The sequence below is a fragment of the Dipteris shenzhenensis genome, chromosome 11 (genome assembly GCF_047967505.1).
Source record: "Dipteris shenzhenensis isolate YYH24624 ecotype China chromosome 11, Dip_SZ_1.0, whole genome shotgun sequence".
Lineage (NCBI taxonomy): Eukaryota > Viridiplantae > Streptophyta > Polypodiopsida > Gleicheniales > Dipteridaceae > Dipteris > Dipteris shenzhenensis.
In genome coordinates, this window is record NC_141606.1 from 20,559,449 (window position 1) to 20,703,627 (window position 144,179).

Sequence of the window (144,179 nt, forward strand, 5' to 3'; positions counted from 1 at the left end):
GTAGTCATCATCATTAAACCATGCGTTTTGTGGCATCATCCTAGGTGGCTAACATATTGTAGATTGGGTCATGGGGAATGATCTGGTGGTAGCATCATGAATCACTAATACAAGTGTGTCCTAGGTATGGGCGAGGTCTGCATCATCTCCAAAGGCACTTGCTAGCCCATGGGATTGGTGGCTCATGTATACTGCATCAATCCCCACTGAATGAAAGCATGTTATCTCCAAGAATATTTTTGTATACCCCAAATCAGATTATTAAGGTGCATACATTGAGGCAAACTCAAATATCCCTCCTTGAACAAGACACTGCATAATGAATCATCTACCTTCCTTATCATTTAAAGCCATAACATGCTGAAGGGCATGTTTTACTAAAAAGCCACACTAGAAAATGAATGGTCTCTTGCATAAAAAATGTCATGACCTATTGACTTGCATACACATGCCAATTTGATCTTGCAAAGCCACTATATCAGGCTATAATTTATTGACCCATTTTTGCATGTCACATAAACCTTCCACATTGAAAGTCAAGCACCCTGATGTGACACCGCATCATGTGGGCTAGGCTGCAAAAGAACAACATCATCTTATAAAACCTCAGTAGCAAGCAAGTATCCATAATTGTTCAAGACAACGTCCGTGTTGCTCTTTGTCATATGTCTAATAGAGAGAAAATTCTATGCCATTGGGGGATGTATTCAGCATGTCCTATGCTCATAAGCTAATTGTGCATCACTATGCAAGGATATGTTTTTTATCTCTTCACTTTTATGAGGTGTATCATCAACCATTCCTATGGTCTCTCTTAGACTTGTGCTAAAGGGGAGGCTAGAGAACCATTCCACCTCAGAGATCATGTGGTTGCTTGTAGTAAAGTCAAACCACCATGTGTTTTCATCCTTTAGTGTTTGATTTGTGAGCTTCTCAAAGAGAGCATCTTGTGAGATGACAACCTCATACTGATAGTCATGTGGATTGCCCTCATCATAGACATAGTGTGTGGATTTCTTTTGCTGGTTTCCTTGATGAGAGTTTCAAGATTTGTCGGATTGGAAATCATTGGCTAGGTCTCTTTGTTTTTCTCTACATTCTACTTCCGAATGGCTAATATACTACAACAGTTGTAGTTTTTCTCTCTTTTAGGAGTATTTTTTCGATTTCCTTCTCTTCTAGATGACTTTTCCTTAGGGATTCCATGCCCTATTCTAAAGTGATAGGACTATGGTCCTCATTTGATGATGAAGACAAATCCTGGTTGTGTCCTTCTCCTTGAGTGTTAGGACGGGACCCTCTCCCTTCTCTAGCTATAAAAGCATAGTCATTATTCTTGGAATTAGTGTTTAGACAGTGTCTCAAGTGCTCCTACATGAGCATATCTGACATGAATGTGCACTTGCACGAGCATATCTATCTCAACTGCTCCTTTATTAGCATATCTGTCTCAAGTGCTCCTACATAAGCAAATCTGACATGATTTGGAAGGAGAGAGATGCGCCTCATTTGAGGATCTAGTCACAAACTATTAATAGTTGTTTTCGAGTTCATTGATGGCAGTTGAGACTAATCAATCTACTTTGGTCTTGTCTGATTGAAGTTAGTTAAGCTCCAAGGTCCTTTAATTTGACCCAATATTATAAAGCCGACTCACTTGGGAATTGTTGTTCAACTGATTCTCCAATAAGTGGATTCTAAACATGTTGTGCATAGTGAAGCATCTCTCAAGAGCATTCCATACAATGATGACCAATGTTTGGCCCTGAAGGATAGGTATCATGACATCTTTCACATTAGAACTTATGATTTTCAATGTTGTCTAATTGAAGTTAGTTAAGCTCCAAGGTCCTTTAATTTGACCCAATAGTTGGAGAATGAGTTGAACAACAATCCCAAGCTTCAAAGTGAGTCGGGTTTAAGAGGATTCTAGATATGTTGTGCATGTTGAACCATCTCTCAAGACCATTCCATACAATGATGAGCGATGTTTGGCCCTAAAGGACAAGTATCATGACATCTTTCACATTAGAACTTATGATTTGTAATGCAATATGGGACCCATCATCCCAATTAGATTGTTGCTTTGTGAGCTCTTGAAGCTAATCTAAGGTGAGGGGAGTTATCAAACTTGTAGGCAAAAGCTCAGGTCCCTTTTGTTCGTTGGTGATGATATCTAAGAACCTCCTTGGCTGGAAGAAGTTAACCAGTTTGAGCTTCCATTTTTTTTACAAAAATAGCTGATACCTGGTGATGAACCAAGTGAAACAAGGACTCTCCAACTGCAATGATATTAGGAGATATGACCTTCGATGGACCCAACAAATCTTGATATTTCATTCACACATCTAGAACAATAACAAGATCAATAATCAGTACTCCTTGCCTATCCTATGTCCTAAAAATATTCTTATGTGCATGCTTTTGTTGTAAATAAGCAAAGAAGGCATTGACTTACAATTAGAATCCATTAGGTTCAAGCCATAATCTTATATGTCACATATTAATTCGCTTGCATGCCGCAACCTAATGGCACAACCAATCGATAGCTAGTTCAATGTCTAGCCAAGAATGATCCTATTGAACCACCAAGTTCAGGTCTTACGAACAACAATATAAGTTCTTCAACTTCTCCCAAAAATATGATGTATTATGAATCCCATAGTGGCAATCAAGATTTTGAATATTAAACAAACAACACACCACAATTGACACTCCAAAAGAGTGTACATGGCCTTAAAAGTTTTGTAGCACCTACAACCTAAACTAATGGAAAATGGTATGCTCCAAAAAAGTCTAATTAACCTTAAAAGGAGCCTTCCCCAATAATTGACTATAAGCATTCACAAAATGATTATGTATCTCCAATACCAAAGGGAATGATCTTGCAAAATATGGTTATAATCCACCTGCATGGACAATATCTTTGGTAGACATTGGCAAAAATACATTCAAACCCTACAAGCTCTTGTATCCATATACTATTGAGATGCATATGCAAAACCTCTTTCATGTGGGTGTTTCAAAACTTGATTGGCAAACACATTCCAACAAAGCCATTCCATCCCATTTATAATAGAGTGGTGTGTAGAAGCATGCTCCAGCAATTCGCATACACTAGAATTGCCCACCACAAATCCAAGCATAGCACGACATACACATAATAAATTATCCCATAATGGACAATGCACCAACAAGCCATAATGTTCTGTCCATAAACTCAACTTCCACAACAATAAACTACCCCCAGACATCCTACACAACCAATGATGGTTGAAACTAGGATCTCATAGCAATCATGACACGTAATTGTATAGTCGCTGTGGGGTAATCATTCACTTGTCTAGCCATGGAATGTTGTTTATGCTCCATAGCACAAAATATATCCCAATGACCTTGAAACATAGTATGCCACATGCAATAGTTGTTAGATGCTAAATGCACACCATTTACATTCCAAAGAGCAATTTTCATAATCCTTCATGGTTGGTACCACTCTTTCTGTAAATATTGCATAGGATCCTCAATGCTATCTCTTCCCATACCCTTCGCAACAAAAAATTCACCTATTTCTTTACACCTAAATGACAGGCATCACTAGATGAAGTATCCGGTCTTCACATGACATCTAGCTAAGATCATAGCCCCTTTTTTTAAATAAAAAACGAGAGGAAATTTTACATGTTTTTTTTCTGTAACTTGACCTCACAAATTATACCACAATTTTGCTTGGTTATCTTTCTCTCAATTCCATCTTGTGACATCAGGAGAAATGAAAAAGAGGCACATGGTCAACTCCCACAATTTGATTATCAATAGAAGTAGCTATCTTGAGAGCACCTCTCTTCACCACCATAAAGCCAAGGTCTATCTTCTATTATCTACCAAAGCTCGTTTATCTTTATCTACCAAAATTTATGGACTTTTATGTACCCCTCTTGCACTTTATTTTGCTATTTGTTTCCCTTCTCCAGACTCAAATCAGATGACAAAATTGGAGCTATATTTATGAATTGGATCTTGGAACACTTTCGGTTGTGATTGAGAATTCACCTCCATTGGACACTCTAAAATGACATGACCCATCTCCCCCCAACAAAAGCAATGGCCTACAAATTAACCCTAGTTTAATTCAAAATACAATGGTTCAAATATGTAATGGGTCAAATCCCCCAACAAAAGATATGGCATGCAAATTGTCCCCACTTTAATTCAAAATACAAAGGGTCAAATCCAGTAATGCATACCCTCAACTGTCAAGGTTTAGGTTTCGCAATATCCCACAACATGCAAACCTAAAAAATATTCTAGGCTTGACCAAAACTTCCCCATAATAGCCATAGCCAATAGCAACAATTCCTACATGGGGGACAAAAATTCTACAACCTCAACATAAATAGGACAAGCCTAGTGCAGCATATCTTTAAACTCTTCCATAGGTGCCAGGATACAACATTTATCAACAACATGACTTTTTGCATAACCAAATCTCAAATTTTTTGGATGGATGAGAATAACACCTCATAGAATCCCATGGGACCATCAAAGATCGTGTCCACAAAATTACCATTTTACAAGTCCTACAACCAACCTGTAATACTGTTTGAATAAAGGAATGCATCTATAAAGATGAAAATTGTAGCCTTGTTATGAAAGGATTGCACCCCTCCCACATGCCTCCATTGATCAAACGCTCCTGTTTACATGATCTCCACACATAAGCTCTCCATGCTCAAACATCTCCAGAGCATCTAGTGAAATATGGGCCTCTATAAAATTCATATTGAGTGTTCCCTAACTCATCTCTCTCTCCATCATCTCTCTCTCTCTCTCTCTCTCTCTCTCTCTCTCTCTCTCTCTCCCCCCCCCTACTGGAAACCACAAAGGACAAATTGGCAGTTTGAGCAAAAGGAATCAAGCAGGAAAGGAGAAGCTAGAAAATTTTGAGCAGAGAGGTTCAAGCTGTCTCAAGAGGTGGGGAAAAAAAAAAGAACAAATAGGCTGAGCGATAGCAGCCTGACCGAGAGGAATCAAGCGGGAAAGGAGAAGCTAGGAAAACTTGAGTGGAGAAGAAATGGATAGGCTGAGCCAAAGCAGTCGGGAGCAAAGGAATTCAAACAAGAGCGAAAAGCTATCTCAAGAAAAAGCCTTGAGTAGAGATCAACAAGGCAACTGAATGTGTATTGACCGGAGAATATGTTTTATTGAAATTCCATAATTTTAGCATATAACTACATGTTTTGATTTTATAAAATTGAATTTGGTTCAAGTAGAAATCAAAGAGATCAAGCTTTAGCTTGCATCCCTTGGGAGAAAAGTGAAGGATATGGAGATTAGTGGAAAGTAGCAAATTATTACAAAGGTCATACACAAATGTAAGCATATTATTCACCAATAAAGTGAGCTCAATCAAGCACGAAATGGGTGTTGATGCAAGCAACTAAATCAATACAATGGACCTTTATGTTATAGCAAAAGAGTAGGAAACTAGAGTACACAATAAGATGATCTTATGCATTCGGTCGCTAAAAGATGGCATGATGATGAGGAGAAAGAAAAAGATGACATAATCATATGCCTTAAGAAAGAAGTACCACAAGTTGAATCGAAGGACAATGATATATGCAACATCAACCAATAGGGATACTTCAGAGGGATAGTTCCAAGAGTTAAGATTATTTGGATATGTGAAGAGCTCACTCAGATCAACCTCAAACAAAGAGACAGTGAACGCACCAAAGTAAAGGAATCATGCAAATTACACAATGGGTGGTTTACAGAGCTAGGTAAGCATTAATTAGGGATTTCAAATCCAAACCCAAAGACTCTCACTCTTAAATTGATGTTATAAAGGCCACCTTATGATAGCATTAGTATGTAGCTATGCCTTATAATAACTCAGGAGGAGTTGAGCTTTGTGCGATTCTCTGGATATCCAAATGTGGTCAGTCGCTTTTTGGCAGATGTTGCATTTTGTCTCATCGACCCATGAGATCTTTCTCAAATGTTAATCTCTCTCTCTCTCTCTCTCTCTCTCTCTCTCTCTCTCTCTCTCTCTCTCTCTCTCTCTCTCTCCCCCCTCCCCCCCCCCTTAGTTAAGCTACACTAGTAGAGCACTAGTACTAAATACTATTTTTTTTGATGTTTTATTCGTGGGCACTTTTGCTAATTACCTCCATTCCTAATTATTCCTTATATGGATTGATTAGTTATTTGAAGGAGAGATTTTATAATGTCCTTATTTTACTTTGCATGAAAGTTTTATACTAGGGCTTTGGAGTCCCCATGGTTTTGAGTTAGCTTATTTGAATCTATTACATTTTCAATTTTTGTGATGAGTTGAAGGGATCTCTTGACATTGTCTGTTTTGACATTGCTTCACATTACAACATAAGTTTGATGGTGATTCTATTGGCCAAATTGGAAGATTATAAAAGAAACTATAATATAAGTAACTCTTTGCTAGATTGTCTGCTCTTGTAGGTAAGCTCCCTTGATTTTTCTATTATAACTTCTCTTCTGATTGCCTTTATTTGATATTGTCTTCTTTGATGCATTTTCAAGAATTCCCTTTCAATGATCTGGAAATGGTTGGTAAGCACCTTTTTCTTGATAGATCAAAACTTTAGGGTAGCAGTATATCTATCAAGTTGTTACTCATGCTTATTTACTAAGAACTTAAATGATGCTTCTTCTGTGTCGATCTTCAAAATCAAAAGTCTATGTGAAAAACTCTCCACTTGCATGGAAGACTCAAGTAGCATGACTTTTTTTTGTGAATACTTTGGGTTGGCCTAAGTATTAGGTGCTATGGTGGACCTTTGAGTTCATGCTGAGAGCAAATCCATGTATAAAAAATAGAATAAAGCATTGAATGATCAAAGAGTGGATGTTTTTTTCTTCTTCTTTTTGTTTCCCTTGAGATCAAACCACCACTATCATAACCCAAGCCAAAAGGCTCCAAGGTCAACCACACAATCACATGGAAGGCCTTGTTGTATAGAGATTGCATAAAGGAGGGAAGAATTGCTCGTGTAATGACATGTGTCAAGCTTTGCAATGTTCAAAACAACAAGTTTTGACAAATTTCCTCTCATTATTATGCTCGTAAGGCAATCATTATGTCGAGAAAAATTCTAGTGAGAGTAGTGAGTCCACCCTAAATTCAAAATGTTGACCACCAGTGCATCACATCACAGCCCCAAAACTGTCGGCGAAAATAGTTCCACGATTGGCTACACCCAATCATGCATCAAACCCCATACAAGAAAGTTGTGAGTGAATTTTAGAAAATTCCAAAGTATTTATGTTTGATGTGAAATGGTTCAAAGTTTTCAGCAAAGGTACTCAAGATACAGTGAGGAAGGATTTCAATGCGTTTTTTGCCATTCACTCAACAAAAATTTGGGATGACCTTAGTGACACATTCATTCTATCCACACACCCTGAGAAAGCATTTTTCTTATATTTCCAATTTTCTATCTTACCCTTGGATTTCATCAAGCTTACATGAACATATCATGAACTTTTATCTTAGGTGGTCTTTTAATGTGATTGAGTGGACAAGTAGTGGTGGTTTTTTATTCAAGTTGCACCTAAAAATCAATATATACTCAAGGATTTGGAAGTAGAGCATGACATGCAAGATCAAGTAATGAATGTATTGGAAGCTAGCAATTCCAATACCCCTTTGACACCAAGAGTTTTTGAAAAATGAAGATAGTTTGGGTCCCTCATAGGGTTTCTTAGACACTGATCTAGGAGACCTTGATTTATATGCTAAAGATGTGTGAGGCCTAGCAATGGATTTGAGAGGATGAGCATTTATCTCATGAGAAAGAGTCTAGAAAGGCTTTGATTGATAGAAGCATGGATGACAACATTCATAGAAAAATATTTTTTGTTGTGAAAACATTTGTATCTGATTTCATTATTACAAGATGCAAGGTGAAATCCCATACTCTCCAAAATTATCAATGGTTCAAGTCATATCAATGCCATGTTATTGATATTTTCTTTGGATGCTGTGTTTTTTCCAAAAAGCTTTAGTGATACAAATGTCAACGCTTTTAAAACAAATTGTAGGGATTTCGATGCCGTTATTGATGTAAATATTGATGCAAATTTCAATGTAACTTTATTTTAACTCTAATATCGATGGATGTCATTTTGATTAAAGAATTAAGTAATAAGCATCGATGAATTACATCGAAATAGGGGCTAATGGTAGTATGTGAGCCACATGTACATTGCATAATTTATCAAAATTGTTGCTACGTGGTGTTAGAATAGCAACCGTGTCTCAAAATCCAAAGTAAATACAAATTCTACAAAATTATTTAAAAGAGGAGGTGCATGTAAAAGAAAATTGAATAGATAAAAATGTACAACTTGAAGATTTTACAAAATTAGTCAAAATTAAGTAGACACGTGATGTCAAAAGATACTTCTTCATAAGCACACCTTCATCTCATCTATGGGTGGCATTGCCATGTCCTCATCAATATTGTGAGCATGCCATTTTGTCAAAATATATCTCATTGTAAATACTTCTTCACCAAACTATTTTGGCAATCCATCAAAAGCTAAATTGCAATCCCTCCCGAAGGTGAGTTGTCATTTAACACATCTGCATAGTCTATGAGTAAGTTGGCCATTTCTTTAATCAACCTACCCATAGCATAATAGACATTCATGACCATGTGGCCATGGGTTTTGGATGTGTGCCTGGTTTTTCATATAGATTTTTGCACAAACCCAAGGAAATATGGTTGGAGGAGCACATTTTGGATCTTGCTCATGCTCACTCTCAATTCAATGTAGACACTTTCCCTAATCGATGATTCTTACCGGCACGAATCTACCATTCCACATGAAATCCAACATATAGTATACAGTGTTCAAATGTGTGTGTGAAATTTTGCTCATGAACTGCTTTCAATGCACTTTCAATAGTGACAACAATAGGCAAGCGTGTTGGCAAAACAATCATGGTCACAACTTAGTGAGAAGAGAATGGCAACAACAATCAAAGCAAGGTTCTTCCTCTTCTAATCCATTTGGCATGTGATTCAAAGGAGGGAGACACAAGAGCATGTAATGAGTACTACCTTCATTAAAGAACAGACTGACATAGCAAAGCTCTTTGTCATGTGAATAGTCTATTGCTCGACACATGGCTCTATGCATCACAGTCGTTGCTACCTCTATCTTTAGTAAAGAATGTCCTTGTGCATCATCATGTTTACTTCTCATGCTAGCATTTGGCACAATTGATCTGAGACCTGGCACACCCACAACCTGCACTTGATATACCCTTTCTTCCAATCCCTTACTCAATGTGAGATACAAACGGCTTTGGAATCTAATCTTGTCTCAAGAAAAGTTGAAACAAGTATTGCAGAATACTTTTATATGAAATTGTTGATTGAAATATTTCAACTTTCATGCTTTGATGCTCTCTCTCTCTCTCTCTCTCTCTCTCTCTCTCTCTCTCTCTCTCCCTCTCTCCCTCTCTCCCTCTCTCCCTCTCTCTCTCTCTCTCTCTCTCAACCTAGTCCAGTAAAGATAAATAGAAGCCACCAGTTGCAAGTGCAAAAGAAGCAGCAATAGGTTGCGATCTTGGGCATCATCTTCAACAAAAGTCCAAGGCTACACAAGTCGAACAACAACCCGCTTTAATTCAATTAGTAGCTTATTAGTCCCAGTTCCAATGGAGTCTTCAATCCAAAGGTCCTTTTTTAGGATTCTCAAGTCATTTCTTAGTTCGAGGTTCACAACCAATTTCAATCTCAATTCTAGTTCAAGTTGCAGGCAACTCTTTCTACCTTCCTTTCTCCACTTTGAGTTGGACTGAACCCTAGGCCCAACTAGGTGGTTAGCTTCAGTAGTAGGGGGGAACGTAGGAAAGTGCAATAGCTATGGATTCTCCAAGGTGAAGGTTTTCACAACCTCAACCCCCACTAGCAAGGCTCCTTACTCATCCATTGCAAGTACACATTCCCCTTATGCAAAAGCACACCAAAGGTGGGTGATTAACTTTGACACACAAGAGAAAATCTATTACTTATGCAATAAATCCAAGAGCTCAAGCTTCAACTTGCAACCCTTGGGAAAAAAGTGAAGGATGGAGAGTAGTGGAAAGTAGAAAAAACTCTACATTTGAGGATATCATTCACCAATCATGTGAGCTCAATCAAGCAAGGAATGGTTGCTGATGAAAGCAACAAAATCAATACAATGGACCTTTATGTGGAAGTAAAAGAGCAAGAAACTAGAGTGAACAATAAGACAATCTTAGCATTCGAGGCTGAAAGATGGCTACCTTCATGATGATGAGGAGAAAGGCAAAGAGGACATAATCATATGCCTTAAGAAAGAAGTACCACAAGTTGAATGGGAGGAAAATGATATATACACCACTATCCAAAATGGCAAACAAGCACAGGCTTTCTCTCTCTTGCACACGCGCACACACATGCACGCGCACACACACAAATATTGTTTTTGACTTTTTAACATTTTAATCATGGGCCCTTTTGCTAGTTACCTCCATTCCTAATTGTTCCTTATATGGATTGGTTAGTTATTAGAAGGAGAGATTTTATCATGTCCTTATTTTACTTTCCATGAGAGTTTTATACTAGGACTTTGGAGTCCCCATGGTTTTAAATTAGTTTATTTGAATCTAGGACATTTTTCAATTTTTGTGATGAGTTGAAGGGGTCTCTTGACATTGTCTTCTTTTGATGTTGCTTCACATTACAACATAAGTTTGATGGCATTTCTAGTTGCCAAACTAGAAGATTATAAAAGAAACTACAATACAAGAGACTTTTTGCAAGATTGTTTGTGCTTGTAGGTGAGCTCCCTTGATTTTTCTATTGTAACTTCTCTTCTGATTTGCTATTTTCTTCTTTGATGCATTTTCAAGAATGCCCTTTCAATGATCTAGAAATGTTGGTCAGTAGCACCTTTTTCTTGATAGATTAAAACTTTAGGGCAACTCTATCTATCAAGTTGTTACTTATGCTTATTCACTAAGAACTTAAATGGTGCTTCTTTATGTTGATCTTCAAAATCAATAGTCTATGTGCACTCAAACTTTCCAGTCGCATGGAAGACTCAAGCATGAAATTTTTTTGTGAGTTCGTCAAGTTGCCACTAAGTATTAGGTGCTATGGTGGACCTTCCAATTCATGTTGAGAGCACATCCATGTTTAAAAAGTAGACTAAAGAATTGAATGATCAAAGAGTGGATGTTATTTTTTTCTTCTTTTTGTTTCCCTTAAGATCAAACCACCATTAGCAAGCCAAAAGGCTCCAACGTCAATCACAATCAAAATGGAACAAGGCCTTGCTAGGAGATCACACGTCTGTATCCTCAACCATAGCTCTCATTTGGCAAGAGATCCAAGGCCTTATGACTTTTTCAATCAAGCTGGTAGAGGAACCATGTACGAGCGAAGGACATGGTCTTAGTTCTACATCAACCTTTTCCCAAACTCATGGATGTCAACATTCAACAGGGAGACTTGAAAAGAGGATCAATGAACCTTGGATTGATCTCGTACATCTTCACCTTTTAGTGCAAAATCATATTAATAAATGTCAATCAAACTTTCTGGTACATTTGAAGTAATAAAGCATCTTTTTGCAAGCCTATATCTATGGTGACAACGCAGTGAACATGTAAAGCAAGTCATCTACTTTACAACTCTTTTATGTGAAACATAATGATGGTGGTGTTCAATAGTGCCTAGAACACAAAACTAAACTTTAGACATATACACAAATGTAAAGCATAAAAAGTTAAGGATAATCATGCACACCAAAGAACAAGAGGAGGCAATCCAATGGCAACTAACAAGTAACTATGGATCTGTTGGGTGCGAGAAGCAATGAAATGGGAGTAGAGTGCAAGGGAGTAAACAACAAGCTGAGGAACACAAAGTACCTACAAATGGATAATGAGAAAGTACAAAGGGGTGGCTATATGGCCACAAAGTCAACCATATGGTTGATCAATGTAGTCAACATAAGGGTTGACTAAGTCCTAAGACTAGCCTACAAGGCCATACCAAGGCTAAGTGATAACAAACCCCTCTCCATGGTATGGGTGAAGTATCCTGGATACATTTTAGGTATAGCTAGAAACTATATTATGGTTTCTCATATTCGTCCAAGATGGATATAGGAACCTAGGACAGTACAGGGAGATCAACATCACATAACAAATGGTGCCAAGTGTAAGGCCTGTAGAAAAGCCTCAAACTTGGGCCATGGTAGTCGGGACTTGGGGAGCATAATTTGGAAGCAGTCCCACCTCTTAATCTGAGCATCAAAGGAGATCCTCCACTCCACCTATTGGTTGGGAGAAGGGTGGAGAGGGAGCACAAGTGTTAGGAGAGGGGTTGAGTAGTGGTGAGGAGTGGAGAATAGAGACGAGGAAAGCGAGGTCGTCGGATATGAGGTGGGAGGAGAGATTACATTGGACCGATGAAAGTGATACTTTTGTTCTTCCCGAGCACTGTGAGCAAGTGCACACTAATGATTTAATTAATCGAAGCTTTCATTTTTAAAGATCCATTGATACATGTACTTAAGCATAATTTCATATATATAATTGACGACATTTGGCACCCATCTTCAATATAGGTGGTTTTTCATCCGGATCGTTTTGATCCAAGATGGTGGTACGTGATCCAAGCTGCACCATGAAGTAAGCAAATTTTTGAAGATAGAGATGTGGATATGGAGATGCCACTACCAATGCCGGATCCAATTGATCCAGATGAATGTAGCGAAGAAGATGAAGATCACAATATGAGCCAAGAGGAAGATGCGCATAATGACATCGCACGGGAGGAAGATGGAGATCACGATATTGAGGAAGAAGACAACGATCATCAAGAATCACCACACTTTATTGAAGAAGATGATCAAGTACTTTTAGGTGAACGTACGACGCTAGAGTATGATGATGATATAGGAGATCAACTCGGTATAGAGTTAGAGACAGGCTTGTTTGGCGCATTAGACTTGGCTCAAGATGAAACCATTGATGTAAATGCTCTTCATTGATTTTCCCTCACATCCTCACACTACTCATGGCCACCCCATGCCTTGCCTTTCATGACTTTGTAGTTGCTACTCCCTACCCAAGTAGGGAGGATGAGCTCTATGAGATCTTTGATCACCAACTCAATATAGATCATATCATCCTAAAGCATGCCACATTTTTACTAATGTGATACACTTCATGAATGAAACCATCCAGCCATATGTTGGCATTGAGGGAGGTGATTGGGTGCCTTATGACCTGCTGTTTGAGTGTTGCCACAAAGTATTATTCAAACACAAGATGAAGAAGTTCTACAAGGATTTATCTAACAGACAACTTTTTCAATTCTCAAACTTAGATTTACAAGAGCTCGATTTATGAGGCCATGGCAAATGGTACTTGTCCTAGCAGATGGCTTTCTCGTTCTACTAGAGATGGAGGACCCTGATGTTCCACAGTTTGTGCAAGACACACCAATGCTCTTGTCGATTAAAGAAGCCGATGATATCAAGGAGGTTATGGATGCCAACGTGGAGGAAATTTTGGCCATCCAACTATATGAAGAATCCACTCTGCAGCACCCACAATCGAAGCTAGGGGTCACAAAAGGGAGGAGGAGAGGGAAGGACCATCAACAGGAGTAGAGAGTTATCATCTAGAACCAAGTGTCCAAGGCCCCAAAAAAAAGGAACAGAGGGTGACTGGCCTAGAGATGATTGTATATCAACATCAACTAGAACCAAACATTGCTTTAGAAATGGAAGAGGCATTAGCAACAAATGTTAAAGATCAAGAACGAGGGGAGCTTGTATTGGATGAAGTAATGTTACAATCTCCGCCCCCTATCGTTCTTGATGGTAAAGTATACATTTTTTTGCAAGAGATACAATTCCTGACAAGATTCCTTGAAGACGATGATGTATCCACATTGTATCATTGGGAATCAAGCAATGCCCTAGACATTTTAGATAAAGGACTGCCTAGTAGCACAAATCTAGCAAAGGTGGAATCTTTGTGCACTCCATAAAACTTGGGAAGAGATGATGCATGCTGAACAAAGCTACGTCACAGCGTAGAAGAATATCAACAAGCCCAACATGTGACAGTGGAGAGAAGTTGAGCTACAAAACGATGTCGAGGAGAATCATTGGGAGAGGCTTCTTCATCTGCTAGACCTTCGACAATTGATCAGACAAGGAGCTCTATTGACCTTCATAGGAAAGGTCTTGAGAAGGCGAATACACAAGTGCTAGTACATATAATTTAATGTATGATTTAATTTTCAATTTCAATTCATAGTTAAAAATAATCAATATGTTTTATTGGATTTCTTAGGTTGCAATTGAGGTTGACAATTTTGGAATGTGGAAGGGAGGCACAAGGCAATGTTTTAGAAAAGACACCTCCCTTGCCCACTACATGGGGCTTTTTCAAAAGCACACAATTGTGTGCATCCATGCCAAGTTTGCACCCCATGGAAAAGAGGAAGTAATAAAGCGCAGGGCACTATCGAAATTGACATCCTTTGCACCGTTAATGCATGTAAATAAATCAATTTTGGTGCGTCAAAAAGTAGCGCTTTGATGTTTTGGGCAAATGGTCTCTGGAAGGATCTTGGCACTTGTAGGAATTGGTGCATCAATTGATGTTATGGATGCTTCACTACTCGCTCAAGGCTTTGCAAGTCCAACAATCTTACGAGTTCAAAGACAAGCTTCAATTTAACATAGGCTAGAAAAAGAAAAAAAAGAGGATAAGGATTAAATATACCGGTAGAGATACAGTTGTATACTGCAATGTACATTTGAGTACATGTGCATAACAAATGATAACAACGTTATCCTTGTATACTTCCATCAATATGAATACAAAAATTTTTTATGTTACATTGTTTGCATTCTTCAAAGCATTGTCATTCCATAAATTCACAACAAAAATTTCTAGTTTATTGCAAGGTCCCTTTAATTGAAAAATCTAGGATGCTTGGATTTTACATGATTGATTGTAAATTTGGAAGAAATTAATTGATCAAAACTCAAATTCCCTCAAGGACATTGGATTTTGTACTAATACAACAAAAAGTTATTAGGTTGAGCTATTTTATTTACTATGTTAATGCTAATTTGGATACAACCAAAAATCTACCAGTGCGCCCCTTTTTTTTTCCTATCCAAATTTTTTTCTTTTGGGCACAGCATTTCATTCATGGCCCTTTGTTGAAGCATTATTTGCATCACAAGCACATTCAAATGCTAATTTTAAAAAGGAACTATGACCATTTACATTTTAATGTTTTTTAAACTCGTGAGAAACATAAAGTAACATGTAGAAATATCAACAACTACTTTTATTTTCATTGATTCCAAAATTTTGGTGATATTGGTTAAAATATATACAACTCAACATTTTCTCAACGATGGATCACTTCTAATTCGAATAGCACCATAATGTCACTCCCTTTTCATGTATGCAACACAAGTTAGCATCTTCCACAATAATGATTATCTGTACTTCTGCAACCTCTTGCAATGCAAACAATGCAACACTCTGAATTCGTGCATTGTCCATGTATTCTAGCAAAATACCCTTTACCAAGCGGACAAAAGAAACTCTAGGAATAAGCAATTCCATCTCTTTTGATACTTCTTTATTTTTAAGAGTGCCCTCCTCCCTGGTTTCATTCAGTAGTGTCCTTTGCCATAGCCACTACTACCGCCACCGCCACAGCCATCTCCACACCGTCGCCGCTGCCACTACCAACACTACCAGCCTGGCAACCACCTCTGGGTCTTTTCTCTCGTGTTTTCTTTAGCTTAGAGTTGCTTTTGTGGCCTACTGGGTTGGACCTGCTTGTGCAGGTCTCCTTGCGAGTGACTTTCTTCCCACATCAAGCCTCCCATGCGAAAAATCATTGACAACTCTAGACCATGGTCGTTCCCGTTCTGGTTGGGGTTTGAGCTTCCTCATCTACTCCATTCTTTGCAATCTTTTGTGTTCTTGTTCTTGTTTCCATCACTGTATTTCTTGATCATCGGCACCCACCCAATCCTCATGTTTTCTATTGACCCAACCTCATAACATTGGTAGTTCCATCCATTAGCCGAAGTCGTCCAACTCTTAGTCAGAACCTCTTTTGACAAGTTCATTGTGACCCCGCTGTCAACTCACTTTGGTAGTTAGATACAATTATTCGCAAGGGAAAATGTGTATCATACATTTTGAACATATGCCCAGTAGCATCCCATGTCGTGGATGACCGTTGGTAGAAAAAAGGATTTAAAGGGCTTCTTGCCCCATTGTAAAGGTTACCAATTAATTTGTATGAGAATTTTCTTGCTCATTTGGTCCCAGCATTGAGTTACATAGTTTCATAAGATTAAAGAATCACGTGTATGGAAAGACATGCACACATTCTTGTTTTCAAGCACATGATGCAGAAGTGCCAAAAACTTTTGCAACAAGAGATTATTCCTTGGGTGTATGTGTATGACGGTCACAAAAATTTGTACATATTTTAAATGAGTAGAAAATTTATGTAATTGAAACATTTCATAACATTCAAAAATCATTTGTATGGTGGGGCATGCACATTTTTCCTTTTTTTCCTATGGAGGGTACTTGTTAGTGCATGCAAAAGAGACATGGGTATGTTGCATTTACACCTCTCTGGACTCCGAACATGCACTTCTATGTTTTCAAGTCTCTAGATACACACCACTTAGTGTTGAAAGATCCAAACCGTTCAACATGAAGCAACTCTCCATTGGTTTGAGCATCTATAATGCTTGGAATTGGAGATAAAAAAGATTCTGATTTCTATCTCAACCATCTCCACACATGGCTTCAAAGTCCTTTTTTATGGCTATCACTATGGCTTTTATGATAATCGATACGATACGATATTGTACTTTTATTGGCTAGAACACTTGATAGAGGGCTATATCATCTTGACATATATGCGCAACATGCTGCTGTAGAAGCTAATGTTGTGGCTGAATTTATAATTTCTGATACACATCTATGGCATGAGAGATTGGGACATCTCAACTTCAACAATTTGGTGAAGATGCATTCACATGACATGGTCATTGAACTTCCACCCATGCATGCACTTAATTAATGTATGCAAGGGCTGCTTGTTGGGCAAACATTTCCTAAGGACAGGACCCTTAGTGCATCCAAAAAGTTGCATCTCGTACGTATTGATATGTGCGGACCGATGCGGACAACATCACTTAGGGGGTACTATTACTTTGGCTTTTATAGATGACTTCACTAGGTTCACTTGGATACATCCGATGAAGCTAAAGTCAGATGTCTTAGATTAGGGGAGATTTGGAGTAAGAAAAGGCCTCCTAAGGAATGGATTAGGAAAATGGATTAAGGACTAAGCAGGCCTAGGATGGGTCCCAAGGCTTTTACAAAGTGCACTTCCCTAGGCATGGGGATGGGCCATTGTCTCCCAAAAAGTTCAAGTTGACATTTCCTAAGACATGCCTCTCTTAAGTCTCTCTTGGAGGACATCACCCAAAATTCGAATTTTCTTGAGAAAAGTTAAAACAACTTGGAAATCCTCCCAAACTTTTCCCAAACCCATACCTATTGACCAAAACCATTTTTCAACCCCAAGTCCATTTTTGTCTCACCTTATGGCTTGATATCATCCCAAAACTCCATATCTATTAACCTAAACCAATTTTCATCCCCTGAATTGAGTAGAAAGCCTCCTAAACCTTTCCCTAACTCATTCCATTCAACTAAAACAATCTTCATCCCTAAACCAATCTTCATCCTCGTATCCATTCACCCAAATCATCTTCATTCCCAAATTTAGTTTCCCGTACCTTGTTGGTATTTTGTTAATTTCATATCACATCATGGATCCATTGCAAGATATCACCAATATGAAGCGCAAATGCAACTGCACATTGAGGTTGCACCGGAGTATGCCACAACTCGTCAGTGCAATGGCAACAAGAGCATGGATAGAGAGACATTGAGCCAACTACGAGAGGCACGATGCAAGTACATCAACCTTTGGAGTAATGATGTACCACATTTCATAATTTGCCAAGTTTGATTCAATATGCAGGAGATGGCCATCAAGGTTTGCTTGGTTATTGCAAATACATTAGTGGAAAGGATGTCCAAGACCAGCTCTCAAGATTGGAACTACCTCTGTTGCAAGAACAATATGAAAAGCTTCAAGGTACTCTTCACAATTTACAACCAAAGGTAGTAGAGCCGGAATTGTTTTGTACATCTCTTTGCACGTAGCTTCCAAACACTCAAAAGGACATCCAAAAGCATATAACTAGAGAGCAAAAGGTAGAACAAATGGTTCAAAATTTGGAAAATGACAACCATGACTTGTTGAAGGAAGTAGAGTTCCGAAGGCAACAAATTGAGGCATTGAATTCAAAGATACGCAACTCTAAGAGCACGCCTCTTGGTTACAAGCAAAGGCGTACAACCATTCAACCAATGGCATGCTTAGCAACTACTAGTGGTGCAAGGAAGCATACAGTGTAAGCCACATAGTTTGTATTATGTCCCTTTTTTTAATTGTAATTATTGAATGTACTTTCAAGTTTTTGCATTGTCTCTCTCCATTATGTTGAATTTGTGTCCTTTTAGTATTTAGTGGAAAATTTATTAGTGATGTTGTTGGAAAGAACACTTGTGACAAGCTTTATGCTGTGAAGAGTGCCATAAAAAAGGAATTCATTTCAATTCTTAGAAATCCAAGACGACGTGGGTTGCACCTTGTAATATTGCAAGAGGTAGTCCACGATCTGGACAACATAGTCGACTCCTCTGAAGTGGTGCATGCCCGTGATGTTGCTAGAATTAGCAGGCAAGGATACCTAGCCATTTAAAATATTTTTTGTTCTCTCAAGTTTTCATCTGTGTCATCATGTTCAACCAGTCGGCTCACAATTTGCATGGTTAGGATATATATCTTTAAGAGCATTTCTAAAAAAATAAATGTAATAAGGGCTTACATTGAGAAGCGATACAAATTCTCCTCTCTCCGTGAGTAGGTTCATTAGAGCTTCCGTGTTGTTGTTGTTGTATGCATATCTATACTCGTCATCTGTACATTCCCATCCCATTTTCATAAACAAAAATCATAAGAATACACATTAGTTTTAGTAATTGACATTCTACCCAAAATTATACAATAAAAGAATGAAAGAAGAGGTACTTACAAAAAAGTTCTTGAATGTGTCCCTCCCACTAGAGCCCAAGTGGGATTGGCCCACTGTACTCTTCATCGCCGCAGTTGCCTTGACCTGGTTTCTTGCAATAATTGCAATGTTTTGTCTTCCTCCCATCAACAAGGAAAGAAGAGGATGAGGTACCAGATGTAGGTTTGAGCTTCTTGTAATTTTTCCCCCCTTTTCCTTTGCGTCTATGATCACTAGCAAAGGCTTGACCTGCATGCGTAGAAGAAACCATATTTTGACGACTCTGCTCCTCTTGCAGAAGTAGGAAAACAAGATGATCAAAAGAATAGTAGTTGGGGTTGCCCATGGCCACTAGTTCAAGTGTTGTAGCAAATCCTTAATATGAGTCAGGGAGTCCATCGAGTGTCGTGGACACAACTTGAGTCTAGTGCAATCTCATCAATATTGATGAGCCGCTCTTTGAAGTCCTTGACCTATGTTAAACAGGCATCCATGGTGCCCCCTTCATTCATTTTAACATTGTCAAGCTACCTGCGCAGATAAGCAAACTCTGGCCTCATTGCGTATCTAATAAAGATTGCCCAAAGTATCCCATGTAACATTGGCTATTTTGCAAGACCGACTGTGAGGTATAACAACTCTTGCAATTTATGACAATCACTACATGTGCCTGTGCATCTCACTGATCCCAACGAATCCATTCTTGTGTTAGAGGGTTGACAGCAGGCACTAAGGCAGTAGTGGTAGATGTGGCTGTGGTGACAGTAGGTGCTTGTGATGAAGAGAACTCTAGTCTCCGGTCCAAATATAATTCCCCAAAAGTTCTTGGACACCAGTAGATGGCGCACCAAGTACGACCACATGGGATGATTGGTGCCATCAAGCTTGTCCTCAACTGATACTGCAAGCATCCCAAAAGTTTCATGGTTTGCCATTGCAAATGAAAATCCACAAAAAATAAAAGTTCTCTACAATGGCATAGCCTCAAGGCTACAGTGCAAAGAGCTCACAACCCAAGTATCTAGCTGCTGCTAATGACAGCAAGTGTCTATAAGTGTCAATGCCAAGATGGATGCTCAAACATTGAGCAAAAATGCACAAGCTCTCCCAAAAAATAACTTGCAAAAAAGGTGTCTTGTCAAAAGACCCCCCCCGCAAACAGTTATCCTGTAAATGACTAGCCCAAATCAAAGAGCCAATGCCTGTAAATCAGTCCAATACAATCTAAGCTGAATTTGTCCCAAATGGTGATTGAATGCCACAAATTTCAGAGAACAAATGGTCCAAATTAAAGGGCAAATGCAAATAGAACCCAAATTTAACTATGTCAAGTAAAGGTCACTGCAAATAACAACAAATCTGACAAAAGCCCCAAATTTTGAGAGGAAAAATATGCCATAAAGAGGACAAATTTAAAACCACCCCAAAATGTGCTTCAAAATTACAAATGTGACCAAATGTCTTACAATGTCTTATCAATGTCACTGAAAAACCCCCAATTTCATATCAAAGCAGACAAATGACACTGCTATTTGAGCAAATCTGAAATTATCCTACAATCTGCCTACAATTATAGACCCAAAAGCCCTAATTTCTACGACAAATTTGAGCTTTTAAAAAAAAGACAAATACTTGAATATGCACCAAGCGAGTTCAATATGCAACGAAAACGTCCTAAGACGCCAACTCCTTTTAGTAAGAAAATCTATCAAAATCTTGAGTATAAGATGAATTTAACAATATGCCATGAGTAAAAATTAGTCAAACTAAAATGATTGTGTTCTACACTAAAAGAGCTTCAAATATGTCTTTACACCTTGAAAATTAGATAACACATGAAAAAGTTACATTAATTTTAAAGGAGATGGATTTTCATATATTAGTGCATTTTTTGTTTTACCCCCCATCCAAAAGACCCCCCCTTCGGCCTCTCATATTATGAAAAATATGTACAAATCTTAAAATCTTGCAAGGTATATACCTTATAGTTTGTAAGAGAGGAGACATGAAATTTTCATATTTTTCCTTTAGATATTTAAAAATTTAAAAGGAAATCCATACATATTCTATACGAACCTTATCCCCCCCATATCCTGGATTTTAAATGAGGGTAGTAGCATATTACATATTGAGTTGGTGCCCTAGAAGAAACATGTCAACTGCAGGAAACCCCAAATGTATGGTAGTTTCTAATTCTCTATGGAAGACTTGTGTGACAAATGTGCGAAAGATCTGGCGACTATACAAAAGTCATGTACGAAATATGTATAGCTGATTATAGGAATTGTATGGATGATTTGAATGTAATGTACAATTGATTTGTAACTTCTATAATGAAGATGTACAGGGCAATATATAAGCAACTTACAAGACAGATTTTGAGAGGTGTACGGCCAATTTCTAACTGACGTACGGATAACTTAAGAGACTCATACGAATGAATTTCGTACATTTATACGAACGGGGGCATACGATTTGAGAACAGGGTGTACGGCACTAGTGTAGGCTGTGTACGACGCTAAGCACAACGTGAAGTTTCAAAATTGATGGCACAATTGTACGGTGGTGCTTTGATGCTGACATACGACAGTGTTGAGCTGAAGTTGATGACTGCTACCGTGATGGTCCTCCAGCAACGCAACATAAGAGCAATAGTGAAGAATAGTGAACTAGGACCTGAAGCAACAACAATGGTCAAGTCGGAGGAGCACTCCGGAGCAAGAGCCTACTCTAATACCGCTTTTGGGTACGAGAAACAATGAAATGGGAGTGGAGTGCAAGGGAGCAAAACAAGCTAACAAGCTGAAGGAACACGAAGTACTTGCAAATGGATAATGAGAAAGTACAAAGGGATGGCCTATATGGCCCCAAAGTCAACCATATGGTTGACCAATGAAGTCAACCTAAGGGTTGACTGAGTCCTAAGACTAGCCTACAAGGCGATACCAGGGCTAAGTGCTAATAGGATCAAGCAATGGATGCTTAATACAAAAATAATACATGGGATTTAAAATGGCGAGTACAAGGATGTGTCACCAAATTTACTTGGGCCATGCTGGAGTGCAGGGATGTAATACCAGGGCTTGTATCTCTTCTCATTCACGAGGTGCGGCAACTCAGTGCTCCACCCCCAGCATGCATCTCTAAGATTTTCAGTCTGAATCTTGAAATTTGGCCATGCCAGATTGCCCAACAAAAAGACATGCCACAAATGCACTTGACAAATTTGCAGCAAAAGCAAGAGAGTTTTTTAAATTTAAGCAAGAATGGCACCATCGAGGGACAATTGCATAGATGAATGGTTTATTGCAGACAAAGGAGAGGGGAGGGGAGGTTTCTTCTTGACGCTTTTTGTAAAATTTTCTATAAAAGGGTCCGGCATGAAGAAACCAACAGTGCTAGAGAGCCATGAGGAGCCTATTTATGAAGCACATTACACCCACAGTCTTGTTGCAATAGGTTAGCCATGTTTGCAAACATAGACTCTATTAAGTGACTTTTGAAGGGGCAACAAAATGATACCTCCTCCTGAGGAAAACAATGTCTAATATAAAAATGTTCGACCCCCCTCATGGCTTGAATCGTCAATAACGCTGCTATATCCAGAATCTATAATACATTGTATATCATATAACAGGCTTGGAAATAAACGACTGTTTCATTTTGAATGTGACCTTTTCTGCAGTGGCTGTTGAACGGCATGCTCTTGAGAGGGTATGTGGCTGACCAACCAAATCAGGGCTACCCCTACAAGAGCTCCAGAAAGATGGGCAATATGGTTAACATTGGCAAAGTTTCCATATGTGTGACCGGCCATTTGTGCTGACGCTTGTGCAGCTTCCATGACCTGTACAGTATGCAGTGGCAAGTCTGTTCAAGCCCTCTAAACTATGTATAACGATGCAATGATCTAAAAACTATGCAACAACATGAGAAATGAGAGTTTGAATTTTCTGTTTTCTTATTTATGCAACTTCCTACATGCAGCAGTGCTAGCCAATCATTAACCCTGGCAGAACTATGTTATAATATGGCATCTGATAATGAATGCCTCAAAGGTGCAGCCACACACATTTTACTATTCTTAAGATCAATGTTTTAGGGCATTCGAATGTCAGAAGTAGTACCTTATCAAGGACAAACTGCCCCAATATAAACACTTCCAAGATTTTACGCCAGTTCCAACTGATCTGCAGCACATTATTATTTTCATTACCACATTTTAGACTCTCTCTCTCTCTCCCCTGGATCAGAGAGTTAAACCAAGGCTAAATTTTTTATCTTTCTAGTGAAGCAAGTTTACGGCATCAGAATATCAAAGGAGAATGGCAAAGCGCAACAGGTGGAGGTTGATTTCATCCCTTTCCTTTGGACTCCAAAACTCACTGACTTCGTATTTACTGGTGCAGCTGTCCCTTTCAAATCTTGCAGTTTGTTCCGTTGTTCTGAGAGCAGCGACAAATAGATTGGGGAGTCGAAAATGTGGTGCTATTGGGTCTGAGAATTCTAAGAAAGATCCCTCCCTTGAAAATACTGGAGTCAAAAAGTTTGGAGAAAGAGTTTGTATATCTTTAAGCAAGTGTTCAAGACAGTGTGCAGGCACATCCAGAGCTACGGAGACACAGAGTTACATTGAATTGCAGGAGGCTGCCTATGCCTAGGAATTTGCAGATACTCCAAACAGACCTGCACATGGAAACAAGGGCAAATAGGTACTGAGAACGCAACAAAGATTGTGCTTGGCAGTAACAGAGAAGCAGAAGCGACGTAACAGCAGAAGAAGAAAACAATAAGAGAGAATTAGTGACACACAGGTGAACATAGAAATTATTTTAAGTCTGTGTGTAAACAGACGGGGGTTTTCATGTAAGCTTTGCAAGCATGGACATTTTGAATGCAATGCAAACATGGACAGGAAGACAAGTACAAATGCCCATTCCAACGTGAAAGAGAACCTCCATCATGGGATTGGAGGAGAAATGTAAAAGCATTCTCATGGGTACAAGTTTACCCTCACTTGCAAGGGAGATGCAAGATATTATGGATTAATTAAAAAGCAACAGAGGGCAAACAATTTGGTGATACAAGGGGTGCAGAATGAGGATTACTGTACTAAAACAAGGGTTACTAACATGTCTCAACTTATTGAGAATGCTACCACGGCTGATGCTATTGTTGGGAAAAACCAGCGGGTATAAAAACAGTAAATCTGAGAGTTTCAAGAAAGCAGGGAAGCCAGGGAATGCTTTCAAGCCTCCTTTCAACAAAGGGAAGAAGCGTGATAGGCTAGGTTTTAATTCGCTGACACGTGAGGAAAGGAAAGCTTTGATGGAGGCTAATAAATGCTTTCACTGTAAAGAAGAGGGCCATATGGCACGGGATTGCCCAAAACGTAAGCTAAAAGGAAAAGTGGATGATAGGGAAGAGCAAAAAGGCAAGAAGCCTAAACCATCTGCAAGATTAATGCCTAATGTTATCAGTGAGCAGCCTAATGATGATGCTACAGAGCTTTGCAAGGCATGGGGCAAAGTCAGGGATCAGATGTCATTGATCTTCTTTGACCCAAGTGCTCATGCAAACTTTATTTCTCCTGAATTGGTAGGCAAACTTGGAATCTGTGCAAAGGAGATGGGACCTATGAGTGAAGCAGGATTGGCTTGTTCTAGCTTTAGCACTCCGGTTACCCCTATCATTGGAAAGCTCCAATTGCATATACAGAGCTTTGTGGACAACGAGGAATTTTATTTGATCTTCCTAGGACGCCTACGGGGAATGATGGTCTCTAGACTATTATATGCTGGTTCAGTAAACAGGCACACTTCATTCCAGTAAGGAAGGAAATTACAGCGGATCATATGGCAAAGTTGTTCATGCAGAACATCTTCAAATACCATGGGATGCCTCAGGCTATTGTAAGTGATGGAGATCCGTGCATGACAAGTCTTTTTTGGAGAGGGCTCTTTGAAAATATGGACACTACAATGAGATTTTCATCTTCTTTCCATCCGCAATCAAATGGGCAGTCCGAAGAGGCTAATTTGACTGCTCTTGATTTACTGAAATGTTACGTGTCTGAGCATAAGACACAATGGGAGCAGTTTCTACCCTTAGTAGAATTTGCTTACAACAATATTGTGCATACTTCCACTAGGAAAGCTCCTTTTCAAATAGTGGAAAGAGGCAGGAAAGTTCCACCTATCTTGCATACAAAGGATAAGATTTTTGGAGCTGATAGGTATGTTGAAAGCATGGATGTGGCATATAAGAAGGTGAAGCAGGCTCTCTAAAAGACTCAAGCAAAGAAAAAGAAAGCAGCTGATCGTCACCGTCGTGTGGGTTCTTTTGCACTTTGAAAAGGCAAGGCTGAAAAGGAAAAGAGGGAAAGACCGGTTGTTTCCCAAACTCAGCATGAGATATTATGGGCCTTTTCAGATTTCAGAGAAGCTAAGTGATGTCGCTTACAGGTTGAAGCTACCGAATCACTGGAGGATTCACAATGCTTTTCATGTGAGCTCCTTCGCCATACCAGGACCTTGAAAGGGCTGCTGCCCCGCAACTCCCTGTACATTTGGCATTACTGGAGGCTGTCCATGCAATGGATTCAATCCAGATGGCTGTTTTTGAACCCGAGTAGGCTCCCTGAATGAGAATGCTTCTTTCTCTCCTTGGACCTCAAAGGAGTATGCATAAACTCAAGGAACCTTGGGTCCTGTGTGAGCTGCATGAGCACTCCCACCAAGCTCGTTAACAATGTCTTAAAGATAGCATCGGCTTCCTCTGCATCTTTGACCCTTTTGACTGAGAGGCACTCACACCAAAAGCATTCACCTCTTGCTGTGCCTCAACATTTTGGTCATCCTGGGAGGCTCCCTCATGCATAGACTACTCTTCTTGCTCATCCTGGGAGGACTGCCCCTCCATATCCCAATCATTATTTGTCAAAGACATATTTGCTGATTCTCTCTCGCTATAATTGAATTACAGCAAACAACACTTCACCAGAGACAATCACAAGCTCACCTCCTTAAGAAAGATGGTGATGTCCCGGCAACGGAACCATGAAACCAGCCTCAAGGCTAACAAGAGGGTGGTAAAACACTAACCAAATAAAAGCCTTCACAAAAAAATACTCAGCAAACACTCCACAGACAGAAAGGGGGAGCTAGAGCGCTCCTGCTCAAACACGAAGACACAAACTGGCCCCAAAGCCTTGGTGCCCCTTTCGGTATTTCTTTATTAATTGAAGAGCGCCACAAGGAGATTACATCTTGAGTACCAACTCACACGCATTCAGTGCTCTTCCCTCACTCCGAGGCATTAGTATCACAACACATTAGCCCTATGGGGATCTGCCATCACAACCATGTGACCATTGGCATCCATACTCAATGCAAACACATGCATTTAACCTGAGAGCGCAGCCCAAACAAGGCCACACGCTCTCTAGACAATCAAAAGTGTCCACTGACTCACTGGAATGCCCAAACAATGGGTGAAAGCATCATTGAACTGCCCACGGAAATCAGAAACTCGAACAACCTCTGAAAGCATTCATTGTATCCCGTCCTGCCGAGCAAGTCTCTTCAAAAACACAAGCCAATGCTCATGGGCAATCACTAGAAGGAATGAATACAATGAAGACACCCACCCAACAGCTCAACCAAGCTCATTCATGAGCTATTTGCACACCTTCACGGACTCAATACCTGCTTGTCAAGCTGAAAGGCACTCCCACTGAGCCACTTTGGCAACAGCCCATATTCAAAGGCAAACGAGAGGCTGTCGTACAGCCCATTCCAACTGCAGCCCACAAACAGGCCAAGGTACCTTGCGTGTGCTCTTGCTCTTGAGAGAGACCCATAGTCAACTACTTGTGACTAGACCAGCTCCCAACGCACCCACGTGAGCAAGCCTTTGTGATCAACCGACGTGAATATGCAGCCCTTGCCTCATCCGTACATCAAATCAATCCCAACCTACACACAATCTGTTCAATAGCCATACATAGCCCATAACTAGACCATACCATAACTAATGAGCAAACCGTATGCAATCAATGAACTGGCCGTATGCAGCCCTCAGCATCCGTACGGGATCTTTGCAACAGTCCATAGGCAGCCGTACCTAGCAACCATGCCCTCCCGTACACAATCCCATGAATCAGCCCGTACAAAGCCCATTTGCAGCCCGTACAAAGCCTGTACGGCTCTTTCCAGCCCACGTCGCCCAATGTAAGGCCCACCCTTATGCATCTTCCGTACGACCATTCGCATATGCCCCCGCGTGCAATCTTTCTCCACGCCTGAGTGCTCCCGTACCATTGCTTTCCAAGCCTTACCTGCGCCTGTCGCCGTTTTTTTTTTCCATAGACCTTCTCAAGCCTTCCTTTCCAAAGAGGGCCTACATGGGCTTGCCATGTGGCAGCCCATGCCTTGGGTTTCCCCCAAGGGCTTCATTTGCCCCTAGGCCCCCTCTAGTGGGGCCTCTTTAAAGGCCAACCAATGACCAACTTGAAGCCTAAGGTTTTTGGACCCCCTGTTTGGCCCTAAACCTTTCAGTTGGCCCCAAGGCACAATTGCCTAAGAGAAACTTGCACACCCACATCCTGTGACCTCGCCATTTGATTACCAGGGTCGAGGCTTGATGTGAGCATCAAACTCACACCCTCGTGACAGAAAGTATTGGTTTCAGTTCGAATTTCTGTTGCTGTCACTGTCAGGTGCTGTACCTTGAGCTTGACCATTATTTGAACCACAAGGAGGAAGAGTAGACGTCCAAGCAGGCTTAGGAGGTTGTTGAAGATATTCCTCTCTTGCTTCTGTCAAAAATTCGCGCCTACTTGGGATCTGTCCAGCCTAATCTGAATCCATAGGCTTCATACACTGCTCATTCCTAAGAATTTCCTTTCCCTTAGGCTCTACTCGACTCCTTACTGTATTTTCATCACTCCATGGATTCTTAACTGAGTGAAAGCATTGTCGACCTTGGTTCTGCAATCCTTTTCCACACCATCCACCCTCTGCTCCAAAGCCAAATTGAGTTGGCTAAATGGACCGATTAATTGTTGATTCGCAGGTCAAGTTTTTTGAAGAGAACTTCAAAATTCGTATGTGAATAGCTAATCGCTATGCAAAGAAGGAATCAATGAGCGAAATAAGAATAGAAATCAGTCAGATTGCACCTGGATCGCGAGAATAACCATAACACTTGGCAGATTGCTGAAATGCCCTGGCTATAGGTGCTATCTCCATGAATACTGATCCGATCTCTACCAAACTCTAGGAATAGCTTCTAGAGATTAGGACCATATGGATGAAATTGGTGCATCCAAACTGTAGATCCTGCTATATCTGGCTTTTCCAGCAGCGTCAAGCATAGGGATTGCAATGTGGGGTGAATCCTCCATAATTTTGAGATTCCAATGCAGAAAGAGAATCAGGGAGTACAGGGTCTACATCGATGTAGAAATCCCCAATTTTTTAGCACCTTGGAATTTCGACCCTCTAGATGACTGACACATGGCAGAACAGGATCCCTGTCACTTCTGGCAACAAATTTTTGCACAGAGGCTCAAGATGTGACGCTCAAAATTCCAAAACAAATGAACCACGAAATCCCCTTGACTGGCCCATAATTTGCTCTGATACCAGCTGTAACAGAACTGAAACCAGCCCTCTACTGTTGTAGCTAGCTGACTGCTAAGTAGCTTGAGAACAACTAAGAACAGAAGGACTAAGAACAGAAGGAAAAGACGAGAAATCATTGAGAGCTTGGGATGAGCAGCTCCCATGAAGATGGCTAGCTAGAGATAGATTTAGTCCTTGCATTTGAATCCATCCATGGCCAATGCTTGAAGTACCAAACAAGATATGAAACCAATGATTGTAATGAACTTGAATGCCTTCCAAGTACAGCTGAAGCCCCTTTTATAGGTCTAGGGAAGTAAGGCAGCACCTAATGGTATATGGGATTATGAAACAGGGGTGCCACCTGGCATGCCCCAACCAAAATACGAAAAAAAAGTACTTACAGCTAAGAAAAAGCAACTTTACAATCCTTCAACTTAATTATTATTTAACTGAAACTACTACTGTTACAACCTTCATTATGGCGTAATCACTTTTTATCAAAATTTTGTATCAAAATTTTGAGCTCTAGAGACTCATGATAATGGTTCTTTGTAGCAAGGAGGATTGACTCTTGAACAATCAAAATCGTATACGATGCCCTTCCTTCTGAGAGCATTTGAAACCACATCCTATGCTCTTGCGAGATCCCCCAAACTACTAGAGTATATGGCCTCATTAGACTTTTTCAATCCAATCAATCCCTAATCATCTTACTTGCCGGTCCATGGATAACAACAAATCATTTACAAAATACTCTGTCTAAGTTGGAATAATTGCCACCCCACAAATGCAAACACATTTCCATTCTACTCCAATATTACACATAGTCACAAGAACCATTCCTTCCGTTTTGTCGTGTCGTCGTTTCAACAAGCTTCGTTTCGTTTCGTTTTGACTTTTCGGACGAAACAGATAGGTTTTGAATTGATACTTAATATATACCCTTATAGGGGTGAAAAGATATGTTATATTTAAGTTATTAGAGTGAACAAAGAGAAATACAAGCCAAGACACTAAAAAGAAAATTCAAAACACAAACACATGGGATTCTAGAAAAAACGGGACGAAAAAATGTATTTTGATTTGGGCAAACAAAGGTTTCGTTGAGAGCGGTTCATCCTATTTCGAGAATCGAAACATTTCATCTATTTCACGTTTAAAAGTTTCGAACAAAACAAAAAGGGTTTTCATGTGACTATGATATTACATCGATGGCATAGTCAATGGCATCAGTCCACACATCAAAACGCCGATCCCACTATGCTAGAGCCAAGCATGGGGCTATGTGCACCAGACTGGCCGAACAGTCTGTGGCTGGTCCAGCCCTATTAGGGCTAACAAACCGGGGCCTTTTGGGCCACTCTTCTAGGGCCTTGGCCCTCCAATCAAGGCAAGGGCCCAGCCTATATAAAGGCAGGTCCCTGCCTCATGGCAGCCTTCTTTGCTGCTCCAACAGGCCTCATCCAGCCCCGTACTGCTCCGTACAGTTGCACACCACCTGTCCCGGGTCTGCACACCCTTGCTGATGTCAGCACCACCTGTCCGCCTCTGTTCGGGGCCTGTTCCAGCCCATACAGACAGCCCTTGAAGCGCCTCTGAAAGGCTGCTGTGCTGCCCATGTGGCAGCCCCTTATGGCTAAGGGGCTGTCCTTTCCCTGTGAGGTGCTGCCCATGTGGCAGCCCCCTCCCTTATCTTTTCTGCCTAGGTTCACCCCCTCCATGCTCTCCTCATATGGGGGCTTACAGATGGGGAGGTGACCATTCCAACAGTGGCACCCCTACAGAGGCGCCTTGTCTAGGCCTGCTTGGGGGGCCACCTACGCCACCTCTTGTTGCTGCAGCCCCACCCCTTTCAGGCACTTTATGTGCAGAGGAGAGCCGACCTGAGGGTCAGCCACCTAGGCCTGCTGGTCAGGCAGGGGGGGCTTGGTGTTTGGCCCCTATAGGCTGTGCAGTAGCCCTTTTATAGGGCATGGCAGGGGGCAGCCCTTTGTGGAGCTACATGGCAGTCCCTACTTATAGAGGTGAGGGGTCCGCCCAAATAGGACAGGTGGAGAGCCCTTTATAGGGCTGTGTGAGGCAAACCCTATGGGCAGGTGAGGCGTTGGCCCACCTACTGCAGAGTCGGCCCACCTACAGCAGGGGTTGGTCCACAGATCAGCCTGCTAGAAAGAGCCGGGGGGAGGGGGGCGGGGGGCGTGCCGCCTATATATAGGACCCCCTCTCACGCTTGTTTCCCATCTCTTGTGGACCAGTTGTGCCTATCTATACAGCAGAGGTTTTCCCCACCGTATGGCGGTTTTGTCCTAAGATCCCTTTTTTCAGGTGTGGTTCTCCATTTCTGTCCAGACCCGCTGGAGTTCTAACATGGTATCTGAGCCATGGTTGGCTAGAGACCCGAGACATGGAGGGAGTGTTAAGCCAGCAAACTAACAGGAGGTTTATGGCTGCTGCTCAGAGGTGTTCGTTAGGAGGAGTGTGCAAAAGTGTGGACTGTATGGGTGTCTACGAAGGTGTGTCTTTAAAGGGTATTTTCAGATTCGAAAGGAGGAGTTCTCAAGGAACAGCGAAGATGTGAAGGTACATAGGCCCCAAGCCTCTTTATCATCTTCTTCACCCCTCTCCTCCTTTTTCCGTCACTCTTCTCTACCTTCTTTCCCATCCACTCTCTCTTCCAGTTCAAGTCTCTCCTCACTCTAACATGTCTACCCTGGCTGAGATGGCGGAGAGCAAGGCAAAAATTCCAGTTTTGCACCACCTTCCCGGTCGACCGTCAATTGGATGGCCTCAATTACGGTGTCTGACGGGTCATGATAAAGTCTGTGTTATAGTTGTATGACCTGGCAGAATTCATATTGGTGGGAGTTGACAGGACCAATCCCCTTGCATCCAACCTAGGGATCCTATTAGTAGCAAGAGGAGGCTGAGACCCTCTCTAAGCTGTGGGACTGTATCAATGTGAGGGTAACGTCGTTCATCCTTCTCAACTGTACTCCTCATTTGATTAATCACGTGAAGCATACGGTGGTGGCCAAAAGTATCTAAGAACATTTGGTGTCCTTGTACAATCGAACCTCTCCCATGAAGAGGGTCTCTTTGGAAGTCTGGATCCCAAGAAGTCTTAATTGATACCGGAGCACATCACCAAGTTACAGGAACATCAGCAAGAGATCCTCCAAGCGGGGAAGCAGACATCTTCAGAGGACATGGCCATAGCATTGCTGTCCCAACTGTCTTCTCAATACGCTACATTCTATTCATCCTTGATTACCAGTGGAAGGATGAATAAGAAGTTGACCATTCAGGAACAGGAAGCACTCAAGGCCTCACGTATATGTAACCAGTGTGGCCAGAAAGGTTACTATTGGCAGCAGTGTCCTCAGATGATCAATGAGGGGACCGGTGAGCAGCAGGACGGTTCTATAGCCGTCACGTCTATTGTTCCAACCTTTTAGGAGGCAAGGTGCACTGCCAACAGGATTTCTGGATCCATATGGAGGATTTCGTGCAGCAGTACTTGCCGGACAGCAGTGACAAAGGAGTCTTTGATCAGGTAGGCTTCCAGGCAGGACCTCGAGCCACGAGGAGTTGTTCCCGCTGACTCAGGTGGCAGTAGGTTACCAGTATGTATTTTGTTTGGACGTCATGACCTGGCAGATCTAGAGGGGTCTCCTTGTGTTCTGCTGCAGCTATTGCCTAATGAGCTGCTAGAGATCCAGATGGGTCACATGATTGCCAGTGCGGGAATGTAGACACAACATATTGATCCTTGTGAGCTACAGGATGCCCATTATTTCTGGAGCACCCAGGTTCATTGATCTAGAGACAGTACACCAGTTTGGACCTGAGAGGGGGCTTCAGGGCTATATAGCTCTAAGATACACGTGCCCATGCAAGGAAGGAAACCTTGCACCAACGGCAGTATCAATTGGATTGTTGTACCATTTGTACCAAATGGATTATTGTACCAGTACTGGACCAGAGGAGAAGGTATAGCGCTTGTGGCCTGGGAGAAACAGTACCATGTTTTCAGTGATCGTGCTGAGAAAGTTCGCGCCAAGAGGGGGCTCCTTCGAAAGTACCTGTGGCGACGGAGCATCACACGATGGATTCCTCCAGTTGTTCCAGCGACACAACCAGCTCCCTGGAGATCATGTTCCATCCAAAAGCTGAGAGGGGGTGTTGGAGGTCAACATCTCTTGATGTCACATAGTCAGGCCAGGTAGAGAGTGAGGACCTTGCTTGTGGGTACGCCCGTGAGAGGTTAGGTTAGGCTGAGTAAGGGCCTTTGTTGTGGGTGTGCATGCTCCCATGAGGTTAGCCTAGTGTAGCGTAGGGCAGATATGCTTCAGTGGAGGTGGCTCGGGGCCCGATGGGCATGGTAGCAGGCTGCCATTCTGGAGGACTGCTGCGAGGGTTTCCCAGGAGGGTTCAGGCCTCTTTGTCGCCTGTTGGCTGCCGCATGGCACCCCCTCTAGAGGCACCTTGTCTAGGCCTGCTTGGGGGGCCACCTAGGCCACCTCTCGTTCCTACAGCCTCACCCTTTTAGGCCCTTTATGGCCAGAGGAGAGCTGACCTGAGGGTCAGCCACCTATGCCTGCTGGTCGGGTAGGGGGGGCTTGGTGGTTGGCCCCTATAGGCTGTGCAGTAGCCCTTTTATATTGCAGGAGGCTGGCCAGGCCAGTCGGCTGGGGCAAGGCAGGGGGGCAGCCCCTTGTAACGCTGCGTAACATCCCCTATTTATAGGGTTGAGGGGGTCGGTCCAAGGGCTGCTGGTTGGCCCACATAGGGCAAGTTGAGAGCCCTTTATAGGACTGCGAGGCAGCCCCTATGGGCAGGTGAGGCACAGCAAGGGTTGCGGCCCATAGACCAGCCTGCTAGAGGGGGGGGTGGCTGCCTATATATGGGCCCCCCTCCCGCACTTGTTTCTCATCTCTTGTGGAGCAGTTTGCCTATCTATACAGCAGAGGTTTTCCCCACCATACAGGGGTTTTGTCCTGAGATCCCTTGTATATCTCTTGGTCTCTCCCTCTCCTCCTCAGTTCAGTTCAGGTGTCGGTTGCTCTCACTCTCCATTTCTGTCCAGATCCGCTATCCTATTGAATGTGGTTGCCACTCCAATGAATTCAAAAAGCCTCACTACAAACTCCTACACCACCCTTGATATCTATCTACGCCTCATTTAGCAGCTTAAAGATGAATTAATACACTTTGAAATTGAGAGGCAATTGTGATAGTTTGAAATCAGCAATTACATTACAAATTGATAGTACCTTGACAAGAACACTTATGGCAAAGAGTCCAAAAACTGCCCCAGATGCACCTACAGAAACCACTGTTCGTGGAAGAATCAACCAAGAGACCAGATTTGCTCCAGCTCCTGTTACAAGATAAGAAAGCCAAAGGGCCAAACCACCCTCTTCCTCCTCAACTAATTTTCCTGCATAAAGAAAGACATGCAGAATAGCATCTTTAAATTGTCACATTTTGCAAACAACTCCCAGGAAAAATTTACACAGATCTATCAAAAAACATGTGCTTCTCCAAGAGAATACCATATATATATATATATATATATATATATATATATGAATACAGATACATATGTATATGTATAAATATATACATAGGCATAGACACATAGATACATATGTACGTACATGCTTTTTTTTTTGGTAAAATCCATTGTATTTATATGCTCATGAATTTACAATATGGGAAGTCTCCCACACACTAGCAAAGAACTCCGAAAGAGAGCCCGATAGAAGAACTCAAAAACAAGTAGAGAACACTTCAAGGCAAGTAGCATCCAAATCCCTTGCAGCAAGACTGTCATGTAAAGACTGCTTAAGGGACATTCTGAAGAAAATATATGCCTGAGGAAACTGTTGACCCATCCTAGAATGCAGTCTCTGTGTCCAGATGGTCCATAATACCCAAAAGCGAGTCCAATGAAAGAAAAGGAGTAATGGAGACATCTGAGATGAGCAGCATCCAAACATCCAGAAAAGTTTCCCAAATCTGATAGAAGGGAACCGAAGCCGCAGTAAATGAGAAACATGAGTGATCAATGTGCGAGAGTGCGGGCAAAACCATAATAAGTGAGGAACTGTCTCGCGGGGATGAGAGCAACGGGGGCAGAAAGGAGAAGCAATGCATAACTACATGCATGCATGCATTCATATACATACACACATACATGCATATACATATACATGTGTATGTGCTCTCTCTCTCTCTCTCTCAAGGCATGACCTTATGGGAGACCGTGATTTCAGTGTAGACAGAATTAAAAGGAAGCCAAATGTGATCGTCATTTCTACGCAAATTGTCCATGATTTAATAATTCCCTAGATTTGGGTAATGTAATAACGACTCTGAAGGATCCTGTAGCTCCCTGCCCATGTGAGTCCTCTGCTCTCTCCCTGCCCATGTGAGTCCTCTGCAGCTCCCTGCCCATGTGAGTCCTCTGCGCTACCCCTACGCTTACCCCTGCTCTCTCCCTGCGCTACCCCCTCGCTACCTCTGCTACCCCCCCCGCTACCTCTGCTAACCCCCCCCGCTACCCCCTCCACTACCCCCTCGCTAACCCCCTCCACTACCCCCCGCTACCCCCTCCGCTACCTACCCCCCGCTACCCTTCTCGCTAGCCCCCCCACTACCTCGCTACCCACCCACTACCTCGCTAAACCCCCCCTACCTCGCTCCCCCCCCCCCCCCCCGCTACCCCCTGCTACCCCTCTCACTACCCCCCTGCTAACCCCTCCACTAACCCCCCCGCTACCCCCTCTGTACCCCCTCGCTACCCCCCCTTTCCTCCCCCCGTTTTTTTTTTTTTTAATTCCTCCAAGGGAAAAAAGAAAAAAACAGCAGCTTCGACCTCCTACAGTCCCTTCTTTGCCCCCATAATGAAGGGAACAGGGGGATGAGGACAGGGGACTAGGCGGGAGACCCCTCGATCCAAATCTGCATACGCGTGGAGATGGGGAAGGGGAACAGTGACAAGGCGAAAACACAAAAGCAACTCAATCTGGAGGACTTCAACAAACGCAGCAACCGGAGCGGTTTGACAGTGGACAGCACCGCGGCCTAGAAAAAAGGGGCCCACCCAAAGCCCATGCCACTCACCACATCCTTGACCTCTATGGTTACCACCACTATTTCACCACCATCATCCGCCTCATCATCTATGCCACCTCTCTCCTCCCCCTCTCCTGCATCATCATCATAGGTCTCCTCTCCAGTAGCCTCACCACTGGCCCCACCAGCCACGGCTCCATAGTACTTTCCCCTCGTATCACCTCTACCTCTCAGTCAGCCACCCTTCATCACCTCATCCGACCTCGCTACTCCTACATATCACTCCCTTGCCCAGATCATACTATCCCCACCCTCAGTACAACCTCAGCAGCCCACCTTGTACAACCTCAGCAGCCCACCTTCATTCCAACCCCTCTCGAGATCCAGTTCCCACCTGGACCAGGACATCTTAGGCCCCCGCCAGATGCTTGGGACTCCCTATTGGCTGAGATACACAGCATCCGGGCCCGTCAGGCAGAGCTCACACATTACACCCAGGAGCAGGCCCACATTATATAGCCCACATTATACACGAGCAGGGCACCCTTATCCAGGGACTCAGACACGACATCACTCAGCGTCGAGAGGAGCTCAAGACCCTAAGAGCAACGCCTGGAGGGACCCCAGTCACAGAGATGGAGGCACAGATAGCCACGATACAGTCGGCTATAGCAGAGACGACTAGATGGGTGGACGTGGCAAAATGGGAGCCCGCAAAGGCAACCGTTTCAGCCGCCATACAGGAGCAGCAGTAGAGGGCTTCGAAGGCCCTCAAAATCCGGATATGAGGGATCACGCGAGACAGCACCAGCACCACTACGACGCCCATGGAGGAGGCGATCACCTTTGTGACCACCACCATGGAGTTCCCCGACCATGGCATAGAGGGAGCATGGCGTATTGGGAGAGATCCCAACCAAGAGCAGCCCCTAGTCATTCGCTTCAGAGATTCACATGCTCGACTAGCGACACTCCGACGCCGAGCCTCTCTACGAGAGCATCCTACCCTGTCCATGGACGAGGATTTGGCACCACTACAGATTGAGCGATGAGTTCATCTGCAGCAGTGGGATGTTGCCCGCAAGGAGGGGAAATGGGCCATGGTCCAAGATGGTAGGTTGTTGACCGGCACCCGGACCGGCACCCGTCGGGATTCATCACACCACCGGCGTACACTGAGCTTCATATGCCTCACTCACTACGGATCTCCATCAGACAGTTTCGGATATCATCACACCGCCTCTGCATAGAGAGCGGCAAAGCAGAGGGGATTCCTAGGGAGCATCACTTATGCATATTGTGCGACTGTCAGGAGGTTGAGTCGGAGGAGCATTTATTTTCAGGTGCCCAGTGTACTACGAGATCCGAGGTCGCTACCACTGCCTCTTCAAATGCCTCTTCAAAGACGGCTCCGGGCTCCTTTCCAGATTCCTCGCCTACCCAAATCAGAGATGCCTCGCGGCCTTCATTCACGAGGGAGTCCGACATAGAGAGTACTTACTCAGGCGACGGGGCTTGGCCACATCATCAGACACCTCTCAGAGCAGGATCACAAAGTTCTTCCCATCGAGTGACATTGATCGTCTAGTCTCTAGCCGCCGACGTGACAGAGACCCCGACCCGACGATCGCAACACGACACACGAGACATCGAGGGGACACACAGATCACTCTGGGGGACCTCTCGTCATTGTTTAGACCCGGGATACGTCCCACGGGAGTCACGATGGCTCTGGTCTTGCGTCGAGCCTTGTCCAAGAGACCGAGACGCACGGCACCCCTTGACGGGCACTAGCGTCCCATCACCGGCTATGCAGCCAAGGGGACATGACATACGGAGGATTCCGCTCCGCTCCAGTCCTTTTCTTTTCATTGTTACATCCAGATGTATTTGATTATGTATGATCAGACTTAGGATTCAGCACAGGTGATGATGCTCGTTTCAGTAGCTCCACCCTTACTGTGATTTGTATCAGGTTTTCTTTCAGTCTCATAGACCCATCGGTCTTCCGAAGACACTAATAAAATTTCTTTCTTTCTTTCTTTCTCTCTCTCTATCTATCTATCTCTCTCTCTATCTCTATCTCTATCTCCCTCTATATTTACACCTTTGTAAGACTAGAATATACCCAATCGTACAAATTCAGTTTTTTGTTGTTCAAAAATATATATATACATGCATGCATGCATAAGTACGTGTGTGTGTGCGTGCGCGCGCTCACTGAAAGAGAATTATCGGATGCAGTAAAATCCTATGGCAAATGGAAATCTCCAGGATGGGATGGTTGAATTCTTTCTTGCATACTCGGATATCCTTAAGTCAACTTTGCTGCGTATGATTAACTATGCGTGGGAAAAGCAGTACATGCCAGATTCATGGAAAAAGGACTTGTAAAACTTCTTCCTAAGAAGCAAATATGTGAATCCTTGGCTGATTGGAGGCCCATTACCCTTATCCCTGTCATGTATAAGATCATCACTAAAACGGTGGTGGATCGCATTACACACGGTATTTACATGATGGCCTTCATCCTGCGTAATATGGTTTTGTTCCTCGCAGGCACATTATTGATAATAATGCAAACGCCTACGTTGGAATAGAATATGCAAGATAGTTGCATCCCTTGGGAGAGTATTACCTACTAAAATACTCCACCCTTTTTTGCTACCCAAGGTCCAATTCTCAGCTGATTATTGTGGGGCTGAGGATTATTTGATCTAGAACTATGAAAATGTCTTAGGCTGCTGAACTCCCCGTCCTGCTGCTCCCTGCTGCCCTCCGTCCTGCACCCCTCTCCCCTCCCTCCCAGCCCTTCCCTTCCCCTCCCTCCTCCTCTTCCTGCCAGCCCCTCCTCCCGGGCTGCTGCCCCCTCACCCGCTGCTGCCTCTCCCGCTCCCTTCCCTCCCTCTCCCACTGCTGTCCCCCCCTACCCCCGCTCCCTTCCCTCCCTACCCCCGCTACCTCTCCTTCCCTACCCGCTACCTCTCCCTCCCTACCCCGCTACCTCTCCCTCCCCTCCCGCTGCTGTCCCCCCCCTACCCCGCTCCCTTCCCTCCCTACCCCCGCTACCTCTCCTTCCCTACCCGCTACCTCTCCCTCCCTACCCCGCTCCCTTCCCCTCCCCTTGCTGCTTTCCCCGCCTCTCCCTACCCCCCCGCTGCCCCTCCCTCCTTACCCCCTGCTCCCCCTACCCCTCCCCCACCCCTACCTTCTGCCCCTCCCTTTGCCCCTTTCTCAGCCTCTGCATTACCCCCCCCCCCCCCCCCCCTCCTCTTCAACCCCTGACGGAACAAGACAGAGATTTCCTCTCTTTGGCAGCACGATTGTCGGACGGACAGAGCATCTTCGTGTTCGTGTCGGCCATTCCACCTTGATTGACAAATGGGTTCCCATTCAACCAATCCTCAACCGCTTCCACCAGCCGCAAAAACAGTTGCCTTTTCCAAAGACGAGCTTCAACAGCTCAAGACTGACTCAGAGCAGGAGTATGCCACCTCACTCTTTGCTCACATCCACGGTTCCCACCCCTCCAGGCTACAGTCTAGGGATTTGATGCTTTCAACTTTACTTGGAGACCTCGCAGGGCATCTCACTGATGTTCATCTACTCGGACGAGGTTTCTTACAAGTGGTATTTGATTCTCCAGAGTTAGCTGGTTCAGTACTCAGGGCTAGTCCTTTGGCATTGAGCTCCAGGAGGATCTTTTTGACACCCTTCACTTTGGGTTTCGATCCAGTAGAGGAAGATAGCAGGGTTACATCACTTTTCATCAGATTCCCCGGCCTTCCTCAAGTCTACCATCAACTCTTACCATCCATAGGAGCTGCTTTTGGGTTGGTCACAGAGATCCCCTCCTACCTAGCATGCCCTCTTCAGCAGCAGAGGCTCTCAGATTGGATGGGGTGCCACGAGTCAGGGTCATCGTCTCTGACCCTGATATCATAGATGATCCCATTATGCTTCAGCAACTAGATGGTTCCTTTTTTCAACAGAGAGTCGAGGTTGCTGGGAGACAGGATCAGTGCAAGATTTGCAGGACCCTTGAGCACTTCGCCAGGGATTGCCCAAGGAAGAAGAAAAGGCCCAAACGGTTTATTCCGCCTTCTCATCCTACTTCTACACGCGCTACCAGAGCCCCCCCTTCTCGCCTAGGACCTTCGGGACCAACCCCTAGACCTGGACCATCTTCTTCAGCACGCACAGTACGATCAGTACCCCGTTGGATGCTTGTAAGGGTTGCTGACACTCCACCACCTCTATGAGGCACCTCGTACCATTCTCAGTTATAGGCAAGTGATATTCCTGCATGCGTAGATGTGGTTGCCCCAGTCCCCCCACCTACTCATCAGGAGGGGCAACCCATTTCTTCAGGTCCTATCACTGATGTTCCTGATCAGCCCCCTCCCTCGGTTAGTCGTACTTCACCTCTTGATAGAGGTAAGGGGGTTTTTTCTCCTTCTCCTTCGAGTGCAGGGATTCTTCGCACTCCTATGCCAGTTCCCTCCTACAGAACTCTTTTGCAGTACTGGCAGATTTGGCAGAGTTTGAGACAGAGGAGTTTGTACCCTCTACCTTGGGGGAGCCGGTTATTGGGATTCTGTTGGACAAGGTTTCCCTCTCTACTGGAGTGGGTTTTCTTTCACCACTTGACAAGAGGACGCTTTCACAGGAGAATATTTTCTCCACCACCAAGTCGGGTAGGACCTTTCACCCGGCCTCCTCCTCCTGTCGATGAGGATCGTTAGTTGGAACGTTCAAGGCCTCGGTGGTATACCTCATCGCCGCCGTAGGCAGCAAATTCGTAACCAACTCCATCCAGGTGTTTCACGTGGCCCCATTGATATCCTTATGCTCCAAGAGCATAAGCTGGATGGTAGAGATTGTGTCAAGTCAGGTAAGCTTCTTTCTGGCCATACTTTTTGGTCACCTGCCTTAGGCACCAGGGGAGGCACTTGCATGAGTCTTTCTAGACGCAGATCAGAGGTAGAGTCAACAAGCAGTTCTTCTCTACTCTCAATCCTAGACATAGTAGAGAGAGTGTTTCGCAGCTTGTTGACTCAGACGGGATACTTCAGACACATCCGGCCGTCATGCATATTGCTTCAGATTACTATGCCTCCCTTCTGACTGCAGATCCTGATTCACATGCCAGAGATGATGCTAGACAGGTTATTTGGCAACCTAATTCCTATGTTGGTGGATAGAGGTATGAGAGCCTCACTTGATGCACGCTTCACCAACATAGAGTTCAGGACCACTCTTACTGCCCTTCATAAGGGTGGTGTCCAGGGTCAGATGAGCTTACACCTTTTTTTATTATTTTTTGGAATTAGATTGGGGATTACATCACCTCAGCCTTGCAGGGCATTTGGGACTCGAGTGAGATGCCGGACTCACTCTCAGAGGGTCTCATTCATCTTATCCCAAAAGAAGGTTGCAGAAATTTAGTGTCTCAGTGGAGATCGATCACCTTACTGGGCACTTTGTATAAGATCTTGGCAAAAGCCATCAGCCTGCGATTGCAGCCCATCCTACCAAATCTTATACATGACACATAGACGGCTTTGTCCATGGCAGAAATATTTTTTTATAACATATTCTCCTTTTGGGAGGCTTCTGAGTGGGCTATGCATGAGGGCCATAGACTGGCAATTCTACTCCTGGATTTCGAAAAAGCATATGACAGGGTAGATTGGGGTTTTCTAGAGGGAACCCTTCTTCACTTTGGATTTTCAGATTTGTGGATTAGAGGGGTTTCTGCTCTTTACAAGTCAACCCATAGCCAAGTACTCATTGGTGGATTCAGGGGAGACAGGTTTATTCTTATTTGTGGCTGAAGCTATGAGCCTCTATATTAGAGCTCAAGCTGATATTTTTGGGCTGAGACTTCCATTGAGATAGGAAGAGGAGTTGCTAGACAGTGAGCTGGCAGATGACACGGCTATTTTTTTAGATGCCACTCCACAGACACTCACCTCTTTCAGAACAGGCTTGGATTTATTTTGCATTGCAGCAGGGGCTCACATTAATTGGAACAAATCCAATGGTCTCTGGATTAGTGATGAGGACACTCTAGATTGGGATGCTGATATTGGCTGATATTGGCTTTGCTTGGATTCAGATGGGTGTCTCCGTCAGGTATCTTGGATGCCAGGTTGGAGTGGGCATTTCTCCAGCACAGCAGTTCGCTCCCGTGTTGAAGAGCATCCAGAGTGGTGGTTGTAAACCAAGTACTGTTGGCTACAGCATGGTTTGTTTCCTCTTGTTGGTGCTGATCTACAAGCAGTATGACTCAGCTCGAAAGACCTATCACGAATTTTTTGTAGAGTGGATTGTGAATCCATGAGGAAGCACTGAGGCACACAATGTAAATCTTTATTCCAAGAGTGGTTACATACATAGGCAAGTGCCTCCATGTAGGTAGATCCCAGATCCACAATCATCTCCCTGATTATCTAAATCAATCACCTCCTATGATCACTCACTCATCACACCAACCTAACACACCTAATTGCTGAGTCAATAGAACCTTCTAATACACCTACACTCACACACTTCTTGCATAGGACTCCAAGCCCATAGGCGCGCACACACACACATCAATTTGCCCCTTCATTCCCCCCCACAAATTGATAACCTCATCCCTCAGCAGTAGTACATGGGATGATCCATGGCTTGCCCACCATCATGTGGCAACACACATGGCCCCAACCTGTGACTCACTCTTAGAATTCTTGGTTTACAACTAGGAGATAGACGATGACTATGTATGTAAAGCCCAATGAGTCCAACAAGGAAAAATCTCAAAAGACTAACAATCATTTAAGGACGGACTATCCATGGCAGAGAACCATTATTGACCTCATACACACACAACTTAGAAAACATATGGATCCTCACCCTTATCAGAATTGACTTGGGTGTTGTAAGCAGTGAGAGCTTTGACATTCTCTGGTTCTTCTTCTTCTTCAGTTTCTGCTTCCTCAACAAGATTGGCTGAACAACTCTTCTTGGCATAACATTCCTTTCCAAAGTGTCCAAGTTTGCCACAAAAGTTACATTTCATTTTGCTCTTTCCCTGAAGTTGCTTTTGGCCAAATATGCCCTGCCCCTTCTTTGTTTGATCTTTCTCTCCTCTTCCAAGAGTGATGCTTCAATTTCTACCAGACTTATCTCTGGAATATTGGTGAGTGTGGTTACAATAGTGCCAGATAACTGTGTCGAAATGCTCTTCATTGAATTTAGATGTGAAGATATGGACTCCCCTCTATCCAATTTTTAGTCAAAGAACTTGATAAGCAAGCTAAACTTAGAGCAGCTTCCCTATGCTCCAAACACATGCTCAAGATGAGTCCATGTAGCATGAGCAATCTCACATCCATCAATGTGATGAATAAAGAAATCACTCAAACCAAGAGCAATTATAGCAGGTGCTTTTTAATCTTTTGGAAGCCATGAAGCTTCTCCTTCTCTAGTTGTAGGTTTAGTTTCTTTTCCATTTGCTACCTTCCATATTCCCTTTTTCATGACAATAAACTTCAGTTTTGTTTGCCAAGTGTGGAACCCCTCTCCTTCAAACTTATCTATTTTCAGTTTAGAAGCCATTTTGGGAAGGTCTTACCAAATTAATGGCAGTGTCTAATCCCTTTACAAAAGGTCAATCTTTCTGAACAAAAAAATCACCTTCACCATATAGATGCAAATTGCAAGATAAGAATTCTGAAAATCCTAATTGTTTGGCATAATCATAACCAATTGGCTTCTCCCACAACCTCTTAACTGGAGTATTCTTCACCTTGTACTTTGTCTTTGTAGTCTTCTTGACATTTGAAGAGCTTTGAGAACTTGAGGTTGGCATGTTGTCAAGAGATTAACACGAACTGAACTTGGAAGAACATTCTCTGAACTAAAAGGGCACACTTTGAACTGAAATTTGGAAGAACAATCTCTGAACTGAATATTTACTCCTCAAGCATTTAGTGTAGCATTAAAAACTCCAAAAAATACACTAGAAATGCTTGCAGAGTACATGGAAACTTTGGAGGTTTGATACCTCACTCCAAGCATCACCAAGATAGGGGCTTTTGCTGCGCAATCATAGATCCATATGCAAGAAAGGCTCAGAACAAACCATAGCCAAAATGGTGCATTATAACTCCTGGGGCAGCAGCATCTCCTTTGCTTAAGGAAACTGTCTTCTCAAAAGGCCAACTGATTTTTTGCTGAGTACTCCCTTATTTCTAGACCAAATCGCCCCAAATTTCTTCAGAGGGTAGCTCTAGGTGTAGAGTAAGCTTGGCTCAGAGGAATTGCAAGGTAGGTGACTCAGGTGAGCAGCATTACAAAAATGGCACGGAAAAGACAGAGAAGCAGTGCGCAGACATGGCGACGAATTTCATCAATCCCATCGGTCAGAAAGGTCACCCAGGAGTGAGGAAGGTCTGGCTCAATGGGTTTCTCAAAGCATTAAGTGGATGAAGAGAACAGAGCTTCCCAAGCTCAAGGTAGAAGAGGGAGAGATAGGAGGCATTTGGGAAGAAAATAGAATCTAGTTGGAATCTACTAGGAATCTCATTCTAGGCACTCAGATTCTAACCAAGCTCTGATACCACGTGTGAATTCATGAGGAAGCAATAAGGCACACAATGTAAATCTTTATTCCAAGAGTGGTTACATATATTGGCAACTGCCTCCATGTAGGTAGATGCCAAATCCACAATCATCTCCCTGATTATCTCAATCAATCACCTCCTATGATCACTCACTCATCACACCAATCTAACACACCTAACTGATGAGTCACTAGAACCTTCTAGCACACCTACACTCACACACTTCTTGCATAGGACTCCAAGCCCATAGGCACACACACACACACATCAATTCGCCCCTTCATGGATTAAACGGCACTTTAGATGTGATAGCCAAGGTGGCTTGGGAGACTCTTATTCTACCCACTGCGGAAGGGGGCCTCAATATTATTGATCCAGACTTGCAGTGTAGAGCCCTGCTCTGCAAGATGGTGGTCAGAAGTTTGATGCCTGGTCAAGAGCCTTGAAAGGATTTTTTCTTACGCAGTATACAGACATGCACACCTTCTCAGGGAGGAGATTGGATGGACAGCCCTAGATGGATCTTTACATCAGCCCATCTAAGATCTCCTACTTCCTCTCTCATGGCCACCATTCTGAAAGCTTGGGACAGCTTCAGAAGTACTCTTCGGAGAGTTCCACCTGTAGGAGAACAACAGCTATGGAGGCTGAAATGGAAACGCCATGATGAAGAAGAGATGATGCAAAACAATGAGATTCTATATTCATGTGATGAAGAAGAGCCTTAAGTAGGCAAATACAAAGCAATTGACATCATCGATGAGCTCAATCTAGAGCATCTCCAGATCCATAATTTTATCCACAAACCTCTGAATCATACCTACCAAAAGGAGCCAAGCTCTATCAACTCCAACCATACATCTACCAAACCCAGCTATGATTTGCAATCACCAACAAACCCCCCCTCAAACCAAAGATGGGGTAGTCCAAATGTTGATTTGTACCAAGTGACAATCCTGACAAAACATGAGTACTCGGCATAAAGGAGTCTCATCTGAAAGTCAAAGACAAAGTCCTCGAAGAATGAAGATCGCAAATCGAAGTATCCCTCACAGCAAAAGAGAGATGACTCCCCAAGAAGATCTTCAACTCAAATCGACAAACCAACCAAAAGGATTGCAACCAAATGATACTGTCAAAATGGCAGATTCTCAACAAAACTCAAAACAAATAGTTTCACCACTCAAGTCTGAATCGAAGCCCAAAGGATATGAGTGCTCACAAAAGAGATTTCCCTCACAAACTAAAGAGAGGGGATTCTCACAAGGAGACTCTAACCCAAAACCGACAGTGTCAAAAAGGTATACCAAAACAAAGGTGGAGTGATATGGTTTTACAATCATCTAGGGGAGTTATCCCGGGTAGAGAACCCATCTCGAAACACCTACGAGCATAAATATGGAAGCCCATTGGTTTGTTGCCGATGAACAACTCCCAGTTGGTTTGCTGCCGATGAACAGCTCCCAGTTTCCAAGACTACAAATTGCCCATCCTTGAAAGGAAACCTTAGCCAAAAATCCAAAGAAGAGGTGAATTGAAAATTGACACATGAATCTGCAGGCTGCATCAAAGATTCTTTTGTCGCTTGAGGCAGCCAAAGATTGTTCAAACAGCTAGTCTTTCCTTTGTTACAATTGAAGATACTGAAAATATTATGTTGCCGCCGCAGACCGTTGCCAAGCAAGCAGCCTGAATGGGTGATAGCCACAATTATTGTTTGCAGATGCAATAAAAACCAGTCACTGAAATTGCCGAATCATAGTAGTGTTAGAATTATAGATATAATTCAGCAGTGACCGATGTAATTTAATAAGCTAGTTAGGGGCACTTTTCCCTCTTTAAGAGGTTTTTCCCCCTAACCGCAGTTAGTCCACTAACTATGGTTAGTGACTACTAAGGTTTTGTCACTAGGACAAAACCTTATCTCTCTCTCTTTTAGTTGTACTCTCACACTCTTCTATTGCAACAAAGCTTTCAAGCTTTCAGCTCTCAGCTCACTCTCTTGCTCTCTCTCTCCCCCAAATCTTACATTTGGTATCAGAGCCGGTTCAAGAGCTCTGTGCTCCCTGCTCCCTTCAGCTCCTGCTCTCTGCCTCCAGCTCTAGCCCAACATCTCCCTGCTCCAATCGCTCGCTGTCCGTACTGATCTGTCGTACCTGCGCTGTCTGTACTGATCCTGATCATCCATACCTGTTGCGTCCGTACCTTCCGTACCTGCAGTCTCGTAGTACTGCGCGACCGTAACGGCTGTACAGCTCGTCGCCGTACAGCCCCGTACGTACCTGCGCCGTACGTACCTGCTCCGTAGATCTGCTTGCCCGTACTGTACCTACAATGACGCCCGTACCAGCACCCCTGCATCATTGCCGTACACGCCGTACAGCAAGTCGTCGTACCTGCTTCCGTACATTTTTGTACAGCTGCGTATAAATATTACGTACAGCACGTGGCGATGTACACCTATAGTTAATTTCGAGCATCTACCATACACTTCCATACAAATTGCCGTACAGTTTGAAGGTGGGCTTGGAATTTTACAGCTTTGCAGGACTTTTGAGCAGGGATCTACTTGCAAGGTTCATTTGCAGGCAGATTCATAGGTTTAGCCCAAAATTTTGGGGCTTTCTGCTGAAATTGTGAAATTTGGGGCTTTCTGTGCTTTTGCCCCCTTCCGGTTGCAATTTCAACCTCGAAATTTGGGGCTTTCAATTTTGCAGTACAATTTCTTGCAGAAATTTGGGGATTTTGTGATTAACTGCAATTTCGCAGTGAAATTTGGGGCTTTTGCAGACAGAGCGCAATTCATGCAACATTTGGGGCTTTTGATCAATTTGCCCCTTTCTGGTTGCAATTTCGGGCCTATTTTGGGGCTTTTGTGTTGGGTGAGCAATTTTGGAGATTTCAATTCATACTACCTTTCTTGAAGTGTTTTGCAGCACTTTTGGCAAATTCTGGAGAGTTTTTTATGCTTGGACAGATTTCTGACAGTGCAAGTGCAGAAATCTGAGTTGCATTTACAGCCAATGCTTGGCTGTGTTTTTTGGGAGTTGTGCATTTCATTCCCAGTAAGGGAATTCAGTCTTGTATCTGCTAAAATCTCTTTCTCAGATATGGCCTAGCAAAATCAGAATGATTTCCAGTTCGGTGGTCTTTCACAGGAAGACAAGTTGGATGGTACCAACTACTCCCTCTGGAGTTTTATGGTACGCAATATTCTGATTTCTCGCAATTTATGGGATTATGTGAATGGGGGTGAGATCCGACCAGCAGGTATGGCACCTAATACCCCTCCCCAGCAAGGAGGTGGAAGAGGTCGTGCACATGGTGCAGCTGCAGAGCAAGTTGTTGGTGCAGCTATAGCCACTACTCCAGAGCAGAAGAGATGGGATTCACGGGATGCCTTAGCTTTGTCATGCATCTCTCTTTCAGTGAAAAGATTTATCATTCCGCATATCCGGTCGTGTAAGGCCTCGAAGGCAGCGTGGGATATCTTAGAAAGCATGTATGCAGCCCGGAATGATGCAAGGGTATCTTTCTTGAAAAGAGCAATTATTGAACATAGATGAGATTATTCCTGATTCAGAGATGATTATTACCACTATGAATTCTCTTCCTGAGTCTTATCTCAGCTTTCATACCTCGCTGAACTTATCATTGAGGGGGGGTGCAAATCCTCTCACTTTTCATGAGTTGATAGGACTTCTGCTTCAGGAAGAGCAGACCAGCAAAAACTTGGCTTCACGTGCAGGTGAACAAGCTATGCTCTCAAAGTTCAAGTCAGCGTGGGATATCTTAGAAAGCATGTATACAGCCCGGAATGATGCAAGGGTATCTTTCTTGAAAAGAGAGTTAAGTAATACACATATGGAAGAGGGTGACTCCATGTCAGTCCACCTCACAAAGCTACAGGATCTCAGAGAGCAATTATTGAACATAGATGAGATTATTCCTGATTCAGAGATGATTATTACCACTATGAATTCTCTTCCTGAGTCTTATCTCAGCTTTCATACCTCGCTGAACTTATCATTGAGGGGGGGTGCAAATCCTCTCACTTTTCATGAGTTGATAGGACTTCTGCTTCAGGAAGAGCAGACCAGCAAAAACTTGGCTTCACGTGCAGGTGAACAAGCTATGCTCTCAAAGTTCAAGTCAAAAACAAAGGGACAGGCAAAGACATCAGTAAATCAGCCATCCAGTGGGTCAGGACAGGCTTCACAAAAGGCTAAAAATGATGCAAGTAAGCCCAAGAAGAAGGGTTTTTGTCATTACTGCAAAAAGCAAGGTCATCACATTGCAGAATGCAGGAAAAGGCTTGCAAAAGAGAAGAAAAACAGCTCCGGTATGGCTGTTTCAGATTCAGCTCCTCATGCATCTGACAGTGGGGATGCTGCAGCCAACTTTGTTGGACAGGATTATGCCTTTTTATCTTGCATTTCAGATTCTAGGCTGGCTGCTCCAGATGCTCGGGATAGTACAGCCACTTGTAATGATGATACATATGCCTTTTTGACTTCTAGTTATGACCCCTCTACGGATGCATCAGCTTTCAGTGTCAATGAAACACTGAATACTTGGTATTTTGACAACGGTGCCTCCAAGCATATCACTTCCAGAAAGTGTCTCTTTACTTCCTTGCATCCACCTCCCGTTGGTAAGAAAGTCACTTGTGCCAACAACTCGTCATATTCAGTACATGGCACAGGAGAAGTTGAGCTTATCGCCATTGATGGCTCAGTTTTCAGACTTTCAGATGTCTTGTATGTGCCTGGTATCACCAAGAATCTCCTTTCAGTGTCCACTCTTAACAGGGCTGGATTTCAAGTCATCTTTGAGGATGACAAATGTGCTGTCCGAGACAGGGAAAATGATTATTCCTTGAGATTATCTGGTACTCTGCTACGTGGTGTAAAGCACTCTTATCTAATTTCTACTGCAGATCATGGGAGCAGCACCATGAATAACCTCCCAGCCAAATCTTGCTGAGGCTGACGAGCAGACAGAGATATTCCGTTCGAAATCATACGTGAATAATTTCCTTCTCTTCTCTCTCTAGCCTCAACAAGCCCCAATTCCCTAGATAGATCTAGATGCCACATGTCATCCATATAGGGCCTTCCTAACGCAACATTTCACCCCTCTCTTGGGATGCATTAAATTCTTTGCCCCTAGGCACAACCTTTGCATTAGGCCCTTGGCCTTAGATCTACCTAGTCTGGTGCTATCAGCCCTCACCTAGGACCTTGACATTAATTCCCTCCCAATCATTTACATGAAGCGCAAACAAATATATTACAAAGATAGATCCTTTAAGGGAAATGTCGACTGATTCTTCCGAGGTCATGCTACCTCGGCTAGAGCATAACATTCCTTCCCTCTTCAGACATCAGCGTCCTCGATGATAAAGTCTGGGAACACTCTCCGCAACTGATATACGGATTCCCAGATAGCTTCGGATAGAGGCTGACCATGCCATGCAACCAACACCGTGGGTATCTTCCGATTTCGTATTTGTATTGTTCCTCGGTCCAGGATTCTTGTTGGTTTGCGCCTTGCAATATCCTCTATCTCCTGAAACAAAACCACACCTTCGATTAGTGAGTCACCTGTATGTAAAAATTTCTTTAAGCACGAAACATGAAAAACCGGGTGCACCTTGCACCCTTGTGGTAATTCTAATTTATAGGCTACACTGCCTATTCTCTTTAGAATTAACCACAGCCCACAGTATCGAGGTGATAACTTAGCACACTCTCCTGAAGTCAATGACTTCGAGTGCGAAGGAATTCTGAGCAAAACTTTTTCTCCTTCCTTAAATACTCTTATAGACCAGTTTTCATCCGCATACACCTTGGCTCTATCCATAGCCTGGCGGATATTAGCTCTCGCAAGTGCTAGCATCTCCCGCATCTGAACCACAAAGTTCGCAGCACTAGGCACTTTCTTAGGTACTCCAACTATAGTTGGATTTGCTGGTCTATAACCATAGTTCAGCTCAAATGGACTGAACCCGGTAGAGGAATGTTTTCTATCATTGTAGGCAAACTCCAACAATGGCAACCACTTGTCCCATGTATGTTGCCTCAATGACACATATGCCCTTAGCATATCCTCTAAAGTCTGGTTGACTTTCTCCGTCTGACCATCTGTCTCAGGATGATCCCCACTACTCATTCCCAACTCAGTCCTTAGTGTCTCAAATACCGCTGTCCAAAAATGACCGGTAAATCTTACGTCTCGGTCTGACACTATGGATCTAGGCAATCCATGCAGACGAAATATATGTCTAATGAACAAATCCGCCACTTGCGGGGCACTAACAGACTCTCTAGTCGGAATGAAGTGAGCCATCTTGGTTAGACGATCAACCACCACAAGGATAGAATCATACCCTCCTTGTGTCGTAGGCAGCCCTACAATAAAGTCCATGGAAATGCTCTCCCACTTACTTAGTGGTATTTCCAAGGGCTGTAAAAGTTCGGGTGGCTTCACCCGCTCGGCCTTACTTACCTGACACGAGAAACACCGTGTCACATATTCATGAATATGCTTTTTCATCTTTGGCCAAAAGAAATCTCGCTTCACGAGATCATATGTCTTCTCGACTCCTGGATGTCCCGCACACGGGCTATCACGGCACTGTCGAATGACTCTCTGCCTGAGATCATTCTGACTAGGTACTACAACCTTGCCATTTCTTTTCAGCATACCATCCCTTATGGTATATGTTGCATAAGTTTGGCCTTTTCTGGATGCCAGGTCATCCTTTTCATTTTTCCCGGGTTTTAACACATGAGCCTTAGGCCATAAGCTCTGGACAAACTCGTCCACTTCATACTGTCTGGAGATATTTCTCAAGCATGGACCCTTTGTTGTTCGGTCTGTCCCAGCTGTCCGCTTAGTGCACTCCTATATGCCATAGCCACACATCCCATGCTTCATTACATGGATCATCTCATAGCATCTGACGTGCTTCATGGTTTGGAAATTCAAGGGAGCCTAGACACTCATATTTCCTTAGCTTGAAGGGGATCCACTCAATTGCAGATGTCATTCATGACGATGGGATTCCCCTTTCTTTTCCTGCTCCTCGAACAGACAGACGCGTATATAGACGCGTTTATAGATGGTTTGATAGACGTGCTACATAATATTTTACTGCGAGATTTGGTCTTGGTATGCATTACAGATTCATGTGGCAAACTATTACTGGAATGCTTCAGCCTTTTCAGCCCATTCCGCCTTTGGAGCTTGAGGACCGTCTTCAGGACTAGACACTTTCGTCTCCAAGGTCATCTTGTCACCCTTTGAAGCTATCACATATTATTTTCTTCTCTTTATATAAATTGCTTTTGCCTCCCCCATGGGTTTCTCACAAGGCGAATCAGCTTTGGCGAATGAATCGCATTGGATGTGTTATCTGTCTTACACTTAGATCTTCTCGTGATGTATTTTTCCACGTGTGTGGGTGTGTGTGTACACACACACACACACATGCATGTGCACATGGAATCTGCTTCATCTAGTGGTCACACCCCTACTGAGAATTCTAGTATGGGCATCACTTGGGCTGCAGTGACTGTGAGTCGTACTCTCTTCCCAAAAGATGAAATTGCCATTGCAATACCTAACCCTCATGATTTGGTGACTCCTCGGGGTCTAGCCCTAGACCCTAAGGTGGATATGCAGTCTTGATCTTTTTTCTTCAGTGAAATGGTCTGTACATATCTGTAAATCTGTACATATGCAGGCATAATTAAAATGTTTGACCTACGATGTACAGGGAATTTGTGACTTGCATAAATGGAAGATAGTATGGACATATGTCAAATGATTGCAGCCCGATATAGTGGCCCTTCAAGATCATAATCAGCATTGCTATGCTGATCAGACAGGATATGATATCTTTTATGCGGAAGAAATTTCTTTTTCTCAAGTGGTTTTTCGAGTTAAGCATGAACTTCATCCTGTTGTGGCTTACAATGACCGAGATGGTTGAAGTCTTGTTTTTAAACACCTTCTAAAAGGAGAGGTCTATGAATTTGCTTCAATATATGCCCCGCAATCATAGCACCGCACGGCATCGATTTGGCAGGCTATGCTACAATATCCTTGGAGGTAGAATGCCTTTCTCAAGGGGGACTTTAATAATGCACCTCAGCCAGGAGACAATACCTCTAGTCTTATGCACATGCTTGCTTGGAGAGAGAGAAGTGGATGCAGCTACGTTCTTGCCTTGATCTTGTTGATCCATGGAAAGAGACACGAGCATTGTTTCCTGGCTATACATTTCAGCATAATGCACAGTCCGCATATCGTGCTCGTCTAGATCATTGGTATATGCTTCATGTGTATCAGTATGATGCTTTTTCTTGCCATATGGCGGCTGATTATGTGAGAATGGGAGAGAGAGCAAAGGTGAGAACAAGAGCAGGAGAGTGTGAGAGCTGAAAAATGTAGTTGCTATTAGATGAGTGTTACAACTGAATGGAGTGATAGGTTTTGTCTAAGTGACAAAACCTTATCCTTCACTAACCATAGTTAGTGAACTAATTGTGGTTAGGGGGAAAAACCTCTAAGTGAGGGAAAAGTGCCCCTAACCCTACTTATTACATTACATTGGTCACTGCTAAATTATAGCAATAATTCTAACACCCCCCTGCAGTGCCAATGTCATGTACAAGGAAAAGATCAATCACCAAAAGGAGATAAGTTCAGGGCAGTGCGAAATGCCTCAAACTTTTCACGTGGAAGTGCTTTGGTGAAAATGTCTGCAACATTGTCATGTGTTGACACATAGATCATGCTGATCTCTCCTGCATGCAACTTCTCTCTGACGTAGTGATAATGAACCTCAATGTGCTTCGTGCGAGCATGAAACACAGGATTCTTTGCTACTGCAATAGCACTCTGACTATCAATGAGAATTGGAGCAGGACCCTCCAATGAAAGATGAAGATCAGCAAATAAACGACGCAGCCAAACACATTCAACTGTCGCAGTGAAAGCTGCCCTGTACTCAGCTTCACATGAAGAGGTAGCCACTGTAGATTGTTTCTTGCTCAACCAAGAAATACAAGCTTTGCCCAAAAAGAAACAATTGCCACTTGTGGACTGCCTAGTGTCATAATCTCCAGCCCAATCTGAGTCACTGTAGGCATGCATCTGCAAGTCACCCCCCCCCTGGGAAACATCAAGCCAAAAGACTTGGTACCTTGCAAATAACGGAAGATGCGTTTTACAGCCTGCCAATGCATAGTCTTTGGGCTATGCATATATCTGCTCACCTGAGAAACTGCAAACTGAATATCAGGTCATGTATTGCAAAGATAAATGAGGCATCCAACAGCCTGACTGTAGAGTGTTACATCAAATGATTCACCTGCTTATTGTAAACTTCAGCCCTGGCTCCATGGGAGTAGCTATGGGCTTACAATCCTGCATGTTGAATCTGTCCAAGAGTTTTTGCACATACTTGGATTGAGACATACCGATGCCACTTTGCTCTTGAGTGAACTAGATCCCCAAATAAAAGTGTAGCAGCCCCAAATCTGATATGTCAAAAGTGGTCTGCAATTCAGCTTTAAAATCTGCAATATTATCTTCATTTGACCCTGTGAGCAGTAAGTTATCTACATAAAGAATGATGACTAAAATATCCCCCCCATCCTTCTTGATGTAGAGGGTGCTTTCAGTTGGACTGTTGTGCAGCCCCTTACTTGTCAGAAAGGCATGAATCTTTGCATACCATGCACATGGGGCCTGTTTCAACCCATACAAAGCTTTATTCAGCTTGCGTACCTGAAGTGCATTACCTGAAATTTCAAAGCCTGGAGGTTGTTTGACATAAACCTCTTCCAACAAGTCTCCATTAAGGAAGGCTGTTTTTATGTCCAACTGATGAACATTCCACTGAAAATTTGCAGCCATTGCTATGACTGACCGGATGATTGTCATTCTGGATGTAGGAGCAAAAGTCTCCTCATAGTCTATGCCCTTTTTCTGAGCATATCCTTTTGCGACCAGCCTTGCCTTGTACCTGTCAATGGTGCCATCTGGCTTTCTTTTAACTTTGAAAACCCACCGTGTACCTATGGCATGTTTACCTGGTGGCAAATCGACAACTTCCCATGTCTGATTTTTCTTAATGGACTGCAACTCATTGTGCATGGCATTCATCCAATGCACATTATCCTGTGCCTCTTCAGATGTCTCAGGTTCCTCTTCATCAAGAAGAGTACCTGCATAAGCTGATTCAACTGAAATGCCTTACTACACACCGAGTTCTGCCAGGTAATGGAGCATCAATTTTACTCTCCCTGAGAGTCTGTAACAGCCAATTTGGGACTGTTTTTGCTGCATGTATATCTGCAATTTCTTGCTAAACAACCTCTTCCACGGCTTGTGGAGGTGGTATGACATCCTGTGGCTGAATCGGAGCATGTGGAGGTATCTGAAAATTCTGATTTTCATCAGATATATCAGCACGGGAACCCAAGGCAATGGGTAGTAACCCCTCAAAGACATCACCGGAAGAAGCAAACATATCAAATTCAGCTTGAGTGTGAGCTGAATTTTCTGAAAATATTACATCTCTACTGACAATGATCTTGCGTGTGACAGGATTGTAGAGACGGTACCCCTTGCTTTCTGCACTGTACCCAACAAAAATGCATTTGATTGCCTTATCAGACAATTTATGCCAGAACTTAACAAGCACATGAGCATATGCAAGGCATCCAAAGACACGGAAATGATCCACAGAAGGCTTTCTCCCTTGCCAAACTTCATAGGGAGTCTTGGTCTTCAAAGTTTTTGTGGGTGCCCGATTTAAAACATAATTGGCACACATGAGACCTTCAAGCCAAAATTTGTGAGGCAATTTTTTGCTTTTCAGCATACATCTATCCATCTCCATAAAAGTACGATTTTTTCTCTCAGCTTCCCCATTTTGCTGAGGAGTTAGCCTCACTGTAAGCTGATGTACAATGCCCTTGTCTTTCAAAAAAGCATCAAAATCTGCAGACAAGTACTCCCCTCCTCTATCAGTGCGTAATGTCTATATCTTGAGTCCGGATTCATTCTCAACCATGGCTACAAAGTGTTTGAAGACCATAAACACTTCTGATTTGCGTTTCAGCCCATAAACCCAAGTGTAGTTGGAGTAGTCATCTATAAAGGTGACAAAGTGAAGATGACCACCCAATGATGGAGTCCTCATGGGACCACAAACATCACTATGTATAAGCTGTAATTTTCGAACAGCTTTAACTGATCCATCCTTCTTAAAAGGAGATCTGTGCATTTTACCAAGAATACACCCTTCACAGGCATGTGGAGGAGGTGTTTCAAGAGGAGGCAATGCATCAACCATGGCATGTTTTTGAAGCGTCATCAAGTTGCCATAATGCATGTGTCCATATCTCGCGTGCCATAACTCCGCATTCTGCATAGCCGCAGTAGGAGTGGAAACTGCAAGAGCATGTGCTGGTCTTTTCTCATACATGTCAAGCTGAAAAAGACCACGCAACAAAGTGCCAGACAATCTCAAGGCATAGTCATGCTCTCTATCATGGACTGCACACTTGTCATCTTCAAAAATGACCTGAAATCCAGCTCTGTTAAGAGTGGACACTGAAATTAGATTTTTTGTGATACCAGGCACATACAAGACATCAGAAATTCTGAATGTTGAGCCATCAATGGCTGTAAGTTCAACTTCTCCTGTACCACGGACTGAATAGGAGGAGTTGTTGGCACATGTGACCTTTTTACCAACAGGTGGTGGATGCAGAGATGTGAAGAGACACTTCCTGGAAGTGATATGCTTTGAGGCACCGCTGTCAAAATACCATGTATTATGTGTCTCATTGACACTGAAAGCTGATGCATCCTTGGAAGAATCATAACTGCATGTCAGAAAAGCATAAGTGTCATCATTACAAGTGGCTGTACTATCCCAAGCAGCCAACTGAGAGTCTGAAATGCAAGACAAGAAGGCATAGTCGTGCTCCACAAAGTTGGCTGTAGCTTGCTCATTGTCAGATGCATGAGGAGCTGAATCTGAGACAGCCATATCGGAGCTGTTTTTCTTTTCTTTTGCAAGCCTTTTCTTGCATTCTCCAATGTAGTGACCTGGATTTTTGCAGTAATGACATATTCCCTTCTTCTTGGGCTTACCTGCATCACCCTTAGCCTTTTGAGAAGGCTGTCCTGAACCACTGAAAGGCTGATTTGCTGAAGTCTTTGCCTGTCCCTTTACTTTAGGCTTGAATTTTGAGAGCATGGCATGTTCACCTGCTCGTGAAGCCATGTTTTTCCTGGTCTGCTCTTCCTGCAACAGAAGTCCTATCAACTCCTGAAAAGTGACAGGATTGCACCCCCCCTAAACGACAAATTCAGCGACATATGAAAGCTGAGATAAGACTCAGGAAGAGAATTCAGAGTAGTGGTAATCATCTCTGAATCAGGAATGATCTCATCAATGTTCAGCAACTGCTCTCGTAAATCCTGTAGCTTTGTGAGGTGCACTGCTGACATGGAGTCACCCTCTTCCATATGTGTATGAGACAATTCTCTTTTCAAAAAAGACGCCCTGGCATCATTCCGAGCTGCATACATGCTCTCCAAAATATCCCATGCTGCCTTTGAGGTCTTACACGACCGGATATGTGGAATGATGAATCTTTCCACTGAAAGAGAAATACACGACAAAGCTAAAGCATCACGTGAATCCCATCTCTTTTGCTCTGGAGTGGTAGGTATAACTGCACCAATAACTTGTGCTGCAACTGTACCCTGTGCACGACCTCTGCCTCCTCCTTGTTAGGGAGGGGTATTAGGTGCCACATTTGCTGGCCGGAACTCATCCCCACTTACATAGTCCCACAAATTACGAGAAATCAGAATATTGCATACCATAAAACTCCAGAGGGAGTAGTTGGTACCATCCAGCTTGTCCTCTTGTGAGAGACCACTGAAACCGAAATCATTCTGATTTTGCTGGGCCATGTTTGAGAAAGAAAATACAGCAAATGCAAATTTGAATTCCCTTGTTGGGAATGGAGTGCACAAATCCCAAAAAAACACAGCCAAACACTGGCTAAAAATGCAACTCAAATCTCTGTAATGTCTCTGTTAGAAATCTGCCAGAGCATCCAATCTCTCCCAAAACCTGCCAAAAGCGCTTCAAAGCACTCACGGAAAGGCAGTGTGAACTGAAACCTGCAAAATTGCTCTCCCAACACAAAAGCCCCAATTTGTGGCTTGAAATTGCAACCAGAAAGGGGCAAATGGTCTGAAAGCCCCAAATGTTGCACAAATTGCTCTCTGTCTGCAAAAGCCCCAAATTTCACTGCGAAATTCCAGTGTAATTGCAGAAGCCCCAAATGTTGAGGTGAAAATGAGATGAAATTGGGGCAAATCCAAGAAAAGCCCCAAATTTTACAAAATGCCCAAATCAAATAATATGCTCAAATCTGCCCAAAAAACTGCTCTGCCAAACAATGGCTTCCTGCAAAGTTCCCAAATTGCTCTTCTTCTGTAAGGCAAAAACCTGCAAAGTAATCCTGCAAGAAAATCCTGCAAGGAAAACCTGCACAAAGTGCACACACCTACGAAGGGTACAACACCAACGAAAGATTCAAGGGCCCAACTGTACGGACGACTGATGCCCAACAGTACAGATTTGTACGGAAGATGCTTGAATGGACTGCTGCTGTACGGACGTACGGAGACACATGTTGTACGGCGCCACACATGCGGGTACGATGCAAAGGTACGACGGAACTGTACGGCTAACCGTACAGTTTGGCGACGAGTTGTACGGCTCTGCTGTACGACGGCGATGGTGATGTGTACGGCGTTGTAGTTGCAGTACAGGTTGTACGGCGTCTGCTGCAGGTACGGCGACGATGACGATGGGATAGTACGGAAGGTAACTCATGTACAGTATGGAACTGTACGGAATCAGTCCGTACAGATTGTACGGACTGCCTGTACGGACGATACGGCGAGCTGGCACGGGAGCTGTATGGCAGTCTGGTGGAGCAAGGAGCTTGCGGGCTGGAGCTGGAGGACGAGAAGAAGGGAGCAGGGAGCAGGATCAACCTACTCTGATACCAAATGTGAGAATGGGAGAGAGCAAAGGTGAGAACAAGAGCAAGAGAGTGTGAGAGCTGAAAAACGTAGTTGCTATTAGATGAGTGTTACAACTGAATGGAGTGATAGGTTTTGTCTAGGTGACAAAACCTTATCCTTCACTAACCATAGTTAGTGAACTAACTGTGGTTAGGGGGAAAAACCTCTAAGTGAGGGTAAAGTGCCCCTAACCTACTTATTACATTACATTGGTCACTGCTAAATTATAGCAATAATTCTAACAGATTATGCTTCCCACATTCAGATCATGCTCCACTTTGGTTACAACTGTCCTTTAGTGACATACAGAACAACAGATTGCCTGATAAAAGGCTTCTTCATATAAATAATAGTTAGTTACAGCATCAGGCTTTCCAAGATATGGTGCATGTTGCTCTTGATCCATTACGGACACATCATCGCATGGATGCTGATTATGCATGGATTTCTTTGTTACCTGCATGCAACATGTGATCCGTGACTATGGCAAGAGTTATATGCATTCCTTAAAGAGAGGATGTGATTAAGGCTAACAATGCATGTCAAGCCTTGACTGAACTCAGCCAGCTTAAGGGTTTATCGTTTGCTGAGGCTACTTCTCTATGTCGGGCTAGACATTTTGCAATGCAATGATCGAAGGAAAGTTGAGAAGTGAGAAACTAGGGCCTTCTCTGACAAAGGCTGATCTTCCAAGGAATTTTTTATAAGCTTGTGTTGTAAGAGGCAATGTGACAATATCTACCGGTTAAAAATGTGGACTGGAGCACAACTTGATCGAGCATGTGTTACTCACTTTTCTCATCGGTCTGAGCATGTTGTTTCCTCCTCATATGCTGTGAGGACTGCACAGCAAGAACTTCTTTAACATGTTTGTCCAATTCTATCTTCTTGACAGGCCATGCAGATTGAAGCTTCTTTCGCGGAGAGAGAGTTGGCGATGCCATCAAATCATGTGGCTGAAAAGCTCCTGGTTGGGATGATCTTTTAGAGGAATTCTTTCTGCAATATTGGAATGCCATTTTACCCTACTACTATATATGGTTAATCATGCGTGGGAAACTCAGGATATGCCAGCCACTTGGAAGAAGGGCTTAATCAAAAACAGTTATGTGAGACGTTCGCTGATTGGAGGCCCATCATGCTCATGCATGTCATCTATAAGTTGGTTGTGAAGACGATCGTGAATCGTTTAAGGGTTATTTGCATGAGGGTCTACATCCTGCCCAACATGGATTCATTCCCTGCAAACATATTACTGATAATATTGCAAATGCTTATATGGGGATTGAATATGCTAAGTACACGGAGCGAGACGTCCTTTTAATGCAAATGGATATTGCTAAAACCTTTGATACGGTACAATGGGACTTCATCTCACAAACTATGCAATCTCTAGGATTTAGGGATTTTTATTTTTTTATTGTTTTTGCAAAGAAAAGAACCTTCTATTAATGCTTGAAAGACTTCTTACAAAACAGCAGCCCTAAAGGCGCTGAGTATGGAAAAAACCGGAAAAGGCTGAATTAAGCGCGCCTTGCGACAATCACCCTAGAGCCTAGGATCCCACGCTCCCAGGTGGAGCGGAGGGTGTAGATGATATACTGCCAGATGGCGACCAAGGTAGCCGAGGGTGGAACCGGATGCTCACCCATCTCCAAAGTGCAGCGAGCAACCCAAATGTTCCATGCAGTGATACTGGCTACTACCTCCCAATAAGCTGTCCTCCAGAGAAGGGGGAGGAACCAGGCTATTCAGAGGGACCGCCTCATGGAGCTCTATCCTCTGAATGCTCTGACCCTATATCCGGTAAGCTGGGGAGATCTCATCAATCTGGAACATGTGTCCTCCCTACGTCAACCAGGCCACCATCCCCCATGTGTAGTCCTTCCGAAGGCTCTGCATACGGGTCATAATCCTGAGGGCTCCCATCCAAATCCTGGTTGCGAATCTCTAGTATAATCATCAATAAAAATGAAAAATAATTTGCTACTACCTAGTGATGGCATATTGGTCATGCACCCTGCAATATCACTATGCATAAGCTCCAATGGTCTTCTTGTCTCTTGTGGCTTGAGCCTTGGGAAAAGATTCTCTGTGTTGTTTCCCATAGAGGAGTCCTTCATACAAACCTCCCTCTTTTGTGGATGGTAGTCCATTGGCCATGTTCTTGCATTCAAGCATCTACATCGATATTAAGTGAATATGTACATACCTTTGGTGCCAAATTTGAGAGTTTATATGTGCAATCATGCATGTTTCTGTCTAGGGACTGTGATCATCAACTTATAAAAAAAATCATCTCTCAATCCATGTCTAATGACCTCTTTTGAGTGAATAAGAGCACCTTCTTGCCATTAAATTCCAGAAAACCAACAGAGCAACAATGACACTGTCCCTCCACCCGCATTTGCTCCAACCATGGGCCGATGGGCAAGCGTCTGCCGTGCGCGGCCAGCCAGAAGAAGTAGGAGATCTTGCTCGGCCACAAACTGGATCATAACCACGTCCAAAAGAGGACCAGGGCAATCTACTACTCTACTGTAATATCAATACCCACCTGACATCCGAGGTATCTTGTTGTCTAGCCCCACAATATCCACATCAGAAGCCAAAGTCGCCCCCTCACTCTTGAATCTCATGTGTCTCCTCAGAGCCTGTGAAGAAACCTATTGTCCAGATGATCCGCGCACCCGAGGCCTCACAGTAGATAGCCAGGGCTCCCTTGACTCTCTCCAAACTCACTGTGGCGCCCTCTACGTACAAGGCCGTGTCATCTGCGAGCTCAGAGTCTAGCAGCTCCTCCTGCCTGATTGGCAGCCTCAACCCTATGAGGCCCGCCACCTATGATCTCAAGTAGTAGCCCAAAGCCTCTGCCACAAACAAGAAGAGGAAGGGAGCGAGGGAGCAGCCCTAGCGGACCGAGCGAAAGAGAGGAAAGGCGTCGCCCGTGTGTCCACCGATAAGCATCTGACTAGAGCTCCCCACATAAAGCGCGGAAACTCCTTTGATCCATCTGTCTGAGAAACCCAATCTCCACATAGTACCCTCCAAGAAAGACCACTCCACCCCCGTCGTAGGCCTTCTCAAAATCCAAGAGGACGGCCAACCGCTGTGACTCCTCCCTGGACCAATCCACTGCCTCCTAGAACGTGAAGATGTTGTTCAGGATGCTGCGCTCCTAAACGAACCCGATCTGTGTGTCGTGGATGATGTCAATAAGATGGGGCCATAACCGAAGACCTTAGTGAGGATCGTGTATGTAGTATCAAGCAAAGTGATCGGTCAGGTCTAAAATCTCTTGCGGAGCGATGTGCATGATGCCCTACGGATCCCGTAGACACTACAACTGCGTGCATGTCGATCGGGGCCTAGTGATCTGAAAGAACTGCTTTGTCATCCTATCCCCCTACTGTATCCATCGGGCTTGGGAGGAGTGATAGGAGAATTCATCCCGCGAATCTCCATGTCCTGAAGCTCAAGGCGCACACTCTCAAACCTACCACGAAGCCACTGGGATCCTAGGTCCTGCTCCATGAGTCTCTCAATGGAGGCGACGTCTCTCCGCAATGCCCGCTCGTGCTTCTGAAGAGCCCTCCTTTGCCTAAGGGCATGAGCCTGCAACTCCTCACTGCTCCTTTGGATTGCGTCAGCCACCCACGAAGCCCAGCCCTCGCAAGGTGCCGTCTCTAACTACTACCAAATCTCTGCCATGACCTGAAGAATCTCCACGTCCTGCATGAGGTCCTCTGGAATGCGGACCCCCTTTTGGGGAAGACCTCCGCGGGGCTGTCCTAAGTGGAGTACTCTTGGAGAGTGGTATGACATCGTGGTGCCTACCTGGTAGAGCCGCGTCTGTGCAGTGCCCAGTCCCTAACATAGAAGCAGTCTAGCCTCTCAAGCAGCCCATCATGTCTACTCTGTCCGAAAGAGAAGAGGAGGTTGTCAGGTATCCTGCTGAACTCTAGCTCTCGCCACGGGTCTTTGCCACTGATCATGAAGATGAACTGTTCCCAGATGCTCCGCCCCGCTGCTGGCATCTCAAAGTAGGAGGCACCGCCCTACTTGTCCTCCCCAAACTCTAGGTTGTTGAGGTCCCCTCCAACAATCCAGGAGTCTACATCCAGAAGACACTCTGTCAGCCTCCTCCAAAAGGCCGGAAGGTGCTATCTGTACGCTAGGACATACACGTTCAGGATCCCAATCCTAGACTCTCCCATCCAAATTGCTCGTCCTGGGATAAGCTCACCCTGATCATAAACCTCTGGAGCCACTGTCTATGAGACTGATATGCAAACCCCTCTGCTCCATCCTACTGCAGGGGACCACACCTCCGGGCCTCTCCCCGAGAGGAGGTGGTGTCGCCGCCTTATGTTTGATGCTAAGAACATATGCTCGTGAATCAAAAGGATGTCCACTGCCCGCCCTATCACTGCCCTCTGTAGCTCTTGTCGAAGGATCAAGTACTGTGGTTGACTACGAGCACGGTTATGGAGCCCGTGCATGTTCCAACTCACTAAGGTCCAGCTCATGAGGACGGGGAGTGGGTGCCTGATCTAGAAAGACTGCCTTATGTGACTTTGCCGGGGGTTTGGAGGACGAGTAGTCTGTGTCTATACGTCGACGTACTAGGGTGGACACCGGCTCAATGCCAATCTTCCGTGCCCACTTCATCATGAAGGAGACTTCCACCCCGAACAACTCCACACACTTTGGAAGTGGCCAGTAGTATGCATGATCAACCTTTGCCTCAAGCGGCAATCTGATAACTCCTACCGCCAAACCACACGTCAGCTTCTCTCACGTGAAGCACAGATGAAAGTTCACCTCAGCACCATGGGCGTGCCAAAGGTCCAGTCCATCCACTCGTCCATCATGCGTGAAATCTGATCTCCCATCATAGCATCAAACACCACTGGAAACCACTTCTTCAACCCTATGGAGGCGAACTCTACGGGAAAGAAATCCATTTGTATAATATTACAAGAAACTTTCCTTGCCTTCTTCAACCCTATGGGGCGGAGGAGGAGGCAAGGAAAGTTTCTTGTAATATTATACAAATGGATTTCTTTCCCAAAAAAAGTGTGTGTGTGCACACGTGCGAGTGAGCAGGCATGGATGTGGGTGTGTGCAACAATCTGAAACTGGAGGATGTTGTCTTTGATCCTCCTCCACTTTGAATCTTGTAGCTTTTTACTTGGCTGCCTCATGACTTTTACTCTGAGGCTTTACTTGTAAATTTTTACTCTATACTTATTGGTGGGTTTTTACCCCTTTTTGGGGTTTCCCACACAGAAATATAAGATTTCACAAAAAAAAAAGTGTGTGAGCGATGGCAAGCTCAGCCCCTCCCTCACCTGTCCTTGTACCTTGCCCACAGCCTGCTACTACTACTACACCTGCATCCGTACCCCATTTTTCAGCCCCTGTACATCTTCCGTCTGCACTTGCCCCTGCGCAAGCCGTACCTGCTGTACAGTCGTCTGTACAGCCTCCCCCCTCCGTACATGTTCCTTTATCCGTTCTTTTTCCTTCTTCTGTACCTGCTCCCATGTTCGTACAGCCAGATTCCGTACCAAATTCGTCTTCCCCTCTGTCTCTGCAGCCTTTTGCTCTTCTCACGCCGAGTCTTGTACAGTGTCTCTTCCTCCCCTCTTCTTGTTACTCCAACAGATGGCTCTTTCGTTTTCTTTGCTTCAGCCCCCCCTTCTGCCTCTGCTCCTCCTGCATGTGTCTTCTTTCGGCGGAAGCGTGGTGATTTGCCTCCTTCCACTTTGGTTAAATCAGCAAAGTTGGATATCGCGGATGGTCCTTTGTCTTCCCTTCAACTGGACCTTCTTCGCCATATGTGTTTTGCTTTTGTCACAAATGTTCCTTCATCAGGTTCACATCTTGTTTGTTCTTTGGACTCTGCCCTTCTGGTTTCCGGTCTTCGACAGGCTCAGCAATTTGGGGTCTGTCTCTACTTTATGGGCAGGGTTTTATCTGCAACTCAACTTCGTCGTTGGGCTGAAGTTGCACTGGGTCAGGATTGCCTTTCCTCCTTTGTCTTTCTAAGCAAAGATTTTTATTATGCCCACTGCTCTTCGACTGATGTGGTGGAGCGACTTGTCAGTCATGCTAGTATTCATGGGGCTAGTTTCTTTGCTTATGTGATGCCCAAGGATCCACTATTTGATCCGTCTGCCTCTCTTCTAACTCACTGTCCGGTCTGGATTACCCTCAAAGCATTGCCTCTACCTCTTCTTCAGCATCTTCCTACTCTTGCAGCTTTTTTGGGGAGGCCTCTACATGTTCCAAGACAGGATGCTGTGTTTAATCCTCCTCCTGCTTGATATGTAACTTTTTACTTGGCTGCCTCATGACTTATGCTCTGAGGCTTTACTTGTAAAAAATTTTCTTGTACTTATTTGGTGGGTTTTACCTCTTTTTGAGGTTTCCCACACAGAAATATAAGATTTCACTTAGAAAAGTGGGTGTGTGCATGTGTGGTTGTGTGGTTGTGTGGGTGTGTGAAGGTGAGTATTACCCCCCCCCCCCTCCCCTCCCGCCCCCCCAAAAAAAAGTGTGTGAAGGTGACTTAAATATTTCTAAGTGATAAAACTCACCAAAGATGTATAAGAAGAATAAATTGCTTGACAAATGGTTCCTGCACAGGGGGCGATTGGGAGCGCACACGACTGAATAAGCAAGTTGAAAAATGAAATTCTTTAAAGAGAAGATGCTTCTTATCACAAGCACTCATAATCATAAAACAATCAAACACTTTAAACTCCCAACAATACAATAGCTCTCAACGCGTAGAGGGTTCTCCATCACTGCATCCTCCAATCATAGCAACACATTTACATTACTGAAAGAACCTTTTTATTTTAATAGAAGCATTGGATAGAGCTTGCAACAAGTTGGCCTGACAGTAAAAGTGCTTGGGCATAGCAAGTCAAACTATGCCATCAAACTACTCTGCTAATCTCATTCCCAGCCGCAAAGACAACATGGAAGTAGAGAAGACGTGAGGTCTTACCAATTCAAGTGACAAAAAATAGCTGTGAAGAATTGATACCAGCGGGGCCAGCCATGATACAGATACAGAACTTTTATAGTGTCCAGCTGCAGCCAACCAGATTACACCTAAGGTCTTTATTTTGTGATACTTTTGAAGTGTAAACCAAAAAAGGTTCTCAACAAGAGGATGCAAGGTTAGAGTACCCTTAACACGTGATCAGCAACAAAAATGCCTATGTTCAAAAGCAGCAACCAGTATATTGAATGGACAGGCTTGTGGCCCCGTCCAGAATAATCTGAGTTTTCAAGTTCCAACTGTGATGTTATACCTGGGAGACCAAAAACCATTACAAATTTACAATAAAAATCAGGACAGTGTGCATGTTGAAAACAATAAACTTCTTACTTACAGCATCAAGAGAACACTCCTAAGGATGATTTCAGGTGTAATACCAACTTTAGATCAGCTAAACAGCTATCTATTCGTGATACAGCGTGTCAGCACATCTTACGACCTTGATTTTAAGAAATCTAAAGCTTAATCAAAATGACCGCTCTATGTTGATCAAGGCCACCTTGGTTAGTGGTGAGATTAATGTAGAGTATGTCACAAAATTGTATTTATCCCAAGAAATCAAGAGAAATACTTTAATTTCGTGACAAGAGGGCTGACCTTTGTCTCAATTAGAGAGAGTCTTTATTTACATATTTTGTTATTACTTCCATGCTTGGTGGGGATGCCCACAGAGGACTGGGACTAGTCAAGAGCATAAGAATGCATGCATTGGCTGACCATTCATGCGTGAAATGTGTTGGAACTGTTTTATTTGTGGTAGGGGACTAGAGATGTTAACTGATTTCTCTGTCCTAGGCTCTACTGCAAATCACGGGAGTAGCACCTTTCTTTTCCACCCAGCCGAACTGCCAAAGCTTCAAGCATGAGAGAGAGAGCTATATCAAAATCACGTAAATCCACAATTCTTCCATTCTCTCACAAGCCTTGACAGACCCCAATTCCCTAGATAGATCTAGATGCCACATGTCATCCATATAGGGCCTTTCTAATGCAACATTTCACCCCTCTCTTGGGATGCATTTAATTCCTTGCCCCTAGGCACATTCTTTGCACTAGGCCCCTGGTCTCAGATCTATCTAGTCTGGTGCTATCAGCCCTCACCTAGGACCTTGACATTAATCCCTCCCGATCATTTACATAAAGCGCAAACACATATATTACAAAGATAGATCCTATAAGGGAAATGTCGACTGATTCTTCCGAGGTCATGCTACCTCGGCTAGAGCGTAACATTCCTTCCCTCTTCAGAAATCAGCGTCCTCGATGATAAAGTCTGGAAATACTCTCCGCAACTGATATACGGATTCCCAGGTAGCTTCGGATAGAGGCTGACCATGCCATGCAACCAACACCATGGGTATCTTCCGATTTCGTATTTGCATTGTTCCTCGGTCCAGGATTCTTGTTGGTTTGCGCCTTGCAATATCCTCTATCTCCTGAAACAAAACCACACCTTCGATTAGTGAGTCACCAGTATGTAAAAATTTCTTTAAACGTGAAACATGAAAAACCGGGTGCACCTTACACCCCTGTGGCAATTCTAATTTATAGGCTACACTGCCTATTCTTTTCAGAATTAACCACGGCCCTCTCAAATACCGCTGTCCAAAAATGACCGGTAAACCTGACATCTCTGTCTGACACTATGGATCTAGGCAATCCATGCAGACGAAATATATGTCTAATAAACAAATCCGCCACTTGCGGGGCACTAACAGACTCTCTAGTCGGAATGAAGTGAGCCATCTTGGTTAGACGATCAACCACCACAAGGATAGAATTATACCCTCCTTGTGTTGCAGGTAACCCTACAATAAAGTCCATGGAAATGCTCTCCCACTTACTTAGTGGTATTTCCAAGGGCTGTAAAAGTCCGGGTGGCTTCACCCGCTCGGCCTTACTTACCTGACACGAGAAACACCGTGTCACATATTCATGAATATGCTTTTTCATCTTTGGCAAAAAAAAATCTCGCTTCACGAGATCATATGTCTTCTCGACCCCTGGATGTCCCGCACACGGGCTATCATGGCATTGTCGAATGACTCTCTGCCTGAGATCATTCTGACCAGGTACTACAACCTTGCCATTTCTAACTAGCATACCATCCCTTATGGTATATCTTGCATAAGTTTGGCCTTTTCTGGATGCCAGGTCATCCTTTTCACTTTCCCCGGGTTTTAACACATGAGCTTTAGGCCATAAGCTCTGGACAAACTCGTCCACCTTCTGAGTTTCTCTGATCTCGGTCATTAGAGCACTCTCTAATACCGTGAAACTCAGGTTGTGCATAATGCGAGATAACGCATCAGCTACCTTATTGTCTTTTCCTCTTCGGTACCGAATCGTTAGATTAAACTCCTGCATGAGCTCTGCCCACCTAGCTTGGCGGCCCCTCAAGTCAGGCTGTTTACAAAAATGTTTCAGAGTATCATGATCTACATCCACATAAAACTCCGAACCATACAGATAATGCCTCCATGTTTTCAAAGCATGGATAACAGCATACAACTCCAATTCATGAGTTGGCCAATTCCTTTGAGAGGGAGAAAGCTTCTTGCTTTCAAAGGCTACTGGCCTTCCCTCTTGAAGGAGGACTGCTCCTACCGCAATGCCACTTGCATCGGTTTCTAGGAACAACGGTTTCTGGGGATCAACTATTTTTAACACCGGTCCTGAGACCACAGCTTGTTTTATGGTGTTAAAACTTTCCTGTTGATTCTGCCCCCAAACAAAAGGTACTTTATCTGAGGTCAGATCAGTCAATGGCGATACTATTCCGGAATATCCTTTGATATGCCTTCTATAAAACTGGACAAATCCCAAGAATGATCGCAACGCGGTCAGACTCTGAGGGATTGGCCAAGTCAGTATCGCAGCCACTTTCTTCGGATCCATTTCTACCCCCTGTGGAGTAATTATGAATCCTAAGTACTCATGCCTAACCATACACAGTATAGTTTTCTTTTTATTCACATAAAGACTGGCTTTCCTCAAAGTACTGAACACTATCCTTAAGTGTTCACAATGCTCAGTAACACTTTTACTGAATATCAAGATATCGTCAATAAAATGTACTACGAACTTTCCGATATACGGACGTAGTAAATCATTCATAAGCATGACGAAGGTCGCTGGAGCATTGGTAAGTCCGAAGGGCATTACCAAAAACTCATAATGACCAAACCTGCTTCTAAAAGCGGTTTTATGCACATCCTCGGCTCTAATCCGGATCTGATGATAGCCGCACTTAAGATCTATCTTGCTGAAAATCACGGCTCCATGTAATGCATCTAGCAAATCATCAATCCGAGCCATCGGATACCTGTGCTTAACAGTGATATTATTTAATGCTCTGTAATCTATACAGAGGCGAAACGTATCATCCTTTTTCCTCTTTAATATCACTGGTGAAGCAAAAGGTGAAAAACTTGGTTGAATCTGCCCCAACTTGAGGTATTCTTCCAGTTGCCTACGCACCTCCGCTTCTTCAGTAAAGCTCATTCTATAGGGAGGTCTATTTACAGGTTCTGCCCCCGGGATCAGTTCAATCTTATGCTGAACATTCCGCTCTGGAGGTAACCCATAAGGTAGTTCATCCCTAAAGCATTCAGAGAACTCTGTTATAAGATTAGCCAGCTTGGCCATCTCACCACTTTGCGTAACATCAGTGCTAGCCGAAGACTCCTCCACCGGCTCTACCGATGCGGTGCAAAGGTACAAAAACTCTACTTGAGCCTTTCTGATTTCCATCACGGAAACCAACGGTCCCTGAGGTATATCTTTTTCACCTCGCAAGACATAAAGCACATCATTCATCTTGAATTGATATACGTGCTTTTTCCAATCAATGGCTGGATTCTTACTAGAATGCCACGCCATTCCCAGGGCTATATCCGCATGAGCAAGCTTGGTTATTTCAAAATCAAGCTTCTCAGTATAGTCCTGAATCTGAAGCTCCAACTGGGTAACCCTTTGGTCCCATACTTCAGTTGAACTTCCATCAGCCATCCTGACTGTATACGCATAGTCAGATGGACTTGTCTTTAATTTCAGCCTCTTCACGAGCTTGGAGTTAATCACATTGTGAGTTGACGCTGAGTCAAACAACACAATGACATCATGACTGGCCACTTGCCCTTTCATTTTGATTAACTCCGTATCATTGAAGGCTGTATACCCCGTTGCTGCGGGCTTAGATAGGATGTTATCAGGTGCACTCGTCACTAACTTAGTAACAGACACACAGAACAAACAAGGTACTAACCTCTGAGAAGATCCCGCTAGCTGAATCTGCATCTCTTCTGCTCTGGGACTTCCCTGCATCTCCACGTCGCACTCTGAGATCACCATCTCAGCCATCCGACGATCTTTATTACGTGGACAATCTCTCCACTGATGAGGTTGAAGGCAACCAAAGCATAAGCCTTCTCTCCTCGCTTTTTCCCTTTGTTCCGGGTTCAAGGGAGACTTAGACCAAGCCCGGGCTGCCATTGGAGTTACTTTTCTCTTCACTCCAATGGTGGTACTTGGTTTAGGAGTTTCAGCCGGTCTCGCCTGCTTGGCTTGACCACTCGGCTGCGAACCACTCCCTCTACTAGCCCACTTCTTCTTAAACCCAGATTTCTTCGGATACCCATACTGGGTTCCGACCTGTGCAAACCCACTTGGCTTGCTGCCCTTGGCATCTTCGTAGTTCAGGGCTATAGCTATTGCATCATCTAGCGTGTTCGCGTACTTAGCCCGAACTTCCATTTTTATTCGGTCATTCAATCCAAATATGAAATCTTTCACTTGGATTGATTGAGGCAGGGGTTCGTCAACCTTCATTACACTCTCTCGAAACTTATCAGTGTATTCTGCCACTGATAAATTTCTCTGACGAAGGTTCCTATATTGATCCCAAGCTCGGGATGCCTCGTCAGGAGGTAAGAAGTGTTTCCTGAACTCTCTTTTAAACCCCTCCCAGGTAGTGGATGCTATGCCATCTTTTTGTTGCTTAATCCACCACCGATCCGCTGCCTCACTAAACATATGGGTGGCCTCGCGGATCTTTTTGATGTCATTTCTGATCTCACAAATGGCGAACGCCTCGTCCCATTTGTGTAACCATGTCTCAATGACATCGGAGCTACGGTCGTTCATCCGACCAGAATACTTTTCCGGTCTGTAATTTGCAATATTTGGCACTTTAGCCTTCCTAGGCTCGACCGTATGGACACTAGACTCCGGTTCCATTGGAGCCTTTCCCTTCTCCTCTCGAGAAGGTCTGGCAGACATACTCTGTAGCACTCTCCTAAGTTCGGACTGCCCTGCATTGGCTTGTAATTGCTGCGCTAACAACTGTTGCAAGGCATCCTCCAACAATGCAATCCTGCCAGATAAAGTGTGAGCTACTGGGCGCGATCCCTGCTGGGTCGGCCGGACTCCTGATTCACCAGGGTCCCTCCTGGAAGCTCCTTCTTCTGCTTCCATTTAGTTCAGTAGGTGTTTTGGTTTGGGGCTTTTTTTTTTTTTTTTTTTTTTTTTAAATAATAAATAAAACACCCCTAGAACACTGTAATCACAAGCTGACACAATTCAGGGTACTGACACTCCGAACACAATTCCCTATACTAGGGAACTCCTGCAATCTGACATGCACACTAATTACGTATTTGACACAGGCATATATATTCAATCCCGCCTTTCCCTATACTAGGGAAACTACTGCATTTTACTCTGACTGAAGCCCACAGGCATATCCTCAAGCATAATCTGTCCTTACTACAGCATTAAAGCCTCATACAGGCTGATTATTCACGAGGTCCTATCTACAAAAAAATATAGCCTCACCAGACTAAATCAAGGAGGGGAAAAAAACAACATGAAACTAATGGGGTTTGAAGAGAGCTTCCTGGTCATCCACGAACAGCCACACCCTTTTTTTTGTTCCAAGCAGTTCGAGTCTCCAATTCCTGCAACCTCCACGCTCTGTCTGCCTGCGAATAAAAAGCCTTCTTTGGTGTCGCGTATCCTCCAGATTGTGCTGTCCACGCCAACCTATGGACTGTCGACGAATATATCGCCCAGCCCACGGACCATCTGCGTCGAATCACCGCAGCACGTCAAAACCTTCCACGTGAGCGCCGCTCCTCACGGATCTCGTCGGCAGTCTTCTCGTCGTCACCCTCGGGTGATTCGCCACCAGCGCTCCCAAACCACCAATCCGTGCACCGACAGTTCTGGCCACTCCCCCGGACGACGTGCACACAGGTCCTTCACGAGCTCACGCGACCCTTCACGTGAATCCCTACCCACGCGACGGCCAACACTAATCCTTGAGCAATTGTCGAACATCCCGCTTGTGAGCTCTTACAAGCGCCATCAACCCGTCACTGCTCGTCGACCAGCCAGCCTTCAATTTCGCCGCTCACGGGCCGCTGCATCAATCGGTGTCTCCCTTAGGACTTTCCGCTGACCAGCGTCAATTCATTCTCTCCTTCCCAACCTTGGGCTCTGATACCAAATGTTAACTGATTTCTCTGTCCTAGGCTCTACTGCAAATCACGGGAGTAGCACCTTTCTTTTCCACCCAGCCGAACTGCCAAAGAGAGCTATATCAAAATCACGTAAATCCACAATTCTTCCATTCTCTCACAAGCCTTGACAGACCCCAATTCCCTAGATAGATCTAGATGCCACATGTCATCCATATAGGGCCTTTCTAATGCAACATTTCACCCCTCTCTTGGGATGCATTTAATTCCTTGCCCCTAGGCACATTCTTTGCACTAGGCCCCTGGTCTCAGATCTATCTAGTCTGGTGCTATCAGCCCTCACCTAGGACCTTGACATTAATCCCTCCCGATCATTTACATAAAGCGCAAACACATATATTACAAAGATAGATCCTATAAGGGAAATGTCGACTGATTCTTCCGAGGTCATGCTACCTCGGCTAGAGCGTAACAAGAGACTACTAAATTCACCCACCTTTTAAGGGGGAAAGCACATTTAAATGGAGCAACGAGCCTAAAGGAAGGACCCACATGCGTACAATGGATGTTAGAAGGTCACTGCCCCACCTATGAGCCCCCGATTTGAGGGGACAAGGGGGCAGGAGACCATAGGGGGTAGGGGAAGGTGAAAAGGCAGAAGACCTACCTGGCAGGGAACCCACGCTGCAGCATGAAGATGGCGCGGCATTCTAGGCACTCTTGGACCTGCACATGGGCGGAGTTGGCAGCTGCAACAGCAGCCCATAAAGCAGGGCTTATGGGCCCTTAAATAGGGCTGGCCTAAGCCGGCCTGACCAGCCAGCAAAGGCCAACCAATCAGATCAGTTGGTGGGCTGGCAGGTCGGTGCCTTGGGCAGGGAGCCGACTCCCTGGTCGGCCAGATTGAGAGGGCCTAGCCCCTCCTATAAAAAAGCCACCCCTTCTCCCCTCATTCCTCATCAGCTGCACTTAGAGCCTTGCACACAGGCAAGTGCACAAGGAGAGGAAGAGGCTCAGCATCATTGACAGCACTCGGGCTGCTTGTACACACTCACCCTTGAGTTTTTTGTTGCCCACAATTGTGGAGGAATATATCTGAGTTTTGTCCTATCTCTCTTTCAGTTTTTCTGAGTGTTGTATGAGCTAGATAGGAAGTGAGGTGTGAGTAATTCTATCCTCTATTTCCAACATGGTATCAGAGCTAGGTTCACAGCTCTAGATCGGAGTACCTCTGCTAGAAGGCGACTCCAATCGACACTTAGGTTTGCTGCATGGTCAAGTTCTCCGCTGTAAATTCAGTTTACTGTTCTTTATTACAGCAAGGATGGAGGACAAAGATTCTACTGTTGCCTCTTCAGCCCCTTCTCTTCCGTCCTCCTCCTCCAGATTCCTCTCATTTACAATCCCGTACTTCGGAGAGTCAGGGAAACTAGACGGATTGAACTATCGGATCTGGAAAATGAAGATCCGGAGCCATCTTGTGGCCCGGAGGTTGTGGAAGCTAACGATGGGGGTGGAGGCAAAACCAGAAGACTTGTTGGACAACAAGGGGAAGATTCTCATTCTAGTGGATGGTGAAGAGCTTGAGAATTGGGAAGAGAGAGACGCCCACTCCCTAGCATTAATCATGGGGACCACGGCGGACTTTGTTCTTCCACACATCCAGATAGCCGAGACATCTGTAGAGGCGTGGGATATCCTGAAAGATTTGTATGAAACGGACAATACATCTCGGATTCTGATGCTCCAACACCAACTGTACAATCTGGACATGACTGAGGCAGACAATGTTCATGACCATCTTATAAAAGTCAAGATGGTGAGGGACCAACTCGCGGCAGTTGGTCAGAAGGTAGATTCAAGTCAACTAGCACTGTTGATCTTACACAAGCTACATAGAAGCTTTAAGAGTTTCGTGACTATGGTCACTGCAAGACAAAGGACCAAGCCTCTCACATTCGGGGAGCTTGGGCCTTTACTATTGCAGGAAGAGGCTCGGGAAGAGCTGTTTACGCAATCGAAAAAGAAGACTCTCGTAGCGAGGAACAAGCCCGGCAAGGGTAAGTTCAAAGACTCCAAGAACAAAAACAAGACCGAGGATGCAGAGAAAAAGAGGCAAATGAAGTGCTTCTACTGCGAGAAGCTTGGTCATTCCGCTAGCGTCACGACCGGCACCCTCTTCATCATCACTGAGTACTGCTCCGCTTATGCAGTCAGTGAAGGAGAGGAAGGCTGGTATGTGGATAGTGGAGCTTCAAAGCACATGTCCAACAAGGAGTGGTTCAAAACCATGGAAGGTACGCATCCCGATTCCAAGGTCACAGTTGGGGATAACCGGTCATGCCTTATGAAGGGTGTCGACAAATTTTCGTTCATCACGACCGCAGGAAACGAGGAGTTGATGTAGGATCGATGAAATGAAAAGAGAGAGTACAGGTTGCAAAGAGTCGATAGAGTCTGCCGTCACATCAACTAAGATAATGGGAAAAGAAGGAGTACAAGGTATAAGTATTTAGACCTAGGACTAAGTGTCCTAGGTGTCACATAGGACTAAGTGTCCTATGTGGCCTAAAAGGCACTAACACTACAAGTGCCTATATTTATGCCTACAAGGCACATACCATGGCCTATAGGGCATCACTAGAACCACTAGGAGATGGCCTACAAACCCCCCTCCATGGAATGGGCTGAAGTATTCTGGAAACGTCTCAGAATACCTGGTATTTTTTGGTCATGGTGGCACATGTTCATCCAAAAGGATATAGCCACCTATGAATGTACAAGGGATGTTAGATCATGTAACAAAGGGAACCAAGTGTAAAGCCTGTCGGAAGACTTCGAACTTGGGACGAGGAAGTGCCTTTGTAAACATATCTGCTATGTTGTCCTCTATGGGAAGATAGGACAACTCTATGTCTCATGCTGACAACCGCTCCCGAACATAATGATAGTGAACTTCAATATGCTTGGTACGCGCATGAAACATTGGGTTACGCGCAATGGCCAAAGCACTCTGGCTGTGAGTGTAGACAATAGTGGAGGATGTCTGACAAATACCAAGATTTGTAAGTAACCAAGATCTGTAAGTAACTCTCGAAGCCAAACACACTCTACTGTAGCAGTAAAAGCTGCCCGGTACTCAGCCTCACAGCTAGATGTGGCAACTGTTGGTTGCTTCTTGCTGAGCCAAGAGATACATGAATTGCCAAGCAAAAAACAATTACCAATATGTGACCAGAGCAGTATGTGATACTCTGGTGTCGGAACATCCTGCCCAGTCACTATCCGTGTAAGCATGCATGGTAAGTGAACCCTAATCACCATAGAAGAGGGTTAAATCCTAAGTTCCTCTGAGATATCTGAAGACTCTCTTCACTGCCTACCAATGCTGTGAACTGGGCATGTGCATGAATCTGCTGAGCTGAGATACTGCATACTGTAAGTTAGGTCTGGTGTGACATAAATAAATAAGGCATCCAACAGCCTGCTGATAAAGAGTGATATCACATGGTGGGCTCCCATCATGAGCTGAGAATTTGAAGCCAGGGTCCACTGGAGTAGAGATTGGCTTGCAATCCTCAAACTGAAAACGATCAAGGAGCTGTCCAATATACTTGGACTGAGACATCATGATACCCCCCTCAACATGAGCAAACTGAATGCCTAAATAATAATGGAGCTGTCCCATGTCTGACATTTCAAAAACCTGCTGCAAATCAGCCTTGAAAGCTGCAATTTGCTGAGTATCTGGGCCCGTGATGAGCATATCATCCATACAAAATCAGCACTAAAAATCAACTCCCGCGGACATAAAGAGTGGGTTCTGTGGGACGATTCTGAAAACCAAGAGATAGTAAGTGTGCATGAATTTTGGCATACCATGTTCTGGGTGCCTGCTTCAAACCATAAAGGGCTTTTCTAAGCCAGCATACCTTATTTTCAGAATTAACAACCTCAAAGCCAGGAGGTTGTGTGACATAGACTTCTTCCTATAGATCCCCATGAAGAAAAGCAGTTTTGATGTCAAGCTGGTGCACTTGCCAATGATGATGGGCTGCAATGGCAATGACACATCTAATGGTAGTAATCCTTGATGTGGGAGCAAAGGTCTCCTCAAAGTCAATGCCTTGTTGTTGGGCATACCCTTTTGCAACAAGACGGGCTTTGTGGCGATCCATACTTTCTTTTTAATTTGTAGACCCACCGGGTTCCAATGGCATGCTTGCCGGGGGGGAGATCTACTAATTCCCATGTGTCATTTTTAGCAATGGAATGTAACTCAGCTCTCATTGCATCCATCCACTCTTTGCTTTCAAAAGCATCTTTATGGCACAGAGGCTCTTCATTGCAAGCTGTAGGAAGGAGTGCAAACTCAAGAAAGTGACCATGCTGTCTATTCCCTGATCTTGTCCGGGCAGCAAAAGGCTGATCTTGTTTGCTGTCCCTCAATGTATCAAGAAGCCATCTGGAAACTTGCCTTTTCTGTCTATTGACAGCTCTTTCTTCAATGACTGCATCATGAATAGTGGGATTATTTTGTGCTGGAAGAGAAACCTGCAAATCAGCATGAGGTAGTGGCTGATTATTGCTTGGTGGAGGGCCTGTAGGAGGCTCATGTTGCTAGTCAAAGTCCTCTTCTGAGGATGGCAAAGGTAACCAAGATTCAAAGGCATCAAACATGTCAACATCTGGCTTAGCTTTGCAGTCCACAAGAGGAGAAGCTGAATGTTCAGCAAAGATTACATCTCTACTAACAATAATCTTCCCAGTATTTGGTTGGTATAACCGATACCCTCTGCTCTCCTGGCTGTAACCAATAAATATGCATTTGATTGCCTTGTCATCAAGCTTATGTCTCAGCTGAGATGGTACATGAACATATGCAAGAGACCCAAAAACTCTCATGTGTGAAAGTGAAGGCTTCCTGCCTTTCCATGCTTCATAAGGTGTAACAGTCTTCAATGCCCGTGTAGGTGATCTATTCCGCACATAGTTGGCACACATCACCGCATCAAGCCAAAATTCATTGGGCAAAGACTTGGCCTTAAGCATGCATCTGGCCATCTCCATTGTGGACCTGTTTTTCCTCTCAAAAACATGATTCTGCTGAGGAGTATAAGGAGTAGTGCATGAGTGAATAATGCCCCGTGAAGACAGAAATGCATCAAACTCCTTTGACATTTACTCTCCCCCCCTATCTGTGTTGAGGGTGACAAGCTTGCATCCTGATTCATTCTCAACCATATTCAGCCACCTCTGAAAGCATAAGAAAACTTCAGATTTGGCTTTTAAAGGATATATCCAACAATATCTTGTGAAATCATCAATGAGAGTCATGAAATATTTGTACCCTCCAATGGCATTTGTCCTCATTGGGCCACATCCCTGTGCACTAGCTGCAATTTCCTTTGTGAGAGTTTTGGACAATTCTTTTGAAAAGGAAACCGATGCATCTTACCCAAAAGACAACCCTCACACACATGTTTGGAAACTGTGTGAGTTTGAGGTACATCATTTGCCATCTGCTATGAATGTAGCTTTGCAAGAGCTCTATAATTGAGATGACCCATTCCCTCATGCCAAAGATGAGTTTCAGCAAGCTGTGAATCTGAAATTGCCAATGCTTCAATAAAGTGCAGCTGAGTGGTGATCAAGGTGATAAAGCCCCTTTTGCAAAGTGCCAGTGAGAACTATGGCATTGTCATCACGAAGATCATAAACAAGGCATCTGTAGCCATCAATAATCACTCTGAAACCTGAAGTAGCAATTGCTGAAATTGAGATCAAGTTGACTTCAATTCCAGGCACAAAGAGAACATTTGTCAAAGTGACAGGATGACTTGAAATAGATGTGAGCTACACATCTCCAATTCCTTTTACAGCATATGAAGCATTATTAGCACATGTGACAGTCCCCCCTCGAGGTGCATCAGCTAAAGAATGAAACAACTGTCTGCAAGATGTGACATGCTTGGAAGCACCACTATCAAAGTACCAGGACTAAGCATCATTAGCAGTAAAGAATGCATCAGCTTTGGAGGGATCAAATGAGCAATGGACAGCCCATGCCCAATCATCCTGAAGAGCATGTGCATCTGAAGCATCTGCTGGCTCATGGGACTCAATAGCATGAGAGGCATTAACTGTCAATCCTACTTTCTTTTTCTCCAAAGCAATGCGCTTCCTGCATTCTGAAATGTCATGTCCACGCTTGTGACAATAGTTGCATCTTTTCTTCTTTGACTTATCTTCTGTATTTTTAGATGCATGGGAGGAATTGCAGCTGCTATGTGCAGATTTTGGCTTGCCCATAGGCTTGGAAGCCTTGCCTCTTCCTGTCTGCTGTGAAGCAAATGCATGATCATGAATAATGGCTTGTCTATTAGCTCTACTTTGCTCTTCCTGCAAAAGCAAAGTAGCTAGCTGATCAAAAGAATAGTGGTCTGGATTACCCATGGCCACTAATCGAAGGGTTGTAGCAAACCCTTGATATGTATCATCTGGCAGTCCATTCAATGTGGGACTGACAAGCTGTGAATTTGGCACCACCTCATCAATGTTGGGCAAGTTGTTCCATGAGGTCCTTGACCTTTGTCAGGTATGCATCCATAGAGTCACCTTCATTCATGCTGACTTCTTGTAATTGCCTTCATCGGATAGTTGGTGCCATTTAACTTATCATCTTCACGAAGAACGCCAAATAGATCTTGATTGTTCCCAGCCATAGCAAATGTGATACCCTGAAAGAGACCTGAAAACCCAAAAGCCTCAAGGCTATCACTGCAAAAGCTGGATGTCCAAAAAATGACAGCAAATATCTGCAAATTTCCAACCCAAATCAAAGGGCAAATGCAGATCTGACCCAAATGTGACTGTGGCAGGCAATGTTCACTGCAAAAACAGCAAATCTCGCAAAAGCCCCAAATTTAATGAGGGCAAATAGGCCAAAAACAGGGCAAATGCAAAAAAGCCCCAAATTTTGCTGAAATTTTGCAAATGTGACCCAATGTATGCGAATCTAACTCAATGTCTTGCAGAAAAGACTCAATGTCTGAAAATCTGACTCAATGTCCTGCAAATGTGACTCAATGTTCTCCAATCTGTCCCAATGTATTGCAATAAAAAAAGAAAGTGCAGAGAAAATCCCAAAAAAAATATAGCCTCAAAGCTTGCAACTGCAAAAGTGCACCTGTCCCAAAGTATGAACCTCAAAATGTAGGCTTTCCAAGCTGTTGAAATGGCTTGAGAAGATTTCAAACAGAAGAAGGAAGATAAGGAGAGCAAAAGCCCTCAAAAGCCCCAAATTTTGAGAAGACTCTGCAAATGATTTCACACATGCAAAAGCTGTACCAAATCCCGGAGCAAATACAACGCAGGTACAACGTACGATGAGCTGTATAATTGTACGGATGCATAATACACTACGCTGGCTGTACGGAATGTACAACGAAGGTACGAAGTCCAATGTACTGTTGTACGGATGCATGGTGTACGGTTGTACGGAGACATGTACTACGCAGTTACAAGACCTTCCATACGCCTATACAGAAGATGTCCAACGATGTAGTTTCAAATCTGTACGACTACTCAGGTACGTTGTACAGCTACTCATGTACGTTGTACGAAACACAGGTATGCTCACACGTGTAGGTACAATCTGGCAAGTACAGAATGGGTACAATACCTTCCGTACGCTTGTACGAAAGATGTACAGCGCAGTACGGACCTATATGCAAGCTTTGAGTACAATCGTCCATACAGTCGTATGGACTGTACGGAAGGGGGTGCAGGGAGTCCGGGGGCAGAAAGACGAGTCAAACGTGGCTCTGATACCACTGTAGGATCGATGAATGAAAAGAGAGAGTGCAAGTCGCAAAGAGTCAATAGAGTCTGCCGTCACATCTTTTAAGATAATGGGAAAAGAAGGAGTACAAGGTACAAGTACTTAAACCTAGGACTAAGTGTCCTAGGTGTCACATAGGACTAAGTGTCCTAGGTGGCCTAAAAGGCACTAACACTACGAGTGCCTATATTTATGCCTACAAGGCACATACCATGGCCTATAGGGCATCACTAGAACCACCAGGAGATGGCCTACAATTGATTTCCGGTGTATTGTATGTACCGAACTCATGCAAGAACCTATTGTCTGTCAGTCAGATGGACAAGCACCATATGTCGGTATTATTCGACAATGGCAAGGTCACTATCACATCCAAGGCAAACGGACAAGTGGTGGCTCAAGGTGTCGAGGAGCATGGGGTATATCGACTCAATGCTCTATTGGTGCATGGGGACCATGGAAGATCCACATTATGGCATGAGCGGTTCCGTCACGTCAACTATGACACTCTCTCCGAGATGCAAAAGACAAAGATGGTGGATGGACTTCCACCAATTGCAGGCAATGATTGTGTCTACAGGGCTTGCGTGGAAGGCAAGCAACACAGGGACAAGTTCCCATAGGAGGCCTCGTCACGGGCCAAGAAGCCGCTCGAGTTGGTTCACGCCGACATTTGCACCCCAATGTCGACAAATTCATCGCAGGTTCACGGCATTCTCTCTTACTTGTTGATGATTTCAGTTACATGACATGGGTATTCTGCCTGGCCAAGAAATCTTAGGCTTTCGAAGACTTGAAGGCCCAGGTAGAGAAGGAGAGCGGGGAGGTAATCAAAGCCTTCCGCACCGACAGAGGGGGAGAGTTCACTTCTACTGAGTTCAATGGATTTTGCAAGAAGCAAGGGATTAAGAGACAGCTCACGACAGTTAGCACATCTCAGCAGAATGGAGTTGCTGAGAGGAAGCACAAGACCGTCACAAAGACAAGGTTGACCATGTTGCGAGGGAGGAATCTCTCGAAAGCCTACTGGGGTAAAGTCGTGAACACTGCCGTTCACATCCTCAACAAAACCAAGGCCAAGGCTGTTGATGGCAAGACTCCATACGAAGTTTATTACGGTAAGAAGCCCATCATATCTCATCTGAGGGTTTTTGGTTCTAAAGCATTTGTGCATGTACACAAAGATGAGCGAACAAAGCTAGATCCCCATAGCCGGAGCTGTATCTTTGTGGGATACAGCGAAGAGTCCAAGGCCTACAGCCTATTTGACCCGAACAAGAAGAAGATTCTTATCAGCAGGGATGTGATCTTTGAAGAGACCGAGCCACAACCTGTCGAAGAGGTTCCAAAACTTCCAACGTTACCCCCACCCAAAGTCACCATTCGCGAGGAGCAGCCGACTGAAGACCCCGAGGAGGAGGAGGAGGAGGAGGAGCATGCCATTCCAGAGCCAGCTCCCAAGTCAACTTCATCCAAAGCACATCCATCTGAGAAGAAGCTACCTCAATGGTATTTGAAGACGTTAGCAGACTCACAGGTCACGAACATACCCGAGAGCAGTTTCGGAGCGCGGTGGTCTCAAAGAAACATGAAGACTTCCTCCATGAATTTCGCCTTGGTAGCTCAACTCATGGAGCCCCATTCCTTCCAGGAAGCGAAGGATATACCAGAATGGTAGGAAGCCATGAAGGCAGAGATGGATGCCATTTTGAAAAATGACAACCTGGGATTTAGTACCCAAACCAACCAGGCGCAGAAGGTCATCGAGACTAAATGGGTGTACAAGCTTAAGTTCAAGTCAGATGGGAGCTTGGACAAGTACAAAGATAGATTGGTGGTGAAAGGCTATGCACAGTCAGAAGGACTTGACTTTGACGAGACCTTTGCCCCCACTGCTAGGATGGTGACTATTCAGACAGTCATTGCCTTGGCTGCTCATCACTGTTGGCCTATCTTTCAAATGGACGTCAAGTCTGCCTTTTTGAATGGTTACCTGGAGGAGGAGGTATATGTGGCACAGCCACCAAGATTTCAGATTCCAGGATCCCCATCAAAAGTCTGCAAGCTGGAAGGCCTTATACGGGCTGAAACAGGCCCCCAGAGCTTGGTACCAATGGATAGATGTTTTCTTTCAGAAGAGCCTTGCACACAGGCAAGCGCACAGGAGAGGAAGAGGCTCAGCATCATTGACAGCACTCCAACTGTTTGTACACGCTCACCCTTGAGTTTTTTGTTGCCCACAATTGTGGAGGAATATATCTGAGTTTTGTCCTCTCTCTCTTTCAGTTTTTCTTAGTGTTGTATGAGCTAGATAGGAAGTGAGGTGTGAGTGATTCTATCCTCTATTTCCAACAATGGATTGGGGAGCCTTTGCTTTCCAATCAAGTTAGCCTATTTTGGCTAAAAGCCCCAGCTGTTTGTGGGAAAAGCGAAAAAGCAGGGTGGCTTCCTAGTCTGTATATTTAAGGGCCTCCATGCTCTTTGTACCTTTTTGAGAACCAGCCAGTTCTATTGCTCCCTCGTGAACCTTCTTTGTATCAAGCTATTTTCTTGTTGAAATAAAATCCTTTGGGGGGCCCAGCCCTTATTATTGGGCCCTAGTGTGCTGTGCGTCCTTCTCTTTCTCTCTCTTCATTGCAGCCTGTCACTCGCATGAGTTTCCAGCACTCGGTATTAGTCTGGACGTGATTTTTGAAGCATTTAGAGCTGCTGCGATTTGATGAAGACCTGTGAGTTTGCAAGATAACTGAGTTATACTCGTATCAAACATGGTTTCATCACTTTCTTTAGTGATAATGATCCCAAGCAAAAGTAGTTTGTGGAGGATTTATGCAACCTGGAGTGAACGTGCCATCAACAAGTATCAAGAAGAGACTCCTATAATGCAAAAGGTACCCGAGGGCCTGTGAGGAGATCCAGAGGAGCAGCAGTGAGCGAATCAAGCAAAACAAGGCCCAAGATTCAGCTGTTATGATTGCAGTCATAATGCAGTGTGATGTTAAGCTTTTGGGCCACAAATTTTGGCATATTTATCATCAAGGCACTATGCTTCTTTATACTGCATGCAGTTATTCCAACTTGTCAGTGATGAAGATCCATGGATGTTGGTATCGCAGGGAGACCACCCATATGTTTGCCAGTTTCTTCATGGCCACATGCAAACTGTAATTCTAGATGGGAACCATGCTGTTGAAATGAATGGCTGCTTGATAGACAAACTTTTAAGTTTGGACGAAAATGGGTCCATGGTAGTTTCAGATTTGAGCATTGTGGCTATGGAACTGGAATTTTTGATGCAATTGTTTTCAAGGGTAATGCATTACACAGCCTTATGTGCATGTCACTATTTCAGTCCGTTCACAAGGAGGATTTGTAGAATATTATTTATCAGCTGACTGGAAAATCCAGATATCAATCTTGGGAATTGTGCCTGTCACGCATAGCAGAGACTAGCTACTATGACATCCCACTGACATCATCAGTGCCCAACAGGCAGACCATAGTATAAGCATATGCTCTCACACATACAAATCCACACACCGACACATACTTGAGAATCCATTTATACAAAGGTCTTCCTACTGAGTTTCTGTCGCTACTCCAGAGGTGACAGGCAGACTCAGCCGTGACAAAGGCTAGCACTAAGGGAAAAGGCTATGGTCCATATTCTCTTCAACCAAGCTACAACTTCTTGTGAAGACACTACGATTTCATTTTAGCCTTTCCCAAACGAGCATCCAAGCAAAAAAAATGCTTAGACCATCTAGCTGATAGCGGATCTAGCATTTCCCTGTTTCATCCAATGCCCCCTACTTGTTCTACCAAGACAGGTTCAACAATGTGTTTCACTATTTTGTTGTCAGGGGGTTGGTATGGACTTTGGTGTATCCAGTGACAAGAAAAGATTATGGGATCATGCTTACATGACTCCTAGCAAGCTTGATTTGTCTCTCTAAGATTATTTGGCTTTTCGGACGACGCTAGATGGACCATGTTTCAACAAAGACATAATCTTTGGAAGACATTCGAAAGACATGAATGCTAGCATAAAAGTTTCAACATCCTATGTTCTCTCATATGTGAGAACTCTAGATCCATGGAATGTTGGGGGATTACAGAAACTTATGGAGCTGTTTATGTTCTCTCATATGTGAGAACTCTAGATCCATGGAATGCTGGGGATTACAGAAACTTTTGGAGCTGTTTAAGTCCAAAAACAGCTGCTGTAACCTGCAGGGACTTACTATACGGAAATGTACTGAATAGATGAATGCAAGTAGAGAACTCAAGCATGAAGGACACCAGAGATCTTACTAACTATTGTACACTGCTTTATTTATGGTGTATAAATGCTGGCAAAATGCCCTAACTAGTGTATGTACATGAGTGCCGATCGGCATATAAAAAACTGAGCCGGAAACTCCCCTATCTGAGGCGAAAACTGCGACTGTGGGAGAACAGCTCTAAACCCGGACATCATGGGCTCGTTGGGGACCTCAATGCGAGGACAAGTACACGCCAGGTATCACTTCTGGACTTCTGTGATGACTCTATCTTATTACCAGAGGTGGATATAGACGAGGCTAGGATGTCTCGCATCTCTGCAAATAGACAGCCCTAGACACATCCTATGGACATGCACTACTGGACATGGGCAGGATACATGATCTTATCATTTACAATGGCCTGGATCAATGGCCTTCCTCAAGCGGGTTCACATGCTTCCCGCATCGAGGGGGCTCCAACGTAATTGACTACCACATGGGATCACCTAGCTTCACTCCACATATCACTAACTTCTCCGTCTCACCACCACCACCAGGAGCAAATCACGCCTATCTGTTTTTTAGTACATCCACACCACCACCTATGTCGCACACTATGATACCACCCACGCACACTACTTACGAGGACACACCTCGATCACAAATTAAAACACGAATACTATGCACGCCTCTCTGATCTACTAAGAGACATTAACCGCATACCGCTCTTAGAGGATTGAGCCACCCTGATCACACCTCCTTACATGAGACCGCTCTAAACACTTTCCCACACACCACTGGATCTACATGCCCCCCGCCGCTCGGCTCAATCCGCTACAATAGCTAGTATGATGATAAATGTAAGGCTTTACGGCAACAACTCTGACTAGAAACTAAGCACCATCTTTCGAGTGAGCCAGAGACCATACAAGAGTATCACTGTCTGGTTCGCCCAGAAGAAGCAGGCTTATTCGCCGGAACAAGGAGTTAATAAACATTTTGTTTAGTAGCAACTCTAAAGATTTTTGGCGAAGGTTCCTTGAGCAACGAACCCCGTCCCCTCTCACAAACACCAAAACTTGGCACTCCTATGCACACACATTGTATGATGTCCCTAACCAGCCAACACCCAACCTCTCACAGGTACAGCGCCCCACCACATGCACACTCTTCACCATCGCGGGTGCCAAGCGTGCTGCAATGAAGCTCCACAATGAATGAGCGAAAGATCATGAGGGCCTACCTACTGAATTCATTGCATATGGAGTCAATATCCTAGCCCCAATCTTAGTGAAGCTTTTCAACAAAGCAATCTACACAGGCTTGAACCCTTAACCCATACACAAGGCACGAGATCCCATGAGCCCGGAAAATTGCGTGACCGTTATGATTGGACATGTCATGTCCAAGATCTATGCATCAATACTCAACACAGAGGTTGCCCTGGTTGCAGAGCTTTGGGGTTTTAGAGCTGTGGGATAGGCAGGCTTCCGAATAGATCAAGGGACCATGAATCACATACTTACTCAGAGAGGGGTTATCAAGGAGGCCGGGGCACGAAAACAAAGGGTCTAGAGGGCCCAACTCATTAGACGCTTACAGGAGTTGGAGTACGACTAGGAGGTTACTTGGGCAATCATGGCACTTTATGAGAGTGTCCACATCGGGTTCCGACAGGTACAGGGTGGACAGAAGAGATCATCAGCACCATTGGGGTCAAACAAGGTTGTCAACACCATTGGGGTCAAACAAGGTTGTCTGTTATCACCAACCTTGTTCGGGCTCTACATAGATGACCTTGAGATCTTATTAGGACCTTAGGAGAGGCTTGCTGCTCTCTATCAGGATCCCTGCTCCAGATTCTCCTGTATGCAGATGATGTTGTCTTACTCTCTTCAACAGCAAAGGGTCTCCAGCGACACTTGTACCTTTTGTGAGACACATGATCTGAAGGCCAACCTTGGTAAAACCAAGGTCATGATCACATTTCACACTAAGAGGGCTGCTGGCTGAGGTGGTTGCATCCTACACATACTTGGAGGTCCTTTTCTGTGGCCCGATCTTCACAATGCGACTAGCACTACAAGACCGACTGAGCAGAGGATATGCCACATTGGCTAGACTCAAGCGGCAGTGCTTCCACTCTCACTTCCAAACCCCTAGACCAAAACCTTCTTCTTTGACTCTTTGATTCGTCCAGCAGGTATGTACAACAGCCCTTGTTGGGGGCTAGACCTTAGAAGCCGCCATGGCACCTGGTTATATATTTTGAGTACTAGTTTTTGGAGCACTAGTTTCTGAGTATTAGTTTTTAAGTTTGAGCTTTCATAGCATAGCACTCAGCAATGGCCTTAGCGAGACCTTTGCTTCAGCCCACAATGGCTTGTATGAGATAGTACTTTGTCTCATAGGCCTACAAGGCTTCCCATAGATAGTAATACGTCTCCTCTCTCTCTCTCTCTCTCTCTCTCTCTCTCTCTCTCCATCTTAGCCTCTCCTCCTTCTCCACCTCTTGGCTGCCTCTCCACTTCAGGCTTCCGCCCTACCTCTCCACCACCTCGCACTGGACGTGCCTCCCATTATGGGAGGGGAACCGGTGCTCCCGCTCCCGGCTGAACACTAACACTAAGATTTGCACCTGCACCCCAAGAGAAATGGGGGACAAAGCCAAGAAAGACGAAAATAACAACAACAACAACAAAAAAGCAAACGACACAACTGAATTTGGAGGATGTGAACACACGTTACAACCGAAGTGGACTCGGGGTGGACAGCAAGGCAAAGGTAGGACCCGCCTCAGCTTCTTCAGCCTCTATCTCTACCTCAACCTCAACCTCGACCTCAACTCCCACTATAGTGTCAGTTTCGTTTTCAGCTCCAACCTTAGCTCCCTCTATCTCTGTCTCTACTTCGACTTCAGTCCCCGCTTCAGGCCCAGCTCTAGTTCTAGTCTCAGCTCCATCTACATCTACGATCAGTGACATACTCATGCCCATGGCGCCGGTTGTTGTTCCCTTTCCCTCTTCTCCTGTTACAGCTCTCGCACAGCTTATGACCCCTACTTCGGAGGTGTCATACAATGTGCCGCATTACGCTTCACTCTCCCCTCTCCCTCTCAGTCAGCCCACCCGCCTCATCCATTCCACTCTCATCTCTGTTCCTCACTCAGCCACTGTCCAGTTTCCAGACTCAGTCCCACTCTTTCATGCCACAGTCACCACAGTTTTAGCATGGACATGGGTGGACTGATACACCAGAGGCCCGTGAGACCCTGCTCACGGAGATACATAGTTTACGTGAGCATGAGATGGAGCTGGCTCGCTTCGCACAGGAGCAAGTCCGCTTCAACCAGGAGCAGAGCCGCATCATACAGGAGCAGGCTAGGGCCATTCGGGAGCAGGCAGGTCTTATTCAGGGACTCAGACAGGATATCATGCAGATCCAATAGGAGGTCACAGCCATACACACTGCCCCAGGAAGTACCCCGATGGTCGAGGCACAGATTGCGAGCATGCAATCTGCTATTGAGGAGACTTCCAGATGGGTTCACGTGGCCAAACGGGAACCCGCAAGGGTCACCGTTTCGGCTACCCTCATGGAGCAGCAGCAGAGAGCCAGTAAGGCTCTCAACATCAGAGTACGCGGGATCCCACGCACTGAGGCTACACCGATGGTAGATGCGACTCCGTTCGTGACCGCTACCCTGGGTGTGGCTGAGCACAGGATAGAGAGGGCATGGCGGGTGGGGAGAGATCCCAACTGAGAGCAACCCCTGATCATACGATTTCATGACACTCAGGCACGACTTTCAACTCTACGACGCAGGTCAGTCCTTCGAGATCAGCCAGCGATCTCTATGGATGAGGACCTCACACCTCTACAGGTTGAGGAGAGGCGCTCTTTGCTGCAGCAGCGGGATCAAGCCCGGAAGGAGGGAAAGTGAACAGTGGTACGAGAGGAACGCCTTCTTACAGGCCCCCGTAGGACACATGCCCCCTCCCCTACATAGCGAAGCGCGGTCTATGAGACTCAGATATCCGAGACCCTGTCCTGCACCATTTGGAACTGTAATGGTACCTTATGGTCAGAACCAGGGAGCTTCTCGGAATCCTATACAGGCCACGACATAGTCTTCTATACAGAGACACATCACAATCCAGAACGCCCTCTTCCAATAGTCAACGGATATACAAGGGAGTCTGCCTATAGAGATGAGACGAGGGGTACAGGAGGAGTTCGAGGTTCAGGTGGAGTTGCAGTCCTTTTCAGATCCACACTTCAGGGGATCATTTCAGTAGAGCAGAGAGATACACATTCCAGATTTCTTTGGATCCGGGTACGACACATGGACAACTAGGATCTGTTTGTCGCAGTTTGCTACTTCCCCCCAGAGACCTCCCACTTTGCCAAAGATATTCGAGGTGATGATGAGACATCCCCATTTGCTGCCCTTTATCAGTCCATCGTTGACTTTTCTAGCCGCGGAGAAGTCCTTCTAGTGGGGGATTTCAACGCAAGGACAAGGGCCCATCAGGTACCACTTCTTGATTTCAGAGATGATTCCACTCTACTGGCAGATGTTGACCTTGAGGAGGCAGGTATGCTACGGGTTTCGGTTGACAGGCGAGGTCCATTCTCATCCTATGGGCAGGCCCTATTAGACCTAGGCAGGATACATGATCTCATTATCTATAATGGTCTTGACAGATGGCCCGCTTCAGGTGGTTTCACATGCTTTCCACATGGGGGGGGCTCCAGTGTTGTTGATTACATCATGGGATCCCCTGTCTTCACATCTCGCATTACTGACTTCACTGTAGCACCTCTCCCCCAGGGGCTGATCATACATACCTTTTCTTTCACATCTCCACCTCCCTTCGCACAGCACCTTCCACCGGGTGATAAACTGTACGCAAATCAATCTTAGTGAAATACTTCGCTCCGGCCAAACGGTCTATTAGATCATCAGAACGAGATAGAGGATATCGATTCTTAATTATCACTTTATTCAATCGTTTATAATCTATACACATTCTCCATGTGGAATCTTTCTTCTTTCTTAAGAGGACAGGTGCTCCCCAAGGTGATTTACTTGGGCGAATATAGCCCATATTCAAATAATCATGTAGCTATGAAGCTAGCTCATCCTCCTCAAGCTGGCTCATCCTATAAGGTGAAACACTAATAGGTTGAGCCCCAAAGACTAAGTCTATGCAATGATCTACTGCCCGTTCTGGAGGTAAACCTTTCGACAGTTGAGCAGGGAATATATCCATGAAATCATCTAACAACGTTCTCAATTCACGGTGTTCAAACACACTTAAATCATTCTTGTTATTAACAGAGACAACAAATGAAGAAAGCGGAATCAAAACACACTGATAGACATCATAATGAGAAGTGTTTAATATACTCCGAAGCTGCATCGCAGATACAATAGGTCCCTAAGAAGAGGGAATATTATCACATTGAATACAAAATTGGGTGTCCTTATCCAAAAAAGAAAGAGTATGGTCCTTCCATCCCACTCAGTGCTTACTCCACTTATCACGATATACACTTTGATCGGGATCACTCACCTTCTTACTCTGGCCGTCTGTACATACTTCTCGCTTATATTGACTTCATACCCCTTTTAGAGGATCGTGCTGCCCTTGTCACCCGCTCACTACACGAGGCTGCCATTCACGCTTTTCCCCACACCACCCGCTCCACCCGCCCACCACCCCCTGGAACCGTACCCTGTAATAGTTGGTACGATGATGAGTGTAAGGCCTTACGCCGTCAACTCAGATTCGAAACCAAAAACAGTCTTCCGAGCGCACTAGATACGCTACGTGAATACTGTAGACTGGTACAGAGGAAGAAACTAGACTTCGTTCGTCGAAACGAGGAGGAGCTACTGAACATTTTGTTTAGTAACAACTCTAAGGACTTCTAGTGGAGATTTCTAGAAGGATGGTCCCCTCCGCCACTCACTGACACCCAGATCTGGTTCGATTATGCACGCACACTTTATGACATCCCAAATCAGCCAGTCCCTAGCCTCTCACACATGCCTCGTCCCACATCCTGCACCCTCTTCACTAGAGGAGGGGTAAAGGATGCTGTAATGAAACTTCATAATGGCCGAGCGAAGGATCATGAGGGACTATGCACTGAGTTCATTGCATATGGGATTAACCTCCTAGCCCCAATCTTAGCAAAGCTTTTTAATGAAGCGGTTTGTTTGGGATTTCCACACACTTGGTTTAAGCGACTGGGGCTCCACATGGATAGACTACCTCCCTTCCAATATAGTATGGATGCTCCGTTCTCTCCCCTCTTATCACACGAGGTCAACCTGGTTATCCGTGAGAATCTACTACAGCTACACACTTTTCGGACCTAGTTGGAACCGAGTGAACTCCCAGTGAAGCTTAGCTTCTACAGAGATCACTTCTTACATATCACAGCGGAGGGTTTCATTGACCCACCAAGATACACACAAATTCACCTACCCCACTCAATGAGGATCTCTCTTAGGCAGTTTCGGGTCTGTATAAACAGACTTCGCATCGAGAGCGGCAAAGCACAGCGACTACCCAGGGAGCGGCGCATATGCACACTATGTGACATACAGGAGGTTGAGACAGAGGAGCATTTCATCTTCAGATGTCCTGTGTACTATGAGATCCGAGGACGTTTCCACTGCCTCTTCAGAGATAGTTATGGGATTTTAGCCCATTTCCTCTCCTACCCAGACCAAAGGTGTTTGGCAGGTTTCATTCATGAGGCACTTAGACACCGCGAGAGGATACTCCGAGCACGGAGACAGGAGCAGACGTCTTCCTTGGTTGATCCCTCTCAGAGCTCTATCACAGAATTCTTTCAGCTAGATCACATGGACCCCAACGAGATGAGGCCTCGACATGACCGTGACCCGGAGCCCGTGACCCGACATAGTCTACCTTTGATAAAAGATCTCTTGAAAAGCATAGTCCACATATGTATTTCTTTTTTTTTCTAGGAGTTTGACTACAATCACCCACTTCCTTATCAACTCAGAAAGCAAATTCAGTTAGAGTATTAAGTAAGGTTACCAGCACTAGTTTTCTTGATAGAGTTGTCTTTATGGTTGCATACCACAAACATTTTGCATCGTCTTTTCTGCTGTGTGAAACAAGTATATAAGGGAACCTGCCAAAAAATGGAAAATGAACTCTATCAACACTCTCTCAGGAAAGGGCAGTTAAAAATCATAAACGAATAGAGATTTCTTTCTTAATGTGCATAAGAACACGAACCAACAAGCCCCTTTTCACAACATGTCCCTGGTATCATTGCAACATATCATTCTTGTCAACAACAGCTACCTTATTATTTTCTTTGCATATAATAGGGCAGACTTAAGAAGAAATGGAAGTCTTCTTTAAAGTTTGGAATACAGAGGTTCTATCAATCCAACTCTGATCAAATTTGTCTCATTCTTTAAAAAGAGCTATGCATGCCATCGAAATAAAGAAGCTTACAGAGCCATAAACCACTGATTACCCATCAACTGCCTAGTTAACATGTTTGCACCATGTCATAAGTCACGTTAAGTGTTAATCTTGTCCAGTTGGCTTAGCAGACTGTCAACACTAAACCAAAAGCTTAGTTGATGATTGAGCTAATTAAGCAGGAAACCACAGATTACTCAACATTGTGTTCACTCAGATTTGAGACAGCAAAGACATGCTAATTTCCACTTGCACCAGTGATTGATAAGCTTGCAAAGAAGATCCAGTACCAGGCAGAGCGATACTCCAAGGCCGGTTAAAATCTGGCTCTAACGACAACAAAAAATAAAGAGATGCCAAATCAAACTAGGGATTCTTCATGTAAGATAACCGTCTTGAAGGCTGAGGGCTGGAGATATGCAGGGATAAATCTGAAGCTTTTGGTCACTCGATAAGCATGCCGTGTTTTGGGCAGTTGATCAGTTCCTAGTCAAGGTTAGCTCATAGGGGTTTGCCTTCTTCACTTCCCTTGGTTCACACCCTCGAATTCAGTTCAGCACCTTTCTTAGAGGGAAAAATCTAACATTTTCTCATCCCTTTTTGAAAGGTAATTATTATAGATGCTGTAACACACTGCCTCAAAGATCTTCCTACCTCCTTGTGAATCCAATTCACTAGTATTTTTCGAAGCCTTGGCAGTTAGTCTAAACAAAAGCAATTCCTCAAGCCACTTCCATATTTAATGTGTTTCTTGCACACGCTTTTTAGCCATGGCCTATCTGGCATTGTCAAGATTTGCATCTAATCTTTTAATTAGAAAGATGATGTACATGCATTTGTATATGAACCTTACAACATTGGGAGATGCAAATTAATCCTCACCTTATAAAGGCCTTAAGGGTTCTTATATTATGATAAACACTCTGAATAGGCGACATATCAAAAGCCAAGAAAGATGCTTACATGCTTTAATAATAGGAGAAGACAAAGAAGGGAGAGGTGGCGGCCACGCAGATGTTCCATCTGGGCATCGTATCTCTCTACATGGCGCAAGGAGGATCAACCATTTCCAAGATGCTTCAAACAGACGCAGACCAGTGGCGAAAGACTATTCGCTAGTCCCACCTAGAATCCCCTAAAGACTGTGTAAAAGAAGAATTGCCAAACACTCTCACATCAAGCAAGCCGCTACTCCCTTGCACATGTGGACAAGACACTGGCTGAGCTAGAGAAATACAGAGGAAAGATGCAAGAAGAATGGAGGAAGGGAGAAAGAAAAAGCAGGATGGGAATCAAAGAAAAACAGCCTCCAAGATAAGATACAAGCAAGGGCAGCTTAGAGACATAAAGTGAGGCACCCTGGAGAGTTGGCAAGGCCGATGTACCAACCTGGCCATTGGTAGTGAGATTCCAGATAGCAACAGATAGGTCCACCCTCATGAGCATGAGGGCAACATCGAAGGGTAGTAGGACTTTCTCAGATGATGATCTCATGCTCTTGCAGCAGCAAGAGCACCAGAAGGAAGGGATGGTACGTGTAATGGCAGCAAGACAAGAGGGGAAATGCGCTGCCTAGAGAGATGACCGAGTGATCATTCAAGAAAGAAAGAAAGAAAGTTTATTAAAGTCTTCGGAAGACCAACGGGTCTATGAGATGTTGAGGTAAAGGCACATTGCCACCCTTTAAAATGTTACGACCCCTATGACTGTCTTAAGACAATCATAGGGTGAATACCTAATCCTAATAAAACTTTTGAGTTTGTGGTGTGGCTCAACACATTCTTACACACCCACACTCCCTAGTGTCGTCTGAGTTTGTGGTGTGGCTCAACACATTCTTACACACCCACACTCCCTAGTGTCGTCTGTCTCCTAACGTTCCACCCCTTCTTTCCCTCACAAGTGGTATCAGAGCCTTTCTCTCCCTCTCACTCCGGTCTACCCCTCCCTCTCCCCTCGGGCCTCGTGCCCTCAGCAGCGAGCAGGGCAACAGCAAGCCAGGGCGCCGGCTGTACGGACGCCGTGACAGGCAGCCGTACCGGCTGTATGGACGCGTGCACGTACAGGCAGCCGTACCGGCTGAACCCTCAGCCAAGATTTCGACATTTTTTTTTGGGATCTGTGCCCTCGCAAGTACAGGGTACAGCAGGTACACTGTGCAGGCACAGCAGGTACTTGCAGGTACAGCAGGCACAGAAATTTTTTGTTTGGGGAAGAAGGAAAAAGTGAGAGCACTCTGCTCTTTTGCGTGGTACTTGCAAGTACACGCAGGTAGAGAAGTACAACGAGGTTTTTTCTTGATGCATTCCCGAAATTTTTCAGTTCTAAAACTGTGTGTTTGAGGTACAGCAAGTACACTCGTGTCCCTTGTGCTTGAGGTGACTAGTGCCACAATGTGTGGTAGTTGCACAGTTATTTTTCGGGAAGGTCAGAATGCCTTGATTTTGCAGAGGGCTTTCATGCTTTTGTTGAGTGCAAATCTCAGTTTTCGGGTGACAATTTCATAGGGCTTTTGCCTGGAAGTGTATGCAGTGTATGCCTTGAGGCAGTGTGGAGCCAGGGTGCCCACATTGGTCTCGTTTTCCGCATTGTATCAGTGACATCTCTTTGCAGGTCACAATTTGTGTACGGCACTTAGAAAATCTCAGTTGAGCCACGCTTGGCCAGGGCGCATCGAGTTTACTCGGTCCCTAACTGTCCATCGTTGACAGTGCTCAAAAGATTTTCTCTTCAGTGTTTGTACGTTGGGATCTGTGTTGTTACTGTGTACACAGAGCAGTTTATGCATCACATTGTCAGGTGATTGTGCCAGGAGAGCGCTGTATTTTGTATGCTACCTCAGTGTTGAGGTGTTTTTCACTTGGTACAGGTGTCAAATCAAGGGGCTTTTGCCCAGATTTTGCTTGTGAGCACTTGAGTTACTGTTTGAGAACTTCAGATGCCTTTTATCCCCTTGGCAGAAGGGTGATTGGTTGGGATTTGTCCCATACTTTGTTGCAGGTTTTGTGACAGGCTGAGGTGTTTGGAGCCTTTTTCAGTGGACAAAACAGTGTATGACAAGTGGTTTATGCATATAAAATCAGTGCAATACCTCATCTGAGGTGGGAGAAGTGATCAGGACATCAGTGTTTTGTGTTTCGCCAGATGATGATGCACTTGTAAAGCACTTGTGGAACAGCTGCAGCATTCTGAAGTTATTGTTTTATGCCTATTTGAGCACGGTACAGTGTGTCAGAAGGTACAGTGACTGGAGGGAAAATTTTCTGTTTTGCTGCAGATTTTTTGACAGTAAAAAACAGCACTATTGTGAGTGCTCCTGGCTCTTGATAGAGCAGGTTTTCTGCGAAATCAGAATTTTATTTAGTCATTTTTTGACTTACAGGGAGTCAGGCACTTTCCTTGTCTAATATGGCATCAGGGGGAAGTGAATCCTCAATACTGAACATAAAGAAATTGGAAGGGGCACACAATTATGCATTATGGGCAGAACAGTGTTTGAATGTACTTCTGCTAAAGAAGATTTCTAAGCCCATAAGGGTGAAGGGTGTCAAGCCATCTGGGATGGCAGATGATGAGTGGGAGGAGCTTGATTTGTCCGCAAGGGCGGCTATCATGCTTACTCTCACTGATTCTCTTGTGTTCAATGTTCAGGCTGAAAAGACCTCTTATGGCCTATGGCAGAGGCTAGAAGAGTTGTATGCCCAAAAGAGCTCAGCCAGTAAGGTTTATTGGTTGAAGAAGCTTGTCGACCTTCGCATGAAGGAAGGTACAGCTATGACCTCACACTTGAGTGAGTTCAATGCCATCTTTACACAGCTTATCGCACAGGGATTGAACCTTGATGAGGAGTTCAAGGCTACTTTCTTGTTGTGTACCCTCCCTGAGAGTTGGGACACTTTCAAGACCACTCTGTCAAATTCAAATGTCACTCTTATGTATGCTTATGTGGAGAGCTCTCTCCTTATGGAGGAGATGAGCAGGAAGAATAATATGGGCAGCAAGTCTTCCAATGCTTTGCAGGTACAGGAAAGAGGTAGGACTCAGCAGAAGGGGAGATCTGCTGGCAAGTCCAAATCCCACAGTCATTCCCGTGGCAAAAAGGATATTGAATGCTTTTACTGTGGCAAGAAGGGACATGTGAAGTCTAAGTGCTTCAAGTTTATACGGGATCAGAAAGCCAAGAAGGCTGAGGCAAAGGATGCAGGCAGTGGAAGCAAAGGCAAAGGCAAGGCCAAGGGAGATGACACTGATGCAGTGAATGTTGCAGCAGAGGACAGTGACAGTGACAGACATGATGTTTTATGCTCTTCTGCTGTAATTGCACATACATTGGTTATTGATGGCCATGACATGCACACCTGGCTCTTGGATTCAGGTGCTTCTTTTCATGTTACGCCTCATAGGGAGTGGTTTACTTCCTACACAGATACTCATGGAGTTGTTCACCTTGGGAACAACTATGCATGTCAGATTGCAGGGATTGGCAGTATACAGATAGTATTCCCTGACGGATGCATATTTATGCTTGATGGTGTTCGCCATGTGCCGCAAATCAAGAAAAATCTGATTAGCACTGGCTTGTTGGATGACAGTGGTTACCACACCACATTTAGGGATTCCAAATGGGTGATTACTGATGGCCAAGTTGTAGTGGCTGAGGGTTATAAGAGTGATACCTTGTACCCTCTTTATGTTTCCAGTGTAGGTAATCATGTTGTTGCCATAACCGAGCTGCCAAAGGTTTCATTGTGGCATAGCCGGTTGGGACACATGTCCGTTAAAGGAATGCAAGAACTGTCACGTTTGGGTTATCTGCCGTCTCTTTCATTTTCAGATTTGCCTACTTGTGATCATTGCATTTTTGGAAAGCATTCTATGACTCCTCATAAGAGGAGAACTCCCCAGAAAACACTGATTTGTGTGAGATGCCACAGCTATCACTAGGGGGTGCAAAGTATTTCATTACTTTTATTGATGATGCCACACGCAAAGTGTGGGTCTATTTCTTGAAGCATAAGAGCGATCCCTTAGATGCCTTCAAGAAGTTTGTCGCTCAGGTTGAGAATCGGACAGGACGCAGGCTGAAATGCCTCAGATCCGATAATGGGGGTGAGTATGTGTCACATGCTTTTGTACAGTTATGCGAAGCTAAGGGCATTAAACAGGAACTCACAGCCCCTCATAATGCATCTCAAAATGGTGTGAGTGAGCGGATGAATCGAACTATTCAGGAGAAAGTTCGATGTATGTTGTCTTATGCTGCATTGCCCCATGGCTTTTGGGCAGAAGCCGTGCAAACAGCAGTTCACCTAATTAACAGGTCGCCGAACAAGGCTTTGGAGTTGAAAGTGCCAGAGGAGGTGTGGTCTGGCAAGCCACCTTCATATAAGCACTTACGTGTGTTTGGCTGCGAGTGCTTTGCTCATGTACGCAAAGAACTACGCACCAAACTGGAACCAAAGTCTTTCAGATGCATCTTCATGGGTTACGGTGACGAAGGTGAAATGGGGTACAAGTTATGGGATCCTGTCAAACGGAAGATTATACGCAGCAATGACGTCATCTTTAAAGAGGATAGTGTACACAAAGAACCCATGCAACCTGTGGAATACAGGAGGGTTGTTTATGATGATGTCGGACAGCAAAGAATGCCCATTAATATGCAGCAGCAGGCTGCTGTAAATAACCCTGTTCATGAGGGTATACAAGCTGAAAATCAGCCAGACAATTTTGCCAATGATGCACCACTGGATATGCCAGCAAATGGCGCTGTAGGACAGCCAAATATGGTGGTACAGCCACCCATCATGCATGATGAACAGGCTAGACAGCAGCCTAATACGGAGCATTTTGTTAGGAGGAGCACCCGTGTACAACGGCCTCCTGACAGGTTTGTTCCAGGAGCCAATAATGTGGCTGATTTTATCATGCTGACAAATTGTGGTGAGCCTTCCAGCTTCAAGGAAGCTATGGGAAGAACAGAGAAAAGGAAGTGGGAGAAAGCCATGCAGTCAGAAATGGACTCCTTACTTCATAATGATACATGGGACTTGGTGCAGCTACCTGTAGGCAGAAAGGTTTTGCCATGCAAGTGGGTTTACAAAGTCAAAGTGGATTCAAATGCTTTACCGAGGTATAAGGCCAGATTGGTTGCCAAGGGATTTAAGCTGGAGAAGGGCATTGACTTTGATGAGATCTTTTCACCTGTAGTCAAGATGACTACTTTGAGAGCAGTGTTAGCTCTTGTTGCTCATGAGGACATGGATTTATGTCAGATGGATGTGAAGACTGCTTTTCTTCACGGAGATCTCCATGATGAGATCTACATGAGTCAGCCAGAGGGATATGCTGTTAAACGGAAAGAGCAGCTTGTGTGTAAGCTCAAGAGGAGCTTGTATGGACTCAAGCAGGCGCCAAGGGATGGTACAAGAAGTTTGATGCCTTCATGCAGTCCCAAGGGTATCATAGGTGTGAGACCGATCACTGCTTGTACACCAAACAGGCAAAGGATGGCAGTTTGATGCTACTCATTCTATATGTGGATGACATGCTGATTGCCAGCAAATCTCAGCAGGAGATCATTGCTTTGAAGAAGCAACTACATAAGTCTTTTGACATGAAAGACTTGGGTGATGCAAATCACATACTAGGTATGAGGATTACTCGTGACAGGTCTAAAGGACTTTTGTTTCTGTCACAGAAAGAGTACATTGGCAAGGTACTGCAGAGGTTTAACATGGAGGGGGGGAAGTCTATTAGTACCCCGTTGCCTCCTCATTTAAAACTCAGCAGTAAGGACAGCCCCAGATCAGATGCCCCAGATCAGATGATGATAAGGCTGAGATGGCCAAGGTTCCGTATGCATCTGCAGTTGGTTCTTTGATGTATGCCATGGTTGCCACTCGTCCGGATATTGCTTTTGCGGTGGGAGTCATCAGCAGGTATATGGCAAATCTAGGCAAGCAGCACTGGGAAGCAGTGAAAGGCGTCTTGAGGTATCTCAAGGGTACCAAAGACTTGTGCATATGCTATGGTAGGCAGGATGCATTGGTGCATGGTTTTACAGATTCAGACTATGCAGGGAATGCAGATAACCGGAAGTCTACTACCGGTTATATTTTCACATTTGCAGGAGGTGCTATATCATGGGTGTCTCGGTTGCAGAAATGCATTGCACTGTCAACCACTGAAGCTGAATATGTTGCAGCCACTGAGGCTTGCAAGGAAGCAATATGGCTTACTCGGCTGGTGGGAGATTTGGGCATTACAGGAGATATGCCAGTTTTGCATTGTGATAGTCAGAGTGCTATCATGTTGGCAAAGAATCCGGTCTTTCATCAGAAGACCAAGCACATAGATGTGAAATACCATTTCATCAGGGAGGTACTGGAAGACAAGCGGCTTGAGCTTGTGAAGGTGCATACTGATGATAATCCTGCAGATTTGCTCACTAAGAGCTTGCCTAAAGAGCGGTTTGCACATTGTCGCCATATCATGGGATTAGGATGAGACCATTCTTATTTTATGGTCTTGTATACAGTGACTGTATATTGCTGTAATTTTTATTCTTTTCTCCCCTTTAGGCACATTGGCCTTTAGGTGGGAGGTTGTTGGGGTAAAGGCACATTGCCACCCTTTAAAATGTTACGACCCCTACGATTGTCTTAAGACAGTCATAGGGTGAATACCTAATCCTAATAAAACTTTTGAGTTTGTGGTGTGGCTCAACACATTCTTACACACCCACACTCCCTAGTGTCGTCTGTCTCCTAACGTTCCACCCCCTCTTTCCCTCACATGAGACTGTGAGAAACCTAATACAAACTAGCTGTGGGGGGGTGGAGCTACTAAGCGAGCATCCACACCCATACAAAAGCCAAAAAAACTGTATCCTACATAGCCATATCCACGGAAAATAGTCATCTACAACAACATCAGCAGCAGCAGCAGCATCAAAGGAAGAAAAGAAGAAAGGATGATGGGGAGATGGACAGCTCACGACGGTATCGGGCCTACGGGACCAACAGAGAATACATTAAGAATGGCGGTATGGTACTGCAATGGCACCCTTTGGTCCGATCCAGGAGGGTCCTCAGAGACCTACACTAATAGAGACATGGTCTTTTACACGGAGACAAACGAGAGTCTAGAGAGAGGGCTACCAACAGTGACAAGATACACCTTGGAGTTAACCCATAGGAAAGAGATGAGGAGAGACAATGGGATACCTGGATCTGGAGGAGTGGCAGTTCTTTTCAGATCACATCTAGAGACCGCATATTTCTGTGATGTGGAAGGAAAGCATGCATAACACATGTGGATATGGGTTCAAGCTGTGATGTGGAAGGAGAACATGCATAACACATGTGGATATGGGTTCAATCAGGTGACATGCCCGGATTTCATTGCAATATGCTACTTCCCCCCGGATACATCATCCTATGTGCACGAGGTCACCACAGAGGGTCACTGCCCATAGAGACGATACATAATGACATCACGGAGTTCTCTAGGCATCCTACTCTTTGGTGACTTCAATACGTGTACAAGGAGCACACAGTGGACCTACTTGACTTTGAGGTCGGGATAGTGAGACACTTTGAGGATGCACCACAAGTGACAGGGAATAGACAATACTTATTGGAGCTGAGAGTGGTACATGACTTGATAATATATAATGGTCTTCAGAGGTGGCTGTTATCCGGAGTATTCAATTGCTTTCCACATGGAGGAGGGTCTAGCACAGTGGACTACCTAATGGGCTCCCAGTCTTCGTGCCGCGAGTGCATGACTTTATTGCCCCCCCCCTCCACACGGCGCTGACCACTCCTACCTAGCATTCAATGTCTGGAGTGCCACGTTAGTCACATGACGGGATCCTCCTGCCTAGCATTCAGTGTCTCGACCGCCATGTCAGTCACAGGACGAGAAACCCCCCTATGTGTAGATACACTTTGACAATGCTCTCGATGTAGTTCACATGAGCCACTTGTCGCATGAGCTACCAACCCTCCTTGGAGATTATGCAAACTCACCCATGCCTCAAACACTCTCATATCAATGGTTCAAAATGCCGCCGCCAGATACTTCCTCACGACTCAATCTGCAGCACTCCACCTAGCTAGGAAGATGCTCCAAGACCCATGATTTGACGATGAGTGCCAAGGGATGAGATCTCACCTCATAAGTGAGCAAGCTTTGGGACACCTAATGCCTGGCACGCCGCAAGAGGCAGGCTTTTCTCTCGTATAGGATGGATAAGGTGAGCCAATCCTTTCGAAGAGAGGATCCCACTATTTCATAGGGGCTTCTCTCTCAAGAGAAGCCACCTCTCCCCATCATAGATCCAGGTGTCTGGCACACTTTAAATTGCTCTAGTCCCAATCCATACACCTATCCTTGCCCATGCCCATCACATCCATTTTTGTCACCGCACAAAATGTGCAAGCTGCATTACGTCAACCCACAACTAGAGAGCTCAGACTATGAGGGGCTATGGAATGAGCAATTAACACATGGAGATCTTCTTCTTCTTCTTTGTCTTGTTTACTACTATTGTAATGCTGTGTTTGGTCATATGGATCATAATCATCTTCCATTGCACATCAACGTAATCATCAATCATCTCTCTCTCTCTCTCTACGCGCATGCGCGTAAGGTTCTCGACTCAATACTAAGGGACAAGATATGTTGATGAATCACAAACCTAAATATCCTCAAATCCTTTAGGAAGTCATTGTTCAAACTACAGAACAAAAGTGTAGGCTATTTAACAAGACCCTTTGTGGATGGATCAAATCCAAATGATAAGCTCCAAGATAAACAGTAATATTTGGGTTAAAGATGTGTAGAAAAGAGGTTTTAGGTGTACGAATTTTCAGTCTCCAGAACAAAATGCAAAAAGGCACACATATCGGACAAGGAAAAAGGAAAAATTATCTACGCTATGTTGAATAATGGTTCTTTGTAGATGCCAAGCATGAGTCCTGAGCTACAACATACTGCTGGCTGAAATGTGTATCCCTTCTCTTAGAAAGGGAAAGCACTATGCCAGGACATTCTACATCTCCATACACTTGAAAAAAATGGGCATTGCGGGATCACTCTACAAAGCAATATAGAGAATCAAACACAAGGGCCAGTAGAAAACAAGGACGGAATTTTTCGATTACTGCCGAAAAGATGCCACAGACCTGTTGGAATAGTAGAGGTCACCTCCCCATCTGTGCGCCCCCAAATGAGGAGTGCCTCCGGGGGGTGGACCATAGGACAAAATAAACAGTTTTGGGGCTGCCACATGAACAGCAACCAGGCTGCCATGTGGGCAGCACATAGAGGAGAGTACCTGGCAGAGGAAAGCCACCATGGAGGGAAGATCTGGCAGAGACGTGTCCAAAGGCTGTCCACGACTGGAGCAAGCATGTCCGCGCAGGGTTTACAGCAGAGAAATGCTGCGATGAGGCACAGATGATGTCAGCATCTGTACGGATGTCCACATCAGCATGTATGGACTGTTTTGGAGCGGATCCAGAGGCTGGAGGGGACCTGAACAGAGGCTGATCTGTGGCAGCATGGAAGAGCAAGAATCGCAGCTGTTTTTGGGGCCATATAGGCCTAAGAGATGATATAGGCCTAAGAGATGGTTGGGTTTGGGCTGGTAGAGCCTGGGCCAGTGGCAGCCTGCCACGTGGCCAGGCTGGGCCAGCCAGCCCTCAAATACTGTGCCCCCATGAGGGGAAAATGTGCAGTCTACTGGATCGGCTGGTAGGGCTGACTGGGCCGGCCCACATTGACCTACCAGGTCGGCCAGTAGGAGGGGCTTCCAGCCCGCTTCAGGGGGCAGGAAGGAGCAGCAAAGCACCACCAAATGGGCCTATAACCAGGAGGTGAATTGCGGCTGAGGAGCTGCAGACTTAGCTAAGCAAGGGCCCGCCCACCTAGGCTGACTACCCGGGCAGTAAGATGGAGAGATCAGTGGATGGAGAGTCTACATAAGCTCAGAGAGGAGCACGCGGGCTCAAGGATCTAGAAGCGCCAAGGAGATATAAGAGAGCTTTTGGTAAGATCAGAGGACCACGGTTTGGTGGGACTCTGCATCTCTTTTGTTGTGTGTCCAGTTCTGGACAGAAAAATACCATTGTGGATTATATATCTTTCTTGGAGCGTCTATTTACTGGCTTGCACACACACTTATGATTGTGAAGTACACACAAGTAAAGAAGTATCTGATTCCATAGTTACACACTTCCATGTGTAATTCCTAGGGACACTCTATTGGTCTTCCGCTGCGGGATACCCTCTGTAGGGATTTATTTCTAACATGGTATCAGAGCACGGAAGTTCACAGGAATTGGAGCTTGAAGGCAAGGACCTTGCTGAAGGATGACCTTGATTCATTGCTCGGGGGAATCTACTTCGACATCTAAAGGATTGTACCTAGGCGGAAGGCTCAGGTTCATACACGTATTTGAAGTATTATACCCAAGCGAGAGGCTCAGGGAGGCTCAGGTTCAGGCAAGTGTATGACACTCTAACTTTATCCTTTTCAGTTCATTGTCATGGCCAACAAATATCAAATCCCTAACTTTGGAGACACGGGCAAGCTTGATAGGACCAATTACCCATTGTGGAAGATGAAGGTTCGGAGCCATTTAGTGTTGAAGGAGTGGTGTGAGATTGCGAACCAGAGAGAGTTGATGCCTCAACCTACTGTGACTACTCCAGCCACATCAACGGCAGCAGCGGTGATGGCACTGGCAGACTCTATGTTAGTGAGAGCATGGCAGATCCGCGATGCAAAGGCCTTGGCTATCACTGTGGGCACATTCTTCCTTTGAGGCGTGGACCATTCTGAGGGATATGTATGAGCTCAACAATGAAGTGATGATCTTGGACCTTGAGACAAAGCTGCATGGCATGAGCATGGATGAAGGGGATTCAAGTCACATCACCAAGAAGAAGGTGGTGCGGGATCAGCCGGCGGCAGGTGGTCAAAGGACGAGCTCCACCAAGATGGCAAGGCTATTGCTCGAAATGCTCTCCCAGAGCTATAGTAGTTTTGTGACTACAATGATTGCAGGGCAGAGGGCAGCACCAGTGACATTCAAGGAGCTGGTACCCTTTCTGCTGCAACAAGAAGCTCAGGAAAAGAAGTATGATGGAACAAATGATAAAGCCCTAACAGCTCAGGACTGGAGCAAAGGCAAGGTTAAGGGTAAGCCTGGCAAAGGAAAGCCCAAGAAGGACAAATCTGACAAAGGAGCGGACTCTTCAAATTAAGAAAACAAGAGAGCGAGGGCATTCTGCAAAGGATTGAAAAAAGAAGCAGCCCGATCACAAAAAGAAGGGGGCCAACTCAGAGACAGATGAGTCGAACTCAGCTTATGTGGTGGTCAGAGAGGAACTTTTCTTGGTGGCATCTCTCGGTGTTGCTGAGATTAGGTATGCAGACCCCAGTGTTACGGTCAGGATGTCCGACATTGAGAGATGGTCAAAAGAGGAGTCGAAAACCTTGTGAAGGCGATGGACAATGATGAGTGCCTAGAGCCATCTAGGTGCTTGGCTGATATTGCTAACACAAAGGGGTATTCTTCAACAAGACCTGACCACTCGAAGATGGATGGAGGCTGTGACTTAGAGGGGGCTAACATAGGACTACACATGGAGACTTACGGTCCAGGTAAAACTAGATATATGATTGGGATATAACTTCCTGAGTATGCCATTTGGTTGCATAACTTGCCAGATGGAGGACAGGTTGAAACAGACCCTAAGAGCATGGTGCCCAGAGGACTTTAGGCTGTTCACCCAATGAGAGGGACAGTTGGAGAATGTTGGTACCTGGAGTGCTCGAGTTCGAAGGCAGGTTCGTGACTGAATTGGATATGGCCATTTGGGACTGTGTTTATAAGAAACCTTTAGATAGAAAGCTGGAACGATCCAAAGGAACAATGTGTTTCTACAAGCGGGGTCAAGGTAGGTATTTTCCTACCATAAGGCTGAATTAAGCAAGGCACACTCCTAATAGTTCCTTGGACCTAAGATTCGTTTCAACCTGTTCTTACTAACTTAGATATATTCTCAATGGTATTTGACAGTTCTTGAGCAGACTGCTTGACCGAGCTCAGTGGCACGTTCTCATGTCCGCCACCCATCATTATACAGGCTAGATATACTGTATGCACACCAAGCTTAATGAATTCCATGGACTTTTAAGTGTGGCCTCGACATGCGGAGAACTTCAATTTACTCCTCGGCGCACAAGGAATAATTTGTAAGTTTTGTGGTAGGATCGATCGGACGGAAAGTCCCAGTCATACCCACCATTTCAAGTCGATACGCAGACAAGATCGCCCACTGGGCATGTTTCGCAGGCCTTGGTTTTCAACCTCAATGACTGTACTAGGTGGGAGTTTTCTTTGCACAGAACACTTTGCAGCGAAGGACACTCAGTGAAGCTCAGCTTAGGCTCCTTCCCGTTCTCCACAGAGGATATTCACTTGCATATATGTACGTACAGCTACATCTCGTAGCTGCACATCCCTCAGTATCCAAGCCCCGAACGAAATGAAAAGATAATGACGTCTAAAAGTTTTGTCATCGTTTAAGCCAAACAGGGTAAAGAAGTACCGGGAGACTACGGTTGGCAATGCGATTATTGATGTGGGTACGAATGATGGAAGCTCGGGCAACAGAGGAAGTATTGGGCAATTGGGCAAAAGGAGAGGTGGATATGGTGGCCATGCGTACTCTCAATGCTTGCAAACATTGAACTGTGGGCACCCAACAAGAGTCTTGAATGGATGCACCCCATTGCTCACTAGTTGCTCATCCCCGTTTTTGAGTGTCCACCCAGGGCCCTCTCCTTACACACCAACGATGGCTTTGTAATTTATTTATTTTTTCCAAAAAAAAGAAGTTTCTATTAATGCTTGAAAAACGCCGTACAACTCACGCTGCCAACAGAAGCTAAGGAACATAACTACAAGAGAAAGAACTAGCTGTCAAACAAATAACCAACCTGTTTCCTAGAGAACCTCGCACAGTGCTTAGGGAATCTCCGGAATAGGGGCTAACAACCAGGGTGGGGGTTGGTACACAGATATCCCCGACGAAAAGGGTGTTGAGGACGCCTGCATGCCAAGCCTCGCATAACTGTTCCCGTATTTCAACAATCGGCGCGCTCCCAAATGGCAAGCAAAGTAAAGATGGCAACAAGGATAGTAAATGGAGTGATCTGCTGACCTCCCAGCACTTGACTGCACTGCACGACCCATATGTTCCAAGCAGTGATGCTGGATACAGTCTTACAAACACTAGTCTCTGGTGAGGGTGTCAGGCATACACGGGGAAGGCGGTGATGCATCATCAGTCTCTATTCGAAAGACCTGCTAGCCATGGACTCTGTACGCTGGTCAATCAAGAAGGCATGCCCTCCCTCCGTGAGCTATGTGACCATCCTCCAAGTGAAGTCATGCTGTATCCTCTACGTGTGGGCCACAATCCTAAAGTTTGCCAACCAAATCCTCTGGGCTGTAGGACATCCCCATAGGTAATGGGGTATCGTCTTTAGAACTCCCTCTGTGCAACAAAAGCATCTACCATCTACACGCATCTGCTCTAGCCAAGGGCCAATAGCCATCTACACGCATCTGCAGAACCATTCCTGTCTTTCAATAGTCGGAGTACCACGCTCCCAAATGGTAGGCAAAGTAAAGATGGCAACAAGGATAGCAAATGGAGTGATTTGCTGACCTCCTAGCACTTGACTGCACTGCAAGACCCATATGTTCAAGCAGTGATGCTAGATACCGTCTTCCAAACACTAGTCTCTGGTGAGGGTGTCGGGCATACACGGGGAAGGTGATGATGAATCATCATTCAGAAGACCTACTAGCCATGGACTCTGTATGCTGATCAATTAAGAAGGCATGCCCTCCCTTTGTGAGGGATGTGACCATCATCCAAGTGAAGTCATGTTGTATCCGCTATGTGTAGGCTACAATCCTAAAGTTCACCAACCAAATCCTCTGGGCTGTAGGACATCCCCATAGGTAATGGGATATCATCTTTAGAAGTCCCTCTGTGCAGCAAAAGCATCTACCATCTACACGCATCTGCTCTAGCCAAGGGCCAATAGCCAATCCCTCATGGGCCAACAACCAAAAGAAATAAGAGATCTTGCGTGGTCTCATGCTAGTCCAGAGACGAGGCCAAAACTGAGAGACGACATCCTGAGGAACCTCTTGCTCCCAGTGGCGCTCCCTCGAGGGTGTCCAAGCAGCTGCCTCTAGCTAAAGACAATGACCAATGCAAGTCGTATACAAGAAAAATCGCACCTTGTCTCCCCTGCTCACAAATGCCAAATTGCTCCCTCTGGGGATGACAAGATTGTGTTGGGATCAATATGCAATCTCTTGACTAAGCGGCCCACTACCCTAATCTGCTGCCATTCAAAACCATCCAAGGCCGCCTCAGCCAAACCATCCCCACCTATCTCAATCTGTAACAAGCCTCTAGGCCCTACTTTGTAAATCTTGCATTGAAATGAAACAAGGGTCTCCCGAAAAAAGTGAACCATGAGAGGCACCCGTGTCTATGCAAAATGCCCAGACTAGTTATGAAGGTCCAAGATAGAGGAGCCCTTCCCACTAGGAAGTAGGCATCGCTGTGTCAATCTCTATTGTCCGTGTACCTGCCCCCCTCAAACACGAGAGGGTTTGTCCTCTAGTCTTTGCATCTCTATGGAGAGAGCTCCAAACTCTAAAAGATATTGGCTGGGCCACTATCCCACTATGCCCATCCAATATGTGTCCGATGGCCTTGCATATGTCCCTCTAGGTGACAAATGATTGGATGCCTCTTGAACTCCTCCCTGCAGGAGGGGTTGGACCGGATGAGCCCCCCATCTAAAAAGGCTCCTCATGAGGGGGGATTCCTTCCTTGTGAGGGGCACCTCAAAAAAGATCCACCTATGAGACTGATGCCACTGTCCACCTATGCAAGGAGTGTTCCCTAGGAGTCCCTGCTGAAGAAGGAGCTTCGAGGGGTCCACGGTGGGGTGAAACCATGCACCACCAGCTTGCCTAAGAGGGCTCTTCTCTACATCTCTAGATCAATGATGCCAAAACCTCCTCATGTTTGCAGAGCAGCATAATCACATTCTGCCATGCCACTCGAGGTCTAGTATTCCATGTGCCATCTGAACCTACCCAAATAGAGTTGCACACCAACTTTCTCAACTGCCCCATGCATCCCCGATGGAAACACCAGTACGAGGCTATATACCAGGTGGTGGCAAGAAGAACCTGATTGCCCACCATGAGTGCTCTACCTACTATGGAGAGTTTGGTCGAGCTCAATTCAAGAGCTTGTGCTGAATGCTCTCTAGAGCCATTGCAATCTATTGCTCTGCTAAGATGTCCATGCCCGCGTGACACTCGAGGTACCTCAATGTCTGTTGTCCATGCAGAATCAAATTAAAGCTAAAAGTAGCCCCCCAATCTTGGACGTTCTGAACCTCTTCTAATGTGGGCCCTAGAGGCCTCATAGTAGATAGCCAAGGCCCCCTTAACGGCCTCAATGCACGCATCTAAGCCCTCCACATACAGAGTTGTGTTATCCACAAACTCTAAATCTAGCAACTCCTCCCCTTGTCGGATCGACAACCTCATCCCTGTGAGACCAATTGCATGAGAGCGTAGAAAATAGCCCAATGGCTCCGCCATAAAAAGAAAAAGGAAGGGCGCGAGGGGCCAGCCCTGTTGAATTGAGCAAGAAAGACAGGCAACCTCCCCTGTATGCCCCTCAATGATCACCTAGTTGGAGCTCCCCGTGTATAGAGCTGAGACCCCTCTGATGGACCGCTATGAAAAACCAAGTCTTTGCATGGTGCCCTCCAAAAAGGTCCACTCCACTCGATCATATGCCTTCTCAAAATCTAAGAGAAGGATGGCGAGAGGGTATGACTCATCTCGGGCCCAATCTACTACCGCCTAGAAAAGATATTGTCCAAGATACTACCTTCCTAAACAAATCATGTATGCATGTCATGAATTACGTATGGAAAGTGGGGTCTCAACCGCAAGCTCACTACTTTGGCCAAGATCTTGTAAGAGGTGTCCAGTAAGGTGATTGGTCTCCTCTGCCTAATATCTGATCTATCTCCCCCCTTTGGTATCAGGCATATCTAGCCTTGGACTCATGGGGAGCCTAAGTCAAAAATCTCATGGCAAGCCAAGCAAAGCAGAGTGCATGTGTGCTCCTAAAAAACAACAAAAAAAGGTCGGAGTCAAGCCATCCTCCCCTGGGCATTTCTGAGGAGGCAGAGCTTTGAGGGCCTCCCATACCTCCTATGAATGGAGCCTCAAGTTGTCTACTCTGGCTCTATGGGACAACCGTTGGAACCTGGACACAAACGACCTCTCAAGCTAGCAAAGTCAATGGTGACTCCTCTGATTGAAACAATTGCCATGGTCAACTCAAGGATCTCTTGAGGGCCCATGCACTCGTCTCTTAGTCTCTGAAGTTGAGTCCTCGCTAATCGAGGCCTAGTGGACTAGAAGAATTGTTTGGTCATCCTATCCCCTTGCTACACACCCATCTGGCCCTGGAGGAGTGGTACAGGAACTCAACTTGACAAGTTACCATTGCCTACAAGTCAAGCCACGTGCTCTCATACCTGTATACTAAACTGGTTGTTTTTCTTTAAGCCTCTCAATGGATGCTAGCTCCATGATGGAATGTTCTCTCATGCTTCCACTGAAGGGCCTAGGAGTGAAGCTCCTAGCTACTCCTTTAGATCGTATCAGCTACCCATGATGCCCAACCCTCTTTGAGCCCCCCCTCTTGCTACCTCCATATCTCAGCTACAACCTACTCTCCTATAAGAGATTGTCTTGAATGTGAACCCCCTTTTGGAGGAGTCCCCTCCGATGAGGCTACTCTAGGTGGAGTACAATCGAGGAGTAATCTGACATAGTGGTGCCTACTAAGATGCATGTGGAGCCTCCCGTGTGCAATGCCCAATCCCCAACATTAAATCTATCGAGGCGCTCCAACAAGCCATCATATCTCAAATATCCAAAAGGAAAATGAAGGCTGCCAAGAAGCCTAGGGGTATATACCATTAATTACGAACATAAATTGCTCCCAACTGCTCCTTTCTGCTACCTGCATCTCAGCAAAGGAGGCTCCACCTTGCTTGTACTCTGTGAATTCTAGATTGTTGAATTCACCTCCAACAATCTAGGAGTCAACATTTGGAAGACATTCCGTTAGTCTTCTCCAAAAAGTAGGGCAATGCTACCTACAAGGAGGCACATACACGTTTAGGTTCCCAACCCTGGACTCACTCGATCGAAAGCCCATCAAAATTGCCCGGCCTGGGAGCTTGCCCTGATTGTAGACCTCTGAGATTACTGCCCGAGAGATTGAAATCCAGACCCCACAACTTCTGTTAATCGCAGGGAACCAAACCTCAAGGCCCCTCCCTAGGAGGAGTTGATGGCAAAGTCTAATGTTTGTTACTAAGAACATGTGTTCTTAAAAATCCATTGCCCATCCAACCACTACCTCTCCAACTCTTGTCAAAGTATCAAATATTGTGGGCGACTATGTGCATGGTCATGGAGCCCATGCACATTTCAACTTACCATGGTCCAACCAACTTATGAGGAGGGGATAGTGGAGAACAAGGCTTGCCTCTGGCTAGGAGCTTGGTGTGATTTTAAAGGGGGTTTGGAGGGGGAGTAATCTCTATTTGTGCACCTATGTATCTAGGTCCCGACTGGTTCGATGCCAAAATTTCATGCCCACTGCCACATGAAAGAGATATCTAACCCAAAAAGCTCAACACAATTCTGTAGCGTCCAGTAATGTGGTTGCATGAGTACTACCTGGGGCGACAGGCAAATTACTCCAACTGCCTAATCACAACCTGGACTCTTTGGAGAAAAGCCGAAGCCACATACTTTAGAGGGGAATCCTCAAAATCTAGGCAAATCCAAAAGAACTGAGTGCTATTAACTAGAAAAGAATTCAATGCATGAGGCTAGACGCTATGCATGGCGACGCTCGAGGGCCATGGAGGAAAAGGGAATGTGAGGGAAGAAGCATTAACCTAGATGGGGAAAAGATTAAGAGGGGTGGGAATGAAGAGGGGGACTATGGCACAAGGGGAAAGGAAGAGGGGGAAGAGGAGCATGTACATGATGGGAGGTGGAATGTAGAGATGGAGACATCAGGGAAGAGAGTCATGCTTTATTGGAAAGATGGGGGGGGAAATCAAAGTACTAGCTAGGTGGCTTTACAAGAATGAGCGTGTTCCATCAAGGAATAGCCCCCTCCTTTTATAGCCAAGAGAGGGGGTCTCTCCCAATAAATGCATCCTCCCACATGCATGGTGTGTGTGGAAGAGTGTCCCATGTGGGCTAGGCGGTTACGCACTCTCAATTGTGTGCGACAACCCTTTGCCTCATTTTTCCACATACATCAACCCCCATATCCCAAGTCTAAGATACTTCCTTGGTCTCTTCCCAATTTTATAATATGTTCAAACATCTAGGAGGACAAGTGGAGGGTTGGCACAAGGAATCTTGCCACCTCATCCTACTTTCCCATTATTTAACTTGCATTCTTGGACTTTCTACACCCCCCCCACATGGGCGTATCCTACATGGAGGGAATAATCCAAGATAATATCCATCTCCACCTATTTTATATTACTTCTCCCATGGTCCTTGGGCCATATCTCACTAAATGCAGGCGTGGGACCGCCTAGGTGGAGGGGTGGTGCATGGAGGACCCATGCCACCTTATCATTTTATATTATTACTACCATGGATTATGTACAACACACCTTATGGGTCCTCTTACATGGAAGGGTGGCACATGGTCATGCCTTGCCACCTCAACCCTGGGCCTTATGCACACCATATTTTATTATACTATTGCCACACATACAAGCATACACACATATTTATGCCTTTTACTTTGGTCAAATGTATCCATAATAGTCCCCCCCCCCCACGCAAGGAATGCACAGCATTTCCATGCCTGGGACCATCACGCACAAAGAAGGGCTTGAGACAATGCTTGTTGACCACCTTCTTGCCATATGGCTCATGCAACTCTTGAACTTGTACAGACCCATTGCTACGTTCCTTGATGACTTTGTATGGACCAGTCCACAATGGTAGGAACTTCTTATCCATTTGGTGGTCCAATCTATTATCAAAGCATAGCACAACATCCCCCTTAGCAAAGTGTCTTTCCCATCCCTTGTGAATTTTAGCATCCAAGCAGGCCTTTTGTCGATTCTTTTGGATCTCTGTTTGATGTAGTGCAAGGCGTCGGGTTTCATCTAACTTCTCAAGTTATACCAACCTAGCCTCAACATGTTCATCTTCTGTCATCCTCTGTTCTCGTGCCAATCTCAAGGCTGGAATCTCTATCTCTAGTGGTAAAACTACCTCAGTACCGTACACCAACTCAAAAGGACTGTGACCTGTAGATGTTTTATGAGTGATGTTGTAAGCCCACACAGCTTCAATGACCTTCTGATCCCACTAACTCCTACTCAACTCCTATTCCATGTGGCTATTTTTCCCATGGATTTACAAAGAAGGCCATTGGTCCGCTCCGTTTGTCCCATGGACGCTGGATGATAGATGCTAGAACTGCGGTGAATAATACCCATGCGATCCATGAGCAACTCCACTGCTTCATTTAAGAATGGACTCCCATGGTCAGATACTATTTCCATGGGTGTCCCAAACCTTGTGCAGATACATTCAAATATGAAATTTGAAATTGCCTTACCATTTGCAATGGGGAGGGCGATAGCTTCAACCCACTTAGTGACATACTGAGTGGCTACCAAAAGATACTTCTTTTTGCGGGCAGTCATGGGTAGGGGCCCAACAAAATCTATTCCCCACTTTTGAAATGGATGGATGGACATCACTGGGTGATGTTGCCCAGGACGCAAATCCTTCCTACCAAAGAATTGGCATGGTTCACAAGTTTTGCAATACATAGTGACATCCTTGAACAAGGTTGGCCAATAGTACCTAGCATGTAAAATCTTCTTAGCTGTATAGACAGCTGTATAGACACTGGCATAGTGGCCTCCACAAAATCCATCATGATAATGCTTCAATACCTTAGGTACTTTATTTGCATCAATGGCCCATCTTAGTACCCCATCCATGCCTTGACGGTACAACACCCCATCAAAGAGAGTGTAGTGCCTACTATCTCTACGGATCTTCTTTCTCTCATAGCTAGTACTTTTTGGAGGAAAGGAGAAAGCGGTCAGAAACCTGTAGATTCCACCATACCATGGATCCCCAACTTCTATGGCCGCTACAAGGGTTACATCGAGGCACTCCTCTAAATCAATCAAAGCATTCTTCAAATTGGAACAACCCCCTTTTACAATTGTGAAAGAAAAATCATATTCTTGTAAAACTGCCAACCATTTGGCCAACCAGCCCATGGGATTGTTGAGATATGGTGCCATGAGCACATAGATTAAAGGGCAAAGGTATGTGATAAGGAATGTATTAAAGTAGCCACCCTAGGATGTGGACTACATGATGTGGAGATGTGGACTAAGGATATCCACAAGGAAAGACGTGGATGAGAGGATCCTACATGGTTGACTATTCAAAGGGCACTCTCTTTATAAGAGGCCTATCATGTATTGTTGAACACACATTACAAGAGATATAGATTTGGAATGGATTGATTCATATTTGCTCATCATCTCTTTCATGGAGTTTCTTCTATGCTTTGAGCCTCCGTAGTCTTCTACTCAATAAGATGCAGGATTAGCATGATAGTGAATTTGTATTTAAAAGTTGATTGTTAGATTTTTAATAGCAATGGTCCACAATACCTAGGAGATAACTTCGGACATTTACATGTCTTTAGAGATTTTGAAGATTCAGGTACCTTAAGGTAGACTTTCTCATTTATTTCAAACTCCAACTTTCTACGGTGGGGGTTTACATAACTTCGTGCTCTATCTTGAGCTCTTCTTATGCTATCTTTAGCTAACTTAAGCATTTGATTCATATCCTCAAGAAAGTCTTTGGCTGCTTGAACCTTCTCTTTTTCGAGTCCCACTGTCATTGGGGCTCTTGGTTGAAATCCATACATCATCATGAATGGATTGAAACCTGTAGTTGAATGTTTGGCACTGTTATATGCAAATTCTAATATGGGCAGATATTATTCCCAATTAGTTTGCCGTTTACTTACATATGCTCGAAGCATATCCTCAATGATCTGATTGACCCTTTCAGTTTGACCATCACTCTATGGATGATCCACAGTGCTCATATTCAATGAAGTTTCCAACCTCTTAAACACAGCCCTCCAAAAATGGCTGTTAAATTTGCTATCCCAATCACTAACAATACCAGCTGGTAGCCCAGATAGTCTATAGATATGCTCCACAAATAGCCTAGCTAATTCTGGAGTTTTAACATCTTCATTGATAGGTATAAAATGAGCCATCTTGGTCAATTGATCCACAATTACCCACACTGAGTTGTGCCCCCTTTGTGTCCTAGGTAGTCCCACAATAAAGTCCATAGAAATGCTTTCCCATTTGCCAGATGGAATCTCCAATGGCTGTAGGAGACCTCCTACCTTAAGGCGTTCAACCTTATTAACCTGGCATTTTTGGCACTTCAATACACAATCTTGGACGTCCTTACCTATTCCAGGCCAAAAGAATTGTCTTTTCAGAAGCACATATGTCTTCTGAATTCCCGGGTGTCCAGCACTCAGACTATCATGACATTCAAAAAGGATTTGGCGCCTAATGTCACTGTCATCCGAGACACATACTATACCCTTGTAGAGCAGGTAGCCATCTTCTATAGTATTATTTTTTCACTTGAGTCCTTTATCGCCAACCTGTGGTGTGTCGCCATTTCCATGCGACTCCTGAGTGAAAGCCTCTCGATTTGTTGGATCCCTATTTTTAATTGCTTTCCATATTTCAGAGAAGTGAGAATCAAACTCACATTTCCCCTTTAAGGACTCTAGGAAATCATTTTGAAATTGAGTAAAACTCAATTCATTAACAATTGGCATTCAGCTAAGAGAGTTTGCTACCACATTGAACTTCCCTTTCCTACATGTTAATTGTATATCAAACTCTTGCATTAACTTAGCCCATCTAGCTTTTCTACCTTTAAGCTCTGGTTGATTACAAATCCACTTAATGCTCTCCTAATCAAAGATGATCTCAAATTTTGCACCATATAAATAGTACCTCCACCTTTTTAAAGCATAGACTATAGCATATAGTTCCTTCTCATATGCCGAGTAATTTTGTTGGGCACGATCTAAATTTTTTCTTTCAAAAGCCACTGGTCGACCTTTTTGTATAAGTATCACCCCAATAGCAAAATCACTGGCATCTGTCTCAACCATGAATGGTTCATTGGGATCCACTACTTTTAAGATAGGAGTTGCTGCTATAGTTACCTTTAATTTTTCAAAACTTCTCTTTTGAGGTTCATCCCATATGAAGGTGCTTCCCTTCCCCTTAAGCTGGTCTATTATCAGAACAACAATCTTAGCGTAATCTTGGATGAATCTCCTATAGAATCCTGATAAACCTAAAAATATTTGTAATTCTTCTAGATTTGTAGGATGTGGCCATTCCAATATGGCCCTTACTTTGTTAAAATCCATACGGACCCCTTCTTGGGATATTATATGTCCCAAGTATTTCACTTCTTTTGCAAAGAATTCACATTTGGATTCTTTAGCAAAGAGTGAATTATCCCTAAGCAGTTGGAACACTTTTCGCAAATGTTCCAAATGCTTGTTCCTGGTTTTACTATAAATAAGGATATCATCTAAATATACTATAGCAAATTTTTCTAAATATGGCCTTAAGACAATCTTCATAAGTGTCATGAAAGTTGCTGGAGCATCTGTTAATCCAAATGGCATTACTTTAAATTGATAATGCCAATACCTAGTATGAAATGATGTCTTAGGAACATCCTCTTACCTAATTCGTACTTGGTGATATCCTGATTTTAAATGAATTTTAGTAAAGTATTTTTTCCCTTGCAATTGATCAAAGAGATCATCAATGCGAGGCATAGGATACTTATTTTTTATGGTGATTTTATTTAGTGCTTGGTAATCTATGCATAAACGCATAGTACCATCCTTTTTCTTTAGCAGTAAAACTGGTGCAGACCAAGGTGAGCTACTTGGTTGGATTTGTCCCTTCCTAAGATATTCCATTAACTATCTTTTGACCTCACGTTCCTCCGTTTGACTAAGCCTAAATGGGGGTTTACAAATAGGGGTAGATCCAGGGATTAAATCTATTTTATAATCTACTTCTCTCTCAGGAGGTAAACCATCAAGTAATTCAGACGGAAAAACATCTTTAAATTCAAACATTAAATCATTGAAAGAAGATTTATACTTTTTACTATGATCAAGAAACATAATTACTTCTTTCCAATGCGGAAGACATAAAATCACCAATAAAAGTAAGTTCATAAAGATATATGTCACATTCTTCTTGGTGTAGTAGTTGTTCCAATTCCATCGAACAAATAAGAGGAGAGTTAGGCACATCATGTTCTCCTTGAATCTGGAAGACTTTACCCTCTTTTTCAAACATAATGGAGTTATTAAGATAACTCCTTTGTAAGCTATGCCCAAGACTATACAGCCATTCTCGACTAAGCACTACATCTATTCAGTCGAGATGCATGATTTGGAAATCCAAGGCATCGTGATAGCTTTGAATATCCACCTCTACACCATATATCATGGTGTCCCAAACTTTTTTATCACTACCCTTCGCCAAAGAGACTACATATTTATGGGCATTGGGACTCTCAGGCAATTTTAATTTCTTAATGAATGAGTAGTTCAAGAAATTGTGTTGCAATATCATCGACCATCACTCTTACTCTTTGCCCCTTAATTTTTCCATGCATCCTCATTAAATCATGAGGACCAAAGGTGGGTTGCCACATTGCCAATGATAGACAGCACATGTGAGTGCTATCCTCATGATAGACCTCTACCTCAGTGTACTTTTCAGTACCATTAAGCGACAATACTTGCACCGCATGCACTTGTTTTTGTGGAGGTCTATTTGGGGCTTTGGCTGTCGCTTCTTTATTTTTAGGGCAGTTCCAAGCAGCATGGTCTTTTCCCAAACATTTGAAGCAAAGATTTTCTTGCTTGGCCCTTTCATAATCCTCTTTCTTCAAGAGAGGATAATTTTGTGTCTGAGGTTTCTTAGGTGGTGCCTGAGGAACCTCGTTCTTAAAGTGCCCCTTCCTTTTCAAATTGAAAAATTTATTGAACTTTGGAACAACACTTGTTTGCTCTGAATTTCCAACTCTGAATTTCCCCATCGTATCGTTGTATATTTGGGCATACTTAATGGCTTCCTCAAAGGTTTTAGGAGAATATCTTTTCACCTCAACCATATAAGTGTCTTTGAGACCTCTCACGAAACCCCTTATCTTTTGGAATTCATCAATTCCTTTCAGCTTACGGACTGCCTCCCTATAATTCGCTATGTACTGGACTAGAGTGTTTTTAACCATAGTGCAATTATCCCAAGCCTCCCACGCTCTTTCTAATTCATTTTATGGTAAAACCTCTTTTAGGAAGGCTTGTTCAAACTCAGTCCAATATCTAGGAATTCTATCACTCTACCTGAGGCTCATCCACCATTTATAGGCTTTATTTCCAAGGGAAAGACTTGCTTCCACGACTTGATTTTCAGGAGGTGTATTCCTGAGTCGGTGGAAGTCTTGCCATTTTTGCAAGAATGTATTAATCCATCTTTATTACGCTCCTTTTCTTCCCCATTGAAAATTGGCGGATTTAAGTCCTTAAGGATGTTCAAGGTTTCTCTAAGTCGAGAGGTAGACCTCTCAACTTGATTAGGAGGAATCGCTGATTTTTCAGTAATAGATACCAATTGAGAATCGGCTATCTTAGTTATAGCTTGAGCTAGGGTTTTTAGTGTTTCACTAATAACCCCTAACTGTGTTTCTATATTTTGCATTCGAGTTTCAAGTTTAGTGAATTTTGCATACAGAATTCCATAATCACCGTAATCAATATCCTCCATTTCCACATTATCCTGTTGCGTTTTAGTTTGTACCTCCTCATGTGTTTCCTCTCCAATGATTGCTTTTACCTCTCTAGCCCTTTCCTCGGCCTCCCTAATCATACCATCACTTTCTAGAGTTGTCATTTTAAAAATGTATATTTTCCAGAAAATGTAAAGCAAAGCGCTTTATATTAGAGAGAAAAATGTGATGCCCACTTGCCTGGTATTTGTTCGAGGCCTTGGATTCATCTTCAAAATCGACACATCCTTTAGTTTGCAAGCGATTTTTACTTTTGATTCCTCTTTTGTGCTTTCTTCTTTCTCGAACTCCTCACTTTGAAATCTCAAACTCCTTGCGTCGATCTTCTTCTTTGAATTTGCTAAGGTTTAGAGAAAAAAAATGATATGCCTTAGGACTTTCAAATTGAAGGAAGGGCTTTAGAGGGCCCTTGGTACTTTGGAAATAAAATAGCCCTAAAACCTTTGGGGGCCTTGAGAATTTGGAGAGGGGTACAAATTCAATGATGAAGTGGCTTTTTCAAAGGTTAAGAACCTTTGAATGATGTGGCTACTTTGTTTGTGCGTAGCTCGTGCAATGACAGAAACCTGCTCTCTGTGATACGATTGCACTTTCCCTTACGGCTTATTTTGCATATTCTTTGTCTCACAAAAACTTGTATAAACACCCACCAAAGCCCCAACGTACAGTCTTTTCTGCTGCCTGCACCACGCACGATGTAGACGAATAGCCATCTTCATTCTTTCTTCACAAGAAAGCAACTGTAGCAGGCAGGAAAGAATTGAAGGATCGCCACCAACTGTCTTCTTCGTTGGATTGAAGGTTTAAGTTCTGCTCCAACTCTCCATATGATTTATGAGCGCTTGATTGAAAAGCTTGACTAGAACCCAATTCAGCCATTTGGTAGTTCATTGTGGAGTGCAATCCAAGCACCAAACACCTAAGAATCCTTTCAATCCAATATTGGTGTAGGAAGGTTCGAGCCGAACGAGTGTTGCTATATGCAATTGGAGGCTAAGCTCTGTGAGGTAGCATCCATTTCATTCACTTCAATCACAGACATGTAAATCTTGTGCCCTTGCCTCAAACGAAGCTTTCACTCAGCATCTTGAATTCCACAGACTCTAATGATACGAGACCATAGCTCTGATATCAATATAACATTTCCTGAACAAGAAGGCTCTCTTTTGCTCATTCCTCCTAGCCGTGATTCCCAGAGAGCTCCCAACTACTTTCTACATGAACCTTCCTTTGGTTCCCTTTGTATTCTTCCTTTATGGAGCTTGTCTCTAGAAATCTCCCCTGAACCTAATGCATGACATGTGGACCCCTTTTTTGCCAAGTGTCCTTTCAAAGGACCTTAATCTTTTGACCCCTCTTGGTATCCTTGTATAATGCTAGGCATTAATCTCGCATGTCCACTGTTGCACTGTCGAGCCCTCTGGCTTCCCACTTCACCATATCCACACTCTTGGGTTTATGGCTGACGTAACACCTAGCCAAGGATTACCAACATGACCCATGGTTAACTTGGCCAAAGGTTAATAAGGCTTGGGTATGTGTGTGTTTAAAAAAAGAAACCTATAAACAACAAGGCACACGATGCTCAGATAAAGGTGGAAAAGACTTTTTTCATGTTGTAATATGGATATATGAGTACAACTAGTAAAAAAATGTCGAATCCATCCGGTAGTCTAGGTTCCAAGGTCAGGGTCCACATACCTGCCACCATCCAAACAACCCTAGATGTTATCGCTTCTACCAAAGACCTAGAATACCCTCAAGATTCTCCAATGGAAGTCCCAATTTTAGATATAAGGGGGGTGGTACACCACTCATTTCAAGTATGTATCAAAGGGGGTAGCCCTCAGTCTTCAAGAGGATGGATTTAACATGAGAAAATATCATACACAGCTATATATTTTTTGAAAGCAAAACTTTAGAGAAACTTACAGTCACTTACAAGAGTAAGAATGAAAATGATACTACATTATTTACACAGGACAAAACAATCCATGGTTGGTCTAGTAGATTATAAATACAAGGGATAAAGAGTAACTTGAATGAAAGAAAAAGTTCCCCTATAAAGAATTACTACCATAGGAGAAGGAAAGAGTCAAGTAAACATAGTACACATTATTTCAATGGTCATTCTAAAGATTAATTGATTAAAAATTTCTTTATCACTAGAATTCTCAACTAAAAAACAGAAACTCAAAAGCAAAAAATTAAAGTACATAATGCGAATTACAAAGGAAAAATTAAAGAGGAGATAAAGATAGAGAAAAGAATCTCACGATATTATACCACAATGAAGAGATAACGCTGATAGGTTTAAGAAATAGAGCATATATACAATGTAAGTGGTCTAAAAAGCCTAAGAAGAGAAATCAAGTAGTTAAAAATGTAGCAAGAGATGTAAGGAAAATACAAAAAACAAAGGGGATATTTTTAAAGGGGAGTATTTTTAATTAGAGAGGGGGTTAGGGAGAAAAAATAGAGGGGGGTATGTACATATAATTAGAGGGGGGTTGGGAAAAATTATCTAAGTATATAAATAGAGGGGGAGAGGAGGGTGGGGGGAATTTATAAATCATTAGAGGGGGGGTTATGGAGAAAAATATCTAGAAACGAGGGCGAGAGGGAGGATAACTAGAGAAGACTATATATCCTTAGCACGGGGGTTGGGATAATAACTCTATAGGAAAAAAAGGGGGGTCGAGGGGGGGTTTGGGGGTTTAAAAGAGGTAGGACCTTTGAAGGGCTAAGGGATACGATTTATGTGTACCTTAGAGTCCATGATGGGCGCGACCTGCATACTAAGCATAGCAGACAATGCAGTGGAAGTAGCAGTTGCCTTGCATGTTAGCAGTAGGCAATAAAGGCAGTAGAGCTGGGTTGCTTAGTGGACATGGGATACAGCGCAGTAGAGGCACCGTACACTCAAAGCACACGAAAGGTGGTCGTCACCAGCAATGTCATAGCCAAGCTTCAGTAGTGTTTATGGAGTTGGCAATTTAGCCATGCGGGGGCCCGCAGTGTAGGGACTAGCGCTCCAATGAAGAGAGCTAGTACTAGAGAGGTTAAGAACTAGTACTAGAGACAATAGAGCATTGGATTGAGTATGGGAGGGCCAGTACGTTGAGCAGGGGAGCACTCAAAAGTACGACGAGCCGTTATGGACTTTGGAGGATGAATAGAAGACCGTGTAGAGGTAAAGCTTTGGAGCCTCTTGTTATATAGGCACTAGGCAATGCTTACAAGAATGTAGTCGGTTGTAGCCAGTCTTAGGCCGTGTGAGTTTTTTCGAGGGGCTGTTAGGTTAGGTGCCTAACCAAACACATGCCACAGCAAAAAGGCGGGCCATTTAGAAAGTGCGGGGAGGGAGTAATTTATTAGAGGTAGGCTAGACCATACTACTAGGCTTAGATTAAAAAATGCGAGACCATAAAAGGGTGCTTTAGGAGAATTTTTCCTCAATAGTGGAAGGGTAAATTAAGAGGTATCTAAATTTTATAAATATATAAAGTAGGATAGGTTATACAAAGTAGAAATAACTAGAGTAGAGAAAGAATTTAAATAAAAGGGTTGGTCGAAAAAGGAAAAATACAAAAATACAAAAATAAATACAAAAAGGGGGGAAAATAAAACCAAAAAAAGTATATATATGATACTAAAAATTTGGAGTAAAAGAGGTAGGTATAAGAGTTAATTTTGGGGGGAAGACGGGGAGGGGGGGGGAAAAACACCCATATATATTGGAAAAAAGAAATTATAACGAATTAAAACAAATAATAATGGGGGTTAGTGTGTGTGTGTGTGTATGTGTGTGTGTGTGTGTGAGAGAGAGAGAGAGAGAGAGAGAGAGAGAGAGAGAGAGAGAGAGAGGATAAAACAAGAGATGTTCTTCCCCATCTTGAGGCCCACAATAAGTCATGTGTTCCTTTTGGGTCATAGAGCAACTAAAGCGTGGCCAACATTTCTAGTAACTGTGAAGATAGTGGGAGAGAAGGAAGGAGTCTCACTTGTGGCTTTCTCACATACACAATGGGGGATTGCACACAGAGGTGGAGGCTGAAAATAGTTTTCCTCTTCTTAGTTGTGTAAGCCAAAAGAACTCTAGTACAAAGAAATAGAAGAACCCTATATGTGGGTCTCAAACCAAACTTAGCTAACTAAGGTGGCATACTAACTGAGCCACGAACTAGAGTAGATAAGGATAGCTGTCATCCAGCTATTATTCATGGGTGGTGTACCAACCGCATCTGCAGCTAACAAGTCGATGACATAAATGCACAACAGTCGCCCTGGCATATCACAAGTGGAGCTCGATATCTCAACACTCCCCCTCGAGCTCAATCCCAATTCCTGCACACCAAGCAGGTCTTTGAACTTGCACAACTTCTCTGTGCCCAATGCCTTCGTGAATATGTCAGCTACCTAATCCTCTGTGCTGACATAAACTAGATCAATAAGACCTAGTAAAACCTTCTCTCGCACATAGTGATAATGCACCTCAATGTGCTTTTTCTAGCATGATAGACTAGGTTATTTGCCAAGTGTATACTGCTCATGTTGTCACAATAAATGACAACTGGCCCATCTGTAGACTGATGCATATCATAGAGTAGCTTATGCAACCAAGCTACCTCACATGCAACCATTGCTGCACCCCTGTACTCAGCCTCTATGCTCGACAAGGCAGCTGTAGGCTATTTCTTGCTGCTCCAAGTGACTACAACACTCCCAAAATAGAACACATATCCACTAGTAGATTGTATATCTGAAATACTACCAGTCCAATCAGCATCAGTGTATCCATGCAACTGTTTCTGAACCCTAGCCTCATAAAATAGTCCATACTGCAATGTAGACTTCACATACCTGAGTATGCGTCTAGCCGCATCCAAATGCGGTTTCCTTAGAGCCTGCAGAAACTGACTTACCAATCCAATAGCATAGCTCAAATCTGGCCTAGGAATAGTCATATAAATCAAACTTCCTACTATGCATCTATACATAGTAGGGTCTTCTAGAAGCTCACCTGCATCTGTGCTCAGCTTCACATTCTGCTCCAAAGGAACCGAAATAGGCTTACAGCCTGTCATCCCATATTTGGACAGCATGTCCAATCCATAATGCCTCTGCAACAGCTGTATCCCACTTGGTGATCTAATCACCTCAATGCCCAAGAAATAATGCAGCTCTCCCAAATCCTTCATCTCAAACTTCTGCTTCAATAGCATTTTCACATGAAGGATATCTTCATCACTATCACCTGTGATGATCAAATCATCAATATAAATGACAAGCAGCATAATACCTTTCTCTGTTTTTCTCACATAAAGTGAGAAATCTGCCTTGGAAATCTAAAAGCCAATAGTGACAAGATACTGTCCTATCTTGTCAGACCATGCTCTGGGTGCTTGCTTCAAGCCATACAGCGCTTTCTTCAACCTGCAAACAAACTCAGGATGAACAGCATGAACATAGCCTGGTGGCTGCTCCATAAACACCTCTTCTTGCAAATCACCATGCAAGAAGGCATTCTTTACATCCATCTGATGTAAAGACCATCCCTTTGATGCACCCATAGCAATGACTGCTCTTAGGGTTGCCATCCTTGCAACCGGACTGAATGTTTCTTCATAATCAATGCCATATGTCTGTGCATACCCCTTGATAACTAATCTTGCCTTGTATCTGTTCATAGAACCATCTGCATTGTGCTTGACCTTATAAACCCACTTACAGCCTATTGCATTCTTGTCTTTAGGCAAAGGCACCAATTCCCATGTAGCATTTGCTTCCAAGGCATCCATTTCTTCATCCATGGCTTTCTCCCATTTTTCTTTTCCCATGGCTTGCTCAAAAGAAGTGGGTTCTGGTTCCTGTATCACTTTGACCATATAGGCATAGTGAATGGCTGTAAATCCATCATATTTCAGCCTATCCACAGGATATCTAGCTCTGGTAGACCTGCGCAAAATAGGCTCACTTCCAGGTGCTCTCAAAACATCCCTGGTCTTCCTTACTCCAGGTGTGACAACAGAAGGAATACCCAACTCATCATCAATGCTCTGTTCTAAGCCACTGGATTCACCATCCACAAGAATGACCTGCATTCACATCAAATATGGGCTGATCTACCTTCTCTTTTCCTTTTCGTGATACCGGCATACCACTATTTGCATTGCTTTGTGGAGATTCTCTTGATCTCAATCTGCCTATCCATGGCGAAGTATGTGAACCACTACTAGAGGACATTGCAAGTCCACTAATATTTTGTGATTGCTGCTGTGAATTCTGTGCAGCATTACCATTTTGTGCATCTACATCATCAATCACATTTACTAGTTTATACCAGCTGCTCATCTCATCAAAAACAACATCTCTGCTCACTGTAAACTTACGAGTAGAAGGGTTATAGCATCTATACCCTTTCTGCTGCAGAGAATAACCAATAAAGATGCACTTCTCAGCTTTTGGATCCAACTTGGACCTCAACTCATTTGGCACATGAACATAGGCAATGCAACCAAAAATTTTCAAATGAGAAATATCTGGTTTCCTACCAGTATACATCTCCTCTAGCGTCATGCCATGTATTGCTACAGTGGGAGTCCTGTTCATTATGTAAACTGCTGTAGCAACTGCTTCAGCCCAATAATAATCTGGTAGGTCTTTTTCATTTAGCATGGCCCGAGATACCTCTCCAATATGCCTATTTTTCCTTTCTGCAAGTCCATTTTGATGTGGGGTATGACTGCATGAATATTACTGCTTTATGCCATGCTCCTACAGGAACCTTGCAAACTCATTTGAGAGGTACTCTCCCCCTCCATTTGACCTTAGGCATTTTATTTGCAGGCCTGTTTCTTTTTCAACCATAGCTTTAAAAGCTTTGAAGTGCCCAAACACTTCACTTTTCTTTTTCATAAAATACACCCAAACTTTTCTGCTGTAGTCATCAATAAAAGTGACAAAATAGTGACAGCCTCCAATAGATGCAGCTTTAGTAGTCCACACATCAGAGTGGATTAATTCCAATGGCTTCTTACTCTCTTGAACATGCCTAAGAAATGGTTTCCTTGCCTGTTTTCCAAATTGACAGGCTTCACATACCTTATGCATTTCTGCAACCTTGAATTTACGCAATCCTGCAACAATATTTTGGGCTTGCATTGATTTAAGTCGCTGTACATTAACATGACCAATGCGTTTATGCCAGATATCAATATCTACAACTACACCGGTCCCATGTGCAAACATTGCTGGACTCAATTCAGGCATGTCCACATCCAACGTAAACATCCTACCCTTCTTCTTTCCTTTTGCTATCAAGCGATCATTATTTTTCATATCCTTAACAAAGCATCCATGAGGATTAAATCTGACGTGCAAGCCTTGCTCAATCATTTGACCAACAGAAACTGGGTTCTTGGTGATGTTCGGGACATGAAATACATCAGACATGTATTTCTTTTTCCCATTCTGCATAGACAAAGGAATTTTACCAATCTGCACAATAGGATGTGCAATATCATCACCAATCTCCACAAATCCTGGTCTTTCCATTTTCCTTGCATCCTGCATCCATTCTGCATGACCTGTCATGTGGTTTGATGCACCTGAGTCAACATACCACACATCATTGCTTTCTTCTGCACTTGTCACAGAATTGGTCATGTGCTGCACCATAAACAGATGCTCATTTCTGTCATCACCCTGTCTACTAGAAGATGCATAATTCCCTTGCTGCAATTTTCCATTCATGATGTCATTCTGCTTTTTGTAGCAGTCTTTAGCCATATGACCCATTTTACCACAATAGTAGCATTCAACATTGCTGTTTGCATTTTGACCTCTCTGCCATCCACCATGACCTCTTTGGCTCCCCTTGCCTCTAGAGTTACCACGTCCTCCTCCAAAGGACTGGTTTTCTTGAGTTTGCTGCATATTCTGATTTCTACCACGGCCTCCAGATCGGCCTCCTCTACCTCTGCCTCTACCTCTTGTAGCATTTGAGTAGAAGACAGTTTCTTTTGAAGTTCCTCCTGAAGAAGATGCACCACGATTTCTCTGCTCTTCAGAAATTAGAAGAGCAAACAACTCCTCAAAATCAGGAAATTTTTCACGGACGGCAATGGATGTTCAGAACTGTGCATAATCCTTTCCTAGACGATTCAAGGTCACAGAAACTAGATAATCATCTTCCACTGGTGACCCAATGGAAGCAAGTGCATCTGCAATTTTCTTGACCTTCATGTGGTAGTCATTGATGCTCATATTTTCTCTCTGCACATTGTGCAACTTATGCTTGAGCTCCATTTTCTTGGCTTGCGTATTTGTGCTGTACATTTTTGCCAAAGTATCCCATGCCTCCTTTGGCATACTTGCATCTCTGAATATGCACAATCATAGAATCCGAAATATTGATAGACAGCCAATACATAACTTTTCTGGCTCTCTCATGCCATCCTTTAAATGCCTGCATTTCCTATTGATTGGAAACATTAGGAAGAACTGGTTCTTCTTCATTTCCTGTAATGAACTCCCAATAGCCTTTTCCCATAAGGAAATTCATCATTCTAAACTTCCATGCCTGGAAGTTGTTCTTGTCAAGCTTTTCAGTGACAATCTGTGAAAGAGAATTAGATGCCATTTCAGAACACTGCAAAATATTCTGTCACTACAAAAAACACAGCTTTTGCCTCACACGAGCAGATCTGCAAAATGACGAAAGTGGTATTTGACCACACAGTCACTTCCTAGTGACGATTTGCATCAACAAGCAACAAGGATGATTCTGCAACTCTCAATATCTCTGCGCATAGGCATACGATGCAATTTATGCGGCAACTTTTCAGCGACCTATAGAGCAGTGGTCGCACAGCAAAACTAGGGCCTTTTTCTGAGTGCTTGCGGAGAACTTCCGCCTCCAAAATGGGCGCCGAAATGGCCTCTATTCAGAAAAATAAAGTCACCAAGGGCTTCGCCTTCTCCCGCAGCATATATTGCCCTCTCGCCACACCGCGAAGGGCGTCTCAATCTGAGACAATGCACTCTTGCACTTTTCGACTGTGCTACCTGCAGAGATTTGCTCCCAAACTCGAAAAAGGAAAGCAACACTGGTCCTCTTACCAGGACACTGCGAACTTGGTTTGCTTTCTTGAGCTCCTTACCCCGCACTAGGCTCTGATACCATGTGAAGATAGTGGGAGAGAAGGAAGGAGTCTCACTTGCGGCTTTCTCATATACACAATGGGGAAATACACATAGAGGTGGAGGCTGAAAACAGTTTTCCTCTTCTTAGTTGTGTAAGCCAAAAGAACTCTAGTACAAAGAAATAGAAGAACCCTATATGTGGGTCTCAAACCAAACTCAGCTAACTAAGGTGGCATACTAACTGAGCCATGAACTAGAGTAGATAAGGATAGCTGTCATCCAGCTATTATTCATGGGCAGTGTACCAACCACATCTGTAGCTAACAAGTTGGTGACATAAATGCACAATGGTCACCCTGGCATATCACGAGTGGAGCTCGATATCTCAACAGTAACAAGGTCCAATGGTTCATCACTAGCTCCCACATCTTCTTCACCTTATCAAGCCTTGAGCACTCACTTACATGCTTGCTCAATATTAAGTGGAATTAAGATGGAGATGGGTGAGATAACTTCATGGGCTTGGGCCTTTTCCCTTTCCATCCTTGTTCATGCAAGAATCATCTATTATTGAGTCCTTGGTGAGGTCGTCAGTGTGGCTGTCAAAATTCGGGCTCTGATTTGATCGGTTCCTCCTTCAGGAGTGCCCATGCCTTTTCTTGCTCGTGCAATTCGAAAATTCATTTTTGCTCTCAAATTTGGAGATCACTCGGTGCTCTGCTGCATGAGCTGCTCAATTCTCCTCCTCTTTTGCTACCTATTCCTTTGCTTGGGCATCTGCTTCTTTAGTTGCTCACTTCTCCTCCTCTTTGGCTACCTATTCCTTTGCTTTAGGAGGTACTTGGGCATTTGTTTCTTTAGCTACTTGCTTCTTTAATTCTTTTCCTGCCTAGTTCTTTGGTTTATTGGTAGCTCACTTTGTTGTCAAATCAACTTCAACTACTTGCGTCTACTCTTTAGCCCTTTGCTTCTTCACTTCTTTTAATGCTCAATCCTTCACTTATTGAATACTCTATGTCTCTCTCTCTCTCTCTCTCTCTATATATATATATATATATATATGTACGTCCTAGTATTGGGATAGCTTCACTTGAGTGCAAATTGTAACATCAATTCTTGCAAGGAGGGCCATAGAGACTTCATAGGGAATCCACTCGTTGATGGGGTACAAATTCATATGGTGTGCCTCGACTTTGAGGCATTGTTCCGATGGGCATGCTGCCTTGTTATGTCCACATCTAGACATGTGGTAGCTTTGGTATACTAAGGGTAGTCTATTTAAGGTTGTGCATAACACTAGGGGGGAATTGGTGCATAATGCGTGATCAACCATGCAAAGCATATGTGATGGTCACAATACTTTGCACACACCTCAACCTAGGTGGTCTTGAGTTTCATGCAATGTGCCAATCTGATAAGTACTTGTTGGAATAATACACCTAGGACAATGTTTTTTTATGCTTGTGCATGACCTAAGGCAAAAACACAGTTTAATGCTTGGTCGACCATGCAAATCATATCCGATGGGCACAATACTTTGGTCAAAAATCAACCCAACTAGTATTGACCTACATGCAAAGTGGCATGCCCATCCCATAAGAACTTGTTAGGATAATACACTTGAGAGTGCATTTTTGATGGTGGTGCATAACACTAGGAGAAAAACAATGTATAATGTGTGATCGACCATGCAAAGCATATATGATGTGGGCACAATACTCTATACGCACCTCAACCTAGGTGGTGGTATTGAGTTGCATGCAATGTGGTGCACCCATCCGATAAGTACTTGTTCAGATAACACACCTAGGAGCATGTTTTTTTATGAATGTGCGTCACACTAAGGCAAAAACAATGTTTAATGCTTGATCGACAATGCAAAGCCTATCCAATGGGCACAATACTTTGCACGCGCTTCAACCTAGGTGGTATTGTGTTGCAGGCAAAGTGGCACCCTCATTCGATAAGTAATTGTTAGAAAATAATACACCTAGGACCTTGTTTTTTATGGCTAAGGTGACTGAAGGTTTTGTAGATAGGATGTAGACTCTCCTTGATTCTTCTTGTTGCTCCTTCTTGCTTTTTGCTCCAATTTATTGTGATAAGAATGAATGAAGGGAAAAAGGCATTTTTATACTTTTTTAGGGCAAATTAAGATTTTCCTTTTCTACCCTTATTTTTCCTTTTCCTTTTCTTTCATTTCACTAGTCTTTTTCATTTTCCTTTCCTTTCACCCTTCTCTCTCTTTTTGATTAATAAATAGCATACTAAGCGTAATTGTTTTCATAGTAATTATACTCAATTGTTTTCATAATAAACACACTATTTTTGAAACTACTAACCTCCCAAATAGTTTTCTAATGTCACCCTTCTCTTTCTTTTGATTAATAAATATCCTACTAAGCATAATTGTTTTCATAATAGTTAGACTCAATTATTTTCATAATAAACACACATTTTTTGAAACTACTAACCTCACAAATAATTTTCTAATGTCAATTGTTACTCAAAATCGGCTATCCATTGAATCGCGCCTTTTTAAAAACTACTAACTTCACAAACTCCTCCTAGGTGTGTTATCCCAACAAGTACTTATCGGATGGGGGCTCCACTTTGCTCGCAAGTTAATACCACCTAGGTTGAGGTGCGTGCAAAGTATTGTGCCCATCGAATAGGTTTTTCATTGTTCATCAAGCATTTCCTCTTCCCCATAACCCTTCTCCTTATCCCCGTAATTCCCTCCCCTTACTCTCGCCAGCCGCTCCCTAAACACCCTCCCCTTACTCCCGCCAGCCTCTCCATAATCTCCTCCCTTATGCCCATAAATGTGCTCCTCTTATTCCCGCTAGCCACCCCATGATCTCCTCCCCTTACTCCCACCCCACCAGTCGACGAGGGGACTTCCCCTAACTCTCGCCCCACTAGCCAAGGCAAGAGGACCTCCCCTTACTCCTGCCTCACCAGTCGACGAAGGGACCTCCCCTTACGCCCGCCCTGCCAGTTAGCTAGGGGTAAGGGAAAGCGGAGCCCCCCTCCCCTTACTCCTTGGTGGTCACGTAAGGGAAGGGGGAAAACCCCCCCTTACCCCCTGGTGGTCGCAGCTGTCGAGGAGCAAGGGGAAGGGGGGGAACCCCTCTCCCTTACCCCTCGGCGACCGCAACCGCCAGGGAGTAAGGGGAAGGGGGGGAGACCCCCTCCCCTTACCCCTTGGCGGCCACGACCGCTGAGGAGTAAGGGAAAGGGGGGACCCCCTCATCCTTACCCCTCGGCCACGGTAGCCAGGGAGTAAGGGGAAGGGGGGAGACCGCTCCCCTTACCCCCTGGCAACCGTGGCCGACGAGGGGTAAGGGGAGGGGGGACTCGGTGCGGTACGGGAAGGGAGAAGAGGGAGGGTAAGGGTAAAGGGGAGAGGGAGGGGTTTATAATTTATAATTTAATTATTAGTTAATTTATATTTATATTGTAACTTTTTTATGCAAGTTTATAATTTTATTTTTTATTAGGTTGTATGTATTTTTTAATTTAAATTAAAATTAATTTATTAAGTTGTATGTATTATTGAATTTAAATTTAAATTTATTTTAACAATGTATTTATATTTTTAATTTTTAATTCATTTTAATATAAATGTATATTTAAATTAGCAAAATATGTTTAATTTATTTTAAAATAGTTTACTAGATTAAAGAGGCATTACTCACTTGGGCCATTCTTGAGAGCCCATCTAGGCTTGTGTCTCCCTAACAACATTTGTGTACAAATGGGGTTACATGGAATGGCCGATGGACTATCATCCGATGTTGCCTAACCTATAACTCAAGGGTGACCTTAAGGGATCTATGGTTAGGTGGTAATGCACTATCCTATACCAAAGTTCTCCCTATACTTGTACATAAACGCTTGTTGAGCTTGCAGGTTAACATGAAGATAAGGAGATCTTAGAAACCCCAAGTTAGTGTATAAAATGGGAACATGGAGAGATGCAACCATATAAGAGGATGAGGTCTCAAAGGGAATTAATCCTCTCTTAAAACTTTGGGGGAGTGCTCAATTAGAGTGGCTAGATCATGCGCATGGGGACATTGCACACAACTCCAAGCACATGTGTTGGCTCGGCGTTCCATGTGGACACGCGGCTATAGAGAATTTAACATAGTAGTAGAGGGAGGCTCTAACTATACATGTATGTGATATGGATAATGATGTAGCCTCCACGTGGCAACAAGACACTATTCTTTATACTATAGGCTGAAGACTTGGCCATCTTGGGGAGATGTGACCTTGGGTGAGGGTGAAGGTATACACACTTGGTAGTAGGTACATGTGGAGACATGAAAATGGTGATGAAACTCTTAAGGATTAGCTTGTAAGATGCTTCTTTGGAAAAAGCTTGACAAGCCCTTTCTTCCATGAACCAGGCATTTGGGGGAGTAACATGGAATGAAGCACCAGAATCCAAAATCCAATCCTGGGAATATGCATCATCTAAGCAAGGTGTTGAAAGGCAATCTAATGCTTGAAGCCCCCAAAGGGATACGGTGCTTAGTCTAAGGGATAGTATTATAGAATTACGAAAGATAGGACGAGGTGCCAAGTAAGAACATTTTTATATTGAGGAAGTCACCCGATCCTAATGTAGGATGTTGGATTGGAGATGGATGCTAAGGGTTGTTGCACCCAATTGAGGGTCTTTGGCCCTTATGCTCACATGGAAGATACCCCACCCACTTGTCACGAGGGACGCCATTAATTGACAAAGAAGTGGCTATAAGATGGGGGCTCATGGTTGATGCAAGACAATCTTCATTGTCCAGATCTCCATACATGTATATGGTTAAGCTCCCTAAGGTTCTTTTTCTCCCCTCATAGAGTCTCTCATTCCCCACTCCCTTTATCCTTCGTCTCTATCTCTGATGTCGTAGTTCCTCTCTATCTCCCTCCATGACTTTCACTATTCTTGTCCCATGTGTATATATCCCTCACACTCATGGTCCCCCAATTAAGTCCATCTTTCCTTGTCATATCTCGCTGACGTGTATGGGGGAGTGGAGTTTCGGTGTGGCTCTAGATTTAATGAGAGTTACTAGGATCAATCTAATAGGAGCCCACAATCTTTGAAAATTGGCATTAGTATTTGTCGCACGATGTAACGTAAGGTGATTAAGGTTGATTGACGTGAGTGTCAATTAAGGTGAGTGTTGATTAACGTATTCAAGGGTGGTGGTGGAACGTGCTGGCTAATTCGAGAAAGTTTGTGGGAGCTCAAGATGTTGATTCGAGAAAATTCGTGGCTGCCCCGAGCGAGTATATATGGAGGGGAGGGAGGGGGCTGAGGCAGAGCAAACAAAGGGAGGGGAGGAAAGTCTGAGAGAAGGGGGGAGAGCATGGAACGGACAGAGGCAGGGTGATGGCAACGTGCAGAGGCAAGATGAGGGCAGTGCGCAGAGGGTGAGCCAGAGTCGATGAGGGCAACGTGCAGAGGCAATGAGGCGATAAGAGCTTAGTTTAATTGGGTTAACAGAGGCGGCAAAGAGACAAACTAATGAATTTATATAGGGAGAGTGAATAGAGGGGTGCCCTAATCGGTTGGGTGGAAATGGTCAAATATAGGAAGCCTATTCGGTTGAGTGGAAATGCTCAAATATATGAAGCCTCGTTGAAATCGATAGAATTTCATAAGGAAGTGAGGACGTGGAGGATTTCTTTTGCTTTGTAGCTTTTGCCTTTGACCTTAACACGATGAACTATGGCTACCCACAGGTTCCCTTGTTCCCAACAATTCTGCTCCCCCTTCCCCGTCGAGCTTACCATCTCCAAAAATGTCCTTAGCCTCAGTGGTGGTAGCTTCGAAATCACCCTCCCCGATGGCCGCATCCTCTTCAAGATGGACGGCCGTGTCTTCACCTTGCGGGACAAACGTGTCCTCGTCGACCCCCAGGCTTCCCCATGCTCTGCGCTCGCAAAAAGGTGCACCACCTCACCACGCTTTGCTGCTCTTAATTGTGGCGATGCGGTATTCAAACCCTGACTGTAATTTGCTTCATTATTTGATGCAGTTGATGACCATGCACAATCGGTGGGAGGTCTGTAGAGGAGACACCTTCAACGAGAACAATATCATTTTTTCAGTCAAGAGATCCTCCATAATCCAGTTCAAGACTACACTTGATGTTTTCCTTGTCGGTAACCGGAACGAAGACTGCCCGAATTTCACAGTCCAGGGCGATTTCCTTGAGAGGAAGGCGAAGATTTTCCAAGGCGATGCGTTGATTGCAGAGGTGAGAATTTCCCAACATTTCTAATGGGTCCTTGAGCTCATGTCTTCTTTCCATTTGCTGAACTGCTTGCTACAAGGTCTCAGAATTTTCGAACTCATCCCTTGATTGCAGCTGAAACGCAAATTCACCGCTGGAAACATCCTGCTAGACAAGCACACTTTCATCACCGCCATCAGTCCAGGCATCGACCAAGCGTTCATCACAGCCTTGGTCGTGATTCTGGATACTATTGAACGCGAAGAATAGACAACGAGATTCTTTTCAGATTGATGGTTTCTGCATTTGTAATTTTCTTATGCTCTTTGATGCCTTAGTTTTCTTCCCATCTACCCAGTTGAAACGAATGTATAGTTCTTATGCTGAGACATGAACTAATTGAACCTTTTGGATTGTACATACCACTTTTTGAACTAATTGAACCTTTTGGATTGTACATACCACTTTTTGCCTCTCACTTAATTCGTTAGTTTTTTATCTATGCTCAAGAAAATTATACGTCCTATCATTATTATTATGCTTGGGACATGAATAATAGAACCTTTTGCATTTTATATACCACTTTTTGGTTTTCTTATCTATATTTCCCATCGAACCAATCTAAAAGCATGTATTGATTAGTAAAAAAAGGAGGGGAGGGGTGGCATACGCAAGAGGAGGTTGGAAAGAGTATAATGCGGACTTCCCTCTATTTATGAAACAAGAGCCCCTCCCCCACCCATAGCACCATGCCACGAGGCTATATTAAACATTATTGTGAAAGATATATAGCAAAAGGGTTTTAAATTCTTACCCTAAAAAATAAGAGAAGGGGGCTCCCTCCCCCAATAAATATAGAGGCATCCTTATTAACCACTCTTCCCCTTGACCCTCCCTCCTACCCTTGTTCAGTATTAATACATTTTTAAATTATTTTCAATTGGGGGGACATTCCAAGAGGCTACATGAAAAAAACAATTGTAGAAAACTGTGTCGGCTCTTTTTTAATGAGGGGCAGGGTCGGAAGCCCACGAAAAAGATCCCCTAACAAAACAAAAAAAAGGCTTAGTAAAAGGGCAGATTGCTCAAAGCCTACACTGCTAAAGGGGAAACATAGGAAAGGTGGAGACTGGCATTCCTAATACCTTGAATAATGATTGGGAATTTCTTTTTGGTCACCATAACAAAATCTACCAAGTTCATCTTCAGAAGACCCAAGAGCATACTGTCACAATATCCCATTCACGTCCTATTACCAAACACTAGTTGGTTCCATCCTGTCCAAACTACCAACAAGACTGTTGCCCTCAAATAGGGCCAACATGCAACCATCGCGGAGGTTATACCCCTGAAGTCCCCTGTGATTGTATCCTTCGAGTTCATCCCTAGTGAGAACACCAAACCGCTAAATCACACTTTGAACCCGGTGCCAACGGCATCTCGTCATCACCGGACAAGCCCAAACTAAATGATGCACATCCTCAAAGGCCTTGGCACAAAATGGATAGTTGTGGTTAGCTGCCACCCCCTTTGCAATCCGTCCTCACACGTAGCCAGTGGCGGTGAAGAGCTTTCCATAGAAAGAAGCTAGCCTTCCTAGCTATACAACCCTTGCACACTTACTTGAGCCCAAGCTTCCACCAGTCGACTTGGCATTAAGCTCCTGAAGCAAGGAGTGTCGTGCTATCAACTGATCGTACACTTATTAACAGAGATCTCCTAAAGTTGGTGTTACCAAATTCCGTTAAATAATCCCTTCCATTACAAGCAATGAGCACAAGGTAAGTCAATCTTAGCCATGCATTTGTTGTTCACCAAGATGGCCCAGCTCCACCATATATTCTCAAGAAGACTCGCATCTCCCCTTAACCCACTTCTGGCCTTCCAGCTGACAAATTGCTTGTAACTCTTCCAAGCTTCAACCAAGCCACCAATAATATCTAAAACCTTGATTTAAGTGGGAGCTGTGAGAAGATTTTGTCATACCAACTAAGGTGCTTCCATGTACCCACTTGTGCACCCTAGAGCATGTGCACATGCACACCCCCTAGGGAGCATAACACTCAAAGATACGAGGGAACCATTTGCCAATCAAAGCCATATTCCTCAAACCCACATCAAGAAGTCCTAGGTCCCCCCTACAACTTGGGCACTTTCAAAGCCTCCCACGGAATCAAGTGTAGCCATCTCCGACCACCCCCTTCTTCCATCCATAAATACTGCCCGAAGTATTTTCTCAACTTCTAGCCAATCAATATTTTTTTAATCCCATAGGGAGGCAACATATGCTGAAGCCGGGGCTAGAATATGCTTGATAATTAAAGTACAAGCATTCCATCCAAGATTATAGCCATACTAGGCACGCAGTTTGGCTTAAAGGTGCTCGTTAAACCAGTCAATTCATTGTCAGAGGGTCAAACCCAACCACAACGTTGAACCAAGATATCTCACTACCACACCCATTTCCATCCACTTGGCATTACCTGTGCCCATTCTAAAAGTGCATCCTGATTCATCCTTAAGGCATAAGACTTTGGCCAAGTGCACACTGACCCTGAGGGAACATAGAAAAAATGTAGGATCCTCTTTAAGGTGATTAAACTATTCTCCTCTTCTCTGGAAAAAGCTACCATGTCATGAACAAACAATTGCATGCAAAGACGATTCCCTGAGGGAAGGATAAGACCCTTTAGGGAACCCTCAGCTATCCCCTCTTTTAAAATCTTAATCAATGGAACTATACAAAGAGCATACAAGAGGAGAGCCAATGGGCACCCCTACCTAATTGGTATCCTGAGGTCATACCAACCCACCACAGCCCCATTTTAGCATAAGGCCATAGCAGCGTTGCCAAAAAGCATGGAAACCATTTTGCAAAATTGTTCCCCAAAACCCAATTTCTATAGCACTGCAAGAATGAAATCCCAATAGATACGATCATATGCCTTATCTAGATTGAAACAAAAAAGGATACTTTTTTGAGCCGAGACCACAACAAATCTAACCCAGTTGAAACATTAAAGATAGTCTCTATGTCTTATGTTTGCAATCCTTAGGAAACTGTGTACGTGCATGCTCAATTGTGTCAAATATAGATGCCAAATATAATAACTTGGAGGTTAAGGTTGCTAACTGAAGGGGAAACCATCTGATGATGGGTGAATTGAGTTATGAATAGTTAATAGACAAAAGAAAGCACACTACATGGTGGAAGTCAAAATTATACTTATATAAAAGGAAATCCTATTACAATGAAGCTACCTCGGCTTGAACTATGCACTCAATGGGGCAAACTCCTATTCTAGCAAGCTAGGTGAGAGAGAGCATGAACTACACAATTTAACTCTCTTCTCTCTCCTCCCTGTTATTACAAGGCTTCATCTACAACTACTGTAGAACAAACTTCTAAAATTGATACACTCACTTCAAAGAGCCATTACTCGCTATTGGTCTACAGCCTTTACTTTGTGGTTAACCCTGCTTCGGACATGGATCGCTTCTTGTTGTTGGTGCTTACCATTCAGAAGCTAACAAAAATGCACTACTCACTACCATTCGTCATTCAAAAGTCAATCAAAAGAGTGCCACCTGATCATGCCAATCATGGGTGCCACCCACTCTTTCACCTATGTTAAGTCTTCCCAGTGGCCTAACCCATGGACCAACAAAGAGGATATTTGTATATAGTTATATACAATATTTAACTAAAATGTATTAGCATATTAAATGTCAATAGCCTCGAGCCATAGTTAAGGATTACTTTCTAGTTCTATTTTCTCCCAAGCAAATCCATATGGATTAGATCATGTCAACATGATAGAAAAATAATCTCTGTCCTGAATGCCATGCCTTATTCAAAGTATATGTCTATGAATCTATATGACCTACATCACATTCATTTAGTGGAAAGCAATTGATAGTCAATTTCCAATCCAATATCATACTATGGTGCCATTTTGTGATGGAAGGGGACCCCTTGTACAGTGATAAACCTTTTCATAAGAATCCCTTCTGTGGAGTAGATTGGATCTCATGAGCCATCATTCCCCATTTCATCAAGAAAGATCAACATAATGAGCATTGTAAATTTTATAAGAACCCCATGCAAGTTCCACTGTGTATTTTATATTTAAAAACAAGATTGACAAGGGTTATCCAAGTATTTATACTAGTTACAATTCACCAAAGTGTAGACACATCCAATGACTACAAGGGTCTTGGGGGATGTGTGTGTGTGTGTGAAGGGATAAATGTTTGCAACCTCATTAGGGTTTACAACCTCATCAAGGCTTCTTTACCATTGTCACTACTAACATTGACTACCTAGCTACTTTAAAATATGGTGATTTTCTTCCACTGGCTCCTACAACTACTTCAACAAGTCATTTCATTTTTGCTCAAGGTCCGTCCTCTCCTACCACTGCCACTATAATTTTGCAATTTGTAGAGCTTAGCTACATAAGGGCTAATCAAGGCAGCTACACCCATGTGACTTTTTTCCTTGGAAAAGGTGTGTAAGTCAAAACATCGAGCGATTGTGTTCGAGCAAATATTCCTAGGAACTATGCCATTGTCTAAATTTGAAGACCATTTGAAGGCTTTTACAATTCCAATTCTTTGAAAATTGCCAATCTACATACCAACATAGATGATCGAAGCTCCACAAGAGACATTAAAGCTTGTAACATAGAGAAGTTAAGGAACAACAGACCTTTGCAAAATGACAATGTTCACATACCGACATAGTCTCCCCATGTTGCTTGACAACTCCATAGTTGGTCTTGTCCATGACCACCACTTGCCTCACCACTTGAACGTCCTAGACACAAATGTATCTCTCCATCCATGTCAAGCATGGGCCTACCAATACATTATAGTAGTCCACAACTAATATATATACCAAATAGAAGAGCTTTTTTCTTACCAAACAACATCTCAATATGCCAAGTACCTACAATGGGGCACAAAATTGCAAGCCATCCATTGTCTCCAAGACTAGCTGTAGTAGTAACCAAGCCATAAAGCATATTCTAAGAAGGCAGCAATGGAATACTGATGCCCAAGTCCTCTCCTATAGGGAAGTCTAGAAAAATAAAGTCTATAGCCCATTTAACAATCCTTCCCTTTTTCTTATACTCCCATGCAAGGTCACATGCTAGCAAAAAGAAGTCGTTTATCTTAGTATACATGCCATCTTTTTCCTACGTGTAAAGTCTTGACTCATTACAATGGAATATCCTATGAAGCATGCATACATGGCTGACCCTAGCAGACCCAAGGAATGGTTCGGTAAGGGAGCCAAGCAAAAGAAAAGGGTGTAAAGACCTTTATCATTTTCTTATCTACTTAAAAACCCCCCAAAAAATCAATAGAATATCGAAAACATCCATTTGAAATTCATAGAGCAAGTCCATATCAATTGACCAAAAGTGCGCAGTTGTTAACCATCATTGCCCTCTTCGAATCCAAGATCAAATTCCCTGTGTGGTGGTGATGGTGTGCGCTCCACATCCACTACTACCAAGATGAAGACAACAAATTTATCACATTAGTTCCTTAAGATCATCCATTATTTTTGTAACACTACTCTTCGTCAAATTCTCTTGCAAGACAAAACAAAAACACACCTTCTTTAGCATCTTTCTTTTCCTTCATTTGCATCCTTGACCTACTTTCAATATCTTTACCCATTGGGGACTCTTTCATCTTCTTGGTGGTTGAATACCTTATACAAAGGTTAAGCTCCTTCGTGAGAACATTACCACCAGAGAAGTCTAGACACCATGGATAGTTTGTTAATTCCCATTGTTAACATCATGCATTGTGGTAGGATAGATAGAGGTGGCAGGGTTAGAAATCTCTATCCAACCCCTATAATGGCATAAGTATATATGTAAGAAGTATATACTGGCTTAGAGGATAAGGGAAAAAATAGGGCCAATGATTGCCATGGTCTTTAATTCCTCAAGCACTGCTATTGTGGGATTCTCGATCTTATATAAAAAGACCCCACGAGCCAACCATCTTACTTTTGAAAAAAATAAAGAAATAAAAAATAAACCAATATTACAAGCATGAAAGTGGAAGACAAAATAGATAGGAATTACAAATTCACCCTCTATAGGGAACATCAAAAGCAGGCATCAAATACATGTTCCTCATGATGGAACTTGCCTCCAACGATGACAAGTAAATCTACTCTTACGAGAAAGAGGGCAATGCAATTAACTTTTTCTAGTGTAATCACCCTCTCTGCTCCCTCAAAATTCAATGAAAATAGTTTTGTTTTCCAAACATCCCCTAATTGTGGATCGAGACAATTCAAGGCCTATGCGAGATTAAGTTTACATAAATGAACCAACACAAAAAGAGTATGAAATGTTGACATTTTCAAAAGAATAGTTCACTTACTCTCCCCATGTGATTAGAAATTTTTCTTGAATCCCATCAATTTCCTTTTTTTTTGCAGTAGTCCTCTCCTCAATAGGAACTGTACTTTTAATTCATTCAAGTGCTCTCGTCACATCTATGTTGAATTCAACCTATATTTGATAGAAGAAGGAGAGATTGTTTGAGCTCATATTCCAAAAACAAAGTATAGTTTAGAGGGTATTTGGCATGCCTAGCATTCCAAGTAAACAAGATACTTGTGCCTACTTTGGTTGGAGTTTGTTTTGTTTTAGGTACATACCAACCAATACAATAACATAAGACGATATCATCCCACAGTTCCCTTCACCTCCTTATTCTTGGCATTAATAATGACTTGAAGTTCTTGTGAGGTCAATGTGCTCATAAATTCATGACCATCACATTTGCAAATGTTGTTGGAAAATTAATGCCTGGAGGGGCCACTATGTAAAAACCCCATATAGCATGTGCGATTAAGGGGTATTATAAAAACCCCCTACCTACAGGTTATTATAACCTATAGAAACCCCTTTTGTAAATTTTTAGATGATTAAAGTATCCCTTACGTTTTTAAAAAAAAATCTATTTGACTTAGAAAACCCCTTATGTATGAATATTTTTTGTAACTCCATTAAAATATATAACCCCTTCTATTGATCACACGTGCTATCTTACATATTTCTTAGTGTCCCCCCTAGGCAATAATGATAACGTCCCTTAAAGTCATCTTTATGAAAGCATGTTCATTCCTACATCAATCCAATTCCAAGATTAGTTTAAGTAAAAAGATAAAACAAATAATGAAAAACTAGGCAACAATGATTTGGGTCATACAAATTCATCCTTTGCAAGCTCACCATTAAGGCAATCTCATATGTCTTCCATGGGTCTAATAGTGTGCACGTAACATGTATGTGTCTTGCTCTTGTTTCCTTATAAGACTTCGTGATGAAATACATCCATGCCATTGTCTTTTCGTTGGCTTCCCACACATAAAACATCTTATTACATAGATAATGCAAATCTAGCCTCTGCTCCAATTCTTTCTCGAACATGTGATTGACCTCTCTCCACATTGGAGACCAAGACTCTCTCTTTGCTAGAGTAATCACCATTTCCTCCTCACTCCCTATGCAAATAGATACAATGAATGCATCCTTTTTTTGGGAAATACCCTTCATACTGAAATACACTCTTTAGTGCATCCCTTTTTGGGGAGATACCCTTCATACTAAAATGCACTCTTTACTGCATTGACATCACTCCTTAAACCCCTCACTCTAGTATAGGTGATAAGTCTGCAAAGAGGAATCCTAGGTAACTCATCTGAGCTAAGGAGCCTACACTTTGAAATGATATCTCCCCAACTATCAAGATCTAAGTCAATATCCTCAACTATCGAGTCTCATCTCCTACTCCCTTAGTGCCATGAAGGTCTGTAGTATCCTCTATGTTCGTAGGTATATCACTCCCAAATCTACCTCACCCTCCCTAGCATTAGGCTGGATAGTCTACTTCCTTTTCCTCTCTCTCTTCTTGGGAGGTGATACTAGTTTCTCTTTACCCTTCCCCCTTGTCTTAGGTGGAGGAGTTGTACTCTCCCTAGTATCCATCTTTAGAATAGTAACACAAACAACTACAAGAAATAAACAATTCTTCACAATGCCATTAGAATGATAAAATTGAGGAGAAGATTTCTTTGCAAAAAGTGAATAAATGGGGCATACAAGTGTCCACAACGTTGTGGCCTCCTCCACACTTGATGGCACCTTATGAGAATTTAAGGAATCCCTTTCTTCATAGAGTATGGGCCTATAAGATGGTCAAAACAATGTCCAACTGAGGCTATTAGGAGACCGCGATGTCCTAGTCTCCTTGGACCCTCCATTCACTATTTTTCCAAGATTTCAAATCTGATTTATCCTTGCTAAATTCGCATCTTTCAAGAATTTTATTTAAAAATCCAAGGAAGAGTTCCAATTAAATGAAAAAATTTGCACAGCTAGATGGCCAAAAAAATTGCCAGACAGCACTCCTAGGAGGCCATGACATTGTGGTCTCCTTCAAGCCCCCTTTCTCTAGTTCTCTGGATATTCCTCCATGCTAGATATGTATTTGTCTCAGCCTTTGAATGGGAAAAACCATGGCAAAAGAGAACTCCCAAGAGACCACAACTCACGGTCTCCTTCAAGCCCCATTTCTCCATTTTTTGGGGTATTCTTCCATGGTACATATGTATTTCCCCATTCAAATTCACTCCTTATGTCTTCACAGAATACCCCCTTTTCTCATTTCTTGCTTCACAACCATGACATTGTCACAACAAAAGACCTAATTTATTTGTTCTTTGGTAAAATGTAAGCTTTAGACCCAGACCTCAAATGGGAAAAAAAGAGCCAAGCCGGTATAAAAGCAAGCCATGATATCATGGCCTCCTGGGATACCTATATGATAGTTTTTGGGTGCCCATTTGAGAGCTCTTTCCATTTAAAAATAGATCAAAAAATTCTAAATTGTATACAAAAAAAGTGCCAAAAAATAAGGCAAGTGGGTCTCCAAGGGGGCGCGATATTGTGGCTTCCTTGGAGATTGATTTGCCCCTTTTTTCAAGGTTTGTCTGGACTTGTTTGCATAAGCTCTCCCTATCCACCTCAAGTGTCTAGACAATACAATCTATTTTCCAAATGCGAGAGTGCTTGTGAACAAATGCATTGATAAAATAAAAGCATACTCAACCATCTCATGCACCTAAAAATAAGGCAAAGTTGTGTCCATGAAGGCCGTGATATCAAGGTCACCTTGAAGGCTATTTTGTGTAGCTTTTGCGGTGCTTCAAAATAAAAAATTTCATCAAAGTATCCTGACTAACAAGCTTGCTACATGCTATGAGCAAATAGTCCTGTCAGAAGCCCACAAGTGATGTCGCGGTCGTATTGAGTGGTATTTGCTGAGTTTTTGAGGTTTTTTGTCTTTGATAGATTGATGAATAATACCAAGAAGAGGTGTAGAAATGGACATCTATGGGAGACTCACCTAGCTTGCAAAAATGATAAGATGCAATCAACAAGCCTAGTGAGCAGAGGAGGGATTTCCAGTTGGGCTATGGGCAGAAGGTGCACCAATCAAACCGAGCTATGGTGGGAGGAAGGTTGCACCAAGAAAACAATCGAAACAGTGGGTGGGAGGGTGTATCAATGTAGGGGGGAAGAGCATGAGCAATTGAGAGGGAGCGTCAGCATGGAGAGGGAGCATGACTGTGGAGAGGGAGCATGAGTGTGGAGAGGGAGCATGAACGTGGAGAGCAAGTGCCACAAGGAAGCATGAGCTATGGAAAGGAAGAGTGAGTAGTGTGTGTAAGAAGAGTGGGTAGCATGCGTGAGAAGAGTGGCAAATGCGAGGGAGTCATAGAGAGTTAGAGAGGCTTTGAGAGCGAGGGAGTGTTACAGCAAGGGAGTGTTAGAGGGAGCTAGATTTTACTAAGTGACTTAGTAAAAGACGGAGTGTGAGAGAGACTTAGTGAGCAAGGGAGTGTTAGAGGGAGCAATACTATACTAAGTGACTTAGTGAGCAAGGGAGTGTTAGATTTAGTGAGCAAGGGAGTGTTAGAGGGAGCGAGACTTTACTAAGACTATGAGTTTGTGGAGTCTAAGAGATAGAGAGTGGAGTATGTTGTGTGAGAGGGAACGATACTTTACTGAGACTTAGTGGGTGATTGTGGGAGTGAATGAGAGAGTGTGAGATTTTAATGAGAGTTAGAGACTGCAAGACTTGGTGAGAATAATAGAGTGATTGAATGGTAGATAGAAAAGAGGTATCAAGAGATACAGAGAGATACTCTGCCTAAGAGTTGGAATGTGAGATATCGTGGTGGGTTCCTTAATCATAAGGACCAGTAGATAGCGAGTGGTGGAATAAGGGTGGCTAATTGCTAGGATGGTGCTTAATATATGTAACCAACTCCATTGCAAAAATGGATCTCATGCTCAAATTCTTTGCACAAAAATTTCTTTTTGCTAAAACTTGTCCACTGTTCCTTTACCATCCACATTGCCTATGCTGGAACAAATTTGCAGATGCTTGAAAACATAAATGTGCTCCTACTACATGCATCTTGATGATGGATAAAACCAAGCAGATTTCTACCATTACGTGCCTATCATGCCGTTGTACAAATATTTGGTGATCAAAATTCCACTTTCTTCTTTTGGAATCCTTCTCCACTATCTTCTTTGGACTCCTCGTCTCCCTGTTCACAGATCCGTTGTCCTCACAATGTCACGTTCAATTTGCTCTTCTATTTCTGCATTCTCTCCCCTGAGTGTTCAACTCAGAATACCTC

The 144,179-nt window shown here is 43.9% G+C and overlaps 2 protein-coding genes across 4 annotated transcripts; one reads left to right on the forward strand and one right to left on the reverse strand.

Moving 5' to 3' along the window:
- Nucleotides 1-22,603: 22,603 nt before the first annotated feature.
- On the reverse strand, nt 22,604-105,668 carry LOC147896750 (Rhomboid-related intramembrane serine protease family protein). Of its 3 annotated transcripts, XM_087381447.1 has the most exons (10): nt 105,490-105,668; nt 91,462-91,558; nt 65,921-66,045; nt 65,736-65,821; nt 65,320-65,360; nt 34,157-34,323; nt 23,886-23,940; nt 23,645-23,787; nt 23,382-23,444; nt 22,604-23,101 (listed from the first exon to the last, which is right to left on the reverse strand). In XM_087381447.1, the coding sequence occupies exons 1-10, from the start codon at nt 105,601-105,603 to the stop codon at nt 22,913-22,915; spliced, it is 1,080 nt and encodes a 359-aa protein (XP_087237573.1). In that variant the 5' UTR covers nt 105,604-105,668; the 3' UTR covers nt 22,604-22,912. The 3 variants fall into 3 exon arrangements, with proteins under 3 accessions (XP_087237573.1, XP_087237574.1, XP_087237575.1); XM_087381449.1 differs by lacking the exon at nt 23,645-23,787 and having other exon boundaries at nt 22,964-23,101; XM_087381448.1 differs by lacking the exons at nt 23,645-23,787; nt 23,886-23,940.
- A 27,253-nt stretch (nt 105,669-132,921) lies between these two features.
- Nucleotides 132,922-133,722, forward strand: LOC147896751 (protein LURP-one-related 15-like). The gene is given in 4 exon segments (XM_087381143.1): nt 132,922-133,108; nt 133,111-133,142; nt 133,232-133,453; nt 133,565-133,722. Coding segments are annotated over 4 exon segments (576 nt in total). The 3' UTR covers nt 133,700-133,722.
- Nucleotides 133,723-144,179: the final 10,457 nt, after the last annotated feature.

Bases quoted from the DNA above. Each gene is read 5' to 3' on its own strand.
- LOC147896750 (XM_087381447.1), bottom strand. From the start codon at position 105,603: ATGGCCACCATATCCACCTCTCCTTTTGCCCAATTGCCCAATACTTCC. The intron at 66,046-91,461 runs GTAACCTTACTT...TTGGTCTCCCAG, and splicing joins TATCAAGAAAACTAGTGCTG to GTATAACATCACAGTTGGAA. The intron at 65,822-65,920 runs GTACTCTAACCT...GGTTGGCTGCAG, and splicing joins TTGCTGATCACGTGTTAAGG to CTGGACACTATAAAAGTTCT.